Source organism: Crinia signifera, chromosome 6 (genome assembly GCF_055691185.1).
Source record: "Crinia signifera chromosome 6, ASM5569118v1, whole genome shotgun sequence".
Lineage (NCBI taxonomy): Eukaryota > Metazoa > Chordata > Amphibia > Anura > Myobatrachidae > Crinia > Crinia signifera.
In genome coordinates this window covers 86497710-86622740 of record NC_139222.1, presented here as the reverse complement: position 1 = coordinate 86622740, position 125031 = coordinate 86497710, and the positions used below count along the sequence as shown (strand labels likewise).

The following is a 125031-nucleotide window of genomic DNA, read 5'->3' as shown; positions in this document are numbered from 1 at the left end:
CGCCCCCTTGAGTGACGTCACATCCGGTCCGTCCTGCAGAGTCTTCCCCCTGCAGAGACGGCCGCGGCGGAAGTTCGGGGCGTTGCCTAGCAACGTCCCCGAAGCCTCCCAGTGACGCGTCCCAGGAAGATGGCCGCCGTCCTAGCAGCGCAGACGCTGCTGAAGGATTAGGACGGCGGCGACGCCCCGGCCGGCGTCTAACAGTACCCCCCCCTTGAGGAGGGGTCAAGGGACCCCCAACCCTGGGTTTATGGGGAAATTCTTCAAAAAACCTCCTCTTGAGAGAAGGAGCGTGGAGCTTGTGGTCCGGGATCCAGGATCTCTCCTCCGGGCCATATCCCTTCCAATGAACCAGAAATTTGAGCTGATTGCGAGTCACCTTAGAATCAAGAATCCTTTCAATAACAAACTCCTTGTGACCTTGGACAAGGATAGGTGCGGGTCCCTTGCGCTTGGGCTGAGATGCCTGCTTGAAAAGAGAGCAATGAAAAGTATTGTGAATTTTCATGGTCCGGGGCAGTTGGAGCTTAAAAGCCACTGGGTTGATTTGAGATTCGCCAAGTTTCTGAGAGACCTGGCGAATCTTAATGTTCCGGGTAGAAAGAAAACCCAGTCTCCCTCTCTAAAAAGAGCAAGGCCTCCTGTTACGATCAGAGAACCGTTTGACAGAAGCCGAAGAAGCAAGAAGGGCCTTATGAACTTTGCTCCAAATGACCCTCCTCTGGGATAACCAAGAACCACCGCCAGAAGATCCGGAATCAAAAGAATTGGCTCTGGGATGTTGACCAGAGACACAGAAAAAAGGAGACATCCTCGAAGCTGAATGCCATGCATTATTATATGCAAACTCTGCGAAAGGCAGATGCTCCGACCAATTGTTCTGACACTTGGAAACATAACATCTTAAAAATTGCTCGAGGTTTTGATTGACTCTTTCAGTCTGTCCATTCGACTGGGGATGATACCCAGAAGATGGACTGAGGTTGATGCCTAACGCTGCACAGAGGAACTTCCAAAACCTGGCGACAAACTGCACCCCCCTATCGGAGACAATATCTGTGGGAAGACCATGGAGGCGAAAGATATGCAGCAAAAATAATGCAGCTAGTTTTTGAGCGGAGGGAAGACCGACCAGGGGAACAAAATGCACCATTTTGCTAAAGCGGTCCACAACCACCCAGATGGTATCATGACCAGAGGAAGACGGCAAATCAACAATAAAATCCATGGAGATATGGGTCCATGGTCTCTCCGGACAAGATAAAGGAAGAAGCTGACCCGTGGGAGGGGTGCGGAGGGACTTGTTCCTGGCACAAACCTCGCAAGACTTGACGAAAGATTCCACATCCCCTCTCATAGATGGCCACCATACAGAACGAGAAATTAAATCCAATGTTTTAGTACAACCAGGGTGGCCAGCTGTCTTGGCCGTATGAAACTCAGCAAGAACCCTCCCTCGGAGTCTGGAGGGGACAAACAGTCTCCCTGAGGGGGTGAGGTCGGGTGCTTCTGTTTGTGCCCGTAGGACTTTATCCAAAAGTGTTTGCGCGATACCAACATAAATCCTAGAAGAAGGAATAATGGTCTCAAGCGCCGATTCCCTGTCCTGAAGACCTAAAAAACTCCTAGACAAGGCGTCCGCCTTGACATTTCGGGAACCCGGCCTAAAGGTGATACGAAAATTAAATCGAGCAAAGAATAACGCCCACCTTGCCTGACGGGCATTTAGTCTCTTGGCATCCTGAAGATAAGAGAGGTTTTTATGATCAGTGAAAATGGTCACCTGAAATTTGGCTCCCTCCAGCCAGTGCCTCCATTCTTCCAGAGCGCACTTTATGGCCAGAAGTTCCCTGTTCCCCACATCGTAATTACACTCCGCGGGAGAGAATTTACGAGAATGGAAGGAACAGGGATGTAAAAGACCATCCTTGGAATCTACCTGCGACAACACAGCCCCTATGCCAATTTCGGAGGCATCTACCTCTAAAATAAATGGGCGGTCAGGATCTGGATGACATAAGATCCGGGCAGAAACAAAAGCCTCTTTAAGAAGACGAAAAGAATTGTGGACTTCTGTAGACCAGAGAGCGGGATCTGCACCCTTCTTGGTGAGTGCAAGGATGGGTGCGACAGAACGCAGGAATAAACCTGCGATAGTAGTTCGCGAACGCCAGAAACCTCTGGACTGCTTTCAGAGTAGTGGGCTGCACCCAATCCAAGATAGCCTGAACCTTGGCAGGATCCATATAGAAGCCCTCCGGGGAAATAACATAGCCAAGGAAGGAAATACTATGGACCTCAAACTCACACTTTTCGAGTTTGGCATAAAGACAGTTTTCTCTGAGTCTCTGTAAAACCCTTTTAACATGTACTCTATGTTGCTCTAAAGAAGAAGAAAAAATCAGAATATCGTCCAGATAAACGACCACAAAAATCCCCAAAAAATCCCGAAGGACGTCATTAATGAAGTCTTGAAAGACTGCAGGGGCATTGGCCAGCCCAAAGGGCATCACAAGGTATTCATAATGACCAGTGTGAGTGTTTAAAGCGGTCTTCCACTCATCCCCCGCTTTGATTCTGATCAAATTATACGCACCTCGGAGATCTATCTTTGAAAAAATAGTGGCAGAGCGTAATTGATCAAATAAGACGGAAATCAGAGGCAACGAGTAAGAGTTCTTTACAGAAATTAAGTTAAGCTGTCTGTAATCAATACACGGACGTAAGGTACCATCTTTCTTACCGACAAAGAAAAACCCCGCCCCCACAGGAGATTTTGAGGGACGAATAAAACCCTTTTTCAAGTTGTCGGCAATATACTCCTACATCGCCTTAGCTTCGGGTAAGGACAATGCGTACAAACGACCCTTGGGTAACTTAGCCTGAGGAAGGAGACTGATGGCACAGTCGTAAGGTCGATGGGGAGGTAAGGTCTCTGCCTCTTTCTTGGAAAAGACATCATAAAAAGAAACATATGGAGCAGGGAGCAGAGGATTGGCGAAACTTGAGACCCTGACAGGGAGGTGCAGACATGAGTCAGCGCATGACTCACCCCACCGCAGTAGTTCCCCAGTCCGCCAATCGAAATGAGGGTTATGTAATCTTAACCAAGGTAAACCAAGCACCACAGGAGCTAAGGGACTGTGAATAACAAGAAATTCTAAACTCTCAGAGTGGGTGGAACCTATGCTGAGGTCTAAGGGCACGGTGCGATGTGAGATTAGACCCTTGGGAAGGAGACTACCATCCAAGCCAAAAACAGACTACTCAGAGGGAAGAGAGACTAATGGAATGGCAAGATCCTGAACCAGGTGAGAATCGATGAAATTCCCGGCTGCCCCACTATCCACAAAGGCCTGGGATTCCCACTGTTGAACCCCTAGACCCAAACAAACACATAACAAAAGAGAATTATTGGGAGACAAGCGGGACTGGCCTAAAAGGATTCCTCCCCTAACCCCTAGGCCCTGGCGTTTCCCGGACGCTCTGGACATGTGCCCACAAGGTGCCCTTTACCCCCACAATACAAACATAAGCCTAGGGAGCGACGACGTGCCTTCTCCTGGTTCGATAGGCGAGATGCACCAATTTGCATTGGTTCTTCAGACCCGCCCACCAGCTCACCTCCTGTCTCGGCAAGAGGATAGGAAGGTAACTCTCGCTCGGAACGCCTCTCTCTGATGCGTCTATCAATGCGGACCACCAACCAGGGCTGGATTAACAATGGGCCTGATGGAGCTACAGCTCCAGGCCCACTCTCCAAATAGGCCCATTTTGTAGCTGAGGGTCAGGGCTTTCCAATGAGCCCAGCCCCGTGTCGATAGCCCCCCGGGAACCAGAGATACCGCCAGGCAAACCTGGATCGTTGTCCCCATAGGATAACATGGGACCCGCTAATTCCGACCTCCACCCGGTTCCAACGGCTGTCAGTTCCCACTCCGGCATTACAGAAGCTCGAGGTTGATCTCAGTCTAACCCAAATCGCTGGGCCTTCAATCTGATACCTGGTCCATTGGTTCTAGAGATATTGTGGGTAAACCAAATTTTTTTTTAATTTCTAAAATGTAATTTCATGGCTGTTTATGTTGTTTGGGGTCAGAATTCTCTGGAACCAAACGGCCCAGTTTCACGGGACCAAAATCATTCGAAGCCTACATTTAAATGGGTCAGTTGGTTCCGAAGATATAGCTGTTTGTTTAAAGGGGGCGGCGGTGGTTTTCTCTCCCCCTCACACCAGAAAATGCAGGAATTTAGCTGGTGTAAAAGGGGCCAGTCCGAGAATGTCCTTGCATGATCCTGGGATCATATTCCCGGGTAAGTCCCTGCATTTTCTGGTGTGAAAGGGGTATTATTTAAAATAGCCAGGACATGCAGTGCTCTGAATACAGCCGGGCAGCCCCCTGCTCTCTGCCCGGCTGTCAATCAGTGCCAGATTAAGCCTTCGGGGGGCCCGGGGCACTTTAGACAGGGGGACCCCCTTGCACTTGTCATTACTGCCCATAAATTGCATGAGAGAATATTATACTGTCAAAACACAGAGTAAAGACAGTATAAACTTGGTCAATGGGTAACTGCTTACTCTGTAGGACTGTAGGAGACCTCACAGTGTCAGTGCCTCTGATTAAAAACCCTCCCATGACTAGGCTGCTGCTGCTGTCCTCCATAGGCCTGAGAAGCATGTAATGAGCTCCATCAATCAGAGCTCAGCATAAACCTCTCAGCCTCTGCCTTCTTGTGCAAAGTGTCATGGGACTTAGTCAACTCCCAGTAATGCACTGCACACTTGTGCAGTCAGTGTGCCTTGGCTCCCGATGCTCAGCACCATTAATCAATGTCACATTGGCAGATAGGTGAAGCTGCAGCACTACCCCACTCCCATGCACAAAACCTTTAGCTAAAAAAAAATAATAATAATGTTTTTGTTAAAAATACATGCCAACCACAGGGGGCCCTTAGCTAGAGGGGGCCCATGGGTACTGACCCCTTTTGCCCCTGCTTTAATCTGGCCCTGCTGTCAATGGCTGTCATTTCTGCCCTGCGGTGGCTGTCCCCCAGTTACCGCGAGCATGTATTCCCCCTTGGCAATGAGCATGTAATCCCACATGGCAACGAGCATGGAACCCCTGGCAATGAGCATCGAACCCCTGGCAATGAACATGTAGGTAAGCAACACTTATGTAGCATCATTTTTAATAGGCATTATGGTGTTTGGCATAATACCTAATGGACATTATGGTGTGTGGCTTAACATGTAATGGGCATTATGGTGTCAATTTTTAATGCGCGCCAAATGCCCCTGTTTATGGAGCATATTGTGCATTTTTGCTCAATCTGTTTGGTATAGTGCAGGCATGTCCAAACTATGGCCCTCCAGCTGTTGTGAAACTACAAGTCCCATCATGCATTTACACAGTTTTGCTATTAGGGAATGCTAAAACTATGTCAAGGCATGCTGGGACGTGTAGTTTCACAACAGCAGGAGGGCCACTGTTTGGACATGCCTGGTATAGTGTGCATTTTGGCTCAATCCATGTGGCAAAATGTGAATTTTGCCTTAATCTGTGTGGCATAACGTGAATTTTGACTCAATCTGTTTGCCATAGTGTGAATTTTGGCTCAATCGGTGTGAATTTTGGCTCATTCCATATGTCATAATATGTAAGAGGCAAGTACAGTATAAGGGGGTTACTATTGTGTTACATGATTTGTATAAGGGGTATACGGTGTGGTAACTTTAGGTGACCACATAAAAGGTGCTGAAATATTGTCTACCAAGTTTCAGCTTTCAGTATTTTTTTTATGACTGGAGTGCCGCCTCACCCCGCAAGTATCTGAGGACATCGGCATCCTGCGGGTGTACCTTTGGAGGGCACCTGCCAATATATCTCCATGCATTTTTCTTATGCCAGCCCCCTGCCTTTTCCAGGCATATATAATTAGTTGAAAGCATTTACACAAATAAAGACACACCCATGAGCAGACCACCCAACCAGAACACTGGTCACGCCCCCCACATTATTGCGCATAATAGGCCCTTGATCATTTTCAGCTCCAGGCCCATTTAGACCTTAATCTGGCTCTGCCACCAACTGCATCAAGTCATCAAGAGAGGCTGCCGCCGGATACTGTACCAGGAAATCTTTTACCTGATCTGCTAGGCCAAGACGGAATTGGCTCCGCAGTGCAGGATCATTCCAAGTGGTATCCCCAGCGTAGCGTCGGAATTCGGAGCAGTAGGCCTCTGCAGTACGGCGACCTTGTTTCAAGGCCCGAATGTGAGCCTCAGCGGAGGCTGCTTTATCGGGATCATCATAAAGCACCCCCATAGCTGTGAAAAATGCATCCACAGAACTGAGCTCAGGACTATCTGCCCCTAAACCAAAGGCCCATGTTTGTGGATCCCCTTGGAGTAGGGAGACTACCAACCCGACCTTCTGAATTTCAGAGCCTTAGGAAACGGGCCGGAGACGGAAATATAGTTTGCAGCTCTCCCTAAAATTGAAAAACAACTTCCGGTCGCCCGAAAAGCGATTGGGAAGATTCATCTTAGGTTCTTTGACGGGTTGAGAACTACCAGGGACTACTCTTCTAACCTCCTCCTGTGTCTCTACTCGCAGGGACAACTCCACCATCTGCTGCGTGAGGAGACGAACCTGATCCGAGAGTACTTGAGCTGGACCCCCTGCAGAGGGATCCATGATGGGTGTAAAAACACAAGACACCCGGACACAACAACTGAGTACAAGGAGATCCTCCAGAACAGCTGGGGGATCGTAGTATGGCCGGTTATAATGTAAGGTTTCTGGGAGTATCCCCGGCAGCCTAACTCCGTTGCCTCTGACTGTTATCGACGGACGTGTGCGGTGCTAGGCTTCACCTGGGCCCGTCTCGGCTGAAGGGCGAATTAGGTCCGCCCCACTCCGCTACAGGCAGGTCTTAGGAAAAGACAACACGTCCGCCGAGGCCAGGAGAGAGCAAGGGGACAACCTAACTAAACCCCTGAACCGGGGAACTCCCAGAACCCCAGGGAAGCAATAAGGCTGAGCAGGTGACACTGACTGGCAACAATGCAAGAGAGATGTTATATAAAGAAATGGCAACAATGCTAATGAGATGTTATATAATAAAATGGCAACAATGCTAGTGAGATGTTATATAAAGAAATGGCAACAATGCTAATAAAGATCTTATAAAGAGAAATGGTAATGATACTGAGGAAGATGCCCAGTAACAAAGAATGCCAAACTGCGTAAGGAGAAACACAGGGTAACCCCTGACTTATCTGGGAAGATGACGGAGTCCCAGACAAGCACTTGCAGATCTCTTAAGGTGAAGAGTGTAACAGCGGGGCACACTAGCTAAATCCCAGGCAAGGCAGGACAACACCAGGCACGGCAGGACAGGCGGGGAACAACAGGAGGGCTTCCGACAGAAACCAGGACCAGGAACACGATCTGACACAGGCGGAAAGAACGCTATAACCGGCGTCTGTCAGAGAGACGCCGGCTTATATTTTGAATCTGCCGCCCCCTTGAGTGACGTCACATCCGGTCCGTCCTGCAGAGTCTTCCCCCTGCAGAGACGGCCGCGGCGGAAGTTCGGGGCGTTGCCTAGCAACGTCCCCGAAGCCTCCCAGTGACGCGTCCCAGGAAGATGGCCGCCGCCCTAGCAGCGCAGACGCTGCTGAAGGATTAGGACGGCGGCGACGCCCGGGCCGGCGTCTAACATAAACTTTATGAGACACTCTGTAATGCCCACTACACATTATGATACACTCTGTAATGCCCACTACACATTATGATACACTCTGTAATGCCCACTACACATTATGGGACACTCTGTAATGCCCACTACAGATTATGATATAAGTGTCAAATATCTACATGCTTTTTGCCCATGGTGGCAAAGGCAAACCCATCCCTCCTGTCTCTCCATATTTGCAGGTGTCCAACTGCCTTTACGCTGAGGGGGTGCTTAGCCGACAGGAAGAAGTTGGCTGACAGCCGCTCTCAGCAGAGTTCCAACATGTCAGCACAGCGGATGTGCAAATGGAATCTGGAAGAGCTAACATGCCACTCTCAGCAGGGTATTGAGTGTCATGTCAACGTGGGGGGCTGGATGCTGCTGAAAGAGCCGACGCGCCGCTCTCAGCAGATAAGTTTAGCAGCCTATCAGTGCGGTGAAGGGGTGAGATGTTGCTGAAAGAGCTGACACACCTCTCTCAGCAGATAAACTGAGCGGCGTGTCAAATTGTGCCTCCCTGAGCCCTGAGATTTCAAGGTTGCAGTTGGACAGACATCACATGTCACATGATTGCTGGCACTGGCAGGGAGCTCTTTTTAATGTCAGATGCAGCCATCATCCATACTACTTACTGACCTCACTGCCTCTCAGTCAGTGTCACACCTGAGCCCATGCTGCTGCGTCTCCCATCTTTCTCACACTGCGGCTGCCTGCCTGTATCTCCACCCGGCACCCAGCGGCTCTTCCCCACACTAGTTCAGAGTTGCACGGATGGGAAATGTTGGCGTTATGATGTCACCCGCACAGCTTTGACATTGGGAGAAAGTTGTTGAGGCATCCACCCAGCAGTTGGCGGCATATTGGTCCTTGGCAGAGGCCGGCTGCTGCACCAGGTCTGCGTGACCACCTGCCCTAGCCCCCCCCACTAGTCACGGCCCCTGTAGCGTATTAAATAGTAAAAAATATATATATTTATATTACTAAACGACAAGGAGGGGGGGGGTGTGCCTGGGTACCCCTCCCACCTCCTAAATCTGCCCATGCTCCTGGCTGCTGGGACACTGTCTGTCCAGGGGGACTCACCGCCTTGGAGCAGTTGAACTGCGGCTTTGTGTTGTGGGAAAATTTACTAAACTGAAGGTGATCTAGACACTAGCCTCTGAATTGAAGCCAGCAGTAGGGAGATGTGCAGGGCCTAGAATGGCGTGCAGAACTCGGTCTAGAACCATGGTTCTATCCTGTGAAGAGCCAACAGTTTCTCTAATTGCTCCACTTCCTCCATAGGGTGGAAGTGGAGCAATTAGCAAGCAGCAGCGGTACATCGCGCTGATGCTCATCACATATGTACTAACATATGCAATGAGCAATGCAAAGGGCAGCAATCCCCGTAACTACCTGAACTTCCTTGTTTCTAACAGGGAAGTCCAACTGCGCATGCGCAGAGAAGCTGGCGATCGTGGGGCATGCTGCGAGGGATCCATCTCGGAAGAGAAGCCCATAGAGCTGGCATAACTCCCGCAGCGAAGTCCCACAGGGAGGGACTTTAGTGAATTTGAAAATGCGTTAAAAACTCAGAGAGCAGAGCCCTGCTAATCAGAGCCCTCCATCCGAACAATCTTAAAGATTGGCTCCTAAAATGAGCATGTTCCCAGGCATAAAGCAGGGGCTGAGGTCTGTGTCAGGGTTGAGGAGAGGAAGACAATAAGCCTGGGTCATCAATACCTGCTTCTCCCCATTGGCTTACTTCCCAGAAAGCCATTACTATCACGTTCTTAATGATATTGGCTCTATGAATGTTTTGTAGCAGAATGAAACTAAAAAGGCTATTGGCTTGTTTTAAAGAAAGAGAACAGTTAATGACAACAACAGCACATGCTATATTCCATATAATACCTTTTATTATAGTAATATTGCAGTAAAAATGTTGGCTTTTGCTCAAAATGACATTTCCACCCTTTTTAATTCACTGTTAAAAATATAAAATTATACACAATTTTGTTGATGATGTTCACATACTTCCCAAATTTCCGGCAGCCGGAGGAGGTTCGCTGGCATGCGCGCTGAAAATTTTGGGGCATGGTCTAACTAAAGGGGAGTGGCCTATATTTGCGACGCTCCGTGAGACCACGCCCCCCATTTTTGCCACCGTCAGCATGAATAGATGCTGTGAGCATGCCCACAGTGTCTATTCTGGGGCAGTGGGGGGGACTCCGTGGGCGGGCCGCGGGAACATCCCCAAATAACGGGACGTTCCTGCGGTAACCAGGACAGTTGGGAGGTATGTGTTCATTTTTGTAAACAAACTACTTAACACCTAGATTTGTCTTCTGTATTATGTCCTTAATACAGATTTGTGACTTGTTACTGATTCAATCTATTTTGACCACGTCCAGCACATTACAGTAAAAATTGGGCTAAAATTGAATCTATGTTTGCGTTCCAAATTTATACTGAATGTACACAGCTCTCAGGTAAAATAAAATACATGAAACTATAATATGCTTTTCATGTTTGATGTCCGCATGCAAATCCATTAAATATACTACATAAATTTAAGCTCGAACAAGCTTAACATCTATCATCCTTGTTCTTATTGCTCAAAGTTAACGCAAACTTTTTTAAATACAGAAGCTATTGTGAATTTCCAACCGTTAAGCTGTTTCAGTGAACTTGTTCATGTACCACTTTGAAATAAATGCAACATCTCTACATAGGGGGACTCACGGCTAAATGCAGCGGGCTCCCTGCTGGTGCCTGGGTTAAACAGCGAGGATCTCTTATTTTCTGCGATCCCTGCCATTTAACCACCTCGCCAGTCACATTGAATACGGGCCATAGTGTAAAATAAAGTCCCTGCAAGGTGTCTGTCTGTTTTGGCTAATATTGAGAACTACTGGATAGATTTAGATGCGGCTTTCAACATTTTATACAGAATTTATTGAGGAAGGTTTATGTGTATGAAACATTAATCTATGACAAAAGGGAGCCAGGTAATGATGCTTTTGGTGAGGCAAGTTAAAGAAAGAAATGCCTGTATGAGCACTTTCTTGGCTCCCGCTGCCTAACTGTTAAAGATATATCACAACAATGGACTATATTTTATACTATGTAGAGATTGATGTATTATCCATAAAACTTAAAGTAAGCCTTATTCATGGATACAAATGTTAAGTTTTTCCCTTTTTTAGTTCCTATTTCATTTATGTGAAAAACAATTTTTTTCCCTCAAAGTAATATTATAAGGCCTTGGTTATTCAATTATTATTATTAACATATTTTTACTATAGAAGCATCCCTATTTCTTATTAATCTGTGTATTAAGCCAAATATTCTATTAATTCATGCATGTAAGTAACATTTTTAGAACTAGATGTAATGTCTGATAGCGGGGTAATGGGAAGTCCTTTGGAATTTACATTTTACAAGTCACATTAAAGATCATATCTAGAGTCAGCACTAATTTCTCAATTCATAACTGGCTACCAAGAAAAACACAGGAGCTATAAAATATTATAGCTTCATCATTGCCAATATTGGTTTACCTACAGACTTACATGGGCTGGGCACATAACAGGATTTTGTCCATTGCATTTTGAGTTCCTTTGAAGCACAGAGGGTAGATTTAATAAAGTACATTTAAGTATCCTGAATGCATAGCCGGATCCAAGGAGGAGCGACAAGGGCAGTCGTCCCGCAGATTGATCCGCAGGCAAGTTTTGCCGGTGGGCCGGTCCCATAGTCCCTCACACTGCTGTCTGGAGCCACTAGCCAGAAACAGCAGTGCATCAACCGTGTAGTGTGACACAGGTGGGCAGGCTACTGGAGCCACCGCAGGAGAGGACACAGATCAGCGGTTGGCGACATTAACTAGGGATGACCATCGACCCATTAAGCTTTTAAATCAAGAACCATCGATGGGTATTAAACATTCTATCACTGGCCATAGTTTCCTAGCTGCGCATGTGTGTAGAGGAATGGGTTGGCCCGCCCTGCCGGGAGGTGTGCAGTAGAAACTTTAACTAGATTATATGAGTCTTGTTAAAGCTTCACTTTCTTCTGTGCATGTGCAGTCCGGTCCCCCGGGGTCACTGAGAAAAAGTTAGAATCTCAGGTAGCTGGCCGGGTAGCAGCGGGAGGGGAGGAGACACCGGTGAGCCGAGGAGGGAGGGAGGGAGCGGCAGTGGGACCATGACTGAAAGACAGAGGGGGGCAGGGTCCAGGACGAGGTTGGTCCATGCACCACCCTGGGTGTGTAGTTTTATGAATACATACAGCTAAGCGGCAGCCAGCAACGCTGCGCATGTGCACATGGTCACTCGCCTTGCCAGCCATACCAATTGCACTGCCGCTGCCCACCCAGTGCCGCATCGCTGGCCAAAGAAGACGCAAACTGCAGTGAGCTGAGTGGTAAGGTAGGAGACGGACTGAGGGACTGTTTGACTGGCAGGGAGGAAAAAATTATGGCATAAAACAAATCGACCCTCGCCTATCCATGCCCAAAACATTGTGCACTAGGTCCCAACCATCAATGCTTAGGGAACAATGATAGTCGATGGCCATCCCTAGCCTTAACTCCCATGTGCTGCAGCCTGCCAACCTGAGTAGAAAAGACCCAGCTGCTCCTATGCAACCATCGCAGGACTACCAGAGCCTTCCACCGCTGAGATGCTGGAAGTGAGAGAGGTAGTGGTGTCAGGGTCTGGTGCTGCATCATGCGAGAGGTGTGGAAGGGGGGGGGGAGGGTGCTGTGTGTCAGAGAGGAGGCTGTGAGTTTGGTGCTGAGTGTGATATAGGTGTCAGGGGGAGGGGGTTGTTGCGTGTGCATTTCACAGAGGTGTCAGGGGAATGGGGGGTACTGTGTGTGTAACAGAAGTATCAGGGGGATCGGGGCCCTCCAAAAAATTGTTGTCCAGGGCCCCCAAAGACCTTAATCCAGCCCTGAATGTAAACCAACCATCACACATTGGAAGCCATTTTCAGACCCAAACTGCAGGATTAGCTGTACTAACTAAAACTGTGTGCAATGATTTGCAAACCCCTTAAACCACATGTGGTGTTAAAAACAGCATACGTCTTGCTGCCTTCTAGTGCATTTTTCCGTACCAAGGATTTGACATTCGAATGAGAGCATTGCAATTTTATTTCTTGCCATCTCATTTTTACACTGGGCGGGGCAATGACAATTTTATAATCATTAGGCAGCAGTTATTTTTATGAAGGTGGCATATCTTTTGTCACTACACGTGCTCATACAGTATGTACTTTATTTTGACTATGTGCCTGCTATTCTACCACAAGCAGTAGGAGTAAACACTGCATAGCCCGCCTTTTCCTGCTGGCACCTGCAGCACCACAAATATTTTCACTATATTTTTGCATTATTACCCTTGTACCCAACAGTAAGTGATGCCCAGTGCTACGCAGCATTTGAATGGTACTCTCTAAGTGCAAGGTCTAATATTTATCTTTACTTCTTTATAGAGGTCCGGTCAATGCTGAGTAGAATTGGATTTCCGAAAATGGCAAGTTAATCATTTTTTGTAATTGTATTATTTTGTTTTTCAAATTTGACAGATTGATTTGTCTGAGTGATCTGGCATGGCTCAGAACACTCATCACCCCTCATCTCCCTGTGTGTAGGCCACTTTAGACAACTGAAGACAGTTTGTTGAGTTATGTTTTTAACTTTTGGGACAAATATAATAGGGTGAGAGTTTCAGAAAGTGAGTTTTTGCGGGAGGTTTTCCATTTCTTTTTAAAGTGCCAATCATTTTACACTGCAAAACCAGGTTGCTTTTGCCATGTAATTGATTGGCTCTTTAAAAAAAATGGGAAAACTCTCCTAAAAACTCTCACTTTCAAAAACTCTCACCCTATTACATTTGGCCCGTGGCGTTATATTAACCAAAAAAGGTTTTGCGATCAAATTGTAGCACTGCAAGCCCTATAAGTTTCATTTTATGCATCACATTTTGTTTAACATTAATGGCATAAGATGGCTTATTTCAAGTAATAGAAAACAGTGCAAGCATGGCTCTAAAAAAATACAGTGCAAGCTTTGAAAGTGAGGACAGTGCTCGAGATCTTTATTCCCCGATGTCACTCGGATGTGGAGTTTGTGCCGCCACAACAGTTAGATTGCCTCAGAGATTGCATGACCGTTCTGAGTGACCGCCTTTTCTCTTTAGACGATTTCTCCATTTCACCTGCCAGTTCAGAAGACTGCAAGTTCTGTTCTATCTGGATCTCTAAATGCTTCTGAATGGCTAAGCCAAGAACCTCCGGATCAACTGCAGCTCCATATACCTCCCATGTCATTCCTTCCTGGTCCCACCTTACCTCACGTACAGGTGACTGGGGAGGTTGTAGGGTAAATGTTAAGCCAACATCAGGAGACAGGTAAGAGTGGGCTGTTATCTGAGGACAGGGGACAGTAGAGACAGCTTTATTTTCCATGAGAGTTATAGTTTGTACTTCCGCATCTTTGTAGCTGTGTGAGATTTTGAGACCCTCAGATAAATAGTTCATAGATGTCATTGTCCAAGTGTCTTTCATCTTTGAATCTGGATTTTCCAAGTTATCCGGTAAAGTTTCAATGGTTTTAAGTAGCAGATCTGTGTTATCCTGTATTGAAGTATTTTTTGGCAAATTATATCCGGGTGGGTCAGGTGGATGTGGGAAGGCGAGTCGGCCACACTTGATAAGCTTCTTGGCGTCCAGTCCAGATTCACTAACAGATGACACTATTTTGGGAAAGGCAAGCTGATCAGAAGGTGCCAAGTGGGAGCAGAGAGGTGGCTGGGTGTGGCCTGACACTGGGTCTCCAAGAGAGGGAACCAGTGCAGACGAGAACTGAACAGAGGATATCGGTAAGGAATGGCAATATGCAGCAATGGTGTCATCCGCTTTCATCATAGGTTCATGGCCCTTACAGCAATGCATGGAGCAGCTGCCATGGATAGCCATTCCTGGTGGCAAGAGCTTAGCGTCTGAGACATTACAACAAGAAATAATGCCTGGTAAGCTATACATACATCCATTATTGGGAAAACCATTCCCAGAGTTCCTTGGGCCCAATACTCCATGTTGATATGTTCCTGGCACTGCGTACACTGTGATGTTGTGCTGAATTGTGCCGCTGTCTAAATGACACAATGGAACATTCGGCTCTCTGACTGAAGGCATGACATCAGCTAAGTCGTTTAGAACATTTGTTGGAGAAAGGGCTATTACAGAGTCCTGGGTAACATTACTGAGAGAAGAGGCGCCGTCACTGAGAGACTCCGGAGGAATACTACTCATACTACTGGCAGAAGACAGGGTTGAATAAATGGCACTGTGTCTGTATTGTCCAGAGACTGAGTTCCTACTACCGCAGAAGTAATCTGAAAAACTCTTCTGGACGATCATAGGTGTATGTAGCATGTCCAAAGTTTCCGATTCACACACAGAAATCTCAGAGTGGCCTAGAGATGATATGTTTTCCGACACGTTGCACCTGACAAACTTCCTTGGCATCTCCTGCTCTGCTGTTGAGGCTAGGGGTGAATCGGCAGACCGATAGTGATTCCTGTGCTGAATCCTCTCATGTATGTAATCCACAGAAAGATGATTGCACTCTGATTTCACTCGACAGAGATCAGGAACTGTATCCTGCGGTGGAGACCACTCCGAGCTATGTGAATGCTGCACGCTGTTCTCATTACACTTGGGCACACACAGAATGTTATTAAGGCTTTTATGTGTTTCTAGTTTCCTCTGTAGACTTCCAGGACCACTGCAGGGCATCATGGAGGAGCTTTTTGACAGGGAATGGCAGCCAGAGTTAGTCTTTTCATGGCAATCGAAATGTAATGCTTCCTGGCAGGATGGAGCAGATGGCTTTTGGCTTGCCATGGTGACATGCAGTTACTGAGCACCTGCATGAAAAAGATACAATTAATAAATGTCTTTAGGTTCTTACAATGAAATTCTTGTAAAACACACATAGATTATACTGTAAAGGGCCATACACATGGGTGATTTTAGACCAATTTCTAAGCGATCTGACTAGACCGCTTAGAAGTGGAGCATAGATTGCTCCGTGTGTGTGCCCTGCAGCGATGGTGATGTGTGGCCCCGCACATCGTTAACATCTGCAGTCTTTCCTGCTAGATCGCGGGGCCCTGCCTATAAACAATAGGCAAAGCCCCGCTCAACACACAGCATGGTGGGGTACATCGCTAGTGCCGCGCGATGTGCTGAATGATCGCGTTTACGCCCATCGCTCAGCACGAAGGCAGCAGTCGCCCTGTGTGTATGCGGCTTTAGATGCCATTTTGAGGCAACTTATAAAAGCATAAAAATGAAGTCTAGTAGTAAAACTATTTTATGGAATAACCTATTTGCAAAATTGTATAACTAAATTAAAGTGTGATATTTACAATGATTTAGCAGGTTCCGACAGGTTGGACTGAGGAAATCGTGATGTTGTCTAGTGTGTATGCTGCTCTATGTTGCTGACCATGTGCACTTCCATGCATCCTCAACAACATCTTCCTTCGTATGTACATGCAGTGTGATGGAGGATATTGGGTACTTATGTAGTATCTGGACTCCCGATTAAAAAATCGGGTCCATCGCATCACATCGCATGCGACCAAATCGCATGCGATGCGATCCGATGGACCCGATTTTTCCATAGGATTCAATGTTAAAATGGACTCCATTTTAACAAAGGATTCTATGGGAAAAAGGGTCCTTTTCATTTCCCCACTATCCAACTACGCATGGAGTTGGATATAAACCTGTGGCGAGCTGTGCTGCCCGGACCTGTGACCTTCTTACCCGGCTGCTGCTGCTGTGGGGGGCTGTCTCTCCTCCTCCCTGCACTGATCCTCTTCCGGGTGCAGGGAGGAGGAGAGCCAGCCCCCCCTGCAGCAGCAGCAGCCAGCAGCCGGGTAAGGGAGGGAGGGGGGAGCCACCTGGTCCCGATGGGACCCACTGACTCACCACAAAGGACAGCTCTTGATGCAAGAGCTGTCCTTTGACATAATTATTGCATATGTTAGTGCATATGCAATAATTATGAATGCGATGGGCAGCGATAGGGAGCGGAGCTGGGGTGTGGATGTTAGAACATCCCCCCCATTTTGTTTAATGTGCGAACTTTCAATAAAACACATATTGGAAAAAAAAAAAGAACCACTTGGCCCATCTAGTCTGCCCCTTTTTAAACAAGTTACCTCAAACCATATTTGATCCTTTTTTCTTTGTAAGGATATCAATATGCCTATCCCAAGCATCTTTAAATTGCTCTATTGTATTCGCCTCTACCACCTCTGATGGGAGGCTATTCCACATACCCACTACCCTTTCTGTGAAGTGATTTTTCCTTAAATTTCCCCTGAATCTTCCTCTCTCTAGTTTCAGTGCATGTGCTCGTGTTCTGTTGCTCCTTTTTATTCCTAGATCAGTCCTACACTGCATATAAGTTATACTGCAGTCCTATCCTACACCTAGATCAGTGGTTAGTGGGAAATAGTAGTTTCTGCCTTACATCTTAAGCACACAATATAAATATGTTCTCTATACGTAAGCACTGTAAACAAAATGCATGTTTATGTATGCACTCAGGCACAACTGTTTTTTAAAAATAAAGTGGTATTGCACCATATATTTTGCACTTTATCTTTTTGGGTATCTACTGGAGTTTAAAGCTTGGAAACCCCACTGATATCAGCAGGAAGGAAGAATATGTTACTGTGTGTCTATTAATTGGAGAAGAGGAGATGTTATCTCTCCAGGAGGTGTGGTATCTTTGCGATTATTCACTATACCTTCTGAATGCGGAGAAGAGGATCGCTCCCCTTATTACAAAGTTGTACTCCTTCTCCTATTTATACCTAGGCTCCACCAGAGGGGACACCTACATCTATATTTATCTGTCTTCTATCTGTTTGTGGTGTAGGGTCACCACTGTTGGTTGTACCCACTGGAGGCTGCCTGGCGCTTTTACTAGCCAATCCACTCTTTTTGTTCACAACTGTGTTTACAACAGCTTTAGGGTGGGATGTATTAAAATACATCGCCGCCCTTCGCCGCCACGATGCTGCCGCATATGTACTAACATATGCGGCTGGCATCGCGGTGCGGTGACGGAGGCCCCCCGCGATGGAATGGGATCATTCGTCAGACTGCATTTAGGTCTACAGTCATTAGGTCGACCCCACTAGGTCGACTGGCAGGAAGGTCGACCTGACTTAAGGTCGACATGGGCCAAGGTCGACATGACTTAAGGTCGAATTTGCATAAAGGTCGACATAAGGAAGGTCGACTGGTCATAAGGTCGACATGGGTTTTTCACTGTTTTTTTATCCGAATGTCGACACAGTCGACATGGACACAGTTGGCAATGAGAATCGGGGTTTTACCGCTTTTTCCATTTTATACATCTCGCCCTTACCCAGTTAGGAAATGGACCAGAAATTGGCCCTGGCATTTTATGCACACAGGCCCACCTGTAGTGGACAGGACCCTTGCATGGCATCGCCGCGCAGCAAAAACGGGGCGTGGCTTCATGGAAAGGAGGCGTGGCATAACAGAAAGGAGGCGTTACACATTATGGAACACACCGTAATGCCCATGACAAAATGCACAGTAATGCACATTATGGAACACATCGTTATGGCCATTACACATTATGGAACACACCATTATGCCCATTACACATTATGGAACACACCATTATGCCCTTTATACACATTGCCGCACACTGTATTGCCTATTACATATTATGACACAAACCGTAATGCCCATTACACAGCAAGACACACACCGTGTGTCCATTACAGACTGTCATAGACAAAACAAGAGCACAGGACACTTTACTAGTAGTAGCTAGTCTAAACAGTCATGAAATTTCATTTAAGAAATTTAAAAAACGGTTTAATATCCCTGGAACCAATTAACCCATATGGATCCAGCCTGGTATCAGATTGAAGGCCCAGCGATTTGGGTTAGACTGAGATCAACCTCGAGCTTCAGTGATGCCGAAGAGGGAACTGGCAGCCGTTAAACTGGGTGGGGGTTGGAATTAGCGGGTCCCATGTTATCCTATAGCAGGGGTGGCCAACCGGTCCGAGGTAAAGAGCCGAAAAATATCAGCAGTCAAGCCAAGGAGCCTGTCATCATGGGCGTGGTCAGGGGAGTGGCCAAGGGCGTGGTCATATGACACAAGGGGGAGTGGCTACATGACAAAACGTTATGCCCCCTAGTGCCAGATATGCCCCCCACAGTGCTAGGAATGCCCCCAGTGCCACACATATATGCCCCACAGTGCCAGATATGCCGACACAGTGCCACACATATGCCCCCACAGTGCTAGTTATGCCCCCAGTGCCAGATATGCCCCATAATGCCACACATATGCCCCCACAGTGCTAGTTATGCCCCCAGTGCCAGATATCATATGCCCCACAGTACAACACATATGCCCCCGGTGCCAGATATGCCCCCACAGTGCCACACATATGCCCCCAGAACTATTGTAGATCCTGACTTAAAGCAACCCCCCCCACACACACACACACATACACACACATACACTTCAGGCTTCAATAAATATATTTCTGTGCATGATAACATACTCTTTACTAGGATGGCAGGAGGCTGGGGCGGTGAATGAAGAAGCCAGCCAGAGCACGGGTGGATCAAAGTGATGCCGACTGCGCAGTCAGTGTGACGAACATGGCGCCGGGGACACTGCTACAATGTGACTGCGCATGCGCTGACTCACGCCGGCCGCGGCTCGTCACACATGAAAGGGAGTGTCTGAGCCGGCGACGCAGAGCCGCGCATCAAAGGGGGGAAGCCGCCGGGCATCGTTAGTAGGGAAGTTAGACGGCGAGCCGCAGATGAGGCAGAGAAGAGCCTCATGCGGCTCGGGAGCCGCGGGTTGGCCACCACTGTCCTAAAGGGAAAACATTCCAGCTTTGCCTGGCAGTATCTCCGGTTCCCAGTGGGCTAGAGACACGGGGCTGGGCTCGTTGGAAAGCTCCATTCCTCAGCTACAAAATGGGCTAATGGGTGGTCCGGTGCACCCCCTGGACCACCCCCTAGATTCGCCTATGGTCATTCGGTATAGTTAACTAAATATAAGGGTTCTAAATTCAATAACTACTGTACAATACAGTAAAAAAGTCCTCTCTACCATGTCCATAAAGTAGCCCTGAGTGCGCTTCGCGGACTAAAAATAATGAAAGCAGATACCAGTGTTGTATCTCCCCCCTAATCATATATTATGTTGCATATTTATAGGAAAACGCAGATTACTTACTAGAAATGTAGTGTTTATTATATGCAATAACAGAAGCTAATTATGTATTTGTCTAAATATCCCACCCAGTAGGACAGAATATGAATATGCTGTGAAGCTGCAGATCACTTTTTGCAGCTTGCAAGAAGGATTACAAGGAGAGCTATAGAATTAATGCCTACTATTTTTGGCTACTCTCCATTGTAAGACTGATCCTAAGTCTCTGGCTCTCATTAATATGTTTTATCAAAGCAACATGTATGTCACGGACCCACCGGTCGCCTGCTCCGATACGTCAATCTGAGCAGCGCCGGCCGTGACTGGGGTTCACTCAGGACACTCGGGTCCTTTCCTTGAGGTACACTGCCACCAGTCAAAACCTGATTTTAGCGCCTGAAACTGCGCAAGGGGCGGCTTGGCTCGCCCCTGACCACACAATACAAGATAACAATGGTAACGTTTTCCAGCCTTTCTCTTATGAGGCTAATGAGTCTTAAGAACACAGAACCAGAACTGGGAATATGTATTATTTATTCCTAGAAATACTACAGAGCTTTAGAAAATAGTTACAAGATTTTACAATGATTTTAAAAGTACACACAAGTTTTAAATGCAAATTTCAGAAATAAAATAAAAGGAAAAAAAAGACAGAACCGTATCTTACAATCCTGAAGTGGGGGGGTTCTCCACAAGAAATCTCTCGTCGCCTACAGCCTGATTGCTAGACCCCCAGGTAGTGACACTGACTATAGGGAGAAAGGTCTTAGTTATACCTTGCAGACTCCCTCATCCCTCCCACCCTTGGGATTCCACTCTTTCCATGCTGAAGGAGTGTGGAAGGTCCCTGGCAATCTACAGTCTGCTGTTTTCAACGTGATTGATCCTCTTTCCTTGCATAGCAGACCCACTGATAAGAGATGTGAAGGAAGGGGACAAACTCTAACCTCTTCTCCTGGACCATGGTTTATGAGGGGCTCAGATCTTATCTTACATCCTAACTCCGGAGGAGTCCACAGTTGTCACACTGAGGGAATACAGGCCTCAAACTCAAACCAGGGTCACCTACAGTTTACATACAAGACATGTCCTGATTCCAATACTCACAGGAGACATAACTATTACACCAATATCAGACATACATTGATTGAACAGATAATCATAACAGGAGGCATACGTTAATTTGATCGATCACCTGATCTGATCGTTATACCTCCCCCTTTTAAAATGGCGCACAGAGGCGGTGACCCACGTCACCGTCTCATCAGTGCGCTATTAACTACATCACCTGGACAGGTAGCAGTGGTCTCTGTGCTGAGACAGACTGCCACTGATTCTGCGGGATCTGTACTAACACTTCACTATACTTGACGTCTGTCATGGCACCACCTGACGCCATAGCCGTGGCTAGGGTGGGCAATGGGCATAGTCCCTGTCCCTCTCGCAGGAGATGGCAAACTAAAAGCACACAGGTGTCCTCGAACCCATAGTCTGTGAGCACACTGATATAGGGGGAGCTGTGTCCATCCCGGCTGGTATTGACACAGCCCACCACAGCTGTGCGTCGGACTCCTGGACACGGATTCTCCCCTGCAGCTGGCAGTTTGGCCTTACTCACTGAGATCAGTACCAGACCATTCCTCCACACCCCAAACGGCCATCCCCCTGGGACTCGTAACTCAGCACGTCTACCTATACCACAGGTGTGGGGCATTCTCCCAGCACTATATACAGACTTAAACATGTCTTCCCGGCACCTCTCCTGAGCTGACTGACCCCCCCTCCCCTTCACTGGGGGGAAGGTCCACTCACTCAACACCTCACACCTCATCCTTTTGTGAGGAGATTCGCCCTCTGTGTCTGTGTGTGTGAATTGTGAAGGGGGGCACGTTTCTGCAAGGGGGAATACCAGCAGGTCATTGTCACCTGTCTCTGAAACATCCCAGCTCAACTTTTCCGAGGTTAATGGAGCTTAGTTTACCTGTGCTTCGCAGGCCCTCCCACCCTTCTGGTTACACACAGCAGCTTCCCTACTAGCCACTGGCTCTATTCCTGAAACAACCCTCTCACTGTACCCAGGGGTATCTTTCCCACTTCCCAGGTATGGGGCAGCCTGTGCCGGGTTGATTCTCAGTTCTGCGTGGAAAGCCAAGCTTTCCATAGCAGTCCAGGACACCTTCCTGAGCCTGACCTTCCCTCCCAGACCCGCAGGTTCTGCGGCTGGGGTGGTGCCACTGAGGTTCTCAGGAGAGGCATCCGTTATCCAGTGATGCTGGAAAAATGCACTCTCTGGAGGGTTCTCAGTGTCTGGAGGGAACCCCTGCTGTGTTCCTGTATCTGTTCTTGTGTGGCTACAGTAAGGAGGGGGGTTTGGGGGGAAAGCTGCAGTAAGGGACACTCTCTCCCTATCTGACAGGTCTACAGTGCACACAGGACCCACCGGGTCACCTATACCTGGTACCACATTTCCCACAGTAGCGCAAGACATCACATTATCAACAGTAACATCAATATCATAACCTGGGGAGACATCCTGCAATACCTGCAAATTAGCCTGTGCATCTTCCACAACACATGGGGCCCATCCTGCTGGCTTACAATTGCACCGTGGCAAAAACGCTATATCTGGATCCCATTGTCTCTGAGCAGGAATGGGGTTATCGGAGCATGTTGTCACCAGTAACTTATTGGCAGGTACATGCTCTGCCTGCAACCAACTCAGATCTGTCCCATTTGTGCAGTTAGCGACCCCTGGCACGATGTCACAACCAGACATCACTGGAAGAACAGGGTTAACGTCTGGCACAGCAACCTTAATGACATCACCATCAGCACTCCTACCACTGATGAGTGAGGGTGTCTCATTCCCAACCAGATTAGGGCATTCGTTTAACCCCACAAACTGGCAAGGATTACCCACTATACCTGTCTCTAACTCACCCTCCACCTCCACCGAAGGTACGGCACTATCACAGATCATCTCAGGGGCTTCACACAAAATAACAACATTGCAATGTTCAGCATGGTTACATACTACCTGAGATGCATCATATGGTTCAGAAGGGTTAGCGACAGCGGGGACAACATTGACAGATATGTGTGGAGTTAATAAAAGTCCCACATCAGTAGTCCCACACATACTTGTGTGCATACAGTCAGAAAGTCCCATTCCTATTTCCGACATAGTCTCTTCCCTGCATACTTTCACTATGCAGTCAGAATACTCACTGGGCTCTTCTGGTGCTGTAGGGGATTTGTACTCTGCAGTCTCCCTGACTGCCACACATCCTACAGTCTCCCTGGTGCTAGCAGAGATGTCAGCTCTCTGAGCATCGGTGGTAGTGTCCAGGGCCAGCTCTTTACTCACAACCAAGCTGACACTCACTTGGCTTCCTCTGTCTGCTTCCAAGACAGGGAACTGTGCATGACGCGGTCCGGTGAAATTCGCGTCAGCGGTCATTTGGGACCTCTGTCCCTTGTTAGGCTCCCCATGATTGATAACAGAGTCCACATCATGATCCAACACATTATTTACTTCCGCAGACAGTAAAAGTTCAGTACGAAGCCCATCTCCTGCTAACTCAGTAGCCACGGCAGATAAAGTCTCACGTAAAGGTTCGCCATCATGATGCCCTGTATCATCCTCCACTGGTTCACCAACAGCGATCAGGCCTCTGAGCCTCCCCAGCACCAACTGGTGTTCACGCTCAGCCTGACGCTCTGCAGCCTCTCGTACGGCTTTGCGCTCCTCAGCCTCTCGTACGACAATGCCTTGGCAGAACTGCACCAGCTGCAAAGCGAATACGGGGTTCACATTCTTAATTTGCCTGATAACAGCTAGAAGGTCGCTCGGCAGTGTAGACTTGCTGGGTCCAGCAGAAGTGTTTGACCCTGGCGCGGAATCGTTTGTACTGTCCAGTGCTGACTGAGCCCCTGGGGTAGGATTGTCCATGGACTGGTTTCCTCCAGCAGCTAGAGTCCGATCGGCATCCACTAGTGCCTGAATCATACGTTTTCTACTCTGGCCAGACCAAGGGATATTCCTCTGCACACACACGACCGCCAGGTCATCTCTCCTCATCTGCTGGTAATCAGCCATCCGGAGTCTCACACTTGTCAAATAAAATGATAGTAAAGAAAACAAGAGAAGGGAGGGGAACAGAAATTGCACTCACTGTGTGACTTTTAAAACTATAGTAAAGCTCTGAGTTCTGATTCTGGTGATGTGGGTATTTCTCACAAAATTCTACCCACACTCACTTAAGTTCTTAAAGAGAAAAATGAATTCTCCACCCCACCGCTTGCCACCAAATGTCACGGACCCACCGGTCGCCTGCTCCGATACGTCAATCTGAGCAGCGCCGGCCGTGACTGGGGTTCACTCAGGACACTCGGGTCCTTTCCTTGAGGTACACTGCCACCAGCCAAAACCTGATTTTAGCGCCTGAAACTGCGCAAGGGGCGGCTTGGCTCGCCCCTGACCACACAATACAAGATAACAATGGTAACGTTTTCCAGCCTTTCTCTTATGAGGCTAATGAGTCTTAAGGACACAGAACCAGAACTGGGAATATGTATTATTTATTCCTAGAAATACTACAGAGCTTTAGAAAATAGTTACAAGATTTTACAATGATTTTAAAAGTACACACAAGTTTTAAATGCAAATTTCAGAAATAAAATAAAAGGAAAAAAAGACAGAACCGTATCTTACAATCCTGAAGTGGGGGGGTTCTCCACAAGAAATCTCTCGTCGCCTACAGCCTGATTGCTAGACCCCCAGGTAGTGACACTGACTATAGGGAGAAAGGTCTTAGTTATACCTTGCAGACTCCCTCATCCCTCCCACCCTTGGGATTCCACTCTTTCCATGCTGAAGGAGTGTGGAAGGTCCCTGGCAATCTACAGTCTGCTGTTTTCAACGTGATTGATCCTCTTTCCTTGCATAGCAGACCCACTGATAAGAGATGTGAAGGAAGGGGACAAACTCTAACCTCTTCTCCTGGACCATGGTTTATGAGGGGCTCAGATCTTATCTTACATCCTAACTCCGGAGGAGTCCACAGTTGTCACACTGAGGGAATACAGGCCTCAAACTCAAACCAGGGTCACCTACAGTTTACATACAAGACATGTCCTGATTCCAATACTCACAGGAGACATAACTATTACACCAATATCAGACATACATTGATTGAACAGATAATCATAACAGGAGGCATACGTTAATTTGATCGATCACCTGATCTGATCGTTACAACATGTATATGCAGCTTTCCTGTAGGTCATGTGCTTTAAGAACAAAAAGGGTACAAGTTGAATTTCAAAGGTAGATTAATTTGAAGAAAAAGTAAAAACACTACTTGACATTAACATATAGCAACGGATGTGTATGACTGAGATGAATAATATACTGTATACTGTATGAACAGGGCCATACTTAAGGCCCATACACACTTGAAGATTTTCATTTCAAAAGACTTTGCCAAAATCTTTGATAGCTATATCTTTCACCAAAGTAGTGCGTACACACTGAGCTATTTTCCCCAAAGAGCAAGAGATTTTCAGGAGGCGAAAGACTTTGCTGAAAATCTTTCATTATAAATGGGCTGGGTTTGAATTCCAAGGGTTCCATATATACACAGTACATTGGTGGCAGTGGGCATATAAATATATAAACATTGGTGGGCAGTGTTGATGCTAATTTATGATTTATGCATTGCTGGCACAGACCAGCAATGTATACGTTACTGCCAACACTGCCCATCACTGTTTATATATTTATATGCCCACTGCCACAAATGTATATTTATTTAAATGCAACCCCCCCCCCCCATGTGCTCTGCTATATACTGCGGCACCGGGCTTCCCCGGTATCACCATAAGAGTAGGAGGCAGGCTGTTTTAGCGGGGCGCTGCCAGAGGGGCAGGGTGCATTTTGCCATTTAAAAATCGGGCAGGGTGCAGCGCCCCGCTAAAACAACCTAGCGGGAACACTGTATAAGGTTGACAAGAAAGATGGGAAAGGGAGGTGCAGGAGAGGTGTAGAAGAATGAGGGAGAAGAGGATGTGAGGACTTGCAAGATATATGCAAAATTGGACAAATTATAGAGAACACAAGGGCATGACATACATTAGAAATGAGAGGGGGCTTGAACTGAGTGTAGAGAGGGGGCATGACCTGGTGTAGAGAGGGGACATGACCTGAGTGTAGAAGAGAGAGGTCATGACCTGAGTTTATAAAGGAGGGAGCATGACCTGAGTGTAGAAGAGACAGGTCATGAGTGTAAATAGGGGGGCGTGACCTAAGTGTAGATAGGGGACGTGACCTGAATGTAGAGAGGGGACATGAACTGAGTGTGGAAGAGAGAGAGGTCATGGCCTGAGTGTAGAGGAGAGAGGTCATGACCTGAGTGTAGATATGGGGCATGACCTAAGTGTTAGAGGGGGCATGCCTTGAGTGTAGAGAAGGGGCATGATCTGAGTGTAAGGGGGGGGGGGACACGACCTGAGTGTAGAGATTGGGCATGACCTGAGTGAAGAGAGGGGGACATGAACTAATGCAGAATCAGTAAAGAGGGGGCTTTACCTTGGCATGTGGCAGTGCCACACAAAGGAACACTATACACAGCATTACTTTAAATGGAGATGGGCAATTCTTAAACAGTAGTCATAGTCCTCTGTGATTTGGTCATGCCAGACACCCTAGGGTTGTTAGTCTAAACCAGGTTGTGCCCCTCAACCAGTATCCCAGTTGAGTGCCACCCTGCCCAAACCCCAGTTATGGCCCTGTATACATATGATACCTTCCAACATATGCAATCTTATAAACGGGACACTAACGCAGTGGAGCCGTGTGAGCGCCTGAGAAGGGGGTGTGGCCTCATGGGATGATGCGCCCTCAGCCCACACCCCTGTTTTCCGCTGAAAATATTCTGAAATGCTGAATAGCGCATGCCAATGGCCATGTCAGGACTCCTGGGCATGCTTAGTGGCAGCAGCACTACTAATTATGGCATTTGTAAACTACAGTGCTGTGCACAGACTTTAGAGGCGAATCCGCATTATGTAAAAACTAAAAGGTTATGAAGAGGATAGGGAACAGAAGAACATATATGTGCAAGTGAGTGTGTGGAAAGTGTGTAATAACCTACAGCATTAAAGAATGTTACAAAATAATACGTCTATGTACTGTACACATACACTCTCAACAATAACGTTTCTTGTTTTTTCTTTTGCTCAGATGTTGTTGACTAGTATCAGGATGGGGGACAGACATAGTTGACAGGCCAACATTCCATCACATGCAAAGTTGACATGTTTTTCCAATTTTTTAACATTTTTTGGACGTTGTTCATACTTTATCATCCACATGGACTCTGACAGGGAGCCGCAAAGTGTGCCAAGTGCAGCTGTAGTGGAGCGAGGCACCGGGCCCAAATCATGGTGAGCAAAGCAAGGATGCGTGGTACACTATTTGGGGGTCCACAAACTCAGCTTTCGACATTAACACCAAATAACTGAAAAACTCATGTTTGCCTTTTGCTCATCGACCTTGTGTATGTTGACTTTCTGCTGTCGACCTAATGACAGTTAATCTAAACATTGGAGGTTATATAGACCTGATCACTGGGTTGCAAATTCTCAGCCTGGCCGATTATCGTTCCACTTCACACGCGAACGGAACGTAACGTGCATGCACGAGGCCATCCTGTGGTAAAAACCAGCGTCTTTTCTGATCGCGAGCCGTTCCTAAGTTGACTGACAGGAAGCTGGCCTTTGTGGGTGGTAACCGGCCCTTTTCTGGGAGTGTCAGGGAAGACGCAGGCGTATCCAGGCATTTTCATGGAGGTTGTGTGATGTCAGCTGCGGCCCTGATCCGGCTGATTCTATTGCACTGGCCGATTAGGTCCAGGGCTAGGCACAGTCTGCGCACAGAAGGCAAATTATTCGATGATGAGTGAGTGGCATATGAATTTGCAGCTAGATGCTGATCTGTAAAGTTTTTGCAAGCCATTCGCAGTCTTGCACAGAGCGGGTTTTCACTCTGGCTGGATAGGGATTACCTGATTGCTGGGCTCGGCAAATAGCAGAGAAGCGATCAGGTCTGAATAACCCCCATTGTCTGTAAGCTAAACCATACCCTTTTTTGACCTTCCTAGAAGGTGATTTTGTAGAGATGGGAAACTCTGTAAGGGATTCTTTGCAGAGTGGAGGAACTTGCAAGGAGTGCAGGAGAAGTGGGAAAAATTAAAAAGTGCAATTCTAAAAGCAACAGAACTTTGTGTCAAAAGAGTTAGAAAAAAACACAAGGAAAAGGAAGCCATTGTGGTTTGCAAAAGAAGTAGCAAGTATTGTGAAAGCAAAAAAGTTGGCTTTTAAGCAATTTAAGCAGACGCAGCAGAATGAGGACACAGTGGTGTATCTTGTTAGACAGAAGGAGGCTAAGAAGGTAATCAGATGTGCAAAAGCACAGGCTGAAGAGAAAATGGCCCAGTCAGTGGGTAAAGGGGGGAAAACTTTTTTTTAGGTATATAAGTGAAAGGAGAAAAACAAAAAGTGGAATAATAAGACAAAAGACAGAGGACCTTATTCTGGTTGCGGCGGCCAAACGTACGTACGTTCCGTATCAGCGTACATTTCCCGTACGCGGCTGGTGAGCGAAAGTCCACCCACAAAACATCCGCATACGGACGCTCACAAACACCGACAAAGGGGAGTGGCGTACACTTGAGCGTACGCCACCGTACACGGACGGATCACCACTTCGACTCCAACAACTGGCGTACAACAGAGCGTACGCCACCGTTTACGGACGTCTCTCGTCCGTTTTCCCACCAACATCTTGCTGCTATCTGAGCGTACGCCACCTTGTACGGACGGGTCTCGCCTGTTTTCAATGGAAAACTCAGCGTATGTCACCGTTCGTGAGAGTTAGCGTACATCCGTGCACGCTGGCATACCCTTCACATATATGGCCCTCATAATCTAGCCTTTCAACTATGATTAAGACAATTAAATGATTTATTCTAATTGTTATTCAATTATTGTTTTATGTATTTTTATCAAAATTAAAAAAAAAAATTGTTTGTATTCGAGTGAAAACTTTGACACATGTCGACTTGTGTAGATTGAGTGTGCTGCTGTTTAAAGTATATGAAAACACTTACTGAATGTGTGTAAATGGTTACCAAATAACTACCTTGGCATATATTAGCAGGTCTTAAAAAGAATAAAATAAAACAACCTTTACATGTAGAGAAGTGTAGAAAGATATGCTTCCAATGTGTTTGAGTGCTGTGTGTGGCTTGCAGGTAGTGAAATAATGGTTTGGACTTAATAGGCTGCAGCATTGCTTATTACATTCAGGTGTATGTGTTTGAGTAGTAATCAGCGTTAATTAGCAGACCCAGCCGTCCGCTCTCATGCGGTATCTGTAGGGGTGGTCTGAGGTGGTGGTTGGCGGCCGCCTGTTTTGTGTCCGAAATGAACGGTGCTTTCGCAGATCGAGCGGTAGTAGCACCATACATTTATTGTACACACCCCCGTGTACGCCCATGTTTACGCCCATTTTCCCTCATTATTTCGGCTGCTCCCCTCAACACGCCCCTATGCCGCCCACAATGACCGTACTCTTGCGGACAGGTTTTTTCGCACGGAAAGACCCATCCGTGAGCGTTGTGGAGTCTTCGCGCCTGTGCATTATGGAAGGTACGCATGCGCAGATAAAAAAAAAAACCAGGAACGTACGCTTACGGCCCAGCCGCCTGAACCAGAATAAACCCCAGAGAGTGGAAGTCTTCTTGAGGGGGACAATGTAATAGCACATCATATTAATAATTATTTATGCTCAGTATTCACTGCTGAAAGAGAAGGGAAAGGGCCACAGTTAAGTTGCAAGTATAGTCATAGTCAAGTATAGTCGCTCTGGGGTGTGTGTCACGCCCTCAGTGCGTCCTTTATCATGCTCCTGTATAGCATATTCATGCTCTTTTTGGTATTCAGTGCCAGGTGATTACTTTAGGTGTTTTGGTACCTTGGGTACCTGTTTGACACCTGTTTTTTTTTTTTTTTAACGAACCTTCTGTCTTTTTTGCTAACTTCTGTATTACTTGTATCCCAATTTAGCTCATTATCTGGATTTCAGCTGTGCTTACTTGTGGATTCCCCTGGTATATGCCCATCTCTGTTTAACTGAAGGCACTGCAGACATGTGAGGTATAGCTTAAGCTGTGTACACACGGGGCAATATGATCGCTAGCAATATATTGCTCAGTGTCCCATTTTCATCAGCGACCAGAGATGGTTGCCGATGAAAATGACACACTCCTGGGAGAAGAGGCAAAGGAAGTCGCTGGTCGGAGGAGCATGCTCCTCCGACCAGCGACCATTAGGGAGCTGAAAACGGGAGCGCGCACCCATCGATTTATATTGCCAGCGATTTTTTGCCCGTGTGCACGCACCTTTACAGGCTTCATAAAAGGGTAAGACTAGCTGGCAAAAGGGGCAGACTAGATGGGCCGTCAAATTCTATGTTTCGCATGAAAAAGGTCAACATGGCTTTAGGTCATTAGTTCGACACAAGCATTAGGCCGATATTGGGAAGGTCTACAGAATAATTTCACTGTTTTTTGAACTGACATGTGCTGACAGTCGGTATTTCATGCCCTACTGTGACACCCCAGAAGACTGTATGTCACTTTGTTTAGTCCCAGCACTTACATTGGTGGCCAGTGTCACCTAACTTATGCTGACACTACAGGGGGTTGCTAAGCAACCGCCCTGCAATCTATATATGGAAGGAAGGAGTGTGACTTTGGGACCCTGCAGTTACCTGAGGTACACAGACCCAGCCTGGAGGAAAAAGGTGCCCTGTGATTGGTGCCGAGAGAGGAGCGCGAAACCAGGGAGGAGGAGAAACAGTGTGGCGCGAAGGAGGGACGGCGGGAAGGCGCCATCACCGGCAAGACAGACACAGCCAGCGCAGCTTACAGCAGGAGACCAGCGTGAGCGGAAGACGCCGCGACAACAGGGCGACAGCGGCAGCGTGAGGCGGGCGAGACCAAGCGGCGTGAGTGACCCGCCGCGTCATCCTCCCAGCGTCTCCGGCGAAGAAAAGAAGAAGGAGACGGAGAGACACGGGAGTGGAAGACGCCGCGTCAACAGGACAGAGGAGCGGGAGCGGTCGGCGGCGAGGCACAGCAGGGCGAGTGCGGCGCTGCTGAGTGTGGCAACGCTGCGCCTGCAGCGCCCACACTAGCGTGCCCCCCTGCGGAGGAGAGATCCAGCAGCTGACAGGCGGACATCGGGGAATCTCAGCACCACGGCAGGAGCTGCATCAAACCGTAAGTGTGAGTGCCTATACCCCAGCCCCTCCGTTACCAGCCTCCACTGGACCACCAGGCACCTGCCACCTGCTACCCTGCCACCCTACCCGGAAATAGGGCACCTGCCACCTGCCACCTGCCAACCTACCCTAAAAGCAGGACACCTGTGTTCCCCAGAAGAAGGGGATTGCTCCTCCATATGCCGCAGCATTATCCCAGGCGGCCATAGAACCCTCTCCCCTTGGTCAGTGAAGACCCGGAGGGACTCTTTAACCCCCCAGGGATAAATCAATTCTGCCGGAACGGCAGGCCAGCATTCTCCTGGTTTGTAGCTACGAGGGAGAAAGCCCACCTTAAAGACCTTATCACCAGCCTCTGCGTTGTGGAATCAGGCCCCCTCATTAGACAGAGTACTGTCAGACTTGCAATGGAAATCCTATAGCGCCATCTTGTGGCCTGAGTCAGGAACTTCCCTTCCCCACACCTAAGCAGAGATTTCAGTGTTTTCCGGATTTAGGACACTTTCGCCTCCAGTGTCACCTGTAGTTCCCCAGGAAGACTATCCCTAGGCTCTAAAGGACTGCGCAGTCACGGAATAGAGATCTCTAACAGACTTCAACACTAGCCCTGTGCACAGGCCTGCCTCAGAGGCAGTGGTTAAGGACACCCTCCTTGGGTACCCAGTCACGTGACACTGTAGTGGGGTTAATGCTAAAGTGATTTATACTGTTTGTACTTTATACGTGATTCAGTGCTAAAGTGATTTATACTGTTTGTACTTTATACGTGATTTAATGCTAAAGTGATTTATACTGTTTGTACTTTATACGTGATTTAGTGCTAAAGTGATTTATACTGTTTGTACTTTATACGTGATTTAATGCTAAAGTGATTTATACTGTTTGCACTATATACGTGGTTCAACGTTGAGGTGATTCATTATTAGAGTTGAATCGGAGGATTGATGTATAATTATACGGGTATTCTGGTTAATAAACACCCTTGAAGCATAATCCCAGCCTGTTCATTGTCTTAGCCGACAGAAGAAGGAAGACGTCTGTCCAGCTTCAGTACCAAGGTAATACAGAGGGTTACTGGCCGTCTTCTCCGGTGTACCACATCTAAGCTTGGCGTCTACGAACAGGATCGGCGAGATGTCGGAGCCTGGAACCCCCCCAGTACCAACACCGAGACGGAGGTTACCCCCAATACCACCAGAAGAAGAGGACCCACCGGGAGCGATGGCGGCACCAATCACAATGCCGTACTATTTCGGGGCTGCGTGGGTACCTACATACTCCGGAGACCCACGCACCCAAGGCACAAGCACCCTGAAAGAATTCAGGGACAGAATGGAGGCAACGTTCAAGTTGTATCGACTAAACGAAGGCCAGAAGAAAGAGATCCTACTGGCACAACTGAAAGGCTCCGCGCGGAGAGAGGTCAAGGCATGGCCAGAAGACGACAAAACGACTGTGAAGAAAATATTCAAGAAACTTGCGGATATGTTCGACTCCAAAACAATACCGGTGGTGAAAAACAGGCTGTATTCCAGAAGACAGAAACACGGGGAGACGCTGCGCGACTTCGCGCTGGCCTTACAAGAAGCCATGAAGGCTGCACAAGCGGTCGACTCCAGGGAGATACAACAAGCTGACGAAATGCTCATAGACCTCTTCATTGAAGGGGCAAGAGAAGAAGCCACCCGTACTCAACTCCGCATGTGGCGAAAACAAAAAGAGGACTGTAGCTTCGCCGAGTTCAAGGAGTCGGCACTGAAGGTGCTAGGGCAAAACCGAAATACAGATTTTGAAGAGGACGTGACAACAGAAGACGACGACGTGGGAGATCACCCCGAAGTCGTACCTTACAGAGTGGCGAAGAAGAAGGGGACGGTCCTTTAAGAGGTGCAAACCCCAACGGTACCCGACCCCCTTAGTGCCATCAATGACAAACTGACCGAGCTGACTCTAGGTCTGGCACGAATGGGACAACGCTTAGATCAGAGTGAAACCCGACACAGGGACTGGCGTCCGCAGCGAGAGAGGAGAGATCGGCCTCGGTGGAGTGTACCCAGAGAGTCGGGAAGACGCTCAACCGACCGATTCGATGAAGACGGAAGGCCGATTTGCCGTGGATGCCGTCAAAGCGGACATATTGAAAGGAACTGCCCACAGGGTGATTTAAACGAAGTACCTCCGAGGAGGAGGACCGACCCTCGGGAAGACAACCGTTATTAGGTCCACCGAAACAAGAATGGTGGCCCCGCTTCGTGGGAGAATGCCCGCACGTGACAATTACCATCAATGGCGTGGCAGTGGAAGCACTCCTGGACACAGGCTCCCAAGTCTCCACCATTAAACTAGAAGAGTTTGACCGCCATTGGATGCGGAAAGACATTGTCATGCCCCCCACGACGTGGCTTCACCTGTTAGCCAGTAATGGCCAGCCAATCAATTACCAGGGCTACTGGGAGGCAGACGTAAAGATCGGTCAAGCCACCTTAAAGAGACAAGGCTACCTAGTGACTACAACATCATGTGAGCACCTCCCCCCAGTAATCCTGGGAATGAACATTCTCAAACATTGCCCAGAAGAAATGGTGGAAGCCCTCCAGAGGGAAATGAAGAGAGCGGAACCCCACGAGCAGAGGACTATGCAGCATACACTGCGGGTCCTGCAGGGCCAACAGAAGTTTGCGGACGCAAGAGGAGAAGTCGGCAAAGCCCGCGTCACCGATCGACAACCGGTCCTACTGCTGCCGAACTCTGAACATGTCATCTGGTGCAAGGCCAGAATTGGGCCAGGAGGAGGAGCGTACGACGCCGTTCTAGAGCCGTACGAACACGACAGTCAGCCACCTTTCGCCGTAGCCCGAACATTGGCCCGAGTCCAGAATGGAAGAGTGCCAGTCCGGGTAGTCAACCCACACAACCACCCAGTCAGGTTGCACCGACATTGCCCTATCGCCAGAATCTTTCATGTCGACTTCCAAGACGTCGTGGGGCATAATGTGACGTCTGCAACTGACAGCGGGAAGGAAGAAGAGGGACCGGCGAATGCGGACGATGGGAAGGCATGGTGGAAAGAGATCCAGATTGGGGGCCCGGAGACCACCAGACAAGAACAAGACGGCATCCTCGAGGTAGTCTGGAGGAATGCGGTGGCGTTCAGCCAGAGCCCATCCGACTTTGGAAGAGCCAGAGACGTATGCCACCACATCTCCACGGGAACGAGTCACCCCATTAAGGAGAGACATCGGCCTATCCCCCCTGCCATGTACCAGCCGGTGCGGAAAATGATTGATGAGATGCGAGAAGCCGGGTAGTGCGTGAAAGCCACAGTCCGTGGGCCTCTCCGATAGTCATCGTAAAGAAGAAGGACGGCAGCCTGCGATTTTGCGTTGACTATCGCAAGCTCAATGCGGTGACACACAAGGACGCCTACCCTCTGCCCCGCATAGAAGAGTCCTTAACGGCGTTGAAGACGGCCGCCTTCTTTTCCACGCTAGACCTCATGAGCGGGTACTGGCAAGTCCCCATGGCCCCCGAAGATATACCAAAGACCGCGTTCACAACGCCAATGGGGCTGTTCGAGTTTGAGAGGATGCCTTTCGGGTTATGTAACGCGCCCGCAACGTTCCAGAGATTGATGGAACACTGCCTCGGACACCACAACTTCGAGATGATCCTGTTGTACCTGGACGATGTCATCATCTTCTCCCGAACGTATGAAGAACATTTCAAGCACTTGGAGGAAGTGTTCCGGTTGCTCGCCAAATCTGGGCTGAAGCTCAAGCCAGCGAAGTGCCATCTCCTCAAACCCGAAGTGGCTTATCTGGGACACATCGTTGGTGCCCAAGGCGTCCGACCAGACCCGGAAAAGATCGAAGTTGTCCACAATTGGCCGGTACCCCGCACAGTGCGAGAAGTGAGAAGTTTCCTGGGGTTCGCCGGCTATTACCGCCGATTCGTAGAAGGGTTTGCCAGCCTCTCAGCCCCGCTCCATGAACTACTGAGAGGGAAGTCTGGCCAGGAGAGAAAGTGGCCCACCCCAGTGGACTGGAGGGAAGAACACCAGCGGGCATTCGACCAACTGAAAGCCTCATTAACGAGTGCACCTCTACTGGCCTACCCGGATTATGAGCAACCCTTTCTTGTGTACACTGACGCCAGCCACCAAGGGCTGGGAGCAGTCCTGTCTCAAGTACAAGACGGCAAAGAACGAGTGATCGCATACGCCAGTAGGGGGCTCCGCAAAACTGAGCGCAACTGCGAGAACTACAGTACCTTCCGGCTGGAGTTGCTTGCCCTCATCTGGGCGGTAACGGAAAAATTTAAAAATTATTTGGCAGCAACCCCCTTCGTGATCAAGACAGACAACAACCCCTTGGCGCACTTGAACACCGCACAGTTAGGGGCTATGGAACAACGCTGGGTATCCCGTCTTGCTAACTTCCGATACACAGTAGCATACAGGAGCAGCAAGGAAAATGGGAACGCCGATGCCCTGTCCCGCCTTCCAGTTACTGACGTTCCCGAGGAAAGCGGAGACGTGGCCGAGGAACTTGAGACCCCCCTGTTCCAGACCATGATCTACTCGGAGCCCTTGTCAATCGCAGCGAACAGCCACCATGACCCGCCGGCTTTTGAGACGCCCGAAGTTGATTGGTCAGAAGTACAGCGCAAGAGCCCTGTGATCCGAGACCTCGCCCGATTGCTCAGACAGCGTCGGGGACTGTCCAGAGAACAGAGACTGACGGCTGACCCAGAACTGGTGAAGTTGGTGCGGCATCGAGAACGGTTGCAGGAGCGCCGGGGCTTGCTCGTTCGTGTAGGCCTTCATCCCGGGACCCAACAGACCATCACCCAGATAGTGGTCCCGAGACAGCAGGCTCCGAAGATCTTACAGGCCTACCACCATGACTCCGGACACTTCGGCACCCAGAAAACTGAGGCGGTGTTGAGGACCAGATTCCTTTGGATCGGGATGAGAGAAGATGTAGAGCGGTGGTGCCGCGAATGTGTCCCCTGTAGTCTCAAAAGACACCCCGCCGCTGGAGAAAAAGATCCCCTGCACCCCATCAAAAGCAGTTACCCGCTAGAACTGGTGGCGCTCGACCACGTCAAGCTGGAGCCCAGTGCGAGTGGACACGTGTACGCCCTGACCATGACCGATCATTACACGAAGTTCCTCGTAGTGGTCCCGGTCCGAGACTTGACCGCGAAGACAACCGCTGAGATGTTCTGGAAACACTTTGTACAGCCGTACGGATATCCAGAGAGAATCCTGACTGATCAGGGGCCCGCCTTCAACTCCCAGCTGTTTCGCGAACTCTGCTCCACATACGGCTGCAAGAAGGTACAAACTACGGCATACCACCCACAGGGGAACGGCCAATGTGAGGGGGCCAACAGAACCATCCTAGGCATGCTCCGAAGCCTGTCCACAGAACAGCGTACTCACTGGCCACGTCTCTTGGCCGAACTCACATACCTCTACAACAACGTAGAACACTGTTCTACGGGGTTCACTCCCTATTACCTCCTGTTTGGCCGACACGGGAAGCTGCCTAGAGATATGGACCTGTCACCTGTTGGGACCCGCTGCCCCCAAGCACAGCAGGATTGGGTCCGGGACCACCAACAGAGAATGGAAGATGCCAGAGGGATTGTACAGCGGCAGATGGAGGCCGCCCACCTCAGACAAAAGAACGACTACGATGCTGGAGCCCGACCAACCCTGCTTCAAGCAAACTAGACACCATGTGGGAATCTACCCCGTATACAGTACTCTGCATCCCTGACAATGATGTGTACACTTATCAAATTCAGCGCGGTCCTGAGGGGCCTGTCCTCACTGTGTCTAGGAACCAATTGAAGCTGTGCATCGGGGAACCCCCATCAGCAAGAGAAGACTCTTCCGACGAAGAACCTATTGGCCCTGCTGAGCCCATTCCCCTTCATGATCCGATCGAACTGTTGCTGTTCACAAGTGGTTCTACCCCAGGAATTCCAGTACAGACCGCACGTCACGGAAGTCCTGTAAGGCCAGTAACCGAAGAACAAGCCGACCCTGCTGACATCCCTGCCGTCCACCGTACTCCGGTCAGAGAAGTCAGAAGATCCGAGCGGTGTACGAGAGGGATACTCCCCGTCCGCTACCGAATGTAAATCATATTTCATAGCAAAATTATTAAGTGCCTGATGTATATAAAGCTGTGTACAGTGATGATGTATGTGACAGTTGATGCTACCCATGGCACATCTGAAAGAACATTTAGGGCCTTATCTTCTTGTAATTATGTGCGGGACTTTATCCAAGACTCTTGCTAGTTCTTAAATGGATGCCCGGGGACTGGCATCGTTCGAGTAGGGGGACATGTGACACCCTAGAAGACTGTATGTCACTTTGTTTAGTCCCAGCACTTACATTGGTGGCCAGTGTCACCTAACTTATGCTGACACTACAGGGGGTTGCTAAGCAACCGCCCTGCAATCTATATATGGAAGGAAGGAGTGTGACTTTGGGACCCTGCAGTTACCTGAGGTACACAGACCCAGCCTGGAGGAAAAAGGTGCCCTGTGATTGGTGCCGAGAGAGGAGCGCGAAACCAGGGAGGAGGAGAAACAGTGTGGCGCGAAGGAGGGACGGCGGGAAGGCGCCATCACCGGCAAGACAGACACAGCCAGCGCAGCTTACAGCAGGAGACCAGCGTGAGCGGAAGACGCCGCGACAACAGGGCGACAGCGGCAGCGTGAGGCGGGCGAGACCAAGCGGCGTGAGTGACCCGCCGCGTCATCCTCCCAGCGTCTCCGGCGAAGAAAAGAAGAAGGAGGAGACGGAGAGACACGGGAGTGGAAGACGCCGCGTCAACAGGACAGAGGAGCGGGAGCGGTCGGCGGCGAGGCACAGCAGGGCGAGTGCGGCGCTGCTGAGTGTGGCAACGCTGCGCCTGCAGCGCCCACACTAGCGTGCCCCCCTGCGGAGGAGAGATCCAGCAGCTGACAGGCGGACATCGGGGAATCTCAGCACCACGGCAGGAGCTGCATCAAACCGTAAGTGTGAGTGCCTATACCCCAGCCCCTCCGTTAGCAGCCTCCACTGGACCACCAGGCACCTGCCACCTGCCGCCTGCTACCCTGCCACCCTACCCGGAAATAGGGCACCTGCCACCTGCCAACCTACCCTAAAAGCAGGACACCTGTGTTCCCCAGAAGAAGGGGATTGCTCCTCCATATGCCGCAGCGTTATCCCAGGCGGCCATAGAACCCTCTCCCCTTGGTCAGTGAAGACCCGGAGGGACTCTTTAACCCCCCAGGGATAAATCAATTCTGCCGGAATGGCAGGCCAGCATTCTCCTGGTTTGTAGCTACGAGGGAGAAAGCCCACCTTAAAGACCTTATCACCAGCCTCTGCGTTGTGGAATCAGGCCCCCTCATTAGACAGAGTACTGTCAGACTTGCAATGGAAATCCTATAGCGCCATCTTGTGGCCTGAGTCAGGAACTTCCCTTCCCCACACCTAAGCAGAGATTTCAGTGTTTTCCGGATTTAGGACACTTTCGCCTCCAGTGTCACCTGTAGTTCCCCAGGAAGACTATCCCTAGGCTCTAAAGGACTGCGCAGTCGCGGAATAGAGATCTCTAACAGACTTCAACACTAGCCCTGTGCACAGGCCTGCCTCAGAGGCAGTGGTTAAGGACACCCTCCTTGGGTACCCAGTCACGTGACACGGTAGTGGGGTTAATGCTAAAGTGATTTATACTGTTTGTACTTTATACGTGATTCAGTGCTAAAGTGATTTATACTGTTTGTACTTTATACGTGATTTAATGCTAAAGTGATTTATACTGTTTGTACTTTATACGTGATTTAGTGCTAAAGTGATTTATACTGTTTGTACTTTATACGTGATTTAATGCTAAAGTGATTTATACTGTTTGCACTATATACGTGGTTCAACGTTGAGGTGATTCATTATTAGAGTTGAATCGGAGGATTGATGTATAATTATACGGGTATTCTGGTTAATAAACACCCTTGAAGCATAATCCCAGCCTGTTCATTGTCTTAGCCGACAGAAGAAGGAAGACGTCTGTCCAGCTTCAGTACCAAGGTAATACAGAGGGTTACTGGCCGTCTTCTCCGGTGTACCACACTACCATCCACTAGAGTGTGGAGGTATAATAGTGTGCCGATCCTGAAGCGGTGCAAGGGAAGACGCAGTGCACATTTTCGGTGTCCATGTCGACTATGTCGACATTTTGGATAAAAAGAGAAAAAGCCCATGTCGGCATTTTGATTGTTAACCTTCCCAATGTCAAATTAATGTTTGTGTCGATCTTTTGACCCTGTCAACCTAAAGCCATGTCAACCTTTTTCATGTGTAGACCTAGGGCTTGTCAACCTTCACTGGTCGACCTAATGCATGCCAACCTTTCTTTGGTCGATCTAATGATCCACACTCGGTGCAGACAATGAAGACAGCCTCTGGGCAGCTGCAGCAGCTGGTAGTTATGCCATTGGAAGGAGACATTATTATTCGGGGGTAGGTGTAGAGCAGGGTTGCCAACCCTCCCAGAATGGATGGGAGGATCCCGAAAATCGGGTCCCCCTCCTGGCCCCCCCGGAAAGGTGGGCTTCCCTCCCGGATTCCGGCAGATCCCCTTCCGCCCCTAACGTACCTGGTTGCAGAAGCTTTAAATTCGATTTGCGGCTTTTCATCGGAAGGGGCTGGGCTAAATATGCTAATCATGCTTATTTAGCCCCACCCCCTCACCGGAGACCCGCATATTGCGGGATTTGCATTACTGGGGGCAGGGACTGATGATGTCTCCATCAGGCCCCGCCCCCAGAAGTGATGGTGACAGTCTCCTCTCCGGGCTTCTCCGGGAGAGGAGACTGTAAAAGTCGGCAGCACTGGTGTAGAGTAAAATCCACACCAATGTATTATATATAATTTGCTTCAGCTTCGGCTTTTGATTTGTGAGATTAGGATTCTTTAAGAGGCCATACAGAACTTTATTATTTACACAGAAATATAGGATTGAGAACAGCTTTGTACCAAAATTAGAACTTGTAACTATTTTTTTAGACACATATAAAAAAAAAAAAAATCCTCAAATCACTATTTAATAATGCAATCTACTTATATAATGCAAAGTTACATTTACAGAGCAAAAAGGCTTACACGAAACACTGGATTATACATGATTTCCTTTATAATCTTCAAAATGAAAAAATGCTATTATTGTTATACTGGGGAATGTTCTGCAGCTGATGAAATGATCAAACTTTGCAAAGGGGGGGATGAATATGTGTCCTAGAAATTTACTTTTTTTCAGAGGGCTGCCAACAGAAATTTTGGGACCTAGGACTGTCAAAATATTAAGCCCCCCCCCCCCCCCCCCCCCAAAAAAAAACCCTCTATTCCATACATCTATTACATACAAATCTACCCAAAGGATTACTCTCTTGTATATTTAGTACCCCCTCCTTTCCCTCACTACTGCTCTGTTCTGTCCTTATTATCGAGCCCCATTTACCTACCAGTCTCTCTCCCTCTATTCTGTCATTACAATGGATGTGCTGCAGGTGTGTCACATATGTGTCAGGGCATCTACTGTACATACAGCACATGACACAGGAAGCATTTACTGTATCTAGCATGCAGCGGCGTAACTACAATTTGGGCGCCCCCCCCCCCGCCGTTAAAGGGAGGGCGCCCAGCCGCCCGCCCGCCGCCCGCCGCACCAACCCCCGCAAACCCCCCCATCCCCAGTCTTTACCTGTGTTCAGTACGTACGCGCTGGTCCCGGCTCCCTTCTTCTGCTATGAGGACCACCACAAAATGTCCGCCCCCATACAACAGACAGTTTCAGAGAACTGTCTGCTAAATTTGGGTGGACATTTTGTGGTGGTCCTCATAGAAGAAGAAGGGAGCCGGGACCAGCGCGTACGTACTGATTACTGAACACAGGTAAAGACTGGGGATGGGGGGGTTTGCGGGGGTTGGTGCGGCGGGCGGCTGTGTGTAACTATAGCACTGCAGCCCCCGGCGCCCGCACATGCATAGCGCCCCCCCCCCGCGGTCGCGGGGGCTGTGGTGCTATAGTTACGCCACTGCTAGCATGCTTCTCTTCATGCTCCTCTGCCACCAGCTATGCTCAGTGTAGCTGACTTTGGTTCCTCCCATGGCACCTATGTTAGGTGCAGTGCCCCCAGCATTGCAGTACCCGGAACTGCCCAGGCTAGACTCTGGTGACACATGAGCTTGCAGCGGATTGGCCAGCTAGATCAGTCCCAGCAGTAGCACTGTGCTTACTATGGGATGGTAGCCAGTCCTCTATTAAGCCACTAAATTGGGCCCTGGAGCTGGTTTAAAACAGTATCACTGAGACTGACAGCGCCAGCAGCATTTGGAATTTGGCGCCAGACAAAAGCCAATCAGAGTTTGCGAAATGGCAGCCATCCTTGGTCATTCCTAATTGGACAATGGCTATCATCAAATCTGAAATGACACCAGCCCTGTAACCAGTTCCAAAGGTGCCAGACGTGGTCCCGACAGTTGGGATCCCGACAGTCATTTACCCGACATCGGGATCCCAACTGTCAAAACGCCGACAGACAGGTGCTTGACGGCCACCCGCTATTTTCCCTTGTGGGGGTCCACGACCCCCACAGAGGGAGAATATCTGTGAAGTAATGCGCTTGCGCTCGCCACACTATATAAAATCAACTATCCGACGTGGATAGTGGGGGTATGAAAAGGTCGGAGGACGCGTACCGCCACCCCTCGCAGGCTCGCTGCGTTCGATGCGCTCGCCACGCTTCGGGCTCGGTGGCTCGCTGCGCTCGCCTGAGGCAGGATGTAATAGGAAGTGCTGAAAATCACTATGTTCAGCCATAGAGCTCTATGGCTGAACCTAGTACAGGCAATCGCGCCCCCTAGTGGTCAAGTACACTAGGGGGCCTTGTAGTAAAAGTAAAAAAAAAAAAAAATATATATATTAAAAGTTCAAATCACCCCCCGTTCCCCATTTCACAAATAAAAATAAATAAAAAATAAAAAAAATAAACATATTTGGTATCGCCGCGTTCCTAAAAGTCCGATCTATTAAAATATAACATTAGTTATCCCGCACGGTTAAAGGCGTAAACGGAAAAAAATTCCCAACGCCAAAACTACGTTTTTTGGTCGCATCGCCTACCCAAAAAAATGTAAATAAAAGAGATCAGAAAGTCGCACATATCCCATAATGGTATTAATTAAAAAGTACACTTCAGCCCTCAAAAAATGAGCCCTCACCCAGGTCCGTAGGTGGAAAAATAAAAAAGTTATAAGCCACAGAACATGGCGACGCGACGCAAATTAGAAAAACCGTAAAATTTTCTTTTTTTTTTTTAGTGGTAAAACGTAACGAAAACTATATAAGTTTGGTATCACCGGAATCGTAACGACCCATAGAATAAAGATAACCCATCATTTTAAACGAACTATGAACTCCAAAAAAAACGTAACCAGCGCAAAATTGTGGAATTGCGTTTTTTTTCCTTTTTACCCCACATTGAATTATTTCCTGATTCCCCAGAATATTATACAGTATAGTAAATGGTACCATTAAAAAGTACAACTTGTCCCGCAAAAAAAAGCCCTCATGTGTCTATATAGCCGGAAAATTAAAAAAGTTACGCTTATTTGAACGCGAGGAGGAAAAAAAAAAGAAAAGTTAACAAAAAACGCCCCGTCGAGAAAGGGTTAAAGCAGCAATTATTTACACTTCAGTATCAAACTGGTTTTGCAGTGTAAATGATTGCCGCTTTAAAAAACCTGGAAATTTCTTACCAAATCTCTCACTTTCTGATTCTCTCATCCTATTAAATCTCCACACTTGTATGTGGTGAAATGGTCCTTAGCACCGTTAGCGACGGACCAGGGGTCAATTTACAAAATGCTCCTGAAAATGAAAAGAGGTGATTTTGTCCATCAGTTTCTAGGATGCAATAGAAAAATTATATAGAAAATCAGATTGGTTGCTATGGGCAACATCACCTACTTTCATTTTTAGAAGCTTTAGTAAATTTGCACCTTAGTTTTTTTAAGAGGGAGATGTACTAAGCCTGAAAAGTGATAAAATGGAGAGTGATAAACCACCAACCAATCAGCTCCTACCTGTCATTTTTCAAACACAGCCCGTGACATTGCAGGTAGGAGCTAATTGACTGGTGGTTTATCACTCTCCTATTTATCACTTTTCAAGCTTAGTACATCTGGCCCTAAGACTTTTGATAAAATAAACATTTTGTCTTCAAGAAAACTGACTTCATCTGGTCACCAACAGGAATATAACAAATGTAGTCCAGTTTTCCTGCTGTCCTGTAGGGAGCCCCCTCATCTCCAAGTGTGTCCCTCTGCCACTACTATTACTTATTTATTTATTAATTTATTTATTAATTTATTTATTATTAAATTATTATTTATTTACAGTTTCTTATATAGCGCAGCAGATTCCATTGCGCTTTACAATAGTAGACAGTGATAAAACAAACTGGGTAACAACAGACAGAAATGGGGGTTAGAGGGCCCTGCTGCAAGCTTACAATCTATAGGGCAAGCTTACAATCTATTGCAAAGCCTGGTCGATGACCAGGTGACACCAGTCAGGAGGTGTGTCAGCAGTGTGGTGATGCATACACAGCAGTAAGTGGTATTTAGGTGCCAATGATAGGACTGTGCAGTGGGTGGAGTCAGTAACAGGCAGTCACTGATGATAAGAGGAACTTTTGGTCAACAGTCAAAAGGTCAGCACATGAAAAAAGGTTGACATGCATTAGTTCGACATTGTCAAAAGGTTGACACGAGAAATAGGTCCACATGTATACGGTCGACATGAGTTTTTCTCAAATTAGTATTTTTAAAAGGTGGTTTTTCATACTTTACTATGCAAATGGGCATAGAGGGCATCTGGGCAAATGGGCATGCTGCGGGCATCGTGTGCCCGCAGCATGGCAAGCGTAGTGAGCCATGCAAGGGAACGCGGTACACTTATACAGTGTCCATGTTGACATAAACACAATGTTGATTTTTTTCAAGTCGACCTTTTCCAGGTCGACTTAATGCGTGTGTCGACTATTTGAAAACATCAACCTAATGCACATTGACCTTTTTTATGTGTTGTCCTTTTGATTGTCTACCGATAGTGGTCAACCTAAATGACTGTCGATCTAATTTCTGTTGACCCTATGAACCATACACCCTTTATCCTGAGGAGATACCCAAAGCTCCAATAAAGCAAAACAGCAAGCCATTGCAGCAGTAATAAGGCATTACTAAATGCCTGTTCAAGGAACTCTTCACTTCAGTCAGAGGTGCAAGAAGACAGAACCTTTCTAAATAACTCTGCAGCTTTAAACATAATATAGCTTGTGCCAGGACATTGTGGACAAGGTGGTTTGTAGGAGCCGGACTGGAGGCAAAGCCTGGGGGTAGGCTCCCCTGACAGGGTTTGTAGGGAGCTGACTAGCAGTTAGTCATAGGAGGAGTGCTTAAGGAGAGGGTCATAGGGGGAGGGGCTTAACGGGGTGTTGGAGGGGTTTATAAGCAGGGTTCAGGCAGGAAATAGGGGTCACTGGGAGATTTTCTCAACAGCTAAGCAGCGTGACATCTCCCATGGCTTCCCCAGGCAACGCTGATGCGGAGGTATCCGCTGCGCTTGCTGCCCTCAGGGAGGCAGCTGGCACCAGAGGGACTGAGTGGCTGCAGCAGCAGATGTCAGGTCTGCTGGGGGGACTGGGAGCAGCAACGCAGGAGGCTGCTCCAGCGGGTGCACGGCCTCGGAGGTCCAGGCCTCCGGAGCGCTTTAGCCCATCTGTGTCCCCCAGGGTTCAGCGCCGTTCACGGAGCCCCGTTAGGGACCCTCCAGGCCAGGCTGCGGGCCGGGCACCTTCCGCCCGCAGGACCAGGTCTGGGAGGAATCCAACCAGCAGGCGGAACCCTCCGCGCGGGGGGGATCCCCCCCACGTGCAAGAAGATCCGGCGTTGCGTGGTACTGGACCTGGTGCGGTGGGGCATGCGGGGCATGCTGCTGCCCAGAGCGGGGTGAGTCGTGCCAGGGGGGCAGAAGTACAGGCTGAGGACCGCAGGCCTGGTACACGGAGCGAGAGGCGCACAGCTGGCTCCGCCTCCAACGAGGTCACGCCGGCTGGTGCTGTACCTGAGGGTCGGGATGACAGGAGAAGAGAGATGGCAGCGTCAGCAGATGATGGAGAAATACCTGGTCCTTCCTCATTGGCTGGAGTTCGTCAGGACACTGGACCTGCGGCTGCTGGGTTCACAGCCCCCAGGCAGCCTGGTGAGTCTGTCTCTATGTCTGTTAATGCTTTAGCGCAGAGTCAGGGGGGGGGGAGGGTTAGCCCTCCAAGGGGAAATGAGTAGAGGTTTTACTGAATTATTGAGTGGTTTTGCAGATTGGTTGGTGGGTTTGCGGCAGGGGGCGGGGCCGTCCCCGGCGGCAGCATGGGTGCCGCAGAATGCGGGCACACCAGCTAGCATTAGTGTGCCAGTCAGTAATAGTGTGCCGGTTAGCAGTGGGGTGCCGGTTAGCAGTGGGGTGCCGGTGAGCAGCGGGGTGCCGGTATCCGGCGGCGAGCAAAGTAGCAGTAGTGCAGGGGCAGAAGGGGGCAGTGTTGGGACGCAGGAGGAGAGTGGAAGGCTCAGTGACACTGCAAAAGGGGAGGTGTATGTATGCTTTGAGGGGCCATTGGGGGCCCACCTGAAGCAGGAGGTGAGGGAGAAGATTTGGAAAGGGGAATACGTTGATATATTTTCATTGCTCCCTTTAGAGCGTTTTAATCTGGATAGGCCCCGTAAGGAGGAGAAGAAGGAGGAGGAGGAACGGCGGCGGTACCGGCTGATACCGCGGTCATTCACGAACTGGCTCCAAGCATTTGCTATTTTAGCTAGTGTGATTGGGGAGAAGGCACCTGACAATTGTTCAGGCTTGTTTTGTTACATGGATGCGATAGGAGAGGCATACCGTGTGTATGGGGGCTTGGCTTGGCTCAGGTACGATGAGCAGTTTAGGCAGAGGAAGGCTGTTCGCCCTAACATACGTTGGGACCATAAGGATATTGCTTTATGGTTAAAGGTGACGGCTCCCACAAAAAGTGGGCAGCCCTTTCGTGGGGACGGGGGGGGGGCCGAGGGAGGCCACAAATGGGACGGCCATGCAGAAGGGACTCTGCTTTGCCTTTAATGACGGGTCATGTCGTTTTGGGGCAAAATGCAAATTTAAACATGAATGTTCCTCGTGTGGAGGGACCCATGGTGCAAATAAATGCTTCAGAGGGAAGTCACGGGACGGTAATTCAAAAGGGGGAGACACCGGTTCGGCTGGAAAGGATGCTGGGCTATCTGCGTAGGTATCCTGACCAGCAGACAGCCGTGTTGTTGGAGGAGGGGTTTAGGGAAGGTTTTAAGATACCTTCCGACGTGCAGGTTTCAGGGGGCTTGAGGAGGAATTTGAAGTCTGCAAGGGAGCATCCAGAGGTGGTGCAGGATAAACTGCGTAAGGAGGTGCAGCTGGGTCGTATGGCTGGACCTTTTAGGTCGGCACCATGGCCAGATTTGATAGTCTCTCCATTGGGGGTGGTGCCAAAAAAGGAGGCGAACAAGTTTCGTCTTATACACCATTTATCTTTTCCAAAAGGGGCGTCGGTCAATGATGGCATTGACCCTGACATCTGCTCGGTGGTTTATACATCGTTTGACGCGGCTGTTCAGTGGGTGAAGCGGTTTGGGAAAGGGGCCAGATTGGCAAAGACTGATATTGAATCGGCATTCCGTTTGCTGCCGGTTCACCCAACCAGTTTGCGTTTGTTGGGTTGTTGTTGGGACGGGGAATTTTTTGTGGATCGTTGTTTACCGATGGGTTGTTCTTTGTCATGTGCTTATTTTGAGGCCTTTAGTTCTTTTTTGGAGTGGGTGGTTAAGGATGTCTCTGGGTGTAGTTCAGTTATTCAATACCTAGATGACTTCTTATGTATTGGTCCTGGGGGGACCGGAGTATGTGACTTATTGTTGAGGACTGTTGAAAGGGTGTCGGCAGACTTTGGGGTCCCGCTTGCTCCAGGTAAGACGGAGGGCCCTGCGACTGTGATCAGTTTTTTGGGTATTGTCATTGATACCGAGAATATGGAGTGCCGCTTGCCCGAGGAGAAATTGCTGGGTTTGAAGGCCGAGGTAGGGAGGGCATTGCTGTTGAAGAAGATTAGATTGCGGGAATTGCAATCCTTGCTGGGCAAATTGAATTTTGCGTGTCGCATTATGCCTATGGGCCGCATTTTCAGCAGGAGGCTGGCAGCAGCGACAGCAGGGGTGGTTCTTCCTCATCATTTTGTCAGATTAGGTAGTGAGTTGAAAGGGGACTTGCGGGTGTGGGCAACTTTTTTGGAAGCTTTTAACGGCAGACGTTGTGGATGTCAGACACATGCGTCGCTACTGAGCTAGACCTTTTCACAGACGCGGCCGGGAGTGGTGGGTTCGGGGCATATTGCCAGGGACATTGGTGTGTAGGCCGGTGGCCGGAGTCTTGGGTGCAGAGAGGCATGGTTAAAAACTTGGCATTGTTGGAGTTGTTTCCTATCTTGGTAACAGTAGTTGTTTGGGGGGAGCTATTCCGCAATAGGAAGATTTGTTTTCACTGCGATAATTTGGGGGTTGTCATGGCTATTAACCAATTGTCGGCATCGTCACCGTCAGTGGTCACTGTTTTGCAGCAGTTAGTATTGGAATGTCTGGCTTTGAATTTGTGGGTTGTGGCTAGGCACGTCCCCGGTGTCTCTAACGGCATTGCGGATGCTTTATCTCATTCACAGTGGGAGCGTTTTCGGGAGTTGGCACCAGAGGCGGACAGGGAGGGGACCGGGTTCCCGAGTCGGCTCTGGGCTCTGCTGGACGGGTAGTCGATCAGCTCATCAGGGAATCCTTGGCCCCGAATACATGGTCGGCATACAATCAGGAATGGCGGAGCTGGTTAGAATGGCGTGAGGTAGTAGGTCTGAAGGAGGATGATGACGAGTTGGCTGTCTTGCTATATATAGGCCATTGTAAGGAGATTGGTTGGTCAGTGGCAAAAATCACGCGCTGCATGGCGGGCTTGGCTTTTGGGTTTCGTGCAGGCGGCAGGCCTGACGTCACTAAGAATTTCCTGATTGCGCAGGCTTTAAAAGGTTGGAGGAGAGGTCATGTCGTACAGGATCAGAGAAGGCCGGTGTCTTTCCAGTTGTTACAGAATATGGGCATGAAGTTAGGGGAGGTCTGTAGTTCCAATTTCGAGGAAAGGTTGTTTGGGGTAGCTTTTTCGCTTGCCTTCTTCGGGGCACTGCGGATTGGGGAGCTCGTGAGTCCAAGCGTGTCCAGGCCGGGAGGTTTGTTAGGAGAGGATGTGGATTTATACTCGGACAGGGTGGAGCTAGTGGTGAGGAGGTCTAAGACGGATCAGTTAGGGAGGGGGAAGAGGGTAGTTCTCTTCTCTGTACCAGGGTCGGATATGTGCCCGGTGGCACGGCTGAGGATATTTAAGGAGGTCAGAGTGGGCAGGGAAAGGGATCCTTTGCTGATGCATGCGAATGGATCGTTTTTATCACGGTTTCAGTTCACAAGTGTGTTTAGAGCAGTCATGCGGACGTTGGGCCTCAAGGGGGAGGAATACGCGGGTCACTCTTTCCGCATTGGGGCCGCAACTGAGGCTGCTAGAATGGGATTTGGGGATGAGTTGATTAAGCGTATTGGGCGGTGGGAATCGTCTCGCTTTCGGTCTTATGTTCGTTTAGGGGATTGTTGAGGTTGACCGTGTTTTTTCTGTTTTAGGGCAGCCTCCGTGCCTGATTTGGATTTTAGGACATTCATATGTCTTTTGGGGAGCTTTACGGGCGGATGTCAGACTGAACGGCCGCCAGCTGGGTTTGGATAGAGAGGAGGCAGTGGTTCGCTGGCTGGGAAAACGCGGTATGGTATGGAGTGGAGTGCTGCAGGAATTTCACCGTTTTGTTCGGCTCGATAGGGTTCCCGACATATTAGTTCTGCATGTGGGCGGGAATGACCTTGGGAGCAGACCATTTAGGGAGTTGATACGGGATATCAAGTTTGATCTCCTACGGTTATGGGCAATGTTTCCGGAATTAATCATGGTTTGGTCAGACATCGTGCCACGCCATTATTGGAGGGATGCGAGGTCGGCTGACAAGCTCAATAAGGCATGGATTAAAGTTAACAGGGCGATTGGGCGTTTTATGGCCAGGAACGGGGCTGTTGTGGTGAGGCACAGGGAACTTGAGTCTGGTGCCGGGGCATTTTGGAGAGGTGACGGTGTGCACCTGAATGCTGTGGGGATAGATGTTTGGTCTTTTGGACTACAAGAGGGAATAGAAACAGCGTTCCGGATGTGGGGGGGGCGCACGGGGTTAAGGGTTTAACCTCGTGCTTTGTGGCGGAGGGGGGTCCTCGAGGTTGGTGGCATTGAGGCTTAATTATGCGGCGGGGAGGGCCCCATGAGGGGGCTGGACTCCCCTGGGTGAGGTTAATTAATGAGCACTGGGTGTGTACAATTGGTGCCCTCGAGCCAATCGCTATCGGCTGGGGGTAAGAGCTCCTGGAAGTGCTTAGAGGTGTGGATATATATTTATTGAGGGCCTCGGGGACCACCTTCCGTGGGAATGTTTTTGGATTATTGTTTAAAATTGTATTGTTCAATAAAGATGGCTGCTGTGGCCAATTTTATCCAACAAGAGAGTTATGTCATTTGTGGGGGGGTAGTTGGGCACAGCGATTAGACAATACCCTGTCATGAAATATAGCGCACCAAACAAAACATGCAGCAGTTGGTGAACAGTGTTTTTGTCGGAACACAGAATGATACAATAGAGTGAGAAAGGGGGTGTGTTCACCAAAAAGCGCTATTTTGGGATGTTTCCCAATGATTGGTTAGAGTTGGACTCTGCATAACCCTGACCTAAGGAACTTTGGGAGCGTGTGAGCAGTCTATTGCCTTGGGATTTTTTATCATGCTTTTAAACCGTCTACCTTTGTGAGTGTTTCACTTTATTAAAAGTCCAATTTGTTGACATTACTACACTATGATGTCTTTCTGATTTATACCCCTCATGCAAGTCCCGATTTTTTGGGGGACAACCTAAGGGTATTCTCATTTCAGAGTGAAAAATCTGCCGTGAATCATTTCCATCCATATGAAAGATATGTATATTTAATCCATCACGCATTGGTGTGATTTTCAATCATTGGGAAACATCCCAAAATAGCGCTTTTTGGTGAACACACCCCCTTTCTCACTCTATTGTGCCAGGACATGTAAGTTCATGCACTTAATTAATGGATACTCAGTGGCAGTGGTGTAACTACTGTAGATACATGTAGGCCCCATAGCAAAAGTTTGTAAGGGCCCCTTATTTATCACCCAATGCTGAAAAATGTATACAGCATATGATACTTTGACAGGCTGCTCTGGGCCCCATAGCAGCTGCACCCCCTGCACCTATGGTAGTTACGCCCTTGCTGAGCGGCAAATGCAGCATTTCTGGAGAGGGGTTTCCAAATAGAGTCCACAGGAAGATGAGGGAGGTCTGAAATTTCCACCATAGGTACACTTTACCTGGGAGAGACAGAATGTGGGGAATAAAAAAAAGAAATCTCACTGTATGATTTTTTAAACAATTTATTTGTATATTCTTGTGGAAATTAAATATTTGTACAATCAAAAAGTTAAACTCAATACTTTAAAATATAACTTCAGTTGGCAGTTACAGGGGTCAACAATTTCTTGTAGTTCTTGACCAGGTTTGCATACAATGTAGCAGGTATTTTGGCCCACTCTTCCATGCAGTTCTTCTCTAGATCTGTCATGTTTCGGTTCTGTCTCCGGGCAACTTGGACTTTCAACTCCCTTCACAGATTTTCGATTGGGTTTAGGTCTGGAGACTGGCTAGGCCACTCCAGGACCTAGGCCATTCCTTAGTTGCCCGGGCTGTGTGTTTGGGGTCATTGTCATGCTGGAAGACCCAGCCACGTTCCATCTTCAATGCTCTTACTGAGAGAAGGAGGCTTTTGGTCAAAATCTCATTGTAACAATTATGGGTTCTGATGGTGTTGTGCGGTTCTCAGAAACAGAGGCGGCACCAGCAGAAGTATGGTTAAAACGAGCAGGTTTAATAAACAAAGTCATACAAAGTATAATATAACTGGCATCAATACTTCTTAGAATAGATGGAATAATAATAATAGCAAAGAGTTTCTGGTATACGGTAATAAACACAATAACAGTCTTTGGTATTGAAAGAAGTAAATAAGATGGTAATCTTGCAAAAGATGATAACTTGGATGCAGTCCTTTGTATAAACAACAATATAAATACTTGAATAAATGAATAGGAATACCTGGATGACTGACGACTGAAAGAGGTGAAGATTGGATGATTGACGATTGGAAGATTGGATGATGGACAATTGGATGATTGAAGGATTGGATGATTGAATGGTTGACGATTGGGTGTTTGAGAATTGGATGACTGGAGACAAGATGGTTGCTGATTACCCACCGGGGTATGAGGATGAGCCGAGGATATCCCAGAAGGAGAGACAACTGAGGTGTGTGGCTCACCGGAGGCAGCAACCAGAAGATCAGAGACCAGCAGGGACAACCAGCTGGAGCACAGTGCATAGGCACTAGGATGGCCAGGAACTTCCCCTTGCTTGCAGGCTCAGGAAACAAGTTGTTCTGACACAGATGGACCTAGGCAGCTTCCCTTTATACCAAGGGAAGGATTGTCATAGGCCAACTGGTCAGAATGGGAGGGAAAGTCCTGACCTGGCCAATATTGCTTACGCCCTTAACCAAGATGGCAACACTGCACTCGGTGTCAGCCTCCTGAAAGCCGGACTGCTACGCCTCTTGTTTGAATCTCTGCCCACCACTCACAGCTGTACAACACTATCACTGCTCATCCGACCAGGACCCCAGCGGACACACGCTAGCCGTCGGCGGATACGGACGGGTGAGTACTGTACCCGACATGCTAAGCCACAGCGGCGCGTGACACTCACAATACATGGTCCCATTCATCCTCTCCTTGAGGATGTCATCCTGTCAGTCGTTCTGTCCCCTTTGCAGAAAAGCAGCCCCAAAGCATGATGTTTCCACCCCAATGTTTCACAGTGGGTATGGTGCTTTTGGGATGCCACTCATCATTCTTCTGCCTCCAAACACGGCAAGTGGGGTTTATACCAAAAAGTTCTATTTTGCTCCAATCTGACATTCTCACAATCCTCCTCTGGATCATCCAGATGGTCACTGGCAAAATTTAGACGGGCCTGGGCATGTGCTGGCTTAAGCAGGGGGACATTTCGGGTGCTGCAGGATTTGAATCCATGAGGACGTGTGTTACTAATCGTAACCTTTGTGACTGTGGTCCCAGCTTTCTTGAGGTCATTGACCAGGTCCCTCTGTGTAGTTCTGGACTCATTCCTCACCGTTCTCAAGATCATTGCTACCCCACAAGTAGGGTTACCACCTCATCCCTTTAATTCCGGACACATATTGATTACACAGGTTCTGTGGCAGTTTAAAACCAGGTGAAATGGAGTCTTGAAGTCAACCAGCCACACAACCTGTGTAATTAATATGTGTCCGGCATTAAAGGGATGAGGTGGTAACCCTACCCACAAGGTGAGATCTTGCATGGAGCCCCAGGTCGAGGGAAATTGTCAGTGATTTTGTATTGCTTCCATTTTTTTATAATTGCACCAACAGTTGATCTTTTCTCACCAAACTGCTTGCATATTGTCGAGTAGCTCATCCCAGCCTTGTGCAGCTCTACAATTTTGTCCCTGGTCTTGGCCATGGTGATGAGGTTGCAGTCTGACTGTTTGAGGGTGTGAACAGGTGTCTTTTATAAGCCGTGTATACACGGCTGCGATAGCGGCTGATATCGCTGGGAATATGGTCGCTGGCGACCATATTGCCAGTGATGGGAGTGTGCCCCGGGGATAAATTGCCGGCTGTGCGCTCCCGTTTTCAGCCCCATTCTAATCGCTAGTACTGTGACCAGCTGATTACCTCTGCGGCACCGCCGGCAGAGGTTCCCTTTCATCAGCGACCACCTCTGGTCGCAGATGAAAAGGAGACACTGAGCAACATATCTCCCCCATGTGTACGCACCTTTACAGATAACCAGTTCAAACAGGTGCCATTAATACAGCTAACTAGTGGAGGATAGAAGCGCTTCATAAAGAAGAAGTAACAGGTCTGTCAGAGCCAGAAATCTGGTTGGTAGGTGTCCAAATATTTATTTTCCACAAGAATATTCAAATAAATTGTTTCAAAATCATACAATATGATTACCAGTTTTTTTCCACATTCTGTCTCTCACAGTCAAGTGTACCTATGATGGAAATTACAGACCTCTCATCTTTTTAAGTGGGTCAACTTGCACAATATATACACTGTATATAATATACATACACACATGTTTCTGTACATACACACTGCAGGCACAAATACATACTGTACATATGTAGCATACTAAATGCATGTACACATACAGCATACATCCACATAGAAATAACACCAGGGTTGCCGACCCTCCCGCATTTAGCGGGAGTATCCGTTTTTTGCATTCTCTAAGAATCTCCGCCCCCCTTCGCCGCCCATCGCATATTTAATTATCGCATATGTTCTTACATATGCGATAATTATAGCAAAGGACAGCTCTTGCGTTAAGAGCTGTCCTTTGCGGTGAGAGTCACCGGGTCCCAGCAGGTCCCGGCGGCTCCCCCTCCCTCCCACACTCGGCGCTGCTGCTGCTGCGCCGGGCTCTCCTCCTCCCTGCACCCGGAAGAGGATCAGTGCAGGGAGGAGGTCACAGGTCCGGGCAGCACAGCTTTGTGCTGCCCGGACACAGGTGAGGGGGCGATGCGGGGTGGCGGGGGTCCGTGCGGGGCGGCGGGGGGGGGTCGTTGTGGGGCGGCGGTGGGATGCGGTAGAAGCCCATTGGCTTCTATGGGGCATCGCCAGATTTGTCAGATTACAGCATCCCAAAATGCGGTAAAAACCCCGATAACTGGGTTTTTACCGCATTTTTAGCTTAGAGAATCTCCCCCCCCTTGGCTCCCCCGGCCACATGGAGCACGGCCTGCCTGTGCAATGTGCTTGGTACTTGGGAAAGAGGAGCTGCACTGCCACATACACAACACCACATATTCTACATTCATGTCATCTAGTGTGCGTGCACAAAATCATTAATGATGCACGTTCCAGCAGATCATTAGCGACATCTACCATCATTCGTCGCCACAAGCATCAGCAAAAATTTGCACCGATATCTCGCTGGGTACAGAATTGTACCCAGCATATGATGCTCCATTATTCCCTTTGTTACATAAACATGCACATGATTATATGGTTAAACTACCAATTTTTTTTTTTTTGCTTGGAAATATTCTTGAGAGATATACTTAAAAGCTTTTTATGACTAACAATTAAGGTCTCTGAAAAAGGAACCATTAGGGAACCTGCAACTTGTTCGAGGAAAATTATAGGGTTTTAAAACGCCCCAGTATAAAATGTAACAAAGTACAAGGTGACCACATTCATAAACCCAAAAACTGCAAAGCAGAAAATGAATCACCACACCATCCATTTATCTAGTCAGGACTGCGTGCACAGACACTTTTACCCTCACTTCAGTGTGCATTTACACCTCAGGCTGAATGTGTCACTAATATCATGCTTCTATCACCTCTCCGTATGAGCGCAATACAATGACTGTTATTACCAAGTGACAGGTCTGCAAGCATAGGGCCTTCACTTGTGGCTGGATATTTTATTATTCACTACCAATGTTTCCCTTTGTTTCTGAAACATGTATCCTATGCTGCTGTTTTCTTGTTTCACATGTATTTTATACTGGAAATGGTCACATGACAGGATTATCCTGTATTGTTGCCTAATACATGCAAACCTGGTTAAGTGGGATCTCACGTTTGGTATCACTTAAATTGGGTTCTCACTTATCCGGTTTCTTACTTATTCAGGTTCAAGAAGTGATTGTCTCACTTATCGAGGGTCTTACTACTTATGTATGTTCAGACAGTGTTTGTGTCATTTATATCCCTTTCACATTAACCCTTTGAGCACTAACGCTGCTGTAATCGATCCTCATTGCTCACAGCGACTTTTAATTTAGTATAAATAAATACAAATGCAGCCAAGTCAATTAATTGAAGTTTATTTAAATATTGCACCCAAAAAAAAAGAGCGACGCTGGCATTTGTAGCGGATATTTTGAGGATCAACGTTGGCACTCAAAGGGTTAATAAAAAGGGTTGCTTGGCAATTTTCACACCTATTTTGACAAATTCCCTTGGCACTCAAAGGGTTAAACACGGGGCGCGCATTATACACCCTTCTTATAACCAAGGTGGAATTGCCGTGGTGCTCAACCCAGGTTATAAAGTTTGGTACTTTCATACCGCAACTCATCCTGGGTCCGTACGTCAGTTTCCCGAGTCTGACCCGGGTTATGTTGGTGATGTGAAAGATGTATTATAGAAGTGCCCAAATGCTAAATAAGAATAAGTACATGCTCAGGTTCCGTATCCTCGCTGACATAACTGACCAGATCAAAACCAGTTCTCTTCCCAGCTGCAGGCCTCTAACGTCTCATTAATAGAGGTTAATACACTGCTCTTATGTCACTTAACAAGGTCCTAACAGCAATTGTCTTAGATAAAGAGGTGTGACAGTCCCAATTAAACTGGCAGATATATCTGCAAATCAACTGACCTGAGGTTATATCGCTCATCGGATCAGGCAGCGTGGCCTTTATACACTGCCCGATCCGTCCTGCCTGATGTCACAACTGGATGGGCACACTTACTGTACATGCGCCCGCTCAGTTGAGCTGGCAATCACTGACGGCTCCTGTGCGGATGTACTGGCGATCTTTAGATCTATCAGGCATCGACTGTTGCACAGCCAGGCGCAATATATCTCTGAGGGACGCCGTTCACAGATATATCGCTGGTATATACTAGCCGATGTTCCATTGATCTATCGGCTGATCAATCGAAATGTTGTTATATCAGCCAGTGTGTACGCACCTTAAGAGAAGATTTTTGGTGAAAAACTACAGGGACCTATTTATAGATGTTTGCAACTTATCCAGGACCCACTCGTATTTTTGTTTATATTTTATATAATTAATACATTTATATATATAATCTGTGTTTTTGTTGTGTGATGTTTTTGTGTTGCTTTATAAAGTTCTTCATCAACTTACACATGGTGTATAACCTCTATGAAAGTGGCTCCTAAACTTTCTTGAATCACAATACCTATTTTTCATGGCACCCTAGTCCATACATTCCGCAGGCATTGTTAAATATAAGTAATTTATGCTCACAGGTCATTCTTATGGTCAGTTATTTGTTGATGGACAGGGTTGCGCTTCTGTTTAGCCATATTTTGACAGGCACTAGCACTGGTTTTGCTTATTACGTGGTCATGGGCAAGGCTGCCCTACAAGTCCTTGGCGGCACCTGCACTGATAAAGTAAAATGTTCAGCAATCACATTAGGCGGCAGTGGGGACCCAGTATTGGCAGGTGCATACACACTTGCCGATGCCAGCAGCCAATGAATAACAGTGTGTGGGGGGAGGGGCAATCTGCAGCATGGCCCTCATTAACGATATGCTTAACGGCATATATCTATATCTGATGAAAACTACTATGAAGTAGTTGAAACAGCTGTCAGGAAACAGCTGTCTGTTTGTGCAAACGATGTATGTGCAATGAACCAACTTTACTTTACCTACAATTCCGTGTGCCGGTTCCATCCTCACTCTCACAAGAAGGGGAGTAAGTGCTCTTATATAATATATATATATATATATATATATATATATATATATATATATATATATATAAATAAATCATTATGTGCATCCAAATATAAAGAAGTAATTCCAGATCAGGATGCAGATTTTCCTGAATTTTCTATGGCTGTTTCACGTGACAGAACAATGCTGTTCCCCGGACAGACAAGATGATATTACAGCGAGCCAGAAGAACTATATAACTGGCAGTGAAGGCTGAGCCAGGGGAAAGCTGCACAAAGCGATCAGGTGATTGTCAGCTTAGCCAGTTGTAAGAAGGTCAGAAACAGCTGAGGGAAAGCACCAGCTCAGGGGAGGCAGAAAGTCTTTTTAAGCCAGAAGGATATACGATTTGCTCAGCTGCTCGTGTGCATGTAAACAAAACCCAGACTACTTTAATTCATATAATTGAAATCCTTTTTTTTTCTTTTCTGGTAGGGCTGGTCATTCTGTGGTTGTCTAATTGAAAGTAGATTTACTTTTATTTTTGTTTTGACATTTTGTAGTTATACATAATAGAATGTCACAGTGATGTCAACTGACAACCCAAATTATATATAGAAATTCTGATCATGTAAGAGCCATGGGCAATAAATAATATCAGTATATGTAATCAAAGTCATTGGCTAACGGCCAATGACTTGGATAATGTATACTGATATTATTTATATTATTATAAGTAAACCAATGACTTTTTTCTCAAATAGAAGCATAAACTAACTAATACAAGCTAGATAGATAGCTTTACAGCGTATTTTCTTCCTATATTGCTATATTTGTGCAGTGAGAATATGAGGGGAATTCAGTTAGCTACTGTAAATTACTGTGGCTAATTAATCCCTGGGAGGCATAGTTGCCTACCATCCAGCATTCTGGAGGAGACTCCCTGAAATAACAGCAATCTCCCTCTCTCCCTCATTAGTCTAGCAATCTCCCTCATTTACAATAGCCCACATTACACTGTTACATTTTTGGGGAAAAGGGAATGAGAGATAGATACATTTACATTGAATCCTCTGAACCATTTCCTAGCACTTTACCAAGTATGTTACTAACTGCTTTGGGGCTCATCTACATTTGGATATAAGTCATTTTAAAAGATTCCTCTCAGATGTAGCAGTACACACCCACGCTTCTAGGTGCCACATTCACAATCTCTCCATACATGGAACTAGACACAACCTTTGGGTGGAGCATGACTTGCTCCCTCAATGGGGCACTGTGCAACATTATATTACTAATTACAATCTCCCTGAAACTAGTTTTCAAAAGTAGGCAAGTATGCCTGGGAGGTATTCAATTACCCCCTGAAGATGGCACTATTGGGGATAGCCCCGCTCACGATAAACACATGAATCAGGTATAAGTTTCAGGATTCCTGTGTTTTCTTGCAAAAGAAAAAAAAAACACGGGGGCAATTCAGATACCCTGAAAAAAATCTCAGGAAATCGACTATTTGCCATGATTTCTTTCCAGGAAAACTGGATTGCGTGTAAATAAAATGACAGTTAGTAGCTGACTGGTTGATAATTTATCTCTCTTCAAGGTTTGATACATCTCCCTTATTCTATGCAGCAGTTCTGTCTAATGGTGCCCATACACTAGTCCGATTTGGCCACTATTCACCCGATTCCGACGGATCGAGATGAGAAAATGGGTGAAAAGTGGCCAAATCAGATGTGTTTGACATTCAATCTGATGCGCAGACCCATGTGCAACATATGGGAGCTGGATCCCCTCCTGGCAGTGGGGAACGGGGTCGCATGTGATATATTCGATTTAAATGGGATCCTGTCTCCCAGGAAGATCCTGAGCAGCTAAAGGGGGGGGATCGGCTGGCCATACACTGCTGCGAAATGTCGCAATAGTGTATGACCAACTTAAGGCAGTCCGTGGAGAGGGCTGTGCTGCATGCATATGTGCCATAACTATGTGCATGCAATTGTTAGGGAAGCTGTAGGGACCACATGTGCTCAGTGAGGCAAACCGAATAGCCTTGCCCTATAAACCTTGGTGATAAGATACACATACAGTATACTAAGGTCTCAGTTAGGATTCAATGCAATTGCTCACCTAAGATTAATCTATCTGCTGAAGGGGTAAAATATAAATCACAGAATCTGAACTCATATACCGTACTTACTTTTCCACTTTGGATCATTAGCAGCAAAATCACAGGGAAAATGTCTTCTGTGCTCAATATTCTGGTGTTTTGCACATGCACAGTAGGTAAATCACAGCTATACCATTTTTATGGAGACGGACCTACAATGTGCCAGAGTCTACTGGTGCTCTGAGAAATTCTGTTGGCAAGAGGGGGGGCGGTACATATGTATTATCTGGGCTGCCGATTTTTTGATTGTATGCCTTAACTTAAGGCATACAATCAGATGCGATGCGATATCGCATCGCATCACATACGACCATATCGCATGCGATGCGATGCGATGACCCGATTTTTCCATAGGATTCAATGTTAAAATGGACTGAGTCCATTTTAACATGGAATTCAATGGGAAAAAGGGGTCCTTTTCATACCCCTACTATCCAAGTGGGCATGGAGTTGGATATAAACCTGTGGCGAGCGTAGCGAGCCACCGAGCCCGAAGCGCGGCGAGCGGACGGTATTCTGTGTCCACTCGCCACGCTTCGGGCTCGGTGGCTCGCTACGCTCGCCACAGGTTTATATCCAACTCCATGCCCACTTGGTATGAAAAGGACCCCTTTTCCCATTGAATTCCATGTTAAAATGGACTCAGTCCATTTTAACATTGAATCCTATGGAAAAATCGGGTCCATCGCATCGCATCGCATCGCATGCGATATGGTCGGATGCGATGCGATGGACCCGATTTCAAAATAAGTACCGGGGGGGCTGGTTGAAGACTGCGCGTGGGCTCCCCCTCTCTTAATAAACCACCAATTTAACCTCCGACTTTCTTGTAAACCAAGTTTCTAAAACGAAGGTTGCTGCGAGGATTCATTTGCAAGTGAATGACAGTAGATTAGGTTGCGTAGTTAATTGATGCTTTTGCTACGGCGCACGTGTCAGAATCGCACTGCACATATGCCATAAGACATATGGGGCCAGATTCTCTCAGCTTCAAAAGTGATAAAATGGAGAGTGATATATAGCCAGCCAATCAGCTCCTACCTGGCATTTTTCAAACACATTCTGTGACATGGCAGGTAGGAGCTGATTGGCTGGCTGTTTATAACTCTCCATTTTATCACTTTTGAAGCTTAGAGAATCTAGCCCATGGTCTTGTGGCGGTGTCCGCAAAGTGATGGACAAGCAAGGACTGTTGGGGGAATTGTTAATGGAAGTGGTGGCAAAAAATGTATGTATATCACAACCACTTTGAAGGTGCTGCACATACTTGCCTACTTTTGAAAAGCAAAATGAGGGAGATTTTAGATGCTAGCAAAATTCACCGAGCGCAGCGTCGCGCAACATTGAAGGGGTGTGTCATGTATCAACCAAAGGGCGTGTCTAGTGACACATATGGGCGTATCTATTTCCACCCAGGGGTGTGTCCTGCAGTGGCTGGTGAAAAAAATATATGTATATGTATTATATATGTAAATATATAAGAGCTGCATACCACCAGAGCAAGTATGTATATGGGCAACCTACGAACATGCTATGCCCATTACACAATATGCCACACACTGCAATGCCCATTACAAAGGACTCTATATGACACAAACCATAATGCCACTTAGATGTTAAGTCCCCAGCAGGGGCGGGCTGGCAACTTTTAGCCTAGGGGGCAAGTCCAGAGCACTGGCCCATAATCAGCCATGTCACCGCTGGAAGGAATGCTTTTGCGCGCCGTAGGCGCGCCGAAAAATTAGGGGCGTGGCCTATCATAAGGGGCGTTGCCTGTACCATGATTGTATTGTGTACCTGCAGATTGCACATTTTAGCGAACCTTGTAATACCCATTACACATAAAGCCACATGCCGTAATGCCAATTACACATTATGCTGAACACCATGATGCCAGTTACACATTACGCCCAACACTGCGATGCTAATTACTCAATACACCGCACACTGTGATGCTAATTACACATTATGCTGCACACCTTGATGCCCATTACACCCCATACTGTGATGGCAATTACCCAATGCTCCCCACACCGTAATGTCCATTACGCCCCATACCATGATGCCCATTACACCGCACAATGTGATGTCCACAGTGCCAGATATGCCCCCACAGTGCAAGATATTCCGCCACAGTACCAAATACACATATGCCCCCACAGTGCCAGACACAAATGCCGCCACAGTGCCAGATATTCTGCCACAGTGCCAAATACGCATATTCCTCCACAGTGCCAGATATGCCCCCAGAGTGCCAGAGACACATATGCCCCCACAGTGCCAGAGACACATATGCCCCCACAGTGCCAGAGACACATATGCCCCCACAGTGCCAAAGACACATATGCCCCCACAGTGCCAGATATGCCCCCACAGTGCCAGAGACACATATGCCCCCACAGTGCCAGAGACACATATGCCCCCTCAGTGCCAGAGACACATATTCCCCCACAGTGCCAAAGACACATATGCCCCCACAGTGCCAGATATGCCCCCACAGTGCCAGAGACACATATGCCCCCACAGTGCCAGAGACACATATGCCCCCACAGTGCCAAATACACATATGCCCCCACAGTGCCAGACACATATGCCCCCACAGTGCCAGATACACATATGTCCCCACAGTGCCAGATACACATATGCCCCCACAGTGCCAGATACACATATGCCCCCACAGTGCCAGATATGCCCCCACAGTGCCAAATACACATATGCCCCACAGTGCCAGATACACATATGCCCCCACAGTGCCAAATACACATATGCCCCCACAGTGCCAGATACACATATGCCCCCACAGTGCCAAATACACATATGCCCCACTGTGCCAGATACACATATGCCCCCACAGTGCCAAATACATATATGCCCCCACAGTGCCAGATATGCCCCCCACAGTGCCAGATACACATATGCCCCCACACAGTGCCAGATATGCCCCCACACAGTGCCAGATATGCCCCCACACAGTGCCAGATATGCCCCCACACAGTGCCAGATATGCCCCCACACAGTGCCAGATATGCCCCCACAGTGACAGAAACACATATGCTGGGGTGAGGGAGGGGGGGGGGGGAGAGCGCTTACCCACTCGCTAGCTGCGGGCCGTGCTGCGGCTGGATCAGCTTCTCCAGCCCTCCTGCGCTGGCCGCGGCTTCCAGAACACGGCCGCGGCTACAGGAAAATGGCCGTGTTCTGTAAGCCGCGGCCAGTGCAGGAGGGCTGGAGAAGCTGATCCAGCCGCAGCACGGCCCGCAGCTAGCGAGTGGGTAAGCGCTCTCCCCCCCCCCCCTCCCTCACCCCAGCATATGTGTTTCTGTCACTGTGGGGGCATATCTGGCACTGTGTGGGGGCATATCTGGCACTGTGTGGGGGCATATCTGGCACTGTGTGGGGGCATATCTGGCACTGTGTGGGGGCATATCTGGCACTGTGTGGGGGCATATGTGTATCTGGCACTGTGGGGGGCATATCTGGCACTGTGGGGGCATATATGTATTTGGCACTGTGGGGGCATATGTGTATCTGGCACAGTGGGGCATATGTGTATTTGGCACTGTGGGGGCATATGTGTATCTGGCACTGTGGGGGCATATGTGTATTTGGCACTGTGGGGGCATATGTGTATCTGGCACTGTGGGGCATATGTGTATTTGGCACTGTGGGGGCATATCTGGCACTGTGGGGGCATATGTGTATCTGGCACTGTGGGGGCATATGTGTATCTGGCACTGTGGGGACATATGTGTATCTGGCACTGTGGGGGCATATGTGTCTGGCACTGTGGGGGCATATGTGTATTTGGCACTGTGGGGGCATATGTGTCTCTGGCACTGTGGGGCGTGGCCTATCATAAGGGGCGTTGCCTGTACCATGATTGTATTGTGTACCTGCAGATTGCACATTTTAGCGAACCTTGTAATACCCATTACACATAAAGCCACATGCCGTAATGCCAATTACACATTATGCTGAACACCATGATGCCAGTTACACATTACGCCCAACACTGCGATGCTAATTACTCAATACACCGCACACTGTGATGCTAATTACACATTATGCTGCACACCTTGATGCCCATTACACCCCATACTGTGATGGCAATTACCCAATGCTCCCCACACCGTAATGTCCATTACGCCCCATACCATGATGCCCATTACACCGCACAATGTGATGTCCACAGTGCCAGATATGCCCCCACAGTGCAAGATATTCCGCCACAGTACCAAATACACATATGCCCCCACAGTGCCAGACACAAATGCCGCCACAGTGCCAGATATTCTGCCACAGTGCCAAATACGCATATTCCTCCACAGTGCCAGATATGCCCCCAGAGTGCCAGAGACACATATGCCCCCACAGTGCCAGAGACACATATGCCCCCACAGTGCCAGAGACACATATGCCCCCACAGTGCCAAAGACACATATGCCCCCACAGTGCCAGATATGCCCCCACAGTGCCAGAGACACATATGCCCCCACAGTGCCAGAGACACATATGCCCCCTCAGTGCCAGAGACACATATTCCCCCACAGTGCCAAAGACACATATGCCCCCACAGTGCCAGATATGCCCCCACAGTGCCAGAGACACATATGCCCCCACAGTGCCAGAGACACATATGCCCCCACAGTGCCAAATACACATATGCCCCCACAGTGCCAGACACATATGCCCCCACAGTGCCAGATACACATATGTCCCCACAGTGCCAGATACACATATGCCCCCACAGTGCCAGATACACATATGCCCCCACAGTGCCAGATATGCCCCCACAGTGCCAAATACACATATGCCCCACAGTGCCAGATACACATATGCCCCCACAGTGCCAAATACACATATGCCCCCACAGTGCCAGATACACATATGCCCCCACAGTGCCAAATACACATATGCCCCACTGTGCCAGATACACATATGCCCCCACAGTGCCAAATACATATATGCCCCCACAGTGCCAGATATGCCCCCCACAGTGCCAGATACACATATGCCCCCACACAGTGCCAGATATGCCCCCACACAGTGCCAGATATGCCCCCACACAGTGCCAGATATGCCCCCACACAGTGCCAGATATGCCCCCACACAGTGCCAGATATGCCCCCACAGTGACAGAAACACATATGCTGGGGTGAGGGAGGGGGGGGGGGGAGAGCGCTTACCCACTCGCTAGCTGCGGGCCGTGCTGCGGCTGGATCAGCTTCTCCAGCCCTCCTGCGCTGGCCGCGGCTTCCAGAACACGGCCGCGGCTACAGGAAAATGGCCGTGTTCTGTAAGCCGCGGCCAGTGCAGGAGGGCTGGAGAAGCTGATCCAGCCGCAGCACGGCCCGCAGCCAGTGGGTGGGTAAGCGGCCCGGGGGGCATATGGCACTCTGCCCCCCGGCCCAGCCCGCCCCTGGTCCCCAGCCAGTCACTGAGCCGCAGGCTACTGTGTCAGATACGACTGGATAGCTGCGACGTCGCTCAGCTATCCTGTCCTCTATTGGGCCCGGCGGCTCAGGCTGTCAATCAGCAGCGAACTCGGTCTCGGGATCCGGAGCAATAACACACAGCCTGTCTCCAGGGCTGCCATTAAAGATTTTGGGGCCCCACACAGAATAAGATGGGCCCCTTACCTACCACCCCATCTACCAGAAATAAAACTAAAAACAACCTTGGTGGATGAATTGAGCATACACACTGAATGGTATTGGTGAACAATATCATTCAGTGACATCACAATAACGATATTGAGTGTTCACACTAGGCATTGTTTTTAAACATATGTGCTTGTATGGGGCTTTACACTGTTCATTTATGAAACAATGATGGGAAAAAAATTCTGTTTACACTGAAAAGCATATTTCTCATTCATATCTATATTATATAATGCAAGGGGGTGTTGGCACAGCGCAGGGAAGCCTAGACTAAGGATTAGTCACAGGACAGTGAAAGCTGGACTATAGGGGCACAGATCAGGGAGGGCAGGGCTAGGGGGGCACAGGGCAGGGAAACCAGGGCTAGGGGGGGCATACGCACAGAAAAGGGAAGGCAGGGTTAGGGGGCACAGGGCAAGGAAGGCAGGGCTAGGGGGGCACAGAGAAGGGAAGGCAGGGCTCTGGAGCACAGGGAAGGCAGGGTTAGGGGCGCACAGAGAAGAGAAGGCAGCGCTAGGGGGCACAGGGCAGGGGGTGTTGGCACAGCGCAGGGAATCCTAGACTAAGGGTTAGTCACAGGGCAGGGAACACTGGACTATAGGGGAACAGGGAAGGGAGGATAGGGCAAGGGGGGCATAGAGCAGGGAAAGCAGGGCTAGGGGAGCACAGGGAAGGGAGGAAAGGGCTAGGGGGGCACAGAGCAGGGAAGGCAGGTTTAGGAGGGCACAGAGAAGGCAGTGCTAGGGTGCCCAGGGCAGGAAAGGCAGGGTTAGGGGGGCACACGCAGAGAGAAGGGAAGGCAGGGCTAGGGGAGCACAGGGAAGGGAGGGAATGGCTAGGGGGGCACAGAGCAGGGAAGGCAGAGTTAGGAGGGCACAGAGAAGAGAAGGCAGAGCTAGGGTGCCGAGGGCAGGAAAGGCAGGGTTAGGGGGGCACACGCACAGAGAAGGGAAGGCAGGGCTAGGGGAGCACAGGGAAGGGAGGAAAGGGCTAGGGGGCACAGAGCACGGAAGGCAGGGTTAGGGGGGCACAGAGAAGAGAAGGCAGGGCTATGGGCCACAGGGCAGGGACGGCAGGGCTAGGGGGGCACAGAGAAGGGAAAGCAGGGCTATGGGCCACAGGGCAGGGCTAGGGGGGCACAGAGAAGAGAAGGCAGGCCGGGCTAAGGGGCACAGGGTATGGAAGGCAAGGCTAGGGGGGCACAGGACAGGGAACACTGGAGTAAAGTAGGGCTGTAAGAAGGTATGGCATTGAAGTGCTAGTTCTTTAACAGCCACTTCAGCCAACTTACTTATTTCTCTTGTTGCCATGGGGGTTCCTCCTGCAGCAGAGAGATCATGAAGGAGCCTGCAGGCACACACGGAGAGCTCCTCCCTGCTCCCAGTAATGCTTTGCAGGAGGCAGGTCTCACAGTCACACACAGAGACAGAGCAGACAGCACTGCCTTATGGAGAGGCAGCAGAGTTCTCTGCTGCCACTACAATCAATCTGCTGCTGTCTCTCCCCAGCGGTGTCTCACACAGGGACAGGGAATAATTGCTAGCAACACATAGCTCCCTGGTGCTGCTGTGTGAGATGAAGTTCCTTCTCACACTGCAGTGCACAGCAGCATCAGGGAGCTGTGTGTTGCTAACGATCTTCCTGCCCTCCGGGACATGACAGCCCGACAGCACCCCCCCCCCCCCCCCCCCCCAAATGACGCTGCAGTGGCGTGCATTGTGCACGCAGTGTAGGGCGCTCAAAAAAAATAAGCAGCAGGTTTAGTGGGTGGGGGAAAGAAGTTCCAAACTGTTATACTTACTGATGGTCCCGGCTCCCTCTGCTATGCACAGTGACAGCTACTCCTCTCCGCGCTGGCCACTTACTCTGTGCGCTTCCCAGCTCCTGGCTCCCGGTCACTGCTGCTGCTCTTGCTTCCGCTGCCGCACCACCACGGCTACCCACACAGCCCCGCGCGGTACCGGCATAATGAATGACGTCACAACGTCACGCACTAGGTCCCCGCCCCCGAAAGATCCCGCTCGCGCATGCGCAGTCCATTTTTTTGGTGGAATGGGACAAAAAACGGGAGGAACGGAGGGATTTGCGGGAGAGCGGGAGGAGGATTGAAAAAACGGGAGACTCCCGCTAAATGCGGGAGGGTAGGCAAGTATGGTGCTGCAACTGTGTGATCCCGAATGGCAGGTAACAGTGGCTCCAAATTCTGACTTCCTGCAGCCATGCTGTGTGACCAGAGAAGACTGATAATCATCTGATCAACAAGAAAGACTGCATTTTTTTATGCAGCTGCTCCTGGGAAGCACAAAGCTATAGGTAGGTGTCAATACAAATCCAGGTGGGCGTGCCATCTACATATTATCACACAACCACTGTGAATACATTTGCAGCTACGGTGGCATTAGCTTACATCACTGAATGAGGGCCCTACTGTATGTCTATTTTTTCTGGAATAGTGTTATGTACAACAGCACGTTAAATGGAGGACAACTTACTTGCTTGACTTGTATATAGGATATTATAATGTTTAAAGCATATTTGAATGTCCTTTTAACAATCAACATGTAAGGGGTGTACACACACTGCAATGTACTTTCTATTCATTCGCGATTCAATCCTGATCGAATCGGTATTGAATTGCACAGTGCTGTGTACACAATCGATTTAGACTATATAGTACAGATCTGTACTCTATAGTCTTGCTTGCAGAGCCTATTTTTCTATTTGATTTCGATGCTGCGCATCAGGATTAAATGGAAATTGAATGCATTCAATTTGATTTTGCTTATCGGAGCAATATAGAATAGAAAAAAACGACAAAATCAAACTGTGTGTAGGCCCTAGTACACTAACCTAAAAAAAGTTAAAAAGGAATAAGGCCACATCCCCTTAATTGAGAAAGAGTGCCCTAGTTTTTGTATTGTGTTATTTTCCTTCATTACTTCTGTACTTTATTAGTGCATGCTATCAGCATATGTCGGACAACTGTATCTACAATGTAAAGCAATTGCACATAAGTTGTAGAACTTGTGGTTAACTTTACATGTGGAGCAAATGTCAATTTATTTATGTCACTTTATTTGGGATATTTGAACAATTGTGTATACATAATGTGCTTAAATAAAAAAAACAACGCAGTGGCTAGGATAGACATGGAGTGACTTAAACTGAATAGCTGGGTGGGACCAGGACGTAGCATGTGACATGGTCAGCCAATGGCTAGGGCTCTGAGTTTGTTAGCTTTTAGGTTAATACAGCAGGAGTGGGGAGGAGTCTCTCTCTTCTCCTGGAAAATTCGCGGCAGGGGTACTGCACGCGGCGGGCGCCGGTCTGCTGACAGCGCCCGTCGCGCTGCAACAGCAGAGGCTAACCAGGAGGATCCTCCTGAAGCCTCTGCTAGCAGCCACAGAGGTCGTGCCCGGCGGCCATTAGACGCCGCCGCCGGTGCTCGATCCAAAATGGCGGCCGGTCCCAGCCGTTCTCGCGGACGGCGGGGGTCAGGCTCAGGGGGCAGTAGGCCTCAAGCGCAGGTCCCTGGGTCTCCTTACGCTGAGCTAGGGACTGATCCTGGGTATCATGAGGCTGACTATGAATTTTATGATGAGGAGGCTGGGCCCGCCCCAGACCCGGAAACCCCTTTCTACAGCTATAGGCCGTCTTGGGAGGGGGGTAGCATGTATCAGAGGGGTGAGCCTGCTGGCACCCCTGTTAGGGGCGCGCGCAGGGGGGCGGCTCAGGGCCGCAGCAGCCAACAGGGTTCCTCGGCAGGGCAGGGAAGGGGCAGCAGGGTTAGGCAGGTCCCTGGGACTTTTGACCCGGCCTTGCTGTCCGCTGCCCTTTCTTCAGTGGCAGGGGCACTAGCCCCTCTAGTGGAGGAGGAACCGGAGGGACCCTCAGGGTCACGCCCAGGCAGGCGGGGATCTTCAATCAAAGGGCAGCAGATCCCGGGCTGTGCGGAATTTGTCCGGGCTTTTGGTGGGGTCAACACCCCGGCCCCAGGTGGTCGCCGGGTATCCCCCAGGGAACCCAGCGTTCATAGTGCACATAACAGGCGTCAGCGGGCTGGTGGCCGACGCGAGTGGCCCTCCCGGCCCGTGTTCATTGTTTCCTCAGATGCTGACGAGGCGGAGGGCGACGAAGCCGGCAGAGGCAGGGCCGAAGATGACACAGATGAGGAGGATGTCACATGGGCTGCGCAGCCAGAGGACACAGGTGATGAATCTACTGATGGGGGGAAATCTGATTCTTTGGTGGGCTCTTCAACAGTGGGGTCAGGCTCTACTCGCCATTCCTCCTCCTCTTCTTCCTCCTCGGCAGGAGGCTCAGAAGGGGGTAGCGCGAAGAAGGCGCGTAAGCGTGCGGCCAAATATGCGAAGAAAGAGGCGGGCCGTCAAGCTCTCAGTGGCAAGCGTAAGCGCAGTGCAGCCTTGTCTAGGAGGGAACGAAAACGCAGGAACCTTCCTGGGGTGGTACACTGCGACTACACGGCAGTGGTCAGGGGTCTGCGCGAGAGTTGCAGGGCTAAAATTCAAAAAGGAGAATTTGTGGACCTTTTTGGCCTCACTGATGAGTCTAAGAAGGCCTTCAAGGCAGCCAAAGCAAAAGGTGGCATAGGGGCGGAAGCATTTCGCTCATACGACAACTGGCTAGCGGGTTTCTGTGTATTCGCGGCTTGCTACCTCGAGGATAGGCCCGACGAGCATATGAATATAATTCGCTATATTCATATGGTCCATGATATGTATAGGACGAACGGGGGCGTCGCATGGAGGACATATGATGAACAGTTCAGGCGCAAGCAGGACTGTTTGCATATTATGGATTTTGGCTGCAAGGATGTAGAAGTGTGGATGGGTTTGACTAGGGCCTATGCTGAGACTGTGGAGGCGGCTCGCCCGGTTACCACAGTCCCCGCTGCTCCCGCAGCTCAGCATCGGCCAGCGGGTGAAGTGGTACCTCACAAGCGCCCCGCTACAGGGGGGAGCAGGCCATTCAACCCTGCAGCAGCAAAAGGGAAGTGCTATGCATTCAACAACTCCTTTTGCAGCCAGGGACAGCGATGCCGGTACAAGCATATATGCATTACTTGTTCCGGTAACCATTCCGCCTCCCATTGCTTTCGAGGTGGCCGCCCCTCTAGAGGGGCGGTTGCTTCAGCAACATCCAGGCCCGCGGCATCCGCAAATGCTAGATAGAGCGGCCACTCCGGTTCGGGTACAAGCCATGGTCCCTTGGCTTAACCGGTACCCGGATAAGGAGGCAGCCAGCTTTATTAAAGAAGGTTTTACCCACGGTTTCCGTCTTCCCATTTCGGGGGAAGTTTTGGGGGGTACGTTTAGGAACCTCCAGTCAGCGCGTTCGCTGGCGTCTGTTTTGCAAGAAAAGGTGGGCAAGGAGCTACGATTGGGTCGCATGGCCGGGCCTTTTCCGGCCCCTCCCCTACCAAACTTGGTGATTTCACCTGTGGGGGTGGTGCCGAAGAAGACCCCCGGGAAGTATAGGCTCATACAGCACTTGTCTTATCCGGTGGGTTCCTCAGTAAATGACTCCATACCTCCAGAATCTTGCTCAGTGGTGTATCAATCATTCGATGAAGCCCTTGCCATGGTTCGAGGGTTCGGGTTCGGGGCGCTGCTAGCCAAAATCGATGTGGAATCGGCCTTCAGGCTTCTCCCCCTGCACCCCGATGCGTTTAGGTACATGGGCTTCCGCATCGGAGACGAGTACTTCATCGACAAATGCTTGCCGATGGGGTGCTCCGTATCCTGTGCCTTTTTCGAGAGGTTCAGTACCTTCTTGCATTGGTGCGTTGAAAGGTCGGCCAGGGTGAGAGGGATCGCTCACTACCTGGACGATTTCTTATGCGTGGGCCCTGCGGGCTCCAGCCAGTGCTCTTCTTTATTACACCACGCCCGTTCTGTCTTCCAGCTATTTGGCGTGCCCATTGCGGAAGACAAAACGGAAGGGCCGGTAACCACGTTGTCATTCTTAGGAATTGAAATCGATACAGTAAGGGGTCATTGCTGCCTACCTCTGGATAAGGTTAACAAGCTGAAAGAGGCTGTTGCTGACTGCTGCGCGTCAAGGAAGATCACGTTGCGCCAGGCGCAGTCCCTTTTAGGTCAGCTTAATTTTGCATGCAGGGTTATTCCAATGGGTCGCCTGTTCTGCCGCAAGCTGGAGAGGGCAACCACCGGGGTATTACGAGCGCACCATTTTGTGCGTTTGTCAGCCGAAATCAGACGGGACCTGTCGGTCTGGTCAGATTTTCTGGAAGAGTTTAACGGTATTCGCATTTGGCTGACCCCGGTGCTTGACAACTCCAGGTTGCAGCTGTACACCGACGCCGCCGGTTCAACCGGCTTTGGGTGTTTCCTAGAAGGTAGCTGGTGCGCGCAGGCTTGGCCGACAGCATGGTTTGCAGAGGGGCTTACAAAGGACATGCTGCTGCTCGAGCTGTTTCCAATCATGGTAGCCATGGAGATATGGGGCAGGCGATTAGCGAACCACAGCGTACTCTTTTGGTCTGACAATTTCAGCACTGTGCATGCAATTAATAATCAGAAAGCGAAATCCTTGCTGGTATTAAGAGTCCTGGCGCAGCTTTTCCTTCAATGTCTCCGCTACAACATTCTGTTCAAAGCCAAGCACGTGCCAGGTACACAGAATGAGGTAGCGGATGCGCTATCACGCTTTCAATGGGATCGTTTTAGGGAACTTGCTCCTGATGCTGATGCTGTCGGGGTCTCGTGCCCACTTTATGTTTGGCAGGTCATCGGGCCGGATTGGAGGACCTAGCTGAGCTATCCGTGGCGCCTGCTACCCTCAGAACGTACCAGCAAGCGTGGTCGGAATGGGAGGCTTTTTCTGGAAGCGCTGGGCAGCAAGGTAGGCGCGGTCAAAGGCTGTTGCTTTCTTTTGTATGGCAGCTTTACAAGGCAGGTAAATCAAGGGCAGTGGCTGCGCGCTACCTTGCAGGGATATCCTTCTTCGCGCAACTGAAAGGCGTACAGGACTTTACCAAGTGCTTCCTAGTACGTAGGGCCATGAAGGGCTGGTCGCGTCTGGCGCCAGCCGCCCCTGACTCTAGGCGACCCATCCATTTTTCTCTGTTATTATCCCTTTTGAGTAAGGTTGAAGTAGTGGCTGAGTCCGCGTTTGAGACACTGTTATTTACCCTAGGTTTTGCAGTGGCGTTCCACGGAGCTTCTCGGGTATTAGAGTTAGTTTCCCCTGCTAAGGATAAAGTTGCTTCGCTGCTAGTTTCAGATATACGCATAGAGAAGGAGGTTATGTGGTGTAGGGTTAGAAAGTCAAAAACTGACCAGGCAGCTAAAGGAGTGTGGGTGCAGCTGGGCGCGGTGATACCTACATCGGCATGCCCCGTTGCGCTAGCAGAGCGTTATGCCTTGGTGAGGCCCAGCATAGGCGAATCTTGGCTGGTGCACTATGACGGCTCTCCGCTCACGAGGTATCAGTTTAGTTGGATGATGCGCAAATGCCTGGCTGAGCTGGGTTTGTGTCCCGAGGAGTTTGGCACCCACTCCTTTAGAATCGGCGCCGCAACTACAGCTGCGGGCTCTGGCTGGTCAGTTAGGGACATTAAAATGCTAGGGCGTTGGCGCTCCGCGACCTACCGGAAGTATATTCGCCCCAACCTCATGGTCTAATGTCTGTGCGTATGTATTGAAAGCTGAGCGGCTGTAATCCTGTGTTACCCCTACCCAACTTATTCCTACTCGGGGATTAGCTACGCTCTGTTGTTGGGCCAGCGTCCGGAGTTTTCACGCTTTTTTACCTGACCTGACGGACTGAATTCGGCTTATTCCAATTCGGCTAATTCGGCACCAATTAAGAGTCCCTCAGCAGGTCTTGACGTTTTTTCTCCGGCCGAGTAATCCCCCGTTTCCCTTTACCCATCCATTACCCTTACCTACCAATGTATGTCTCTTACCCTCTGTATCCAGGAGTGACTTCAATTAGAATTGAAGTAGTTCTATGCACCAAATTTGTGCACCTACCCAAATTATTTTTCTTTTGGCAGACCCTCCTAAAATGTACCTGTGAGTTGATTAAACCTGATTAAATTAAGTAGAGCATTATCTAATCACCCCTTTAAATAATTTTCCCCATAGGTTTGGGCAACGACAAATTCAAAATATGGATAGTGGGCCACTCCTTCGTGTTCTGGGCGGCCAGACTGGTGTCAACGGGCAGTGGGCCCATCTTTATGTGCTCCAACATGATAAGGTGGTTGGGAGAAAGAGGAATGTCCTGGCGCAAGCTAAGGGCCTTCCTCCTGATGCAGGTGAGATGGTTTGGATTGCCCGAAATATTGGTGATCCATTTGGGTGGAAACGATCTTGGGAAAATGTCCCAGTTGGAGCTGAGAGCGTTGATTTTGTATGACCTGGCTGCTATAAAGGAGGCATGGCCCTCTTGCTTTATAATCTGGTCATTTGTTATCCCTAGGTTGTGTTGGACGGGTGCCAGGGATTGTAAGGCCATAGACGAATCCAGAAAGAAATTGAACTCCGCTGTAGCAAAGTGGGTGCTGGGGGTAGGGGGCGCCATTGTCCCGCACGAACGTATTAGGTTTAGGTATCACCAGCTCTACAGACCCGATGGAGTTCACTTAGTTAAGGAGGGTCTGGTTATGTTCATCGAGGATATTTTGACGGTTTTAGATTCAATTGTTTAGTTTGGTGGCGGGGCGGGATCACCGGGAGCGGTGCCCCCGCTTTGGCGGGAAAGAACGGCAAGTTAGGAGTTGTTAGGCGTTTGTTGTTTGAAGTTTATGACGTATTTGGTATCTTGTGGTGCGCTTGCCCCTCATTGGCTTAGGCCTTTGCTAGATTACCCGACCGGGGATAGCAAGCCCACCCGGCTGGGTGGGCGGCCAATGTGTGGGTTGAGTGGAGACCGTTTTCCTTTGTTAGGCCAAATTACGTATGTTTGGTTTGGGGGTGGAGATTAATAATAGCCGTTCTTTCTTGGCCACCATTTAAAATAAAATCAAAATAAAATAAAAAACTTAAAAATAAAAATTATAAAAATTAAAATAAAAAACAAAACAAAAATCTTTAAAAGAATAAAATTTAGTTTAAAAAATTATTTCTTCAATAAATTTCAGCTAACAAATTTCTGCCAAACCATGTCTCCGTGTCTTCATTTCTTCATAGAGTGTTAAGATTACATATGTCAACAATAACATGCAAGTGTCACACATCCGCTATTGCAAGGTTTAAAACAACGCAGTGGCTAGGATAGACATGGAGTGACTTAAACTGAATAGCTGGGTGGGACCAGGACGTAGCATGTGACATGGTCAGCCAATGGCTAGGGCTCTGAGTTTGTTAGCTTTTAGGTTAATACAGCAGGAGTGGGGAGGAGTCTCCCTCTTCTCCTGGAAAATTCCCCACCCTCCCGTCCCTTTTAGTTCTGGGGTTTGAGGATAATGGGGTATTTTAATCGCATTAGCTGTTAGGCGGGAAAGAACGGCAAGTTAGGAGTTGTTAGGCGTTTGTTGTTTGAAGTTTATGACGTATTTGGTATCTTGTGGTGCGCTTGCCCCTCATTGGCTTAGGCCTTTGCTAGATTACCCGACCGGGGATAGCAAGCCCACCCGGCTGGGTGGGCGGCCAATGTGTGGGTTGAGTGGAGACCGTTTTCCTTTGTTAGGCCAAATTACGTATGTTTGGTTTGGGGGTGGAGATTAATAATAGCCGTTCTTTCTTGGCCACCATTTAAAATAAAATCAAAATAAAATAAAAAACTTAAAAATAAAAATTATAAAAATTAAAATAAAAAACAAAACAAAAATCTTTAAAAGAATAAAATTTAGTTTAAAAAATTATTTCTTCAATAAATTTCAGCTAACAAATTTCTGCCAAACCATGTCTCCGTGTCTTCATTTCTTCATAGAGTGTTAAGATTACATATGTCAACAATAACATGCAAGGGTCACACATCCGCTATTGCAAGGTTTATATATACTGTATATATATTTTTCAAAAAGCGTAAAACTGATCTAATGTATTAGTTAAATAGTTTGCATTTCAGAACATAGTAATAAAGTACACAAGATGGAAAAACTATTAGATTTAAATCAGTTTTGTTTTAAATGCAGCTTTCCACAAGCATCCATAGGACACTGGGTTCATGAGTACATTTACATAACCCTAACATGCAAATCTAATAACACGCAAGGTAAAGTAAAACACAGTGACAACATCAGTCTCACATAACTCAAACATAATAAACAATAACATTTATTTGAGATATGTGTGTGTGTGTATATATATATATACATATATATAATACCCCTTTCACATCGCACTTTTAAAACGGTATATTGCCGTTTTTTTTCCATTTTAAAACGTTTAAGGCTGCAATGTGAAAGTGCCAGAGTTGATTTACCGGTTAAAGTTAACCGGTATTTCGACACGGTTAAAAAGGAGAGTCCTACACGGTTCAAAGCCATTTTTTTGGCAGTTTGAACAGCTCTATTTCAATGGCTTGAAACGTGTCCCTTGGGGGTTAAACGGGTTGAATGTTTGAATGGTATTAAATGATTTTTAAAACGGTTTTCACCTGCAATGTGAAAGGTCTCAAGGCTCAGACCCGTTTTAAATTCCCATTTAAGAATACCGTGTCATTACCCATTTCTGCAATGTGAAAGCAGTATAAATGTCTCTTTCCAATGCACTCTCAGTATTCCTTTGTATCCACTGCTGGGGTGCTTCCAAACGGCTAGTATACAAGTCCAAGGACAAGGCACTCACCAGACTTTTTAGTTAATTAAAGATACTTTTTATTCTTTAAAAAGACTGCATAGTTCCTCCAACGTTTCGGACCCCCACAGGGCCCTTAGTCATGGCACAGTCCATCAAAAGAGACCCAGGTAGCGAATGGCTGCCTGCCCATCCATATGCAAAATACTTTGGGGTAAATTTACTAAGATGGGAGTTCTATTGAAGATGGAATGTTGCCCATAGCAACCAATCAGATTCTACTTCTAATTAATTTAGCACGTTCTAGGAGATAATGGATCTGATTGGTTGCTATGGCCAACATCCCATCTTCAATAGAACTCCCAGTCAGTAATTTTACCCCTTTGACTTTGTTTATATAATAGTGTACTCTTTGTTGCAAATAGTGTGTGACAAGAACTCAGTGTGTATACAATGTGTGCATATTAGATAATTAGGACTCCAGCTGTGCCACTTCTTACATATATATGGACCTAGCTGTATACCAATAAATATATTATACAGTAGAATATGCAGAGACTGTAGCTGCAACATAAAAAAAAGATCAGTAAAACAGATGGAAATAAAAGAACATCCATCTGTTCAATTCTTGAGAGAAGACACAGAACGCAGCACAGTTAATGTCAAACAGTGATTTGTCAGCACCAAAGGGTTGATCAGTTTGTACAGTGTACATCTGAGACTGATTAACCTCTGCTTGCTTACAATGATAGTTGTCCTTACCTTGAAGTTTTAGTGATGATACAACAGAGCCAGCAAGGGAGATGTCCCTCTGATACAGTGATATTCTGTGTGACAGCTGGAGCAGTGTTCCTGAGGGTGTTCTGATAGAGGAATACAGGGGGGAGTGAGTCTCAGGCTGAGCTTCCACAGGTGGCCAATGTGCCTCCTCTCCCACCCTCTTCTCTCTGCATGGCAGGGAACAAGAAGATAGTATAACAGGAGGAGGGAGATAAGCCTAAATCTCATCTGATTACAGGGAGGAGCATAGAATAAAGACAAGAGGGCACATGAGCAAGGTGCAGGGAACAAAAGGAGTTTGGATGTCAAAGGGGGAGAGGTTCTGTATAAAACCTTTGATTTCAAAGAACAATTATCCCATTAGCTATTTAATCAACTTCTGCCTGTAATTTATCAAGTATGTCTAAAGAAAGCATTAGAGGTATATCATTCAGATTCTAGTTACAATACAGAATATCTTGTCATTTTCAATATACAGTAAAAGTGTAACAGGCTGTCCTCCACCATACATGCCATCATACCAATACCTCATAACAATACTTCTCTCTGGATTGCCTCATCCTTTCCGTGTAAGCCAGCATGGGACTTCAGACCTGAGGGGACATCACACTGACCCGATTTGGGAAAAAAGCACCCGCCATGGGGCAGCGCTATCCGTGCATGTGCAGACCCCCAGTACCCAGCTCAGCACATCACAGGGATGGACTCCTTTCAGTGCCCTGTTCCTTCAAGCAGGGGATGATACATCCCGCCATTAGGATCACATTTTACAATGCGATCCTGGCCGGTAATATTCCGCCCAGATCGCATTGTAAATGAAATCAATGATAAATGGGCAAGTTAGTGAGCAAATTGTCCATTTTTGCAGATGACACTAAACTAAATCAACCAAAATGACAATGCCAGATCCACCAAAAATACAATGACAGTGCCGGTTTCCTGAAAGCTCACAGACAATGTCTAGGTCGACAATGATCAACAAATGAAATTGTCAACATGAGCGTTTCATTATTATTCTGGACTTTTTTAAATCTGGGAAGGCGGAGCTGCTGTTTTAATCCTGGCTCTAACAGTCCATGGGCACGATGCAGGGCGGGTAATCTCTGGCTGTGCACATGGAGGGTGGTCGGGGGCACACCTGGACCACTGCTGAGGTCACCACAGAGTGACCAGCCCTTTGTCCTCTTCCTTGGACAGCCATATGTCACAGTCACTGACCCTCTCCTTCCCTGGCATGGGCCCATGACACTGAGTGCGTGTGTGACTGCAGAGCTGCTATTGTAAACCTGGTCCTAACAGTCTGTGGGTGTTATACAGGCCGGGTAATGTCAGTGTTTGTGGAACCTAGCCAGTCCCCTGCTGTTATGGCTGCAATACTTTCACTCAGTCCCCACTGGCCACCATGTTATTGTGGGCACCTGCATACAGGTCACTATATGTACATGTAATGTGATCCTTATGTAACTCTTCCCATGCTATATAATCTCTATGGCTGATTGTATGAGTGTAATATTACACAGCACATCACATTTTCTCTCGCACTGCAAACAATGGGCAGATATATTAAGCCTGGATAAGAGATAAACTGGACATAAAGTGGAGATAAATTACAAGGAGATAAAGCACCAGCTAATGAACTGTGGGGCAGATGTATTAAGCCTGGTGAAGTGATAAAGTGGAGATAAAGTGGAAGGAAATAACGCACCAGCCAATCAACTCCCAGCTGTCATTTTCAAACACAGTTGATTGGCTGGCGATTTATCTCCTTCCACTTTACTTTCACTTTATCACTACTTTATCTTGTTTCCAGGCTTAATACATCTGCTTCCATGTTTGAAAATGACAGTTGGGAGTTGATTGGCTGGTGCTTTATCTCTTTTCACTTTATCTCCACTTTATATCCAGTTTATCTCTTGTTTAGGCTTAATACATCTGGCCCAATGTGTCAGTAAGGTACAGGGGCGGATCTACACTTTTCTTCTAAGGGAGGCGGTTTACTGTTTAATGTTGAACCTCCCCCCTCCAGTCCTTACCTCTCCATCATACTCTCCAATAATTCCAAATACAAAATCGGTACAGACCAGGGGGTGTGGCCATTTGTAAAGGGGGTGTGGTCCATGAGCCCCGGCTTTTGTGTCCTCCTACCCGCTGGTCCCCGCTCACCTGAATTTCCTTGACTCGGCTCCCAGGTCATGTTGAGCCGGTGCGTGGGGTCAGGGCTCCAATCCAACCGTCCAGCCCGAAGAGGGCATGTAGGTCCCGGCTGCAAGAGGGGAGAGGGCGCTTGGAGGGTGGAGCAGCTCGCACATGCCGCCCCTCACAGTGGGGTTTTCAGGTGTCATGGTGGCGCCCGGGTCCTGGAGACAGTTTCTGGCCACTGTGTGGAGGTGAAATCCCGGGGTGAGTGCGGCAGCCTCTCCCGGACATGGGGAAGGTGCACGCCCGGGTGTCCATCAACCTGGTTCTCTCCTTAAGCAGGGGGAGGCGGGCCTGCCCGTGCCCCACCGCTGTGCACCCTGGGAGATGTAGTCCTGGCCAGCCGCTCCCCCACACTCCCTGGGGAGCAGTGAACTACATCTCCCAGAGTCCTTCAGCGAGGGATTTTAAAAAAATCGGTACAATTGGTACAGTTAAATTTAGCCGGCACAGACTGTACTGTACCGGCTAAATCGGTTGGAGGGTATGAGAGACTTGAATAAACTGGAGGGCTGGGCAGCTAAATGGAAGATGAGGTTTAACATACTGTAGATAAATGTAAGGTTATGCATTTAGGGACCAAAACAGGCATGCTATCTATAAATGATATGGGGTTAATATAGGGGAGAAGGATTTCAGGGTGCTCATTGACAGTAGATTGAGTGATAGTGCTCAAAAGCTGCAAGAGCAAATAAAGTATTAGCATGCATAAAAAGGGGCATAGATGCAAGGGTAGACAGTGTCATTTTGACAGTATTTCAATTGTGGGTTCTGTCTTATCTTGAATAAATCATAGTGCTGGGCACCAATCCATAAAAAAAGACATTGTGGGACTAGAAAGGATTCAGAGAAGGGCAACAACATTGGTAAAGGGTAACTAAACTTTTTCCCACAAGAACTGTACATGGGCAGATTATCACTCCCTAAGGATAGAGGAGAGGACGTTTCACAACCAGCAAAGGAAGGGTAGTTAACATATGGAATGCACTGCCAGGGAAGGTTGTGATGGCGGACTCAATTTATATTTTTAAGAAAGGATTAAACAATTTTTTAGTAGGAAAGGGTATCCATGGTTACAACCGTTAATTCAAATGTATAGTAGTGGACCCAGAGAGAAAAAGGACTGCCATCTTGGGTCATGAGCATAGGCGAATCTAGGGGGTGGTCCGGGGGTGCACCTATTAGCCCATTTTGTGGCTGAGGGATGGGGCTTTCCAACGAGCCCAGCTCCGTGTCTCTAGCCCCCTGGGAACCGGAGATACTGCCAGGCAAAGCTGGAACGTTTTCCCTATAGGATAACATGGGACCCGCTAATTCCAACCCCCTTCCAGTTCAATGGCTGCCAGTTCCCCCTTCGGCATCACTGAAGCTCGAGGTTGATCTCAGTCGAACCCAAATCGCTGGGCCTTCAATCTGATACCAGGCTGGATCCATATGGGTTAATTGGTTCCAGGGATATTGAGGTTAAACTGTTTTTTTCCATTTCTTAAATGTCATTTCATGACTGTTCATGTTCTTTGAGGGCAGATTTCTCTGGAACCAAACAGCCCAGTTTCACGGGACCAAAATCATTCGAAGCCAACTCAAAAAGTTCTTCAATATGATACTGGTCTCATGTAAATGGGTCAGTTGGTTCCGAAGATATAGCTGGTTGGTTAAAGGGGGGTAGGGAGAGGGGAGTGGTTGTCTCTCAACCCTCACACCAGAAAATGCACTAGGCTGGTGTATAAGGGGTCAGCCTGGGAATGTCCCTGCATTATCCTGGGACCATATTCCCTGGTAAATCCCTGCATTTTCTGTTGTGAAAGGGGTATTATTTCAAACAGCCGTGACCTGCACTGCTCTGAATACAGCCGGGCAGCCCCCTGCTCTCTGCCCAGCTGTCAATGACTGTCACCCCTGCAGCTTCTGCTCCAATTCTTCTCCCCGCTTTCACCTCAGCCCATCGTCCCCCCCTTTAATCATGTGGTGCCGGCGCCCGGGGTTCTCCCCCAACGTCACGCACTACAACAGCGCGCACAATATTTCAAATGTCCACTCGGCTAGAGGGGACACCAGGAGGGGAGTGGTAGCGTGCTTTGCGCTGCGCTCTGCTTTTTTCCCCATAGAAGCAGCTGCACCGCTCTCTATCTCTCCCTGCAGCAGCAGCAAAGGCTCATATAAAAATTTAAAGTGGCACTTTTGGGGGCATTGCTTAAGGGACGCTACAAGTGGCGGTATGTGGGGGCATTACGCATAATGTGTGGCTTAATGTGTAAGGGGCATTATGTGTGCAGCATCATGTGTAAGGGGCATTATGTGTGCAGCATCATGTGTAAGGGGCATTATGTGTGCAGCATCATGTGTAAGGGGCATTATGTGTGCAGCATCATGTGTAAGGGACATTATGTGTGCAGCATCATGTGTAATGGGTACTATGGTGCACGGCATTATGTGTAATGGGTACTATGGTGTGTGGCATCATGTGTAATGGGTACTATGGTGTGCGGCATCGTGTGTAATGGGTACTATGGTGTGCTGCATCATGTGTAATGGGTACTATGGTGTGCGGCATCATGTGTAATGGGTACTATGGTGCCATCAAGCAAGAACCCCCTAGCAATGAGCACGTAGGTAAGCAGCACTTATGTGGCAAATATGTAATGGGCATTACGGTTTGTTATACAGTATGTAATGGGCATCATGATGTGTGGCACAATGTGTATTGGGCATTATGGTGTGTGGCCTTATATGTAATGGGTATTACAGAGTTTGCTAAAATGTGTAATGGGCATTACTGTGTATTGTCTAAAGTGTAATACCACGCCCCTTTTGTGATGCCATGCCTCCTTTCCATGAGGCCACGTCCCCTTTTTGCTGAGCGGCTATGCCACGCAAAGGTCCCCCTACTATTATGTCTAGATCTGGGACCACACATTACCATAATTCTAGATACGCCTATGGTCCAGAGGGATTTTTGGATTGAAACAGATTGATTCATCTGGGTCATTTAAAAATATAAGTTAGGGACCACATGAAGATCCAATATAGGTTGAACTTGATGGACTGGTGTCTCTCTTTTCAGCCTCATCAACTATGCAACTATATGTAACTATGTCAAATTGACATTATTGGCGGAAATTTACTAAGATGGGAGGTCTATTTCAAATGGGATGTTGCTATGGGCAACCAATCAGAATCTACTTCTAAAAGATAATAGTATCTGATTTTTTGCCCATAGCAACCTCCCATGTGAAATAGAACGACTATCTAAATTTCCCCCATTCACTCCTGAATAGACCAATTAACTCCTCCTGTATTGATTGTTCACTACCATCAGCTGGCCACTTGAATTTATATGAGTTCTTAGTGAGTCTGTTCAATGTGTTAAAGGGGAAATCATTTATAAGGCAAAACCAAGTTGTTTTATCTTTTTAATCATTTGCCCCTTTAAACATAGGGCAGACTAGCCAGGACTCACTGACACCTGCATCTCGTAGGCCATTTACATCATAACCTTCATAGTACAGTAGTCCATCCTCAGTTGGATATTATAGACATTTCTTTCCATGCCATGCAGTGAGGTTTGTGGTTAGTGAGGCACTGGGTTGGTGGAGCCAGTGCCGATGGGCTCTGTGGGGAGCGCTGGTTCCGTGTTGCTAGGCAAGTGCGGGAACTGCCACCTGCATAATCAGCAGAGACTGGCAGAGCAGCTCCTGCCTATTAGCGCAGAAGCAACCCAGACCCAGCTCCCCCGCAGACCCTGTCCGCGCTGGATACACCAAGCCACCATGGGGTCTTCCCATTGTTCCAACACTGTGCCCAATCTAGGCACCATTAAATTGGTTTTGCTGACACCATCTCTGATGATACAGTGACCTGTCCAACCCACCCACAGACATCCCTCAATATCATCTGGACCAGTTCATTTCTGGGATAACTGCATGATCCCTAATTTCATCCAGCAAAATAAGAGGAGGACTACACCAAGTGGGAATCGTGAGCCCTTGAAAATATAGGGCACCCCAGGACCATTACGTCACTTATCTGGACACATTCAAACATCAACCAGACCAATCAGGATAGTAATATAAAAACCTTATTCACCAAGTTATAAGTATCCCGGCGATACATCTTGGACTTTTAAGTCTAATGATTAACTTTTCACCTGAGATTTTTTATATATTGTGTTTTAACTTGTGTTTTATTAAAATTGTTATACTTTTTTGAGAACAGTCTAATCCAATTATTGGTCTAGCCAGCGCTGGCACATTCTCTTCTGTGCCCAATCTTATCTTCCTCAGTGACAGAGCATGATTTCATCTAAGCAGAAAGCACATCCCTGTCACTGAGGCACTTCTATATGTACTGCTTATAGAACCTCTTTGAATGGGCTTTTACAGCCTGCTGCTTGGCCCCACCCACTGTCTGCCCCCTGTTTCTGGCACTTTAATATTGATAGCAGGAGGCACTGTTCTTGGAACCCCGGAAACCAATTAAAATAAAACAAAAAATAAATGGGATAAAACTAATTAGAATAATATAAAGCATATACTTATGACACATAATATGTGCCATAAGTATTTTCTTTGTATTATTCTATTATGTTAATCATTAATGACAGGGGAGGCACTGCCTCTCCTGACTGCACATCCCTGATTTTTTGGTTCTCCGTTAGATAGGAGAAAGCTATTTTTTTTAGCAGTAGAGCTTAGAATACTGCAATAGACAGGATAATTATGCATTGACTCCGATGGCAAATCTGTTTCCTAGAGTCTCTACCACTGCAATCCAGAAGCCTGAGTACTTTGCAGAACAGGAAGCAGCATGTTAGTAGAAAATACAGATTAATGTTCTGCACCTGTCTCCACTTGCGGAGTTCAGTCAAGGAAAAGAAACAACATTGATATCAGATACATTGCAGCAGTGTTAAACAGATCCTGAATGAGTGATACTGTCATAGTTTCACAGGAAGCCTTAATATTAGCAATATAGGCTGAAGGAGCATATAGGACCTCCACCAGGGTCTTATAGTACAGTTGTGCTCATAAGTTTACATACCTTAGCAGAATTTGTGATTTTCTGGCCATTTGTCAGATAATATGAATGATAACTCACAAACTTTTCTTTCACTCATGGTTAGTGGTTGGGTGAAGGCATTTATTGTCAAACAACTGTGTTTAATATTTTTTTTTAAACATAATGACAACAGAAACTACCAAAATGACCCAGATCAAAAGTTTTCATACCCCAGTTCTTAAAACCGTGTATTGGCCCCTTTAACATTAATGACAGCTTGAAGTCTTTTTTGGTAGTTGTGGATGAGGCTCTTTATTTTCTCAGATGGCAAAGCTCCCCATTCTTCTTGGTAAAAAGCCTCCAGTTCCTGTAAATTCTTGCATGAACTGCATGTTTGAGATCTCTGGTTTGTTGTTGGGGGTCTATCACACAAGACTAGGAGAGTCTTATTGGTTAAATGCAGAGTAACCCCCTGCCAGATAGGTATATAAATATTATTACTGTCTACAGGGGTGTGCTACCACGGACAAAGGTGAATAGTATTTAGAATGAGAAGAAGAATGTTTTGTCACTTGGTGGTGCACCACCAAGTGACAAAACATTCTTCTTCTCATTCTAAATACGTTTGTGATCTCCCCAGAGTGGCTCAATGATATTGAGGTCAGGAGACTGAGATGGCCACTCCAGAACCTTCACTTAATTCTGCCAATGATGGTCGACTTGGCCTCGTGTTTTGGATCATTGTCATGTTGGAACGTCCAAGTACGTCCCATGCACAGCTTCCGGGCTGACGAGTGCAAATTTTGATAACATGCTGCATTCATCTTGCCATCAATTTTGACCAAGTCTACAGTGCCTTTGTAGCTCACACATCCCCAAAACATCAGCGCTCCGTGTTTCACAGTAGGAATGGGTGTACCTTTCATCATAGGCCTTGTTGGCTCCTCTCCAAATGTAACATTTATGATTGTGGCCAAAAAGTTCAACTTTGGTCTCCTCACTCCAACTACAAAGGTTCCAGAAGTTTTGAGGCTTGTCTCTGTAATGTTTGGAGTATTGTAAGCGGGATGCTTTGTGGCATTTGCGTAGAAATGGCTTTTTTTCTGGCGACTCGACCATGCAGCCCATTTTTTTTTCAAATGCCTCCTTATTGTGCATCTTGAAACAACCACACCACTTTTTTTCAGAGAGTTCTGTATTTCAGCTGAAGTTATTTGTGGATTTTTCTTTGTATCCTGAACAATTTTCCTGGCAGTTGTGGCTGAAATTTTTGTTTTTCTACCTGACCGTGATTTGGTTTCCAGAGAATTTCTCATTTTCCACATCTTAATTAGAGTTTGAACACTGCTGATTGGCATTTTCAATTGCTTGGATATCTTTTTATATCCCTTTCCTGTTTTATACAGTTCAATGACCTTTTCTTGCATATCCTTTGACAATTCTTTTGCTTTCCCCATGACTCAGAATCCAGACACGTCCGTGCAGCACTGGATGAAAGATGCAAGGGTCTTTCAGGTGACCAGAAAATCCCTGACCTTTTATACACACACACTGATTACAAGCAAACAGATCTCAGGTGAGTATGTTACCTTTAGTAGCCATTCAAACCTGTTTGTGTCAACTTGTGTGCATGTTATGAGGCCAAAATTTCCAGGGTATGTAAACTTTTGATCAGGGTCATTTGGGTAGTTTATATTGTCGTTATTATGTAAAAAAGTAAACACAGTTGTTTTACAATAAATGGCTTCACCCAACCACTAACCATGAGTGAAAGAAAAGTTTGTGAGTTATTCATATTCTATGACAAATGGCCAGAAAATCACAAATTCTGCTAGTGTATGTAAACTTATGAGCACAACTGTATAGGTTTGTAAAAGTCAAGTCTGTATGCAATTACTGTAGTACTTACACTTGCGTCCCCTTATGACTGTAACAATTGCCCAGTATGCATACACTTGGATTATTAGTAGTCTGACTACTTTAGTCATCATCATCTTCAGTAAGCACTTGCATCAGTTCTATTTACTAGGTGTAAAAGTTACACCTCCATACAGGCTCATTTATGCTCACATCCAGGGATGTACAGTTGTGTTAGCACAACTTCACTACTTCACTGAACTTTGCCTATGGTGCAATATTACAATCTAGTTGTCCAAGTCAAAACTATGCTTTCAATTGAAATGCTGTGACTTGCTTTACAATATTTATCTGTTCATTGCAAACACATGTTAACAGGTGCAAGCACGCACCATGTGCTTACTTTATACATAGTTGCCTACCCTCCTGCATTCTGCAGGAGACTCCCTGAAATAGCAGCAATCTCCCTCTCTCCCTCATTAGTCCAGCAATCTCCCTCATTGCACCTAGCCCCACATTATGTAACTGTTACATTTTAGGGAAAAAAGGAATGAGAGAGACATTTATATTGAATCATCAGCACCATTTCCCAGTATTACTGATAAAACACAATGATCCCTATGGCTACATGCATTTCTTTTGGCCATTTATATGGAACCACGTGTAAAATCCAATAGGTGAACAATCCATGACACATTCTTTACCAAGTATAGTAGCTCTTACTAACTGCTTTGGGGCTCATCTACATTTGGATCTAAGTCATTTTAAAAGATTCCTCTCAGATGTAACAGTACACACCCACGCTTCTAGGTGCCATGTACACAATCTCTTTTCACAATCACTCCATATATGGAACTAGACACACCCTTTGGGTGGAGCATTACACACTCCTCAATGGGATGCTGTGTAACATTCTACTACCATCTAAAATCTCCCTGAAATTAGTTTTCAAATGTAGGCAAGTATTACTTTATATATTCATGGTACAGATGCGGGGCTATATGTAATAGCCTGCATTGAGCAGAGTATTCGGAATTTTCTGTGAGTCTGCCGGTATTTTATAAAGCGGCAGTCATTTACAAGGCTAAACAAGATCTGACTACTCTAAATCATAGTCTACTATCTGAAGATGGCGTTACCTCCCGGTTCAATGTCTAGAATCCTCTGCATGGACTTCCATGGTAATGTATGATTGCCATCACCTGTGGTGAAACACCTTTTTTATCAATTACCTAGCTCCCCACAGGTGATGGCAATCATACATTACCAAGGAAGTCCAGGAACAGAGCATTTTCTCCCGCATGGAGAGTGTCAGGTTGGCAATGGCCGTCGATAGTCAAATCCCTGGCTGTTTTCTGACAATATACATAATAACATACATGTAGTAATTTAGGTTGAAAAAAGATGTTAGTCCATCGAGTTAAACCTGTCTAATTATCTATCAGACTAGCAAATAACTATAATATTCCCTTTGTGTCCATAAATGCATCCAGTTTTTTTTTAAACTCCTTTACTGTGTTTGCGGTTACCACATTTTCTGGCAAAGCGTTCCAGAACTTAACCGCTCTCATGGGGAAGAATCCTCTTCTTAATTCTGTATGGAATTTTGTCTCTTTAACTCTTAGTGCATGCCCACGCGTCCTAAGTACAGCCCTGTTACTGAATAAGTTATCTCCAAGCTCCTTATGATTTTCCATTCTGTATTTGAACATACTAATCATATCACCTCTCAGTCTTCATTTCTCAAGTGTATTCAGCCTGGTTAGCCTATCTTTATATTCTATCGCCTCTAGACCCCTTATTAATTTAGTTGCCCTTCTCTGAACCAATTCAAGTTAATTTATATCTTTTTTAAGGTGAGGTGCCCAGAACTGGAAACAGTACTCTAAATGAGGCCTTACCAATGATTTGTAAAGTGGTACTACCACACGGGCGTCTCTTGATTCCATTCCCCTTTTAATGCATGAAAACGAGAAATGGAGTATCTGCGCTGTTTTTTAGTTTATTTAATAATTTGCACCATGGATGAAATCACTTTACATACACAATTTTTATCTGTTTATGAATATTTATTTTCATTTTATTTGTATAAAAAGGAATTCTAAAACAGTACAATTTTTAAATAGGCGGCCACCTACAAATATAGAAAGAAGTATTATAGCGATTGCATAAATATTATTTATCATGCAATCGATATATACACGTGAACAATTGTATAAAAGATTGATTTCACATATAGAATATCACATTTAAATAGAGAAAAATATATATATAATAAAAATAAATTTAAATTTTCAAAAAATATAATAAAATCAAATTATATATAAAAAGCAGTAAACTTTGTGACTTATAGCCCCAGGATGGCGAAAGCTGTATAGCTAGTCCAGGTATCTAGAATTCTGGACAGATATTATAACTTTTGAAGAAAGACTGAACTGAGCGGGTCACTTTCCATATAAAACCTTTCAAGTCTTTGGTTAAAGAGACAGTCTTTTCCAATTAAGGATGATTTTATACGCAAGATATTCTGTACGCACACACTTGTAACTGTAGATGACTTGGCAATATACGCCTTTTGAAATAAAGTAAATTTGCACAGCGGTGCGTCTCTCACCTGCACAGATTGTGCGTGGATACTTGTCCCAGCAGCGGGATGTCTTGCTGCATATACCGCGCTCAGATGTCTGCACGGGCTGTGTAGATAATTGTCCCAACAGCGGGACGTCCGGCTGCACACACTGCGCTTTGGTGTATGCGCTAGTTGTGGAGTGTCCCTCCGGTGAGCGGGGTGATCGGGGAGGACGCCGCGTAGATGTTGTTGGCTGGCGTCTCACTCACCCGTAGTTGGAATCCAACAGCTGGCGCTGCTCTCACCTGCGCCGCTGTGTCACCTATTTTCTCACCGGAGTTCTCCTAGCAGCTTGGCTGGCGTGATGACGTAAGGCTTGGTCTGTTTTTTCTCCCAATGAACTTGTGCTGGTAGTAATAAATGTGGGAGATTAATCGGAAACCAAGCGGATAAATTTCTTCTCAATTGAAGGCTGTAAGCTGGGTGAACCTCTAACGCGTTTCGCCCTATCAGAGGGCTTTTTCATGATAAATAATATTTATGCAATCGCTATAATACTTCTTTCTATATTTGTAGGTGGCCGCCTATTTAAAAATTGTACTGTTTTAGAATTCCTTTTTATACAAATAAAATGAAAATAAATATTCATAAACAGATAAAAATTGTGTATGTAAAGTGATTTCATCCATGGTGCAAATTATTAAATAAACTAAAAAACAGCGCAGATACTCCATTTCTCGTTTTCTAAATTATCTTTATATATCTGTCTAGAACCTGTACCCTAAAAAGTCAGGTGATAAACAGACTGGGTGTATCCACACTGGTACACAAGGGAGAACTGCAAGCTATAATACTAAGCAATTAAATTTCAAACGATTATAGGTCAAATATTGTTTGTATAACTGTTACCAACTAGCGCCCATTATTCCACTAATCTAGTGGCTTCCTTTCCCTTTTAATGCATGCCAAGGTCCTCTTTGCCTTCGCTGCCTCACTTGAGCAGTGTGCACTATTACCCATTCTATTATTTATGAAAATGCCTAAATCCCTTTCCACTGCAGAGCTCCCAATACTAACCTCATTTAGTTTATAACTAGCGTGAGCATTTTTGCTTCCAAAATGAATTACTTTGCATTTATCTACATTAAATTGCATCTTCCACCTTGCTGCCCACATTGCACGTTTAACCAAGTTGTTTTGCAGTACTTCCACGTCCCCTTCTGAGTTAATTTCCTTTTCCTCTCAGTTTTGTGTCATCTACAAATATTGCAATATTACTTTGCAGGCCATCACCTATATCATTAATGAATATATTAAACAAGGTTGGACCCAATACTGAACCCTGTGGGACACCACTTTCCACCTTTCTCCAGTTTGAAAATTTCCCATTAACAATTATTTATCCAAGTACAAATTTTTTCCCCATCCCTATTTTACCTACTTTCCATAACAGTCTCCTATGTGGTACCGTGTCAAATGCCTTTGCAAAATCAAGAAGGATTACCTCCACTGGTTTCCCTAAATCCACATTCCTACTGACCTCTTTTTAGAAACGAATTAGGTTTATCTGGCAAGATCTATTTTTGACGAACCCATGCTGTGCTTTACATATCACCTTGTCGTGTTCTAAGAAATCTTGAATACCATCTCTAATTATCCTCTCCAGTATTTTCCCTACAATGGATGTTCGGCTGAGCGGTCTATAATTTGCAGGGTTTGTTTTATATCCCTTTTTCAGTATAGGTACTACATTTGCTATACGCCAGTCTCTCGGTACCATCCCTGAATTCACTGAGTCCTCGAAGATAAGGTATAATGGCAGAGCTTAGTTCTTTTAGTACCCTTGGATGAATTTCATCTGGTCCGGGAGATTTGTTTACATTTAGATCTAGCAATCTGTTTTTAACTATTTCCTCACTTAAACATAAACCTGGGTAGCTTTTTAGCAGTGTGCTACCCTCTTGGTAAAAAACATCTTAGGAACCCTCCCTTGTAAATACTGATGCAAAGAATTCATTAAATATCTCTGCCTTTTCTTCGTCTTCAATTATTGGGATACCGCTCTTGTTTTTTTAGTGGGCCAATATTTTACTTCCTCAGGCACTTTGCATTTATCAAGCTATAGAATTTTTGGTGATTTGATTTGCTATCTGCCGCTATTTTTCTTTCCGTCTCTAATTTAGCTACCTTGATAATATTTTTACATTTCTTGTTACATTCCTTATATGTTGCAAAAGATTCATGCGTCCCTTTCTGTTTATACCTTTTAAATGCCTTTTTTTTGTCATCTCAAATTTAACTTTATTATTAAGCCACATTGGCTTACGTCTGACATTTTTTTGTTTGTTGACCTTAGGTATAAATGTATTGGTTCCATCATTAAGTATTTTTTTAAACATGCCCCATCTTTTTGTGGTATTCATACCTTTAAATAGTTCATTCCAGTCTATATCTTTTAATGCTTCCCCAAACTTGCCAAAGTTCACCTTTCAAAAGTTTAGAGACTTGGTCTTACCCATGTACTCGTCCTTCCTAAGATTTAAATCAAACGCAATCATATTATGATCACTATTACCTAAGGTTTCCCTTATGGTTATGTTAGAGAAAATGTCCCCATTGTTACTTATCAGAAGGTCCAGGATGTTGTTATTTCTAGTTGGGTTCTCTATAAACTATGATAAATAGCTATTATTTAATGTTTCCAACAGAACATGGCCTTTAGAGGTATTACAAGTCATATCTTTCCAATTTATGTCAGGGTAATTGAAATCACCCACAATACCACCTGAGCTAGCTGCTTTCTCAACCTGTAATATGAGGTCTCTTCCACCTTCCGCATTAGTGTTGGCTGGTTTATAGCATGTCCCTACTATTAGCTTTTTCACACCATTATTACCTGCAATTTCCACCCATACAGATTCTACCATCTCCCCTGTTCCCACGTAAATATCTTCTCTTATGTGGGGTTTCAGGCAAGGTTTAAGATAAAGAAAGAGGGGTTTTCAATTCCGCACAGAGTGCTCTATTTTGTTCGTCTCCATATGGATTATATCCTCATATTCTTTTTAATTTTTGATTTCTCTTTTAAATTTAGAAGCTAAGTCAGCAAAAAGTACTACATTGTTCATTCTAACTTCAATTAGAATAAAAATATAAATTCATGCAATTTCTGCAGTACGTAGAAAAATTATTGGGACCCACCCCTAACAATGGAAACCAAGGAAATAGAATAAATAGCCATGGAGGAGGGTCACTCGGCTTGCCCTGAGGAAGCCGGTATAGCCGGTGAAATGCGCATAGACGCTCGATGTTGGAAACTATAACAATATAGAAATAGTATCTTCTAAATGTCGGAAAATGTATGTATTTCTAAATAAACAAATAATAAGAAGCAATGTGCGGCAAATGAGAAAGATAGTGGCAAAGCTTTATGCCACACCTGTAAACGCCGAGAGCGCTTCAGCAGCACGAGGCTACAACGCCGGGTGCATTGGAGCTACAGTGTTAGAAACAGAGACCTACTCGGATAGCAATATATGGCGAATTGTGTGTATATACTGTGGTGAACAAATGAATATACATATATTAAAGCAGGAGGAACAAGTGAACCGGGGTTAAATAAAGAATAACCCCGTATGTGGAGTCGGCATTAAACACACTCCAGCAGCACAAGGCAGGAGTTGCCGGGTGCACGGGATCTGTAGTGATCACAAATATAACAGGACATGACAAATGTTACTATATTCTAAAATAGAACATAAATGTTAATTTGTTTCAGAAGCGCCAATTACAATTTGTATATAATAAAAGCAGTACCACAGCAGTATTATTAACTATGGTGAATGTGACACAATGTATGATTAAAAGGAATATCTGACCAACAAATCGCATCCCCACTCGGGGTGAGCACTACCAATATCGGCATAGTGCAGAACCGAACACTGATACTAAGATAAAATGTACATGGCACTGTAACAAAATATGTAATAATAAAAACTCCTGGTACAGCATACAATTGTGAGCCTGCCAGTGGCGTAACTATAAATTTTGCTCCCCCCTGCCAAAATAGTATCTGGCGCCCCCCCCCATAATGCTGCTTACACAATCATTTCTCGTACACTGTATGCCACACACACCGTAGTGCCACTTACACTATACTCCACACACATAATGCCACTTACACTGTATGCCACACAATGTAATGCCACTTACACTGTAATGCCACTTACACTGTACACCACACACATAATGCCACTTACACTGTACGCCACACACTGTATTGCCACTTACACTGTACGCCACACACTGTAATGCCACTTACACTGTATGCCACACACATAATGCCACTTACACTATATACTACACACCGTAATACAATTTAAACTGTACGCCACACACCATAATGCCACTTACACTGTACGCCACACACATAATGCCACTTAAACTGTATACCACATACATAATGCCACTTACACTGTATGCCACACACCATAATGCCACTTACACTGTACGCCACACACCATAATGCCACTTACATTGTACACCACACACAATGCCACTTACACTGTACGCCACACACCGTAATGCCACTTACACTGTACGCCACACACCGTAATGCCACTTACACTGTACGCCACACACATAATGCCACTTACATTGTATGCCACAAACCGTAATGCCACACACTGTACACCACACACATAATGCCACTTACATTGTACACCACACACCGTAATGCCACTTACACTGTACGCCACACACCGTAATGCCACTTACACTGTACGCCACACACCATAATGCCACTTACAATGTACACCACACACATAATGCCACTTACAATGTACGCCACTTACACTACACACCACACACTGTAATGCACCTTACACTGTACACTAGACATAAGGTAACACTCAATAGATGTCAGGCAGTAAGTCACCATGGAGAGAAGGAGCAGAACCCTCCCCACATCCACACAGACCCTCCCCAGTGCTTTACTACTAAAAAATTGTGCTTACCTGCATTCTTCAAATGTGTGGCGCTGTACATGGTCTTGTGTTGGTCTTGCAGCAAACAGTCATGGAGGGGGGGGGGGGGGAAATGGGTACAGATAAGGACATATCAGAGCTGCAGAGGTACAGATGGGGAAAGCAACAAAGGAACACATGGGGGGGGGGGGTCAGAGGTAGAGATGGCAAAGGGTCACACATGGGGTGGAAAGGACACACATGGGGTGAGCAGGAGCAAGGTCACACATATCATGGACAGTGACACACATGGGTTGGGTAGGGGCACACATGGGGTGGGCAGGGGCACACATGGGGTGGGCAGGAGCACGGACACACATGGGGTGGGCAGGGGCACACATAGGGTGGGATGGACACACATGGGGTGGGCAGGAGCAAGGGCACACATATGATGGACAGGGGCACACATGGCGGTGGGTAGGGGCACACATGGCGTGGGCAGGAGCAAGGGCACACATATGATGGACAGGGGCACACATGGCGTGGGCAGGAGCAAGGGCACACATATGATGGACAGGGACACACATGGGGTGGGCAGGGACACACATGGGGTGGGCAGGGACACACATGGGGTGGGCAGGGGCACACATGGGGTGGGATGGACACACATGGGGTGGGAAGGAGCAAGGGCACACATATGATGGACAGGGGCACACATGGGGTGGGTAGGGGCACACATGGGGTGGGCAGGGGCACAAATGGGGTGGGCAGGGGCACACATGGGGTGGGCAGGGACACACATGGGGTGGGCAGGGGCACACATGGGGTGGGATGGACACACATGGGGTGGGCAGGAGCAAGGGCACACATATGATGGACAGGGACACACATGGGGTGGGCAGGGGCACACATGGGGTGGGCAGGGGCACACATGGGGTGGGCAGGGGCACACATGGGGTGGGCAGGGGCACACATGGGGTGGGCAGGGGCACACATGGGGTGGGCAGGGGCACACATGGGGTGGGATGGACACACATGGGGTGGGCAGGAGCAAGGGCACACATATGATGGACAGGGACACACATGGGGTGGGCAGGGACACACATGGGGTGGGCAGGGGCACACATGGGGTGGGCAGGGGCACACATGGGGTGGGATGGACACACATGGGGTGGGCAGGAGCAAGGGCACACATATGATGGACAGGGGCACACATGGGGTGGGTAGGGGCACACATGGGGTGGGATGGACACACATGGGGTGGGCAGGGGCACACATGGGGTGGGATGGACACACATGGGGTAGGCAGGAGCAAGGGCACACATGGGGTGGGCAGGGGCACACATGGGGTGGGCAGGGGCACACATGGGGTAGGTAGAGGCAGTGGCACAACTAGGGATAGAATCTAGACTCACAGTAAGCAGGGGAGGACAGCAGAAGTTCTGAGAAGCTGTAGCAGGAGATCTGGGGGCGGAGCAACACGTACAGGAGGAAATGCAGAGAGGAAGCTTCTGTTCTGACTCTGAGCTGCTGAGACTTGAGGTTTAGTGCGTTAACTGTGTACCCTGAGACTCCAGAGTGGGGGAGGGAGGGTATACAACCTGTCGGAGAGGGGGCTGTGGGAACTGATAATAACAGCCTCGAGTTTCCTCCTCACAGGCAGACATCTGCCTGTGAGATGCAGGTTACGCAGCAGCAGTGGGGAGCCTGTGTGTGTTTACCTGAGGGGGAGAGGACCGGCCAGGGGGATCGGGCTGCAGAGCTTTCTTCTCCACTGCTGTAGCTTGCTGCTGCCTGTCAGCTGTTTGAGAGGAGCAGCAGGGAGAGCCGAGACGCTTGTCCAGGTCGGTGCCTTCCTGCACTGCAGAGCGTGCTGAGCAGCCAGCGCCAGCTCTGTGTGCAGACAGTGACCTCTCTTCAGTTCTCAGTGCACCCAGCAGGCGTTGGCTCCTCCAAGCCATGGCGGGGGCTGCCTCAGCATAGCTACGCCCCTGGAGCCTGCAGTATACAACACTTGCTCCACAAGCTCCATTGTGAGACACACAGGGAATGGGATACAATCTATAATGTAAAAATAGATCTAATCACCATTAGAGATTAAAAACCCACATTGCTCTGAGTCAAACATTACTTCAGAAGGGTTAACCATTGCAGCCATAGAAATTACAAGTCCAAAGTGTAACTCATTTCCTACCTAATAGTAAAGTATTATACCACTTTCACATCGCCGACACGTTTTAAAAAACGGTATTTAAAACGGTAATTAAAACGGGTCAGAGCCTTAACATTGCCGCAGATTACCGTTTTAAATACCGGTTTATACTCCTTTCACATCGCACTTTTAAAACGGTAAATTGCTGTTTTTTTTTCCCTTTTTAAAACGTTTAAGCCTGCACTGTGAATGCATAGCATTGTACACATTCACATTGCACAAAAAACGGCAAGGAACCGTGTAGGACTCTGCTTTTTACACGGTTCGAAATGCCAGTTAACTTTAAACGGTAAATCGGCTGTGGTGCATTCACAGTGCAGGCTTAAACGTTTTAAAAAGGGAAAAAAATGGCAATTTACCGTTTTAAAAGTGCGATGTGAAAGGGGTATTACACACAGCCCCGAACCAATACAGGGGGACAGTGTATGAATGATTACCTGGCAAAGCACCAGAAATAAATAAGTCTGATACAAATGTATTGAATTAAATACTACGAATCAAGAGAAGGCAACATAGTATTGGGAAGAACTGTTACACATATTGACACAAGTGGCTGCAACATTCTTTATTAACCTGAAGTTAAAAAGGAAAAATAAACCACCAAGAAATACCATCAACTTGGGAGACTATCCCACTTGATATAAAGGAGATATAATCTCCAAGTGAAATACATGTGAACTACCCGCTACAAGATTCCACATCATATTTTTTAATCACATTTTCTAATTTTTTTTGCACACACTTACTATGTCTTATTTAGGAAGGTGTAATTAGTACACTTCTTTTTATATTAACTGAATAAAAGTTATGTTTTAAGGTATTGTGTCATATCAGTTGGACATTTCCAATGATTATCCTCTGAGTGCACCCACATTACTCCACTTTCTCTTTTCTCTTCTAAAGGTTTAACATATAAACATACACCACCTCCCCTTCTACCTGATCTATTTTTCTTAAACAGACTGTAACCATTTATGTTAGCCTACCACTCATGTGACTCATCCCACCAAGTTTCAGTGATATCTATCAAATCAAAGTCTTCTTTTGAGGCTAAGGTCTCTAATTCCCCCATCTTACCAGTTAAACTCCTAGCATTCAGATAGAGGCATTTTAAATTCCGCTTTTCCTCTATCCTCACTGCATTACCTGCCATGTTTATATAAAGATCCTGTAATGGTAGACCAGCATCGCATAAAATAATAACTCTCATAACCTTTGCATTCCTTGGTCCCTTCTTCCTCTCTTCCCCATATTTCCTCCACAATAAAGTTTACTGTGCCTTCCACACTATCCTCAATTATTTTCCCACTATTTCTAGCTGTTCCCTCCCCCCTCCCTCCTAGTTTAAAATCTCCTCCAACCTTCCCACCATTCTACTCCCAAGCACCCCTGTCCCCTCCTCGTTCAGGTGCAATCCATCATGGCAATAAAGATGGTGCCTGAGAAGTCCACCCAATTATCTATGAACTCAAATCCCTCCCTCCTGCACCAATCTCTGAACCACATGTTTACCTCCCTTATCTCCCTGGGCAAGCTCATGGCACTGGTAATATATCTGAGATGATGAACTTAGATGTCCTCACCCTGTTTATTGCCTAGATCCCTAAAGTCTTTTTTGAGGACTTCCCATCTACTGCTAACTTTGTCATTGGTGCCGACATGCACCAAGACCGCTGGGTCTTCCCCAGCCCCTCCCAATAATCTGTCCACCCGGTCCATGATATGATGTACCCGAGCACCAGGGAGAAAACAAACTGTACGCCTATCACAGTCCCGATAGGATATTGTCCTATCCACTTTCCTAGTTATTGAATCCCCTACCACCACTATCTGTCTTTGGCCCTTCCTATCCAAATTCCTCTTCTTGCCAGAGGTGGTATTCCTCTGGTTTCTAGAGAAAGCCTTCCCTTCCAGCTCCCCTAGATCCTTGCTTCCAAACATAGTATCTTCGTCCAATTGGGCGTATCTACTAGGGTTTGGTAGCTCAGAGCTTGCCTGCCGCTTCCTACGTCGTCTACTCTTCTTAGATCCCCTAACTGTCACCCAGCTACATACTCTCTTATTCTCATCGGACTCATCATCTCTCCCTCTATGGGCCTCCTCTTCCTCTATTGCAGGGATGGTAAGCTGCAAACTCTGCTCAAGGTTAGATATATCCCTCAGTGTTGCAATGTGGCACTCAAGTTCCCTGACCTGGGCTTCCAGATCTACCACCTGCTTGCATATATACAGATATACAGATATACTAACCCTGGAACGCAATGTCCATTGGCGTGTACATTTGACAAGATGCACACTGGTGGAGATTCTCAACCTTGTTCCCACTTATTGTACCTAGCTGGGGAAATGTAATAACACCCACTCAAAATGGTATTACCACAGCAGTATTACAATAGTATTACAAACAATAGTTTCAGTGATCAAATATACTTATCCATCTTGCAGTCTGCTGACACTCCACTCCGTATCCGCCCGCTTCCTCTGTAATTTCTTCCAGTTGCACAGTTGTCCTCAGTGGCCCACTCTCACCTCAGGCAGCACAATGTGTACCTGCAACATGCTCAAAGGACACATTATTTAAAATAAATCTGCAGATATGTCCACAATGCTCAGCGTGCCACGGCCCTTAGAGCAACTCAGAGCCCCCACAACGCACACACACTCCCTTTTAGCCCCTATTTGCTGTCCAGTACACACACTCTCACACAACCCCCACAGCGCCTGCACACAATCCCGTTCTTACTGTCCTGCACACACAATCTCACCCCAGCGCCCTCACACCCGACATCCCACTATACTTAGCTCAGCATCCGGTGAGCTTTGTGGTCCCAGCGTCAGCTCTCCCTGCTGCCCCGCATTCCTGATCACTCGCCTGCTTCACACAGGTCCCAGGTCTGGCGCCTTCTCTCTGCCGGCTCCGGCTCCTGATTTCTAGTAACCCGGTACCGGCACTCGGTCACCGGGTCTCACAGCGTCGCCTCTTCCTTCTTCCACACACAAGCGTCCCCTCTCTCCGGCACACACAAGCGTCCCCTCTCTCCGGCACACGCAAGCGTCCCCCCTCTCTGGCATACACAAGCGTCTCCTCTCTCCGGCACATGCAGCGTCCCCTCTCTCTGGCACACACAGCGTCCCCTCTCTCTGGCACATGCAGCGTCCCCTCTCTCTGGCACACGCAGCGTCCCCTTTCTCTGGCACACGCAGCATCTCACTCATCGAGTGAGAGTTAGTGTCAGAAGCCGTCGAAAACAGGTAGTGTTCTGATTGTCGGGACATTCCAATAGTCAGACTCCTGGATTGAATACCCCCTATCTCTATCTTGACACCGCCTGTTGTAAACCTAGATGGTGGCTGGAGGAGGCTGTACTAATTATACAAGTACAACGTTGTTGGGGGTTGAGGTCCTCAGCCCCCTTCTTATCTATTAACAGCCTATCCCCCAGCCCAACACTTCACGGCCTGCCCTGTTGGAACTCGTGGTAGAGGATGGAATACCCAAGCAAGGACCCCACAGAATAGAAACCACAACAATTAGCAGAGAAAGGATCTAATTATACTTACGATAATTCCATTTCTTCCGATCCACTCCATGGCAGCCATTACTCTGGGTTATTTCCTCTTGCTCCTATGTTTAGACAGGTAGATTTGACTCCGCCCACCTTGGGTATATATCCTCCCCTTCCTCCACACCCTGCAGTCTTTTGAGTGTCTCCTATATAAAGGATAATTACAGGGGGGGAAATCTAGGCTGCCATGGAGTGGATCGGAAGAAACGGAATTATCGTAAGTATAATTAGATCCTTTCTTCCTCACCCTCCATGGCAGCCATTACTCTGGGATGTACCAAAGCAAAACTATAATAAGGGAGGGATAATGCAAAACCACACAACTAGATGATGCTCAAGAAGGATATATTAAACATAATCACAGTACAGCTTGTTGGAGCACCACCTTCCCAAAGTGGGCGGGAGATACATCCAAATTATAATAATTGGAAAAAGTATGAATGGAAGACCATGTAGCTGCGGCACATATTTCTTTCGCTGAGAGCAGCGCTCTGTTGGCCCACAACGTCGAGACTGCCCTAGTGGAGTGTGCCTTTAGCTTCTCTGGAGCTTCCATGTTGTTTTCTCTATAGGCGAGATAGCTTCCTTGATCCATCGGGCTATCGTTCCTTTAGAGGCTGCTTCTCCTTTTCTCGGTCCCGAGTGGAGAATGAAGAGCTGTTTCACCTTCCGAAACTCACTTACTCTCAGGAGATAGACTGAGATTGCTCTGTGAACATCTAATTTATGCAATCTTTCCTCTTCAGCATCCTTTGGATTTGGAAAGAAAGTTGGCAAGAATACTTCCTGATTCAAGTGAAACCCTGAGACTACCTTTGGTAAGAAACCAGGATTTGTTCTTAGTACTATCTTATCAGGAAAGATATTTAGGTACGGCTGTTCTGACCACAGCGCCTGAAGTTCGCTCACTCTCCTGGCAGAGGTGATAGCTGTTAAGAAGATGACCTTCCAGGTAACGTACTTCAAAGATACCTGGTCCAATGGTTCAAAGGGAGAAGACATAAGGACGTTCAGAACCAGGTTCAAGTCCCATGGAGCCAATGGTTCCTTAAGTCTTGGACGTTCTCTCTTTAATGCCTGTATGAATTGTTTGATGAGAGGATCATCTGACCGTTTCCTATCCAGGAGGATAGATAGAGCAGAAATCTGAACTCTTAAGGTAGAGGCTGCCAGTCCTAGTACAAAGCCATCATAGAGAAATTGTAGGACACAAGGTGTTCCGAACCTAATGTTTTCAGGATACGTCTGAGCCCAGGACAGAAATTTCTTCCAGACCTTGTGGTATATTTTTGAAGAAACTGCCTTCCTTGCTTTCAACAGAAAGCCTGCCACCTGCTCTGACACCCCTTTCTCTGTCAGAATCGCCCGCTCAACATCCAGGCAGTCAATTTCAATGTTTTGATGTCTGGATGGAGTAGTGGACCCTGATGCAATAGGTCGGGGATCATTGGCAGAGTCCAAGGCCCCTGCACCACCATCCTGAGGACAGTTGGGAACCAGCTCCGCCTGGGCCAGTAAGGGAGAATGATCACTACTGTGGCTTGTTCCTGTCGTATTTTCTTCAGGATGCCAGAAATCATCGGGAATGGGGAAAACACAGCGAGTTTGAACTCTCCCTAGGGAGAACACATCGACTCCTTCTGACCCTGGAAGATGGTACCTTGAGAAGAAGCGTTGGACTTTCTTGTTTATGTGTGTCGCCATGAGGTCTATTTGAGGGACCCCGAACTTTTGTGTTATTTCCCTGAACACCTGCTGATTTATCTCCCATTCCCCTGGCCATACTTGTTCTCTGCTGAGGAAGTCTGCCAGAGTATTGTTTTCTCCAGGGACATGCAGAGCTGACAGTGACACATTGATTCTGCCCACGGCAATATTTTTGCCACTTCTTCTAACAGGGCTTGACTTTTGGTGCCGCCCTGTTTGTTGACATATGCCACTAAGGAGGTGTTGTCTGACAATATTGTTAGATGTTTGTGCTTTACTTGATCCTGCATTTACTACTGCTCGCATTTTCCTTTGGTTGGAAGACATTACGCGTTCTGCCTTGGATCATAGGCCCTGACATCTTGCTTCCTGCATATGTGCCCCCCAACCAGAGGAACTTGCGTCTGTGGTCAATGTCACATAGGCCCTTATTCTGATCGGTGCGGATATTCCCGAATTCTTTCGGATGGCGTTTTTTAGCCGTCTGCGCATGCGTGGAGAACGCGACGCGCATGTGCCACGCATGGTATCCGTACTTGTTCTCACTAATACCGTTCAGAAATGTGCACCGCAATCATTCGGGCAATATGGGTGTGTTATGGGCGTCATGCGGAATGACACAGGGGCGTAGTTTCAAAGTGGGCTAAACTGGGCGGAAACATGGGCGGACACGGGGGAGTACACACATTTTGGTAGGCGTGCATTCGGACAGCACGCCGAATGCACGCGAACAAAAAGGGAAGAAATGTGCGGTGTCCAAAAGGCTACTCTCGCTTTGCGGACACCATTCGGTCATGCGCTAGGCAATTGGAACGCCTAATCAGGACGAACGCACCTCAACCAATGTCACCTGAACACAATACAATCACATACTTTACCCATTACTTGTTAATTACACGCTTCTCACTGCTACAATTGGAAGCATTGCAGCTTAAAGGGAACTTTACATGCTGCACTTGTCACACACTTTTACACTGCAAATAATGCACACAACTTAATATTAATAATACTAATACACATGGCACTTGTGCATGTATTAATTAATACAGACATTTGGGGGGCCAACATAAAATTTATTAAAGAAACTTTGGTACAAATTTCAAACCCATAACAAAACAAATGGTACCATACCAGGACAAAAATGACATAATATATAATAAATAGCCACAGCAGAATCATTGGGAACACATCAGGTGTTCACAACAAAAGTACAGCACCAACACTTCAAGTACAGCACACAGTAATGGTAGCCGAAACAGGGCAACAGGTGAACCAAACATGACATTTGAACTGCGGGCAAAAGTGGTGACCCTGGGCACGGATTTGGACACAGGATGCTGACACACACAGCTCAATGGAAGATTTGAGAAGACATTAATGGGGACACAAGTTCATTTGCGAGCACGTTTGCCCCTGGCAGGCTCCTTGCCACGTGCAGCAGCTCTTCTGCCTCGTCCACGGCCAGAGTCCGATGGTGGCTCATGTGGAGCACATGCTGGTGAGGGGGTGAATCTTCTTCCCCCTCTGGCAGCAGGGAGTGATGAGGTTGGTAATGCACTCGAAGCGGGTGACATTAGGGCCCTATTGCTGTTAACTAGCTCCACCATAAGTTCATTATGGCGGAGGAGGAGGTCGTTTTGCCGCAGGGCTGGATCAGCCAGCACCTGCAGGCTACCAGCAATAGCTTGGTGGCTGGCAGCCATAGCTTGCTGGCTGGCATTCATAGCCTGCAGGCTCTCAGCAATACTCTGCTGGCTGGTGGTCAAACCCTGCAGCACCTCCTCGGCCCTACGCACCCGCTCGAATGCCGACTCTCCCTGCTGAACAATACTATCCAGTACACGGCCCCACATGGACAATTCAGCCGGGGACAATCCCGGCTGCTGCTGCACGGGCCTGCTACTGGGGCCAGGTGGCACAGACTCCACAACCTCCTCAAGAGAATCTTGACCAAGCGGTGGCGATGCTGTTGAACGAGAAATTACCAATTACCACACATTCCATGGCAAATTTAAAACATCTACTTATGGCCTGGCAAATAATTACCTTCAAGAGTAGAAGCCATCACTTCCGCTGGGGACTCGCTGTCTATAGTGCTCACCCCCCGGACCTCCTCCACTGCAATACAGCACTGGGCCATCTCTTCCAGGGGGGTGAGCTCCAGCTTGGATGGCATGGGGCCAGCCCCAGAGGTCTGGCTGTGTTGCCACCGCTCGGTCAATTTCTTCTTGAGGTTGCCTTTGAAGTCGTGCCACCTGCAATCAAAGTGTACATATTAATACATGTAACTCCTCATGTTTGCTGTAGCACCCATTGCAATCTGAAACATAATACAACATGTGCCTACTGACACCAAACTTACATTATATTCATTTTTCATACCAACCCTTAGAAGATACAAAAACAGTCACCCTCCAATAACTATCAATTCAATGTCATGGCCAACATGTCTGTGCCTTCAAGCAACGTGAACACCCATTGCCCAACTCCATCTAATATTGAATGTAAACATTACTGGACTTGTACTACTCTAATGTAACACACATGTACTTGCCTCTTCTTAACATGCTCCGTCTGACGAACTTGTGGAGCCACTGCATTAATCTCCGCCGTTATCTCCTCCCAGATCTTCCATCTCCTTGTGTGTGTCAACTTCACCGCTGGACACTCAATTAAATCACGTGCCCGGGTCACCAGGATGTCAAGCTCCCGCGGTTCATATGCCATGTTTCGTGTTGTTGGTTCCCGTGTTGCCCCACTGTGGGCACGGGCACTGGCACTGCCACGGCCACCGGTTGCTGTACCTGAAGTGCTGGGCTGGCTACTCTGTTGGGAAGCCACCTGCTGTGTTCCCAATGATTCTGCTGAAGCTGAGGATGGCCCAGCTGCTGATTGGCCTGATGTTGATGGGCCATCTGGGTCCTCTGGGTTGAGGGGGACATAGGTGGTGTTGGCCTCCATGCGTGCCAAGAGATTCTGCACCACCTGGTCTTCCTCTGACTCTGAGCCTGGCATGTTTGCAACAAGTGTTTGCCTTTCTAGGACTACTTTAAATACTATTTCTGTAATTGGCGTTAATCAGCTGCAACCTGCGTTCCGTACGGCCGCGTCCCGTACGCCAGCGTCAACCGTGCGGCGCATACGGGCCGCCCCTTGGTGTTGAAAAATATGTACAAAAAACCTGGCAAACTCAGTAAGTCTGATTTATTAGCTAAATGCAGATTCCAACACCAATGACCCAATACAACTGAGGTCAGACATTACATGTATATTTGAATGTACTTCTGTACTGTGCACTTGTTTGCTATGTAGTACAACTGACACTACCCATTCCATATGTCAATCCAGTCCACCACTTAGCCACAAGTAATCAGTGCTAGCATCCAAATCACATGTGAAAGCACTCCAAATTCAGGCTGGATGCTAGCTACTTTTCATTCCACCTCTGTAGTATGGCCCAGTAGAAGGTAAGTGTACACATGGCACCATGGCGTAATTTTGGGAAAAGGTCTGCCACTATTTGCTATGTTTCTGTTGCATAGCTTTCATTATAAAATAGCTGTTTAGTACCTTGTTGAGTTAGGTGTAAGTGTCTAGTGATGCAGACTATTTCACCTGGTGCTTATACCCATGTTTGGTGAATGTTATAGATTATATATAATGTGTTTACATCTTAGTTTAGACTGTGTGTTTAGGATGGGGGTGCGATGCAATGGGTTAGCCGTATGTTCGGGCGCATACACGCTGTTAGTGTAACAATGAACAATAAAGTTAATACCAAATATCACTCTAACCAACCAATGACAGCACCTGATTGTTTGATTAGTGCCACTCCTAAAATGGCTGCCTACCAGCGTGCAGAACCCTTCTCCACTGCGGAGCTACTGGCGCTGGTGGGAGTGATGGAGCGGAGACTGGGGCAGGCAGGCCCCTTCATCTCCAATAGGGATAAGCGCCGGGCGTATGTTGCGGCCCGGCGCCGCATATTCGCCCGCACTCATGTGCGGAGGACCATCGCCCAACTGGAGAGGCGATGGTCCGACCTGCGGAGGCGGGAGCCGGATCGTCTGCAGGCTCTGAGGCGGCGTCTGCAACGCTGTAAGTATTTTCGCCAAATACCTATAAATTACAGTGGCCAGGATTCGGTCTGCTTCAAAAGTGTTAAAATGGAGAGTAACAAACAGGCAGGCAATCAGCTCCTACCTGGCATTTTACAACTACAGTCTGTGACATGACAGGAAGGATCTGATTGGCTGCGTGTTTATCACTCTACATTTTATCACTTTTGAAGGCTACTGCATCTAGGCCAGTGAGTGTTTGCATTTTAACATTATTTAATATTAATATTACATGAGGTCAATTGGGTGTTTATGACATAGAAAAGCCATATACTATATGTGTGATATATAACACATATATAATGTGGTTATGAGATGTACTTGTTAGAGTAATTTCAATGTGAAATGACACTCACCCATTATGTTTGTTTAACCCACAGCGCGGGAGAGAGCCAGACAGGCCCGTCAGGAGGCCCAGGAGGTGGGCAGTGCGGAGGCCAGACAGGAGGTGGGCAATGAGGAGGACTCCCAGGAGGTGCCCATTGAGGAGGCCAGACAGGAGGTGGGCATTGAGGAGGAGTCACAGGCCCACAGTTATGTGACAGAGGAGGACACGGAGGAGGCACAGGAGGTCGACGTGGAGGAGGAGGAGGTGCCCCTACCCCTGGACGATGTGCCACCACCTCCCAATGTGGAGGATGAGGACCTGGTGGAGCTGCCTGGCAGGGGTAAGTAGACATAATGCTTCATTACTGAGTTAGGTACAGGTTGTTATGTCGCACAGCTGATTCAATTTTCCTATAATATAGTAAAGAGTAGTCCCAAAAAATGGAAAACAACAGACACACTTTGGTCTTATAGGCCCATGCTGCAAACGTGCAATCTGGATGCTCATGGTGATGAGTCTTAATTTATGGATGCTCTTTGTATAGAAACAACAATAAAACATCAATGGAATATGGGCAGGCCTGATTTATACTGGAGTCCCATGTGGGCAGTTTGCATGGGCCCCCCTCTAGCCAGTGTGCCCGTGTTGTTGTCATGTATTTTTGTAAGGTATTATGTATGATGGATTGACCTTAGAAATTGTTTGGTGTATGGAAGCGGATTAGTGCTGCACTTTCACCTATGTGGCAAATGTGACAAGGAATCATGAAGTAATGGGAAGAGGGAGTAGCCTAGCATTTTCCTGTGGTATCTATTCTATCTATTCGATCTATCTATCATGCAGTTTAGCTATTAAGCAGTAACATGCAGGTATATATGTATGGGTCAATGTGGCATGTTGTAGTGGGTGTATGTTTTGAGTTGAGTGAGGAGTCTTTGGCCAGGACAAGTGTGAGTGATCCTCAAGTGTGGTTCTGTTTTTGATATATAGATTGTGAAATGTATATGTCACACAAGTGTGTGTGTGTGGTGGCAGCATCATGATCATATATTTGATGACATAACATACAAGAGTGGATAAGGCTTTTTTTGTATGTATGTTTTCTCATGGTGTAGGTCATGGGTCTTCAACCTTTGGCCCTCCAGATGTTGTGAAACTACATGTTCCAACATGCATTGCCACATTTTTTCCTATAAGAGCATGCCAAAAAACCTCAGGGCATGCTGGGACATGTAGTTCCACAACATCTGGAGGGCCACAGGTTGAAGACCTGTGGTGTAGGTACTTAGGATTGACTGTACAAGGTGTACGTGAGTAGCATAATTAATGTTGTACCCCCTTTCTCATGCACACAGATTACCAGGAGCCACCCCAGGGAGTAAGAGGGGCTCTCATGAGCTTAAGGGAGGACCTGAGGCGGATGACGGCTCATGTGGAGGACCTCTGTGTCCTGCTGCTGGACGAGTGATGGTGGTCCATGTGTTGTATTTGTTTTAATAAAAGTTTGCCTTTGTTTAAGAAGTTGTCTGTGTGTTATTTTAGAATTTAACATTAAAAGTATAAAAAGCATTTAAAACACAAACATGTGGATGTTTAGATATGTACACAGTAAAAGGGTAGATAACATTTGTATCCACATAGGGAATGTTAGGGTTAATGTATAGTGCTTGTAAGTGTTTAAGGATCAATTAGCTAAATAACAGATGACCAGGAGCAACAATCTGTTCTCAAAGTGGTTTGTTAATTGCATAAGTGTGTCATGTGATCTATTTGGGAACTCAGATAAGAGTAGTCTGGCCTGACGCGGGAAGGCCGTGCATACGCGGTCAGACCGTGCAGAATCGGAGTGTTTCCCCCGCACACGCATGGTTTGTATGTCGTCCGTACACACGCCCTGTTCTTAAAGAGTGAGTCCGTCCGAATGCGGAGGACACGTGGGCGTTTCTACGGCCGATGCCCGCACGCTGCCGCACAGCGTGGCGTGCGGCCCGCACCGTAAGAATTCGGGAATATCCGCACCGATCAGAATAAGGGCCATAGTGAGGCTGAGATAGGGGAGTGTTTCTGTGTTTCAGGAATGGACTTTGCCACCATGCCAGAGAATCTCTTGCACCTTGACTTAAATCTATATTGGTATTTAGGTCTAAATGCACTCTCCTGAGAGCCAGAGCTTCTGCTTGCAGAATCCTCATCCGCCACCTTGCCCACGGGATTATGTCTATGGTGGATGACATCATCCCTAGAAGATGAAGAACTAGACGCAGAGATGACTTTGCTGGGGGGAGAGGGGGTAACAGGTTACCGCCTTGTGTAGGGGGCGCAATAGATATGGGGTGCTTTGCCAAGCTGCAGTGTGGGTAGGGGGTAGTCAACCTCCTTTTGGATACGGAAAAACACAAGGGGGTACACTGCGCTAAGAATAGGTGGTAATAAACAAATGTGTGCCAATGGAATGAAAAGGTGATACATTTTAATTAAAAAACATATAAAAGAACATAGGGTATGACATATAAATGTGGGTAAAATTCACCAAGTAAAATCAATAGGGGGGTGTTAAAAATTGTCCAGTAAATACGGTACCGTATTAATGTAGCCACTGATGAGTAAGTCCGTTCCTATATTGTCTCCTTATAAATAGCTGGGTCGTGAGGTAACCAAAAGTCCAGAGTCACCAGCGGTAGGAGTTAGTGTGGAGTGTTATTCTCCTAATTAGAATAGATGTCCTCTGTTCGGGTTCAATCCTGGGTGAGCCCTTTTCTTAGGGTCCCCAATAAGTATCCGTGATGTTTTTAGGATAATAGATAAGGAGACTGGTCCGGATCAAGGCAGTAGTAGGTGGCAAGGTCCAAAACTGGATGGGAGCACCCTCTTAGTTCACCGATGCCATGAAATCTGCCTGCCTTATACTATGGATTTCAGAGTTTCCATCTGAAACTTTTTTTCCACAATGTATTTGTTTAAGTCTAATATTGTCTGAAATGCCCCTGATGGCTTCCGAACCAAAAACATTTTTGAATAAAAACCGGCCCCTTTCTCTCCGGAAGGAACTGGTTCTACCGCTCTGGATTTTAACAGATCCCTGATTATTTGTCTCAAGGCCTGTATCTCTTCTGAATCTGTAGGGTCTCTTGACTTCAGAAACCTTTAGCTTATTGGAACCTGCTTGAAATCCAGCCTGTATCCATATTTTAGCACTGAAAGGACCCATTTGTCCTGTACTGACTTTTCCCACTGGTGGACAAACTTCAATAGTCTTCCTCCCACTGGGATGGACTCTCCTATGTATTTGCTGTCAGAACTTCTTGAACCCCCTTCTGGAGGCCTGACGAAAGGACTGTCTTGTAGACCCAGAGAATCTACCATACTGTCTACCAGGCCTATAGGCCCTGGCTTCCTTGAATTGGTCTCTAGATGAATGACCATGATATCTCTGCTTCTTATCTTGCGGCAATCTAGCCGACTTACCACAGGACATTCATTGGATAATTGACTCCAACTTATTTCCGAATAATAATGACACATTTTCCTCAATATCAGTGGCCAAGGATGAGCCCCATGCTCTTAAGGCCCTGGAGGTTGACGCCATAGCAACCTCAGCTTTTAAGGATACTGCTGAGGCACCATGCACTTTCTTCAGTGCACCCTCTGCTTTCTTGTCCATACTGTCCTTGAGACTAGCACCATCCTCAAGAAGGATTGTAGTTTTTGACACAACTTCGGCCACCGCCGCATCAACCTTAGGGACAGTACAGTATTTCTCAAATGCTTCATCCTTGATTGGGACCATCCGTTCCAATCTTTTAAAGTTACTAGACTTCCTGTCCACTTTCTGAAATTGACCAACCATTAAGTCCATAAGTACTTTATGCACCGGTATATTTCTAGTTTTCACAACCCTGTCTTCAAACAGGACATCACGGACCTCCTCCTTATCTTTAATTTCCATAACCTTGTAAATATACTTCAGGAGATTATCAACCAAATCTGGATTGTATGACCTCTCCTTCTCAGTAATCTCCCCAGATTCATCACCAGTATCATCATCTGTATCTTGTACCAGTAACAACGAATCTGTGTCATCATCATCACAGTCTAAGCTGACTTGGGACCTTGCTCTCTTAGTCCCCTGCATATCCTTTAACTCATCCTTAGTATTGAAGTACATTTATTTAAAATATGCAAAGTCTATCTAATTTATTCATTTCGCACGCAACCAATAATTGAATGTCCAGATTTATAACCAATGAATATTATTTATGAATGTAAACTGATGAAACTGTATCATGGATTACAAAATATAACAATACAGGTATTATACATAATAACGATTATTGCTCCAGCATCCTTAAATAAAGCTAACCTCAGTGATGTATAATGTGTATGTGAATTACAGCGCGGGAGGGGGCATGGCTATGAAGCAGCCATTTTGTGATACCAAGTCTTTGTGTCCGCCATTTTGTGTACTGCCGCATGGCACACAAAGGAACCTTATCAATCTACAGGCTCAAACAGCGGCCTGGCAATCACACATAAACTGCCTGTACTTTCATATAATTGCTTATTCACAACATTTATTCCAAATTACTCCTCTAACCTACATTTACACGGTACTCACGATCCTGAATATAACTCGCATATTCAGCAAACACACTTTACCTGCAGCATACACAATTAATATCATTTAAGCTACAATGTACTTCTCTGTACAGAACACCTAACAGGCGCTATACAATCTATGGCCTTGTTATATCATACTCACATCACATGCCGATACACACACACCATCCGAACATCATGCTATCAACATTTGTATCATATAAGTTGGATTTATCCGATAGTTTATCTAGATATTCTCACATGATATCACACAAAGCATTCACACTCTTTAATACACAGAGTCCATACAATGTTCACGCATAGCCTTACACATGCATTCAAATACCAAGAATCCAGGCAATAGAGGACTACCCTCACAGCACATGTTATCTTGCAGTTACATCCGAATATCTAGATAATCTAGCCGGACAACACACTCCAAAAGCTTTCAGCCCCACACCCACACATGGACACACAGTGGACTCCCAGCAGGCCTGGAGCCTGCAGCACATGTCTACACATTCTGCTTACATAGTCTTAGCATTCCACCATGCTCAAATCAGTATAATCACTACAGCTTATCCTTACACAAACCAATCTATATAATCTACCGACTGCTGCCTACTATATAGCTATTTTGAACCACAATACAATCCATGAACTACAGGCTAGCTAAAGATCATTCACACAGATCACCTTCAACTACAGACAGAAGCTTTCTTTGTCCAAACCATCGGTAAACATACACTGGGCCTATGCACATGTTAATATCTGATGACAACTAAAAATGGAAGTTAACTACTCTTAAACTCTCTAGCATAATCCATATTACATAACCGGGGTCCTAGTACACAATACAATTATATGATACATAGTACTTATCACATCCAACTCCATATGTTATGGAAGGAGCCTCCCGGTGAAGCGAGACCCATCCTCTCTGTGTCTTGGTCGAACAGCAAGTGGCTGTGTGTTTCTCTCTTGCTTAAGCAAGAGAAGTCTCGGGGGAGGGGAGAATCTATTCTTTCACCTGGTTTCACTAGATAGACACGCCCCTTTGTTTGCTGTATTTTGTGACTGGCTTAGCTAGTCTCTTTGGAAATGTTAATGACTTCATCTCTAATGCTGGTTTAAGAATATGCTACTACTAACAATATCCACTGTAATATTTCTCTGCAATGTGATATGGAATTCTAATAACTGTCATCTGACAGTTATTATAATTTCGCACCTCTAGAGTCCAAACATGACATTTATGTTAATCTAAAAATATGTAAATTAAATATTCGATCTTTTCCTTACTTATGAGATATGAATAATATTTATCTCAGACTATATTTATTTAGTGGGCATGATTATAATTATAATTATGGAAATTATATGCTGGGAAAAATTAGGCATTGACATTAGTAACAAAGGATTTCTTCATCCAGTCCATTAATTGGAGCATGGTCATAGACTGTGCCTCTGCCGGCTGCCTGCAGCCCTTGCATATATGGACATCCTTTTCAGGAGGGAAATCCTTGTCACATAGCATACAAGTACTGGACAAATTCTTGGATTTAGACTTCTTTTTTCCAGAAGCTTTAGACACACTAGAATCAGATAGATAAAAGTCTGTCACTTAACTGCCCTAAACTTTGCACAGCATGTAGCAATAAAAGTGCCTCACTGAGGGCTTACCTCTCCATGGCAGTTTCAGCTTCAGGGGGGGTAGAAACGCTTACAGGATCCATCTGCAGACTTCACACTCAGATCAGCATACAAGCTGTGACAGTGTCTAAGATCCAGCGTTTTTAAATCCGGTGCCAGGCATTTGCACATGCGCAGAAGCGCCTTACGGACACCGGCCGAGCGTCACATCCGCCTTGCGTTCCAGCCGCCTGAGGCACGGGCATCTTAGCTCACTGCTTCTGCCCACCTCCAGCCTGAAGCGCTGAGCCATCTGTTCCCAGCGCCGCACCACTGCCAGCATGGACTTAGTATGGAGGGGCAACAGAGTGGATGCCACAGGACATGGCCTGATATCTGGCAGCAGTTCCAGGCACACAGAGCAGGACGCAGCCTGATGAGTGCCTCTTCCCCCGGGGGGCCACCCCGCAGCCTGGCCACGCAGGGACAATAGCTGCAACAAATGAGGTAACCCAGGCACAAAACTTTGAGACAGGAAAAAGACTGCAGGGTGTGGAGGAAGGGGAGGATATATACCCAAGGTGGGCGGAGTCAAATCTACCTGTCTAAACATAGGAGCAAGAGGAAATAACCCAGAGTAATGGCTGCCATGGAGGGTGAGGAAGAAAAAGATTTATCAGGAACGAGGTGCTCAATGCTGTGAATAAAGGGCATTAGAATCAAGTGCAAACAATAGAATAATTTATTGATATACGGCGCTCAGAGACAATGCAACTAATCACGACAATTATTGGTCAAGCAAACATTTTTCATCAATCAATTACATGGACCATGGGCAATCATTAGTATTAATCAGAAGTGATTGGCTTAATTGTCCTCTGATATAATCAGTGCGGCAAACAGAGGGCGCTGCAGCAAGTGAAAAGGCAATATATCTTGTACTCCACAAATAGTGGAACTGTGCTCGATGAACAATGCGATGGCTTCACAAATAGAGGGTGTTATACTTCGTGCACAATGCTACAGTCTCAATAGAGGGTGCTGTACTTGGAGAGCAATGTGGCAGTTTCACCAATAAAGGGTGCTATGCTTGGAGAACATAACAGTTCCTACCAATAGAGGACACTTCAGGTATGAAGGATACAGTTCTCACTAATAGAGGGCGCTTCAGGTATGAAGGACACACAGTTCCCACCAATAGAGGGAACAATGTAGCAGTTTCTCTAAAGGGGGTACTTTAGGATACAAGCACTATACTCTTAAGGTAACGGATAATGATGTTTGTAGTGGGAGGCTGGCATTTGTCCCTGGCTGTGTCCCACTGTCCTGGAGTGCTCTCTTAATCTGTAAGGGATAGGGTGGGGGGGGAGCTTTGAGGTGGAGAACATCTTCAAATTAACACAGGCTCTCTGGGGAGGGACACTGAGTACCTGAGCTTATCTGCTGCAGATGCCAACTCCCGTCATGGAAATCACCCTGCTGGGCCTCCCTATGTTGCCGGAGGTGTCCTTCCTCTGTGTGGCTGCTGATGGCTACTTTTCCCCCATGTGCTGCTGTGGCTGTTCACGCGGGCACTGGCATGTCCACACCAAGCTCCCCTGCTCTCCACACCCGGCGTGCACGCGGGTCCCACACTTCCCTGCGCATGCTGGTCACTGGAAAATGGGAAACAAATTATTGTTTGGATAAATGTGTTGGATCAAACTAGAGATGAGTGGTTTGGATTCCGTGGGATCCAAACCGCTCCGAACATAGCCGGCCCAACTTCTTGCGAGCTACGTTTGCAATTTTCGGCTTTGTTCGGAAAACGGAGCGTGGCTGAACACAGGAACCTGGCATCGGACTCTCGCAAGATGCCGAGTCTATAAAAGCTTGGTGTCCCGAGAATTCGGTGCCATTTCTCTGGGACTTGTAGTGCCATCACTGCATAATAGGCTACAGGTAATTGCATTGCAGCTGGGGATGCCCTGCAGGGAGTTGTGGTGTCCCAAGGATTGGAGAAAAGTGCATGCTGCAACTTGTAGTCTCACAGCTGCATAATATGCAGGGACAGGTAGACCCGTAGTCGCTGTGGAGGAATGAACGGTGGCAGCGGCATTACTGTGAAGCAGAAGAGGTGGGTGGGGGGGGGGGGGAACTATTTTTATGAAGGTATGCACTGCTGCAGCAGTATGGAGGCCTGGAGGGGGGAGACAGGGGGGAGCGGAGCTGATGAACGATTTAATCATTTAAAGCAGCGGAAAGGAAGGCAAAGTTTTTAAAGCAGGCAGCCACAACAGTCACAAGTCAGCTCAGTCTGACTCAGTTTTACCGCCCGCTGCTCTTGCATGCGCAGCTTTTGTTCCTGCTCCCCGTCCAGCGTGTCATCATCTACCCACAGAGCCCCGCGGTGGCCGGAATTTATTAGGAGAGCGACGTCATGATGGGACATGACGGTGTACATCCTGATGTCGTGCTTGCAGGACCCGACCCCGCATGCGCAATAACAAATGTCAGCGTGCAGGCTGAAATAAGGGAGAGGATGCGGGCAGTTTCCGTGACACTAGGAGGAGGAATGGAAAAGCTGGAGACTCCTGCATAATGCGGGAGAGTCAGCAACCCTTACTTAAATGTCAATCTCTAATGGGTTTCATTCTTTAATCTTGTGCTACTATTTGTAAAACTTTGGCTCCTCTTTCACTGTCGGAGTCCCATACCACACCCTCTTTCACTGCTTTCCCAATATTTATCATATATGAAGGTTACACCTGATTAGTTCTGCCAAATAAGAATTTTTGTTACATTATGTTTGTTGTTTGCTGTTTTTTGCTGTAAAAACAACCAGTGTTTATTTTAATTATATCTGTTTAAAGTGTGCTTAAGGACGACAAACATTTTTAGTATCCGGAGATATGCAGAAGGTCGACATTGTCAAAAAAATCGACACAAGCAAAAGATCGATTTGGAAAAGGTCAACATATGAGAAGCTTGACATGAGTTTTGGGGATTGTTTTTTCAGGAACCACAGCGAATATACATGAGTCTTACCAGCGCGCTGATGACACATGTCCGGTGCCACTGGCATGATGCCACAGGTCCGGGGCCACTGGCATAACCCGCAGTCCCTGGCATGATGTCCTACAGTGGCGTAACTATAAATTTTGCTCCCCCCTGCCATAAAATTTTGTGGCGCCCCCCCCCATATAAAAAATACAGTGCACTCCGAAAGAGAGAGATGTCATCTCACAAGGAATGGGCATGGTCACACAATAGTAATCCCATTCCAAATTACACCACACAGTAGCACAACAGAACCAGTGGCGTAACTAGCCATTTGGTACCTTGTGCCAGAAAGGGAATTGGTGAGTGCCCCACCACCACAAGTAAAACAGGATAGTGCGCGCCGAAGGCGCGCGGCAAAATGTAGGAGTGATGCTTTATGTATTATGCCACACAGCGTAATGCTCATTACACAATATGCCACACACCATAATGCCCATATATTACGACACACATTATGCTTCACGCAATGCCCCGAGTATACCTACATACGACTACATAATGCACAGAATTACCGACAGTAGTAGCGCTGCTTATATATATATATATAAAATGCACACAGTTACTGACAGTAGCAGCGCAACTCATACTGTATATATTGATCACACCAGTTGCCGATAGTAGTAGTATCATAACTTATATATAATGCCCACACCAGTTGCCAACACTAGTATCGCTGCCTATACATATGCCCACACCAGTTGCAGATAGTAGTAGTGCTGCCTATACATATGCCCACACAAGTTGCAGACAGTAGTACTGCTGCCTATACATATGCCCACACCAGTTGCAGACAGCAGTAGCGCTGCCTATACATATGCCCACACCAGTTGCCGACACGAGTAGCGATGCCTATACATATGCCAACGCCAGTTGCCAACATGAGTAGTGCTGCCTATACATAACACCTACACCAGTTGTTGACAATAGTAGTGTTGCCAATACGTAACACCCACACCAGTTCCAACAGTAGCAGTGTTGCCCATACATATGCCCACACCAGTTGCCGACACTAGTAGCGCTGCCTGTACATATGTCCACACCAGTTGCCGACACTAGTAGCACTGCCTGTACATATGGGAAGAACAGGTTCAGGTCAACAGGCTAGGCGCAAAACATTTCTCAAGTGGATATGTGAATAATCTGGACCCACAGTGGGGAATTTTTACCAGAACAAAAATTTATTGTACATACATTTCACATAAATTTCACAATTAAAAGTGCAAATGCAAAAAACAGGTGGTACAAAGTGCAAGTGCAACAGAAGTACATTAGATGGTTCCAAAGTAAAAATGCATAAATATTTCAAAGTGCATATATGCCCACACCAGTTGCCAACGCTAGTAGCGCTGCCTGTACATATGTCCACACCAGTTGCCGACACTAGTAGCACTGCCTGTACATATGTCCACACCAGTTGCCGACGCTAGTAGCACTGCCTGTACATATGTCCACACCAGACGCAGTACAGTCACATTTTACTCAAGTAGATCAGGGCACTTCAGGCTGGCAGCTCATCCTGTCCTTCTTTTTTCCATTAGACGCTGGGACTTGTCAGAACTCCCCCACTAGCGAGCGGGCGCTCCATCTAACTGGGACGCGCGAGCGTCCCACACGCACGCACGTCCCTTTTTCCTGGTGGCAGGGGACTTGAACCCTGCCCGTCTCGGCTTCACGGAGTCGGGCAGGTTTAGGGGGGAGTGGAAAGGTGGGATCAGGCGGCATGGAGCACCGTAGTAAGGGGACGCATGCGCATCTGTTGCGCACACGTTCCCTTGCGGGGGATGGCGGCTGGCAAATCTACCACCAGCCCCTGCAAGAATGACGGGCACTCCATCTATATATATAGAGCAGCTATATATATATATATATATATATATATATATATATATATATATATATATAGACATACATACATATACTACACACACACATACAGATGGAGTGCCCGTCATTCTTTCAGGGGCTGGCGGTAGATTCGCCAGCCGCCAGCACCCGGAAGGGGGAACGTGCGCGCACGAGATGCGCGTGCGTCCCCTTACTACGATGCTCCATGCCGCCTGATCCCACCTATACAGTATAATTATATATATATATATATATATATATATATATATATATATATATATATAGATAGATATCTATATATATAGATTTTTTTTTAACTAGTACTGGTGTAAAAAAAAAACACACACACCTCTGTTATTAACAAGCGCTCTCTCAGCGCTCCCTCTCCTGCTGGCTTTCCAGCTCCTCCGGCATCACCAGGCTCCAGCGTGTGACGTCACACGCATAGGAGCAGCTGAGGCAGGGACCAGCAGACACTGCTGCTTCCCCTGCCTCAGTCTGACTGACATTACAAGGCCGCGCCCCCGGCCGCCCACCCTCCCTCCCATTGGATATTTTTCCTGAACTCCCTCCCTCCCATTGGGCAACCCACCCGTCCGTCAAAAAAATTTTTTTTTCTTATGACAGATCCACTGTCATGGCCGCGCCCGTGCCGACTCGCTTGTGATCAGCGAGCGCACGGGCAGCGGCAGGCGGCGGTGGGCGGCCGCATACTGTGTAGTGTGTGTGCCGGACACTCACTTGTCCGGCACCCGGCGCCCCCGCTCCCACTGAGTGTAGTGTGACAGACTCTCTGTCTGTCACACTCACTTATCCAGCACCCGGCGCCCACGCAGCCCCCGCTCCCCCAAGCAGCAGCGGGGGCTGCCTTACGCTATTTCCGCCAGTGATGTCCTAGCTTCACCCACGTTGTCACCAAGCCATTGCCTGATGGTCTCTGCTGGTTCCATGTAGAGATGAGCGGGCCCGGATCTCCGGGATCCGGCAGATCCGAATATGGTGATCCGAGTCAGGATCCGAGCCGGCTCGGGAGTTCCCGCCTGAATTCCGGACCGAAAACGAGGCAAAACGTCATCATCGCGCTGTCGGATTCTCGCAGGATCTGGATTCTATATAAGACGCACGCGCGCCCCGCCATCTTCACTCCATTATAGGAGAGGGAAGAGGGTGGTTGGGATCTGTGCTCCGTGCTCTGTGCCCTGTGCTCCATGCCCTGTGCTCTGTGCTGTGATTTATTTAGTGACTGATTTTTTGTTTTGTTGTAAACTAGGTGCTGCAGTGCTCATGCGTAGGGGCTGCAGTGCTGCTGACTGTACACTCAGTGTACAGGGGCTGCAGTGTCCATAATACAAGGGCAGGCTCGGACTGGCCTGGCGGGGAACCGTGGAATCCCCCGGTGGGCCCCGGTGATTTCTAGCCCCGCCCACTTGTTTAGGGGGGCGGGGCTATTGCTCTTTATTTCCCCGCCGCCACAGTACAGTAATATCCCGGCAGCCTTGCCAGGGACCCTGTCACACTGACTGCTGTGCTGCGCTGCGTCGTGCGTCATGACATCAGACGCCGCAGCCACACGCCACAGACAGTTCTCCCGACTCCTGCCAGCGCAGCACAGGACTCTGCACTGGGACGGGAGCAACTGCCACCATGGCCCCAAAAAAAGATCCCCGCCCGCATGGTAACCACCTCCCCCGGCTGCAGGATAAGAACTGCGGGGGTAGATGTACCGAGACCTCCCGAGACCTCCCGGCTGGTGAAGAGGAAACTGCTTGCTGCTTTTGGACCCCTTCTGCAAAATGGTAGGTAACTAACCTAACCATGTGTTGGTGCTGTATTAACTTTTTTATAGTCCCTTTTTTTTTAGGTGTGTGTGTGTGACCTATGTGCTATATTATCTGGGTAGGGAGGACCTATGTGCTGTACTATATGGGGGGCCTATGTGCTGTACTATATGGGGGGCCTATGTGCTGTACTATATGGGGGGCCTATGTGCTGTACTATATGGGGGGCCTATGTGCTGTACTATATGGGGGGCCTATGTGCTGTACTATATGGGGGGCCTATGTGCTGTACTATATGGGGGGCCTATGTGCTGTACTATATGGGGGGCCTATGTGCTGTACTATATGGGGGACCTATGTGCTGTACTATATGGGGGACCTATGTGCTGTACTAAATGGGGGACCTATGTGCTGTACTATATGGGGGACCTATGTGCTGTACTATATGGGGGACCTATGTGCTGTACTATATGCTGTACTATATGGGGGCCTATGTGCTGTACTATATGCTGTACTATATGGGGGCCTATGTGCTGTACTATATGGGAGCCTATGTGCTGTACTATTTGAGTGGGGGACCTATGTAATGTACTATATGGGGGGGGCTATGTGTTGTACTATTTGAGTGGGGGACCTATGTAATGTATTTTATTGGGGGCCTATGTGCTGTGCTGTACAATTATCTGAGTGGGGGGCCTATGTAATGTATTTTATTGGGGGCCTACGTGCTGTGCTGTACTATTATATGAGTGGGGGGACCTATGTATTGTATGGGGGCCTATGTGCTGTACTATTATCTGAGTGGGGGGACCTATATGTATGTAATGTACTATATGGGGTGCCTATGTGCTGTACTATTTGAGTGGGGGGACCTATGTAATGTATTAGCATTAGCCGGGCAGAAAGAGCTGTGTGCTGCCCGGCTGCTTAGTCTAATGAATTGCTTGTTGCCAAGGGGGATGTCTCACGCCGCTGGACGCACCTAATTGAAAGAAATGACAGCCGGGCAGAGAGCGATGTGCGCTGCCCAGCTGTAGTCTAAGCAGTGGCATTGATATTTTCAATTTTCCCTTTGGACTGCTGGCAGCCACTGCTGGCAGCCAATCAGGAGTGGTATTGGTAGCTGCTCCTGATTGGCTGCCAGACCCCAGCGCGAGAACTGAAAATATTGATGCTCCTGCAGAGACTACAGCCAGGCAGCGCACATCGCTTTCTTCCCAGCTGTCATTTATTTCAATTAGGTGAGTCCAGCAGCGTGTAACATCCCCCTTGGCAATAAGCAATTCCTAAGACTAAACAGCCGAGCACAGCGCTCTCTGCCTGGCTGTCATTTCTCACAATTAAGTGAGTCCAGCGGAATGAGACATCCCCCCCCTTGGCAACAAGCATGTATTCCCACATGGCATCGAGCATGAAGCCCCCTTGGCATTGAGCATGAACCCCCTAGCAATGAGCACGTAGGTAAGCTGCACTTACTGTATGTGTCAAATATGTAATGGGCATAACGTTTTGTTATATAGTATGTAATGGGCATTATGGTGTGTGGCATTACGGCATGTTGATTTATGTGTAATGGGTATTACGGAGTGTGGCCTAAAGTGTAATACCATGCCCCATTTTGTTATGCCACGCCCCTGCCCCATGAGGCCACGCCCCTTTTCACCGCGCAAAGGTACCGCCTACCTGTAACTTTCTATTTGGGACCACCCGTTACCGTAATTCTAGATTCGCCTATGGGGGGCCTATGTGCTGTACTATTATCTGAGTGGGGGATCTATGTAATGTACTATATGGGGGGGCCTATGTGCTGTACTATTATCTGTTTGTGGAGGACCTATGTGCTGTAATATCTGGGGGGGCTATGTGGGACCTATGTGCTTTATTATCAGGGTGGGGGATTTACGGATCGGATGTCACACACCTGCGATTTTGCCACCGATTTTGCCCGATTATCAGCCCAAAGTGCCGAAATCGGATGAAATTGGCCCAAAATTGCATAGTGTAAAGCCACCCCTCTCTGGTCAGGTGACCACACCCCTTCAAAAAGACCACGCCCCTTCAAAAGACCACGCCCCTTGGTGGGCCCCTGTGAGTGCATTTCCCTGGTGGGCCCTTCATGCCCCAGTCCGACACTGTACAAGGGGCTGTGTCCAGTGTGTCAGGGGCTGTGTCCAGTGGCTGTGTCCAGTGTACAGGGGCTGTGTCCAGTGTACAGGGGCTGTGTCCACTGTCCAGGGGCTGTGTCCAGGGCCTGTGTCCAGGGGCTGTGTCCATTGTCCAGGTGCTGTGTCCATTGTCCAGGTGCTGTGTCCAAGGTGACGGGCTGTATCCAGTGTCCAGTGTAACGGGCTGTGTCCAGTGTGACGGACTATATCTAGTGTCCAGCAGTGGCGTAAGTTCATACGAGACGTCCGGAGGCTGTATGGATAGTCCCCCCCCATATATATAAAACACACAACACACACATATAGTGACACCCGCTGGCCGCACCAGCCTAATGACGCCACTACGTATCCCCCTTCCCTTTTTTTGTTAATACCTTTGTTACTCCCCCTTATATATTTTATGCTCATTATTACTCAATCCCTTTCTATTTTTTATATCCATCACCCCCCTCCCCCTATTTTATGCCCATCTCCTAATATGTTTAGTGCACAGCATAAGTTAACACACACTATACATTTCAGCATGTCATATATAATTCAGCCAGCCCAGAGCCGGTCCTAGCCTAAATGACGCCCTAGGCAAGATTTTGGTTGGTGCCCCCTACCACCGCCACTAGTTCCGCCTCTGACCCTGCTCCCCTTTCCCAGTACCATCAACAGTCATCATTTTGGTGCTCCTACCCGCAATATTTTAAATAGAAACAGCGCACACATTTGGTGCGCAGCCCAAACAGGGGTGTGTTTTTGCTGGGAAGGGGCATGGCCACAATAGTACCCCCAATTCACATTATGCCACACAGTAGGGCAACTTTATTCACATTATATCATGCGATGGTGTCCTTTATTCACGTTACATCACACAGTAGTACCACTTTACCTTATATACATTACTCCTCACATTATTCACATTATACCAGAGGTTCCCAAACGCGGTCCTCAAGGCACCCCAACGGTCCAGGTTTTAGGTATATCCATAGCTCAGCATAGATGGTTAAATCATACTGACTGAGTTACTAATTAAGTCACCTGTGGCCAAGCATGGATATACTTAATACCTGGACCGTTGGGGTGCCTTGAGGACCAGGGGGCGTAACTAACTATTTAGCGCCCCCCCGCCGCACGTGGGGGGGGGGGGCGCGCCCCCCCACACCTAACCTGCCCCCCCTTCTTACCCGCGGTCTGCGTCTCGCCCGGCTCTCTGTTGGGACCTTCCTGACGTCGCGGTCCCGGCCGGCTCCTGCTGCCACAATGAAAACGGACTCTTAGAAAATGGCTGCCCCCATACTGCAGACAGAAAACTGTCTGCAGTATGGGGGCAGCCATTTTCTAATTGTCAGTTTTCATTGCAGCAGGAGCCGGCCGGGACCGTGATGTCAGGAAGGTCCCGACAGAGAGCCGGGCGAGACGCAGACTGCGGGTAACTATAGCCCCGCAGCCCCCCCGGCGGCGCACCCAATTTCTCTGCGCCCCCCCGCCACCGCGGGGGCTGCGGAGCTATAGTTACGCCACTGTTGCGGACCACGTTTGGGAACCTATGCATTATACCCTTAGAAAAAAATCCTGAGAAAATATTGTATTTTAAGCACCTCCATGGCCACACTGCAACCCAGCACAAAGAAGTGTGTGCTGGGCAGAGGAGAAGAGCTTCAGCTGCTCCTGACTTAAGGGGAGGGGACCCGGGGCCCCCACTGGGCCCTTCCATCAGACTTTGGCCTGGGTAATTTGTACCCCCTACCCCTTTCTCTCAGCATCCCTGATAATACCACACAGTAATGCCCCTTACACATGACACACATTATTAATGTCCTTATAACCATAATGCCCCTTACACATTATGGCAACCTTTATTAATGCCCTTCATACACATAATGACACACATAATGCCCCTTACACATATGTTGCACATTATTAATGCCCTTATACACATGACACACATAATGCCTGTTACACATGTCGCACATTAATAATGCATTTATACATGGCACAAATAATGCCCCATACATATGCCGAACACTATTGCACAGCCAACCCACCCGCAGACAGCACTCGCACAGCCGCTAACACTGTGACCTCTGCCTCTGCTTGGATACAGATGTTTCCTCATACATCTTGACTCAATAGGCCATGCAGCTCCTGGCCAGTTCTGCTAACGTTGGGTGCCTTTTTTGCTGAAAATTCGTCTTATTTGCATTGTTATGACCAGCACACACAAGGAGTTTCCAATTATTATATGCGGCATGCCTATATTCTGTGAGCGACTGTGGCTGTACCTGCATACGGAATGCTATGTTACAGTGATTTCCATGAATACACTATTTCATATGCACATACAGCCTCACTCACACACATATAGGCATGCTGCATATCATTTTAATCAGCAGAAGCTGCTGATGCCCCTAGACATTCCAAATGCCCTAGGCAATTGCCTAGTTGGCCTATGGCTAAGGCTGGCTCTGAGCCAGCCCTTCTATAATGTTTGCCTCTCTGCTCCCTATTTACCTTTGGTGTATAGAAGGTTCTTCAAGGAAGTGGGGTGCAGCAAGCTGAAGCTGGAGCCAGGGAAAGTGAGGTGCAGTGATCCGGATCCGAGGTGCAGGGAACCAGGGACATTGAAGTGCAGTCATTGGGGGGTCAGTGAGGTGCAGGGAGCCGGGGACAGTGAAGTGCAGGCAGCTGGGGTCAGTCAGGTGCAGGGAGCAGGAGACAGCCAGTGCATCAGCGCACCGCTGGTGTACCATAATAATTGTTCAAACGGGTACCCGGCAATGCTGCTTGCTTCGGCAGCAGCATTAAAAGATGGGCGGGCTGAGGCATTGGTCCAGCCCCACTGGGTTCCTAGCCTGCAGAGACATCAGTGTGGGATGGGCGTGTGTTTCAGGAAGGTACGTGGTGCAGTCCCCGGTCCACACTCCCTAGTGAGCAGCCTGCGCACCAGCCAATCAGGGTCCGTAATAGAGATCCGATGTGAGTGGCAGCCGAGGAAACCCTTTCAAAGCGGGGGTGGGGGCCCGGGTTTTATGCTAGTGCCTGCTCTGTGCCCCCCTGGTGGCTAACGCCCGGCGGCAAAAGCCTCCATTGCCTGCGGGAGTTACACCACTGGTGTCTAGTGTGACGAGCTATATCCAGTGTGACGGGCTATATCCAGTGTCCAGTGTGACGGGCTATATCCAGTGTCCAGTGTGACGGGCTATATCCAGTGTCCAGTGTGATGGGCTGTGTCCAGTGTAAAGTAAGAGAAATAAATAAAAGTAATAAATAAAATAAAAACCCATTATTAAACTGCCACCCTGTCTGCCCCTGCAGTGCCTCTCTGCTTCCAAGATGTGCCAGGTTGGAAGTGTAAGGTCCACATGTATGTGATGCCCACTGCTGTCGCTTAGCACAGTCATCCAGCTACCTCGGTATAACCTTTTGGCCCAACTACAGTAAATGAAAACAATTTTGTGAGCTGTAAAGTGATCAAAATTGACTAGAAATGAGTGGAAACTAATGATATTGAGGTCAATAATACTTTAGGGGCAAAAACAGGCCCACATTCTGTTATTTTAGCATTTTTTCATAAAAATCCAGATCCAAAACCAAAACCCGCAAGGGTGGTTTTGCCAAAACCAATCCAGATCCAAAACAAGAAGGTAGATCCAGATCCAAAATCAAAACGAAAAAAAAAAAAGGGCAGGCCGCACATCTTTAGTTCCATGCTGCATGGGTGACAGGAAGCCACTCCAGTCCGCCGGCCGGGAACACTCGCCGGAGAACCCCCAGCGAGAGGAGGCGGACGCGGCCAGGAGGACGGAGCAGCAGCGCTCACCCGGATGGGGACGGACGGGTGGCAGATCCCGCCGCGACCGGACCCGGACAGTTAAGTGCCGCGGCCGCCCACCGGTGCATGCATCCTCTTATATGAAACCACCAAGTTTCCATTTCTCTGCTTACACCAATGGCCCACTACGGTCACACACGAATACCTGGACCTGATATATGTTACTATTGGGACTACTATGTAAAGTGTACAGCAGTAAAGCATTCCCCGGCCAGAGCATGGGTGTGCCCAGTGTTTTATGGGTGTCCCCATGAAAACGCTGGGCGTTCCCACATGATCCACTCCCTCTTCGGCGGACTCTGACAGAAAAAATAGTAAGTGTAGACTGACTTTTATTACCAAAGGGGAAAGAAATCATTGGATGGTCAGCGATCATCGAAAGATTTCTCTCCCCTTTGGCCACATGCAAGGGGATGTGTTTGCGTACACACCTCCTCACATGGTACAGAGGGTATTAAGTGGCAGGAATGGGGGGCGTCGTTCAGACAGGTGATGTTTATTGGCTTGCTAGACAGCGAATGAACACTGCTTATCGAGACTTGCTGAATCAGGCCCATTGTCTGTGAGCTAATCCACACCCACAATTTTCACCAACAGAAAAGTGAAGAATGTACTGTTCTTGCATCTTTAACTTAAAATAATACATGAATTTCCTTTTAACAACTGAATCGTTTGTCCAGCAGAGGGAGCTCTTGCACTGGGAATTATTGCACATGTATTGCCTAATAATTTCTATGCCTGCTTCTGAGTCAGATGCAGCGCTGTCTACAGCCACAAATAGCACTGAAGTTTACAGATTGCTGAATACAAATCTTGATGGTGGGGTCAGATAGAGTAGTAGTAGAAGTCTAGATCAAATGGAAATTTTAATTGGTCCCTGGAAACTATGTGGCTTTGGTAACAAAGAGTAACTATTAGAATTATTACTTAATTTAAAACAATTGGAAACTGTAACATTAGCATGTGTACGGTATGTATATTTACATTTTCATTTAGCAAATTAATGAGTTTGTGTCTGTATATATTTTTTTCCAGACGAGCGCTTG

The 125031-nt window shown here is 47.5% G+C and overlaps 1 protein-coding gene and 1 long non-coding RNA gene across 3 annotated transcripts; one reads left to right on the top strand and one right to left on the bottom strand.

The window, feature by feature from the left end:
• Window positions 1–9654: 9654 nt before the first annotated feature.
• GPRIN2 (G protein regulated inducer of neurite outgrowth 2) lies at window positions 9655–76751 on the bottom strand. Of its 2 annotated transcripts, none has more exons than XM_083146362.1 (2): window positions 76575–76751; window positions 9655–15662 (listed from the first exon to the last, which is right to left on the bottom strand). In XM_083146362.1, the coding sequence occupies exon 2, from the start codon at window positions 15637–15639 to the stop codon at window positions 13843–13845; it is 1797 nt and encodes a 598-aa protein (XP_083002488.1). In that variant the 5' UTR covers window positions 15640–15662; window positions 76575–76751; the 3' UTR covers window positions 9655–13842. The 2 variants fall into 2 exon arrangements, with proteins under 2 accessions (XP_083002488.1, XP_083002489.1); XM_083146363.1 differs by lacking the exon at window positions 76575–76751 and adding an exon at window positions 66374–66499.
• A 26713-nt stretch (window positions 76752–103464) lies between these two features.
• LOC146007008 (uncharacterized) lies at window positions 103465–106606 on the top strand. The gene is made up of 3 exons (XR_014444192.1): window positions 103465–104128; window positions 105160–105447; window positions 106463–106606. It is a non-coding gene; the product is annotated as an uncharacterized LOC146007008 (long non-coding RNA).
• Window positions 106607–125031: the final 18425 nt, after the last annotated feature.

Excerpts from the sequence above, each read along its gene's own strand:
- GPRIN2 (XM_083146362.1), bottom strand. The coding sequence starts at position 15,639 with ATGGCAAGCCAAAAGCCATCTGCTCCATCCTGCCAGGAAGCATTACAT.